Source organism: Geotrypetes seraphini, chromosome 16, assembly GCF_902459505.1.
Source record: "Geotrypetes seraphini chromosome 16, aGeoSer1.1, whole genome shotgun sequence".
NCBI lineage: Eukaryota > Metazoa > Chordata > Amphibia > Gymnophiona > Dermophiidae > Geotrypetes > Geotrypetes seraphini.
In genome coordinates, this window is record NC_047099.1 from 44,442,219 (window position 1) to 44,586,397 (window position 144,179).

At 43.0% G+C, this 144,179-nt stretch overlaps 1 protein-coding gene across 3 annotated transcripts; it reads right to left on the reverse strand.

The window, feature by feature from the left end:
• Positions 1 to 6,295: 6,295 nt before the first annotated feature.
• On the reverse strand, positions 6,296 to 112,372 carry CADM3 (cell adhesion molecule 3). Of its 3 annotated transcripts, XM_033924376.1 has the most exons (11): positions 112,040 to 112,372; positions 34,648 to 34,791; positions 34,084 to 34,236; positions 32,729 to 32,866; positions 30,543 to 30,713; positions 27,449 to 27,539; positions 25,480 to 25,652; positions 15,291 to 15,314; positions 12,689 to 12,814; positions 8,845 to 8,921; positions 6,746 to 6,877 (listed from the first exon to the last, which is right to left on the reverse strand). In XM_033924376.1, the coding sequence occupies exons 1-10, from the start codon at positions 112,122 to 112,124 to the stop codon at positions 8,863 to 8,865; spliced, it is 1,164 nt and encodes a 387-aa protein (XP_033780267.1). In that variant the 5' UTR covers positions 112,125 to 112,372; the 3' UTR covers positions 6,746 to 6,877; positions 8,845 to 8,862. The 3 variants fall into 3 exon arrangements, with proteins under 3 accessions (XP_033780264.1, XP_033780266.1, XP_033780267.1); XM_033924373.1 differs by lacking the exon at positions 8,845 to 8,921 and having other exon boundaries at positions 6,296 to 6,877; positions 112,040 to 112,371; XM_033924375.1 differs by lacking the exons at positions 8,845 to 8,921; positions 15,291 to 15,314 and having other exon boundaries at positions 6,296 to 6,877; positions 112,040 to 112,371.
• Between the last annotated feature and the right edge of the window lie 31,807 nt (positions 112,373 to 144,179).

Below are 144,179 nucleotides of genomic sequence, written 5' to 3' on the forward strand. Positions count from 1 at the left end.
CCAGTACTCAGTGGAGCTCCATGTCAGTAGAGAATGGTTGATACATAGCCTTGGTTTTTTTAAAAAATCTAGTTCACATGCAGATTGGATATATAATATTGGGAATGGATCAAGTTTTCCCTACTAACACAGAACTATACTCTACCCTCATGTGTCTCTAGATATAACAGGGAAAGGCTGAATACACAGTACAGACACTTTGATAAGATATACAAAGTAAGTGACCCCCTTCAAGAAGAGAGATTTTTGGCCAGTGTTGAGTTGTGTAGCTTCTTGTCTCGCTCATGTAAAATAAACATGCCACAGAATGAAGGTTGTCAGAACTTCAAGACTGGTCTAAAAGCTCCCCATCCTCTGAAGTGGGTCACTTGGCATCTCTGCTTCAATAAATATGATTTCAGGCTGCATTCTAGAAATTTCTATACAAGCCCCACTTTTTGCACTGTGTAAATCTGATTACCATGCACATTCAATTCTGATCCAGTAAATAAAGCTAACAGGAACTGAAAAGTTATTTGATGGATTAACACAGAGCTTCCAAGTTAACCAGTTCCAAGAGAGGGATTTTAGACTAGTCCTGGATTTTAGCCAACCTCATCCTGGTGCATTATGGGATCTACAGCACTGATTTCAATGAGTAGAATCTAGGGCTGCTATGGGATGTAAGTTTAAGACTAGAAGTGGCCAAAAAGTTTCCCTCTGTTAACAGCAGAGCGGTATATCGTTCATCTAACTCCAGCCTACAGGAAGCGCAAGATCAGTCCTGAATTTAAGACAACCATTAGCTGGGATCTGTTGACACACAATGCATGACTACAGATCCCATAGCTAGTTCTATCAGAAGTATTAGATAAGTCCTGGTTTTCAACTTGCATACCAATGCAGTGTGTTATTTGTCATTTGACTCGTATTTGACTCTATTTAGCTAGATCAGTGCTGCTGGTCCTATCTTGGTTTTGCTCTGTTGCATGCAGGGAATTCTATGCCAGTTTTACAAGGAAGAGCTACAATTTCTTGCCTGCAGTGGGAACAGTACCAGGAGTGGATTCATCTGTTTGAGTTGATCCTGCTTCACTGTAGTCCCAGTGGTTCTGAACCCAGACATCAGGTTTTCAAGATACCCACAATGTAAATGTATGTGATAGATTTACTTACAATGGGGGTAGTTTGTTCACATTTATCTCATGAATATTCATTGTGGATATCCTGAAAACCTGACTGTCTTGGTGTGTCCTGAGAACTGGGTTGAAACCCCCTTCCTTAGCCTAATAATACGGTTCTCTACCCATATCTCAGGAGACTAGTTGGGTTTTCAAGATGTCAAGTTAGGTTTTTATGCAGTGGAGGTAGTGCATGCTAATATCTCATGCGGATATTCTGAAAACCTTTATGGCTGGCTGAAAACCCACTGTACATTGTATGGAGAGGTAGCCATAGGGTTGCTACTTCACGTAGGTCAAACTGGCTAGGCCAATCAACTGATTTTGCATATTGCTTACATATAATTATAGGCCTGATTTTCTTAAGGCAAAATGAGACCTACAAATCCATATGTACCATAGGCTATAAGTAGGATTGAATGAGCCTGTTCGGTTGATCTGGAATGAGGTGGCAATCTCAGGTACCTACAAGCTTCATTTTGTTCACAAATGGTCCTCCTTGTAAACTTTGAGTCATGCCCTATTTGTGGCTCTTTATCGGCCCAAATAGCCCTTATATGATGCTTCCTGGTATATGAAGGTTTTTTTTCTGAAACCCTGTACTGGAGCACAGTGTAAGACACCGACCCTGAGAAATAAACCAGTAGAAACTAGCCATTTCCCTTTTCCATACAGATAGTAATATTGCTATATCATAGGTCAATGACTTTCACTGCTAGTATTTGAGAACCGCCAATGATCAGGTATTCAGAACATCCTCAATGAATATACATGAGAGATATTTGCATACAATGGAGATAGGCCGAAATGATATCTCCCTTGACCCACTGGTGACCCTCAAGGACTGGAAGTGAATACAACTGCTGTAAGCAGTCATTCATTAGTTAAAATCCACTCTCCTGTTAGGTCTGCCCTAACATTTCACTTTCAAATTCTTCCGGTTAGACTCTCACAGGTCAGCCATAATTGTGACCGACGATGCTGTTACCCAACTGACTATCTTGCCACAGTGACTGCTCCCAGTGAGGGTAAAGGAAGTTATTTAAAAGAAAACTACCCAGTGTGGATTGTGTGATATTTCAAACATACACAGCAGAGACCAATTTGTGTTCTCAGAGTAGAACTCTTATTGGTCAGTCTGGCTACTAGCATGGAGGGATATGATTTGGTACTGGGCATATAGTTCATATCTGCCCTGCGGAGAACACAAAATTGGTTTGTTGTTTGTTTTTTTCAGTTAGATAAACATATTTTCTCTTTTCTGGGTTTCTGCAAGGCCATGAATTAATAATGGAATCTATTCTCACCAGTGAACCAGAGTCCATCATCAGGTATGCTGTTTATATTATCTGCGAGAGGCACTTTGGTTAAAGACATCGGAAACGGACTACTAGTATGACTTTGGTTTGCTTGTAGCTATCCGAATGCTTCCGTGATAGCCTGTGACTTAACACCATAAATGACAGAAATAGCCTAGAGTGGTCTATCAAGTCTTCCCAATAGGGTGGCTAGAGTTGGTGGTGGGCAAAGATTAAACAGAGGAGTACAAGGAATCAGACCAAGGGCCTACTTGTTTTCTAGTCAAGTCATCTAGAAACTAGGGACAAACATTCATTTGAAATGTAAACAATATTTCCTGTGTAATTTCATATCATCTTCAACTTGAAATGACAAAAACAAACAAAAGAGAAATCAGAAATTTAAAATTTTCCATTGTCATTATAGACATGTTATGGTGTTTGCAAATCACCCCAAGAATTTTGGCCTTACTTGGCAACATGACCTCCAAGAAATAATACTATGAGGTTAACACTGATGCAGGAATGACTTGGGATCACAGTTGAACCCACTAGAGCAACAGGAGATGATGTGGGGAGCATGACAGGGGAGTTGGTGATGATGCAGGGTTAATGCTGACATTTGAGGGGATAAGAGGGATCAGGAGTGGGTCAGGTTGTGATGGGGGCAGTCACGGGACGTAAGGGAGGGGAGTTGGATGATGATCAGGATGTTTGAGGTTGGGAGATAGGGCTAGGGTAGTCTGTTTTAAAAAAAAATTTAAAAATAATAATGTTTAGGAAGCTGGCAACTATGATGATATACCCTAAATGAAACAAAAGAGAATGAAAATGTTTTGCTTTGCCATCCCTACTGGAAACATGAAGTATCAAGATACAGCCACAGCTTCCCACAAGTACAAAGGAGTTCTTTCTAGTCATAACTTTCCAGGACAGCATATTTATCTTTATCCCATTGATCGATTGATGAGAGATTTTATGGTCATTTTACAAAAAAGTGAAAACCTTTTTTTTTACTCTGTGTTTGAGATATTATGTTAAACTAATCCATGATTGTTTACAGATTTATTTTGAATTTATTGATGTTTTATGAGGGGGTGCTAAAAAGTTCTCAGCCCAACCAACCAACTTCCGACATTCTGAGCTTTATTTTGCCACTGGAGCTGAAAAGAGTTTTATCCTATTTCGTGAAGTGGCAATTTGCAGAAACAAAATTCTCTGTTTTTGACGTTGTTTCAGATCATCGATTGAACCATATCCACGCCATTCTCGTCTTGGTTAGGCTGAGAACTTTCAGTGCTCCCTCATATTCTTACCTCTGTTCTCTCTTGCTTTTATTGTCTTTCAAAGGATAAGTTTTCAGTTAAATTTTGGAACTCCCTCCTGGCATCCTAAGGACCTTTTCTGACTGTTTAGAAAGATGTTGAAGACAGCTGTTTGTAGAGGTTTTTCTCTGAAATTATGTTCAATAAGAATCCTAAACTGTGATTGTTGCACTTTATTTAGTGGGGATGGTTAACGTGTAAATCTGTTGAGCTTTTGACATTATTTTAAGAGGATTAAATTACTATGTCATTGTAATGTAATTTGAATGCATTTTGCAAATGTTTTAATTGTTAACTGCTTAGTCATAGGCGGTTTAGAAATTTTAGAAATAAATATTGCACAGTTGAGAGATATCAGCTGGCTCCATTTCTATTTTTTATTTTTTAGAATAGGCTGATCCAGTCCTAGTGTGGCCACTGTTACATGCATCAGTTTCTGATTTTCCTTATAAAAGCAAGAGTAAAATCCAGGCTTGCAGCTAGATCGTCCTGTCCCAAAGAAACTAAAGTCAGCTACTTAACAGCATTGATGAAGTTTTCTTTCAAAGAACGTAAGTAGTGAAAATTGTAGGGGCTCCCATGAACTCGTTGAGTGCAGTTCCCTAATGAACACCCCTACAGGAAGGCAAGGTTTAGCGACACTGGCCCTGATATTCAGACCGCGAGTGGCAGCCTGGTTATCTCTTGCGGTCTGCAGTGATCCTGGATATTCTGTGTTGGAGCTGTATCTGGTCACCATCAAGGACTTAGCTAGTCAAGCTGATATTCCTGGGCTTTCCTGCACTAATTTCATCTCACTTTCATGGATTACGGCTGTTTAAATTCATCCTCATTGATCTCAGTCTCCATGTGGACTTCAGGTGGGAACTACATGATAGCGGAAGATTTCTCATCACCTAAGCAGCTCTCACACTTTCTTGCAGGTTTTGGTAGTAACTTTTCAGAAATAAGATCTTTGTAAGCACCCTTGTTTTGGTTTGGTGTGTTGGGTCAAAAGAAAGGAGCAGGAACCATGAGTTAGGATTTTAAGGGAGATGAACCCGGTTGTCATTTGCAACAATAGGGGAAATGTCAACAATATGTCTTGTGTCATTACATGTCATTAAAACTCTAAAATTTTCAGAAAAACATGGAAATTTATGGAGTTTTTGTTTGCTAGTAATAGGGAACACACTTTTGAGAGTGCACACTATAAGGCCATTCTCCCACAATGAAAAATGGTCAAATGAAAACCATCAAAACCAAACATTTCTGAAAATGACAATGGAAACAACACAATACACAAATTTTCTGGTTGCCTATTCCTAGAACCAAGGTGGCTCACACTGGTTCCAAACAATCTCAGTCCAATTCAGAGGTAGTCAGAATTAAATCTGAACATACATAAGGGATGCCTAGGACCACGGTTGCATAGGACAGCTCCCCTAGGTATTAAAATCCAAAGAAAGTCTGGGACAAGCACAAAGGTCCCAAAGTTGGAAACTACAGGGTAAAAGTTGGAGATTGTCTGTTGTGGAATATGGGTTGAGTGGATGGGCCAGCAGGTCTTTTATCTGTTGTCATGTCCGAAGTTTCTTTGGTGCAGAGTTCATAATCATTCTTTACCATCCTGGGTAACATTTTCCAAACCAGTGTCCTGGTAATTCAGTGGGTGGGAAAGAAGGTTGCCACGGAAACATGCCTTACGGATTTACTGAGGCTAAGGGAAGCTCCTGGATCGTTTGAGCAGAAGACGTATCCATCACGGTCTTGAAACACAGTAATATTGAATGGAAACCTTGCCCAACCTTTGCCTAGTCTTTTCCCCTAGTGAAGGGTCAGGGATAGTCCCCGAGTTCTAGAGCTGAAAGGTTTAAACCCTGGCCTGACTGATTGAGGACAAAGCTACAAGCTGAAACTGTTAACTCTTGCATCTCCTTGGGCAAAACACTGAATTCTCCTGTACCTGAGTTCTAATCCCAGCTGTATTACTGACTTGGCAGAACCATCATCTTCCTGTGCCTCAGTTCTAAGCTATTGCAATCCGTGTGACCTGGGACAAACCATTTTAATCCCCCCCCCCAACTGTAAACTAGCCCCTTTCTCATCACTAGATTACCATAGGCTGAAACCATCTCCACCAAGAAGCGACTATATGGACCTTTCTGAGATGCAGTAAACTCCCCTATCCCTCCCCCCTCAACCCCGGTGATCAGCAGCACCATCTCTGTCCCCAATACACACACATACACCTCCAAATCCTTAACAAACTGATTTTATCCTTGGATGCATTCACAAAATTAAAGTCAAAAATAAAAACAGATTCCTCAAAGCAACTAGAAACAAACATATTTTCATTTAAATAGCCCCCCACCCCTCATCTTTTTAACATCCCAAACAATAATGATTAGAAAAAAAACCCCTCTGCTTTATCATCATTGCTGTTTTTTTGTTTTTTTTTTTTACACCAAAAAGCAAAGGTATAACTCACAATTGTGTTCTTCATGTTTCCTTAGTGCGAGTGTTTTCAGCAGAAGATATGTAGGTTATTACTAGCAGGCATAAGTTTTGTAGTTTTGTCTTTTTTTTTTTTTTTAATAAGTCTGTTTTGTCCTCTTTTCTTTAGGAATAATGTTTCTCTGTACAAGTTCAGCTCGGAAGCACAAGCCCATCTCCTCCCGCCCCAGATGTCCTGCGTACCTTGGCGGTGGCGTTCCCACTGCAAAAAAGATCAGAGGAGAGAAAAAGAATGTGGCAGAGCGCAAGACAGAGCGAGACGAGATGGGAAAAGTATGAAAGAAATGGAGAAAATCAGCAAGAGAGAGTAAGAGACAGTGGGACAGCAGCAAAGAAAGATCCAAAGCCAGAGACAAAGAGAAGGATGAGCATTTATTCAGTTTGGATTTTGGACTGAGGATTCCAAATCTGTTTTCTGTATTCCTGCGGTGGCTCTGAACTTAATTCTTTTTATTAATCAATCTTTGTTTTTCTTCCACTTAGATGAAGTACTCCTTCTTATCATCCCCACCGGCCAGGCCTGCCTCTGCATTGATGATGGCTGTATCCGCGTCAGGTGCATCATCCGCGCCCTTGGCCTCGTTGGTCAGATAAGTGCCTGAGAGCGGACAGATACACAAAACTTTGAGAGGTAGACAAAACCATTGCCATCACAGTTAACTCTTGATCAATAATAGGCCTGATATTCAAAGGATTTCTTCTCATAAATGCTAAGACATCCATTATGGGCTTCTTAGCATTTAGCGTGGTTAACGCACCTTAATAAAAGGACCCTTTAGAGATAAGCTCTAAATCTGGCCTGTTTGAAAATTAACCAGGGCTGAGTGGCTAACTTTATATTCAGAATTTAATGAAATGGGCCAGATTTAGGGCAGAGAAAAAGCTAAGATGGCAATATTCAGCCAATAGCGGTCAACACTTCTTTAAATGCTGGTCGCTGCTGGCTGAATTAGACCTAGATATTCAGTGTTGGACCCTAACTGGGTCCAATATTCAAAGCAATTGACGCAGTCAGGGGAGGCTTCTGTCTCTGTGGGCCAGTGACTGATATGTAGTTGTACTTATCCAGGCATGTAACCACTGAATATAAGCACTAAGTAGCCATCTTGGCCCTGATTCTATAAATGTCATTGAGTGCATCTGTCAAACATCCACTAGGCGTCATTTATGGAAATGTGCCTAGCAGTGTCTAAACAGTCTTAGCCACCAGGAGGCAGTAGGCACCATTTAGTCCAGGGTTTTCTTATACCTAAGTCAAACTGTGCTCCAAATCCACCCCTAACCATGTCTACTTTCTGGTAGGCGTCTTGGAGTAGATGCCTACCTGCCTACCAGATAATTAATTTTTAAAATTGGTTTTTAATGGCGATGATTGAGATAATTAAAAAAATTAAGTTAGGCACCTAGATTGGCTAGGCATGCCAATCTAGGCACCGTTTATAGAATCTAAGCCCTTAAGTCCAGGCACGAGAGGGGCATTTCAGGGGTAGAGCTGGGAGTTATGGCAATGCTGGCAATATTCTATGCTGTGCCTACATAACTAAACAGCAATCCTAAACTTTCCCGGCCAGCATTGAATATCGTCTGGCACCTGCATGAATGTCAGGCAACAATCTGAAGTGCTGAGATCTCCCCCTTGCAGCTGACCTCACCCATAAAAAGCACTGCTATCCACCCCCTCCCAAAAGAGCATCTGACTCCTATCCCCCCTCCTTCCCTTCCAATCCTGGAAAACTATCTTAAATTCCCCTCTCTGCCCTCACCCCCAGAACAACATTTGGCCCTTGACAAGAACACCCCACTTCCTATAGGCCTCTCTCTAAGTAGGGTTACCAGATTTTACACGAATAAAATCCAGACATGTGACCTCATTGCCCAGTTCTATCTATCCACGCCCTGTTCTCTCCATGTCACCGCATCGCATCCACGCATGTGCAGATGGGGCCCTGAGCGCAAAGCTTTTCAAACCCGGACAAAGAGGACATGGCGGGATAAATCCGGACATCTGGTAACCCTATCTCTAGGCCCACCCTTCCAATCCCTGGTGGTCTAGCAGACATAGAGCAGGGGTGCTAGTGAACCCACTGAATTTCATCATCCTGGGAGTTTAGGACTGATTTTCAGTACTAGGCTCATAGATCTAGGAATATGAATAGCAGCCCTAAATTTATAAACGTAACTTTTAAGCGCCTAAATTAAGATGAATTTTCAGCTGAAACTTAGGCTTATAGGTTTTTAAGCTGAAAAGAGAAGTCTAAATTTAGGATCTTAGCCTTATTTGAATATTGGGCCCAAGATTTCAGTCTATCTAACAGAAGCCTGTCCCCTCACAGCTATAGTACAGGTATGTTACCAGGCAGAGCCTGATCAAGGCCTGGCTTTGCAAGGATGGAAGTACAGTCTTCAGTCCATAGAGGCAAACGTAGCGCCAGGCCTGGCTCAGAGGTATTTGCAAGCCTTAAGCATAGTCCTGGCCATGAGAAAACCGAGCAGAGTGGAAAGACCAAGAAAACATGTAAGCCACATGCAAAAGAGGAGGAGGGAAGGGATTTGGAGATAGCTTACACTGTTTTCAGCTGTAGTTCAGGGGTGAGTAACATTCTGGTACTGAGGTATTTTCTCATCCTTACAGGGTGTACAATCTAAGGAGCCGGATGCAGAGAGCTGCGCATTAGAGATGTGTGCCAATGACAAAGCACGTGATTTCTAACGCAAACGTAAACTAATCATAAACACATTCAAAGTGCGCAGAACTTGTGTGTTAATTGGGGTAAGCCTGACAAGACACATACGCAGAAGGTTCTGCGCCAAGGTCAGCTAGCACGGTGCAGATGTCTGAGCAAATTGAAAGTGGCAGCAAACACCTGCACGTGAGCTGGAATAAATATAAGCCTCACAAAAATTTCTTGTGGGGAAAAGTTTTTCAAGGCTGATTCAAATGTGTAGAACATTCAAGTTCATGCACAAATAGAATTTTTTTCTGCTTGGACCTGTGCGCAGAACCAACACCTTTTGTTCTGTTTTGCAAGCTGCAGATACTGTCCTGCTTGCAGCATGAAGAAGAAATCAGCATGAACTCCTCTCAACTAACCCTTCTACGCCTCCTGCTATGCTCACCTAAAAATTCCTTGCTGTGCTTCTCTGCATTGTTTCAAGTTGAAGTATTTGATAATGCGCTTATCATTGTGGTTTCCACAATAAAAATTGTTACAAACATAGGGGTGGGAATCATATTAGCACATATAATAAGTAGGACAAATTAAATAGAGACACAGTGGGGGGGAGGGGGAAAGTACCAGACTACCTAGAAATAGAGAGTTCTTGAGGTGCGAAGTCTTTAGATTCATCCTAGATATGGCTTGGAAGTGTGTTCCATAAAGGGGGGCGAATACAGAGAAGATTATTTTCCTTGTGGTGTCGTAAAATCCACGGCAAAGCGAGGGACTCGAAAGGAGATTTTGCAATGGAATAATGAATAATCTTATTACCGTTCACTTTAATATACTGCACGCCGATGTCTACTGTGCAAAACTCCTTTTTGCCTCTTGTGCATAAGAACTCGTGTTAGACCTCTTGGTATCCACAAGCTTCCAGTATCAGCCCCTAAGTGGTTTTCCCCTTAGGCAATAAAGGGCATCCTAACTAATGCAGTGAGTCTTTGGAACTACACAGAATAGGCTCTATAATATCAAGCTTATTTAAAAATTTGATTCAATCGCAAGATCATATTTCAAAGCGATTTCCAAGTATATAATCGGGGTATAAATTAGATTCTGACAATATACAGCAAACCTAGGGAAAGCATTAAAGAAAAAGTCAATCAAGTAGGGTTGGAACATTAGGGCAAAGTATAGAGGAATCTGAAGACCCGAATTCTAGGATTCAAAGGCGTCTTTGCAGAGCCAGCTTTTTAAAATTCCTTCAAACCTATCAAGTGAATTGAATTCCGTATTTGTGGCCCTCCGAGTGTATCTGAGTCTTGGAGAAGGGACTGAAAGAAGAATCTAGTGGGAGCAAATGGAATCAGGTATCTTAGCCATTACTATTTAATGTGTCAGTAATGCTAATTTATAGGAGATTCTGTGGGATTTGGGTAACCAATGAGCTTTCTATAAAAGTGGAATAACATGGTCAAATTGTTTTCTTCTTAGGGATTCATTTTATTGCAGTATTTTGAGTTTCTGCATGGAACTTTGATACTCTTTGGGGTTCTGGCCAGGTACTAGGGACCTGGATTAGCCACTGAGCTTGATGGACCATTGGTCTGACCCAGGAAGGCTATTCTTATGTTCTTAGGCTGCTGGGTGCAAGTGAGAGAAATGAAGCATCAGTGTCCTTAATTGAGCTCAAACTTTTTTGAAATCTAGAAAAATCTTTAGCTGCAGACTCCTATGTAATGATGTATACTAACTTCTGGGCTGGCGTTTTGACTTCCAGAGGGAATAGTAAGGTCTTATTGGAGAGCCACTGATGCAGTCAGTTTCTGCTACTTTTTATTTGTGGCAGGGTACAATCAAACCTCAGGCGAGTCCTGCTGTCAGCCCTTACGGGAGTGCAGAATGGTCTCGGGCTGTTTTTGCAATCAGTTGGCTGGTACAAAAGAAACTTGCTGTGCCCTTGAGTTCACCTTTGCTGTTCATTTCCAGAGAAGAGCGAAACCTATGGGCGCCGTAAATAAACCCATGCCTGGAATGGGACTGAATCCGACAGGACGCCACTTATCTGAGTTGACAGCAAGAACTTTAAAATCCTAAGGGGTTGATTTGGTTGTGACAGATATTTAGAATTAACTGAGTGGATTGGAGCGGCTGTGGAGGGCTTGTCAAACCCTCAGGAAGATATTTGTATTCTGTGGAGACTGTCTCCAATGTCATTTTTATGCCATTTTATTTTAAAGCTTCAATGGAATTGGATCAGCCATTTGCAATTGTGTTTCTACTATCTAAAATCTGCTATTATAAATTAGATTCACTTAATCCCATTAATACGAAGACAGGAATGGCTCATTCTCCTGATTGCACCTTGACTATTATAAAATAAACCAAGAATTCCGGGAGACAGCCCTCTATTGTGCAGAGACTCGTTTCATTTCAGCCAGTGAAGCTGTTCTGTCTTTCTTTCACCAGAGGATCACGCTAGTAAACTTCAGAATGTAGAACTGGGATTTATATGCACCCCAAAAGGCTCTGAACTCAGCCTGGATTTAACGAGACTCATCAAAGTGAAGAGAAAAGAGAAGCCGGCTTCAAGCTTCTCAAGCATTCAGTGATTCTAATTTTTCTCAGCCCCTCAGGTATTGAAAGTCGTTCCATTTTTTTTTTGCAGATATTTTATAAGGGAGGTGAAGGTGGTAACCATGGGAAGGAATGGCCATGTGTGCCCCAAAACCTGCACAGAGTCAGTCATGATACTGGATCTTTGCGAAGCCTGTTTAGGGCAGTACTTAAGTGTGTCCCATGCAATATGAGGCCTTGTCTGTATGTCTACATGTAGATTGTATGACTGCTGCGGTGGGTGTTTTCATGTCATGTTTCTATGTCGAAATGTGGTTCTGTGTTGACACTTTTAGTTGCTTTCTGATATTTGGTGCTTCAATAAACCTATGGATCCTTGATTTTCACCTCTGGAGTTGGCTTTATTTGAGCTGGAAAGGCCTTCCATTTGCTCCCACCATTTGTGATGCAAGTCACTTCAGTGAATGATTCATTTCCCCCTGGTGAGACCTCCAGGACCTCCCAAAGCAGCAGCAGTGGCGGTGGATGGCTAGCAGACACAGGCTCTGAACATGCTTGTTCGGGGCCTTCCTTCTGCTGAGTCACTGATGACATCACTGATGACAAGGCAGAAGGAAGCCCTGGTCCCCTGCTGCATTAGGAGACCCGACGGTATGTCAGATCTTGGGGGGCGGTTCGGACATGCTATAGGAGGGATGGAAAGCTGCCACAGAGGGGTGGAGAGGAGGAGGGCAGGTGCCCAGGGCGGACTGCCCCCCTGCCCCCCCCCCCCTTCGCTACTTCTGGGGTCCAGATGGCATTATTGGATTTTCACTCAGTGCTTTGCATTTTACCACCTACATTTGGGCCACCTTTATAAGCCCTATGTGCAAAAAGGGCACACTCATCCCAATAGTGTATTGCACATGTGTAGACTATCAGGAAAGAATGAGCATTCTTCGCAACTAATTCACACTTTTTATAAGAATGCACCTTCTTTGTACATGGTACGTCCTCTTTAAGAAGAGTGTGCACTTGTATTGGCGTTCATTTTGCAACCAAACTGAAAAAAAACCATGACCATTTCTTGGCTGTCCATCCCTACCAGATGCCAGTACAGTATATTTGTCCCTGTGCACCCAATACCAGCCTAAGACAAACCCCTATGTATATCTGCTGCACAGGCCAGGCCTCACCTTTGTGCCGTAGCATGTAATGTCCCACGAGAATGATGAGGCCAACCAAGATGAAGGCGATTACTGCAACAACACCTCCAATAACGGCATGATCAATAGTGGATGTTGATGGAACTGGGCTGGGATCTAATCAGAGAGAGAGAGAAATAGTGATTACGGGGAAAGGAGATAGAGCAAAATGAAGGAAAGGAATAGGATTAAGGAAAGGGAAAACATCGTAAGGAAGGTGAGAAGTGATCAGGATGGCGGTGAAGATAACAGAAGAGAGAATGAAAGGGGTAAGTGAGAAGAGGATAGAGAGGAAGATGGAGGAATGATGAAAAGTGATGGAGGCAGAGAAGGAGGGAAGACGAGAAAGAGGGAAAGTTTAATACTAGATCTATTAAAGGTAAACATAGGATAACGTTTCTTTTTTACATGCTTCCCTTCTCTTAACATTAAATACTGCGTTGTTGCACTGGGTCATGGGAGAATGAGGTCTTCCTAAAACACTTTCCTGTGTGGGATCCCAGGGAGCACTAGGTTGAAGCACTAGCAGCAGGGTCATGGTCTTGCTCTGGGACAGATGTCTCAGGGATCATTGGTAGGGGTAAGGAAAGCCTTTAACACACACTGCAGTAGGTAAAGGATCTGCATACAAGCGTGGTATTACCTTAGTCAAAAATTAAATCATTCAGAAGCATACTTTCTCCCTCGACATTCATGCATGCTCTTGACCACCATCACATGCTTTTAATGATCCTGCTGTGCATGGTACATGCATGTGATTTTTTTCAGCTTTCTGTTCAGGGTGGAGAGGAGAGCCTCTGGCACCTCCTACCCTCGCTACGCCACTGACGGCCACATCTCATATATTGTGTGCAATTCTGGTCATGGATGTAGCAGAATTAGAAAAGGTACAGAGAAGGTGCCGAAAATATAAAAGGGATGGGACAACTTCCCTATGAGGAAAGGCTAAAGCGGCTAGGGCTCTTCAGCTTGGAGACGAGACAGCTCAGGGGTGATATGATAGAGGTCTATGAAATAATGAGTGGAGTGTAAAGAGTAGATGTGAATCGCTTGTTTACTCTTTCCAAAAAACCTAGGAATGGTACATGTGATAAAGCTACTAAGTAGTAGATTTAAAACAAACCGAAGAAAATATTTTTTCACCCATGTGTAGCTAAACTCTGAAATTTATTGCCAGCAAATGTGGTGAAAGCAGTTAGCTTAGCAGGGTTTAAAAAGGGGTTAGATAATTTCCTAAAACAGAAGTCCATAAGCCATTATTAAGATGAACGTGGGGAAATCAACTCTTGGATCTTGCCAGATATTTGTGGCCTTCGGTCTGTCCAAGTAGGGCAACTCTTATGTTCTTAAGTGAGCCATTGTGACATCACTGCTCAGGTTGGCTCTTAGGCATTGGTGGAATGAGGCATTATGACATCACAATCTCAGCTTTGGAATGTTGCTACTCTTTGGGACCTGGGTTGGCCACTGTTGCAAACAGGACACTGGGCTTGATGGGAATTAGCACCCTAAATGCATACTTAATGCACATTAAGGGAACTGGGGCACACTAAGAGTCAGATTCTACAAACAGCGCTGGTCTCAGTGGCTGCCTACAAAATGGCCGCTGATTGCGTGTCAGTCATGCAATGGCGCTATTTGTAGAATTGCGGCTACCTCAAACAAAGGCGCAGGAAATGTAGGGTAGGGTTTTCGAGGCACCCGTTTTTGACGTGAATCATGTCTTCAGAGGTGCCTAAGGTCATTTTTGGCATTAGCCCTGCCTACTTCGTGGCTCCCCTGTAAACTCAATCTAGGTGCTGGTTTTGCAGGCGTATCTTGGCACCTCCATTTTTGTTTTTAATCTGAGCACCCTCGCAGCAGCGACTGGGAGAGGGATAGAAAACAGAGGAAGAATCCCTGAGTAGTTGTGAAAGAAGAATCACGATTTCAAATTTTAGCTGTGATACTGACTGAGCTAGATATCCTAATGAGTAGGAGGAAACTGTCACCCCCTGCCCACCTCAATAAAAGCCCTCACATCGCTTGGCGTTGCAGTGAGTAGCTGAGAATCTTCCAGGCATATCCGTATTCTGAATCCGTTTCAAATGGTTCCTGGTGGATACCGCAGATGGCCCTCTCATTCCACAGTATCAGAAAGGTCACTCTTAATTGAAATGTTCTTTTCAGTTTTCATGCTCTCAAGAGTCGTCCATGGAATGATGTTGAAATTGTTAACAGTTGGAAACAAGCTCTAAATATTTTCAAGGCAAGCGGTCTACTTTATCCAGTATGGAGGAAGAAATAGACTTTAGAATCAAAAGAAAAGTCTTTCTTTGTATAGACAAAGTTCCAGGGATTAAAAGCTGATGCGCCGTACGTACTCAGGCTGTGTCAGGGGCAATGAAACCAGAAAATGTAAAACCCACAAATTTCACCAAAGTCTACTTCTTCCTCCTCTAAATATGATAAATACAAAATCTTTACATGCACTAGTACAAACACTGAATGACACTCTTTGTTTGCTGCACTATGCCTCGCTTCTGAAAGAGAAGTTATTTTGGAGCAGGCGAACAAGCCCGCATGAAGGCTGAACACAAAAACAATGAAATACCTGGCAATGATGACATGGAAGCAGCTGCAGGTGTTGACAAGTGGTCAGTGGTCGCAGGGCGCACGGTGGTGCAGCAAGGCAGATGAAGACGATAGACGGATGAGGAACAGGTGGCAGGATGGAGGGAAGCATTGAAGCCAAAATAAAACCATGAGAATAAAACACAGAGATGAACACTTACGGGGAGGGCCTACTAAGCTCTCAGAAAGCATGAGAGAGGTCAGGAGATGGGTTAGTCCAATGATCAGCCTACAAAGGAGAGCTGGAAAAATATTTCAAAAAACCACATATATAGGCCAAATCAATATCCAGAACCATACAATGTTGGCTGTGAAGCATGTAATAAGCAAGAGGGAAAAATACCTCAGACACCTTCTAATGTCGTTTCAAAACAGCCAAAGCTGGTCAATTGAACGAGATTTCATGTAATCATAAAAAAAACTTTATCAGCGGTGGCTTTGCAGGGAGAGTCGAGCAGGCTGTCACAGACTTTGAGTGCAATTTCAATTTTGACAAGCAACTGCCGACATCTAAAGGGTGTAATGACACCTAGTTGGTGTGATGTTGGGTGAGAGCCACCAGTTTTTCTACTGATTCCCTGACGAAGCATTGGATGAAATGGGGACCATTGGAATCAGAACTTCTCCAACCATAAGTTAAGTCATTTTATTAGACTACCATTGATGGTTTATTATACTACATTATATTATTGATAAACTTACAAGAAGGTTTTTTATGACCTATGATTACGCGAAATCTCGTTCACTTGACCAGCTTTGGCTGTTTTGAAACAACATTAGAAGGTGTCTGAGGTCTTTTTCCCTCTTGTTTATTACATGCTTCACAGCCAAGAATTTTATGGTTCTGGATATCGATTTGGTTCATATATGTGGTACCATTGATAATTTTTTTTTAAAAGTATTTTTCCAGCTGTACTTTGTGGGTTGATCTTTTGATATTTTTTTTTTTGGCTGTAGAGTTCTTTTGTCTGTTTTTTTTGTTAAAGGTTAGTCCAATTCCAGTCCTCGAAGTCCACAGGCAGGCAATATTTTCAGGATAGTCACAATAATTATGCATGAGAAAAATTTGCATGCATTGCCTCCTTGGTATGCTGATCTTTCTCATACATATTCTTTGTGGATATCCTGAAAATCCGGCCTGCCTGTGGACCTCGAGGACTGGAATTGAATAGTCCTGTTCTGTGGAATGCACCAAGAGAGTGACTAAGGGAAGACATTCAAGGAGGGTTTTTTTTTAACCTAGTCCTTGGGCCACACACAACCAGTCAGGTTTTTTTGGGGTTTTTTTTTTTAGATTATCATCCACAATGATTATGCAGGACAGTGCAGGCAATTTTATCTCATTGCTATCCTGAAAACCTGACTGGCTAGGGTGTCCTGAGGAGTGGATTGAGAACTGCTGCATTAAAGAAAGATAAATCAATGATAGAGAAATTGAGGCAGATCCAGTCCTGGTTTTACCCCACCTGTCTAAGCAATTTTGCAACCTTGTTTTTCTTAGAAAAGTTGACAGGGACACCAGGATTATAAAGTCTGGGCAGGGATGGAGAGAAGCCACTTGGCAACCTTAGGCCAAAAGGATGTGGAGGTTCAGGATGCGACTGCTGAAGTAAAGAAAGTGGCTTCCTCTCTTTTCTCCCGAGCTCATCCCAAAGCGGAGGAGTAAGCAAATCCAGAGCCTTATTCCTGCCCCCATAATAGATGCGAGTTGACACTATTCTTGCACTATGAACAAAGCAGTGTTAGCAGCAGAAGCCACTGACACACAAATGTTATACATATGGGGGATGCAAGTGATGCCTCAGAAAATGCAGTGCCTAAGTGTGATGTATGTTAATTCATAGAAGCAACAGCAGCAAGAGAACCCGCCTTTTCCATCCCAGCATCTCCATACACAACGAGCTATTTAGACAGCTACGAATAGCACCAAGCCAGTTAACTACCAATATTCAACAGGAGGTGTGGCCTAGTGTTTAGAGCAGTTGCCTCTGCACCCTGAGGTTGCGAGTTTGATTCCCACTGCAGCTCCTTGTAACTCTGGGCAAGACACTTAACCCTTCATTGCCTAAGTACCTGTCTAAAATATGTAAACCACTTAAACCCCATCCCCTTAACCCTTAGATACATCGCCAGTCAGTACCAATGTTCATTGGCTGAACTACCAGATGGACTCACTTACTTTTGGCTGCTATGACTTAGTCAGTCAACCAATGAATATCAGCTTGGCTTAACACAGACCAGATACAGTCCTGGCATTGAATTTCTGGGTTCACCGCTGACCACAGGAGGTAACCGAGCTGCCTCCTGCGATCTGAAAATCAGGTCCAATGACATTCAAATTATTATTGGAAGATGTCTATGCTCTGTATGTATGTAGGGGTGCCACTTTAAAAAAAAAAAATAAAAAAATTGCATAAAAGCCAGTCTGTAGGAAGTCCTATGTTTATGAAGATGATATGGCTCAAGGTTGTGGGTTGAAATCCCCAGGATGGTCAGGTACCCAGCACATATTCCTATAGTGGGTAGCGTAGCTGGTTTTAAGAAAGGTTTGGACAATTTCCTGGAGGAAAAGTCCATAGTCTGTTATTAAGACATGGGGGGAAGCCTCTGCTTGCCCTAGATCGGTAGCATGGAATGTCTCTACTACTTGGGGTTCTGGAATTTTGCTATTCTTTGGGATTCTGCATGGAATCTTGATACACTTTGGGGGGTTCTAGAATCTTTTGTTACTCTTTGGGATTCTGGAATGTTGCTACTCCTTGGGTTTTGGCCACCGTGAGAACAGGCTACATGGCTTGATGGACCATTCGTCTGACCCAGTAAGGCTATTATGTTCTTCTGGTGCCTGGACATCTCAGTATTGAATGTCCAGGTTTAATGGTGACGGCAGTAAGTCTGGCTGAATACTGAGCCCTAAATGTTAGTAACCCCCTTATAGAATTATCCTAACAGTGAATTGATTTGAAAACATGAATAGAGATGCACTTCTGCTTCCTCTGACCTAACTGCCCCGGGAATAACTCTGAGAATTCAGGTCAAAAGGTGCTGCCTTTCACCCACATAGAGGGAGGCGAGCCTTGGAACAGCTATTTTATCTGAGTAAATGGTTTTTGAAAACTGGTTTCCTGTGACTGACTGCCAGAGCTGGGTCCACAGTGAAGAATGTGGGGTCATATGATGGGGGAATTCACAGGAACTGCTCGAGGGCACAGGGAGTGCTGGATTGCCACAAGGAATATCGTAATTTTATCTGAGATTGCAATGCAGGTCCCGTGCATCCCAACAAAGGAAGGTCCATCTAGCTAGTATCCTCAAGGCCACAAGTACCTAGTAAGTTCCCCAAAAGTAGATAGATTCCATGCTATATGTCCCCTGGCATCAGCAGTGGATTTCCCCATGTCTACTTGGCTAATAGTTTATGGATTTTTCCTCCAGCAATCTGTTCAAACCTTTTAAAATCAGCTATGCTAGATGCTTTTGCCACATCCTCCAGCAACAAATTCCAGAGCTTAATTGTGCATTGAGTGGAATAAAAAAAAAAAAAAATTTTCTTTGATTACTTAGTAACTTCCCTGCATCGATGTTCATGGAGAACTGTTGTTATCAAACAGTGCTATTTTACCTCTGTGGAAGCATCAGACATGTTACGAGATGTGGATAAGAACCCATATCTCGAAATTACATTTCGTTACTGCTGCACTCTGGGAGTAGGGGGTGGGAGGAGAAAAAAAAGCCTGTGTGAGCCTCCAGTTGTGAGACCTATTTAACAAGATGCCTGGAAGCCAGTCTGAGACGTGTCCCACATAAGCTGTCTGCAGAGAAATGCAGGCACTGGACAGACAGAAAACACAAAGCGGAACAAAGAAAAGATTCACAGGGAGGCTGGTGCTGGTGTAAACCGAGTGTTATCAGAGTATCAAACCAGGACGTGAGCAGATTACTAAGGGACACTTGACTGTTTATGCCAGGGAAGGAATATAAAGCACTATATTCAGTAAACCAGGAAGGGAGGAGGAGAGCAAAGAGGAACTCTGAGCAGGAGAGAATATCACACCTCCATACAGCGTAATCCCACAGAAGCTCTCAGGACAGTGGCATAGTAAATGAGGCATGTGTATGGGGAAAGACTGCCCCAGGCGCCATCTTCGTGGGGGGCGTTGGCATCTCTCCGCCCCGTCAACGCAAGCAGTATCTTCCACTTGCTGCTTGCACCTTCGGCTTTTGACATCACTTCCTTGTTGTGGGACCAGGACGTGATGTCAGAAGGGAGCCGACACCAGCGCGAGCAGCGGGTGGAAAATGCTGTCCACGCCGATGATGTGGTGTACAGAGATGGGAGGGATGTATGGGCTTCTCTCTGAGAGAGAAGGTGAGGTCCTGGATTTCAAGGGACTGTCTGGGTTTTTCCCTGGGACAGGATTTAGAGGGCTGGGGTGTGAGGGGAAGGTAATTGCATTTCCCCCCCCCAGTAGAATCCCAATAAATGGCTTTAGAAAGGACTGAATAGGAGGTGGGGATGCTCAACTCTTTTAATTTGCACAGGTGACATTTATTCAGAACAATGAAGAGGAAAAAATACAGTTTTCTGTACATGAAAATATTCAAATATAATCAAAGCAAATCAGCAAAAACACTGTGACAGTGATAACATGTTATTAGTCAAAGGTGAGCCTGTCCATGGACTTTAGCACAAGAGGCTCTAACAGTAGGTGAACCTACACAATCAGGACCCTGGACAGCAACCAACATCCTAAAGGCACTGGGTAGGAATGGCCAAAGCAGAACCCAGAGGCTCCCAGTAGCTTCTATCCATGGTGCTGAAGACAGCTAGACACACCAAAGGGGCAATTCTTATTTATTTTTAAAGATTTATTTACTACATTTTTGAGAAACTCATGCAAGGCAGTGTATAATTTGGACATGGGCAAGAGACAATTTAAAAAAAAAAAAAAAGAGAGAGAAACCCTCTACACTTTATGGTACGTCACACAATGTTCAAACACAAAATACTGGGAAACAATATAACTAAAAAACAAAGCTCCAAATATAAATTTAAACAAATCATATAAAAATGAAGCTAAATACTCATACTTTTTACACTGTTTAAGATTTTTTATTATGAATCATGTTTACTAGAATAAATATTTTCATTCAAGTATATTCACCATATCATTAGATAATAAAGTGTATAAAGTCCCGAAGTGACCTCCCCAAAGAGACGGGGAATAATAAAGTGCAAACAGATCTTAAAAACCATAAGGCAAAAGTGTTACTTGTTCTGTAGAGCCTCACAGATGGCTCCACGAAGAGGCAACTTTGCCGCAAAAGTTCTAAAGTTCACTTGCAATGGTATTTCCAGATGACGTTTTACATGTCTTGCTCTACACCTGACAGTGTTTTTTCACCAGGAGACAAGACTTCAGAGGCGTAAACAACAGAGCTTATGCAAATCTGAATATAGTTTAGCGACAGCCAACAGGGTAGAGAAATCCATTTTCTACTGACCCTCTGCCTTCTTCCTTCACAATTAAATCTCTTTATTATTCCCCGTCTCTTTGGGGAGGTCACTTCGGGACTTTATACACTTTATTATCTGATGGTATGGTGAATATACTTGAATGAAGAAGGTGGCGGGTCAGTAGAAAATATATTTTGTCTATTTATGATTTATATTGTTTTAATTATTTGGGCTGGATTTCAGGCCATCTTCTCTCTTTTTTTAACCAGGTCCTAGCCACCAGACATAGTTCTATCTTCTCAGTACAAGGGCCCGAACTATGAGACATGTTTGCTCAACATCTTGGATTTCTGACATCATTGGACACATCTAAAGCCAATCTCAAAATTTTCATCTTCTCAGATCGTAACATGGCTCATGTGAGCACCTGCATAGAACCTACCCTTATGTCTATTCTCCACCCCCCCCCCCACACACACACTTTTTCTTTCAAACTATGCAGTTCCACCCTCTTCCCTCACTGTCTTGTCTATGTGCCCTTAACCCCTACAACAATTTACACTCCCTTTTACTAAGCTGGGGGTCAAGGCTTCTAGTGCGGCCCATAGTGCTAAATGCTGATAGGAATTCTACCAGTGTTGGAGTGGCATCAGAGCTATGGTAGAAACCTCTACCATGGATTATTAAAAGGGAGATTAGTTTGTAAGCTGCCTAGACACTTTTTTTGCTAGGTGGGATAAATAAATAAACTTGGAAGCTTGGAGCAGTGAATCCTATCCTGTGGCCTTTTAATTTTCTCAGAAGTGTCTGAAAATCCAGTCACACTGCATTAACCGGCTCACCTTTATTCAAGTTTATTATTCCTGCAAGAAGGTTTCAAGAAGGCATACTCCTGGGCATTTGCACATCCAAATTGGGCAGGAAGAGTGACCTTTCTAGAATAGCCCTGAACACTGATATTTTCCCCACTCCTTTTACTGAATGTATACTACAAAAATTCCTCTGTCGACATTTGCATATACCCTGAGTTGCATATACAGTACCTGTCAGCTAACTGTGCTTTGGAGAAACAGTGCAGTGGAGGAGTTATCTGATGGCTGAAAACGCTATAGCTCCCATAATAGACACATTTTTAAGTTGCATTAGATGTGGGAGTGTGTGGCATCCTGAGGTTGAGGGTTCAAATCCCCCATTGCCCCAGGTACATTAGGTGGAGTGTGAGCCCACCAGGACAGATAGGGGAAAAGGCTTGAGTACCTAAATGCAAACCACTTAGGCCATAAGTGGTATATAAATAAATATTTTTACAGAAGGATCTGTGTTCAGTGAAGTCTGTGAATATCCTGGCTTCAATACCATCTTTTCACTCACCATATATAAACCCGTCTGAATATAAACTAAGGTAAACTTTCTTCCCCAAAAATGGAGGGAAAAAGTTGGCTCGAATAGAAACCAAACTCCCGTCCGTCTTGCAAGGTTACTGTGGGAATGAGTGGCCTAGTGGTTAGAGCTGCTGCCTTGTGAGTTCAATCCCAGCCTGCTCCTTGTGACTCTGGGCAAGTCATTCAAAAGGTACTACAATTAAATTGTGAGCTTTTAGGGACAGATCGGAAAAATCCTTAAGAGTACCTGATTACTATTCAATGTATTGTAACCACTTTGGGTGAATCTCTTCTTGAAAAGGCAGTAAATAAACATAGCAGCCACTGTGGGAATTCAAATCAACAATTCTGAGTAGTGAGATCGCACCGTGCAAGAGCACAGGAGGGTTGGACCAGCAGGGCTTAAGGTAGGCCCAGAGAGAGGCTTGCAATGGGCCTGACTCAAATATAAACCGAGACCCCCATTTTTGGGCCATTATTTTGGCCCCCCCAAATCTAGATTTATAGTCACGTATACACAGTATACTAAATTGGGATTCTCTGGTCTGAATAATGCAACCTTCTCTGCCTCTCTGGTGTACTTGGGGTCCCAACAGCTTCCCAGTATCAGATGGATGAAAAGGATTTTAATGCTGACAGAATCGTTAACCGAGCGTGGGTGCAGCTCTGCAGCTTTCCAGTGCAATTCTTGCCTTGTCCCCGCCAGCCCCATTCTCTTCAAACATAGGCAGCCTTCAAGGTCACAAAGCCAGAAGGAATGCAGCAGCCTGGGGAGGGCTGAAGAATAGCCCTCTCAATTTTCCCTCTGGCCCCGGATACCATGACACAGCAGGACCAGAAATGCTACACATGTTCGCTACGGGAAATGAGCCCAAGCTAGTGAGGCAGAAAGTGCAGAACACAGCCACAGAGACAAAAATGGTCTCCATCATACAATCCGCAATAAAAGAAGGCAGCAGCATGTCCAATAACCGTTCCTATACAGAGAGCCACTCCACAAATACACCATACAAAGAACAAAGACCAACCCCTAGGTAATTCTATACCTTCTGTCTCAGTGTATCACATGGTGCAAGGAATAAAGACCATCCCCAGACATTTTAATCCCTTCTATCTCTCTGTATCACACAGCGCAGGGAATAAAGACCATCCTCAGCCATTTTTATTCCTTCTATCTCTCTGTATTATGCATCGCAGGAAATAAAGACCATCCCTGGGCATTCCCTTCCTTTCTATCTCACTGCCCATCTGCAGGGTCTTTATCTTTTAATTTCTGTACTTATACTCTGCTTAACCAACAATTTAAGACAGATTACAAAATATCATAAAATCACAATCTGTAAAAAATAAAAGATAAAAATATATAAAGAATGATAATAAATATCTAAGGCAAAAATCATTGTAATTCAGAATGGCCGTATATGCAACCGAAGAGACATCCAATCATTCCATGGCACTAAACTGTTCAAAGTTATTAAAACACAAGCAGACCTTAGGAAACTGGAAGACTGGGTGTCCCAATGGCAGGTGATGCACATCGGGAAGAATAATCCAAATTATAATTATCGGATGCTAGGGACCACCTTGGGGGTCAGCGCCCAAGAAAAGGGTCTGGGTGTCATAGACAATACGCTGAAGCCTTCCGCCCAATGTCCCCAGCTGGCCCAGGTACATTAGATTGTAAATCCACTGGGACAGACAGGGAAAAATGCTTGAGCACCTGAATAGATTCATGTAAACCGTTCTGAGCTTCCCTGGGAGAATGGTATAGAAAATTAAAGAAATGTGTGGCAGCGGCCAAAAAAAGCAAACAAGATGCTAGGAATTATTGGAAAAGGACTAAGAATGTTATAATGCCTCTGTATCGCTCCATGGTGCGACCTCACCTTGAGTACTGCATTTAATTCTGGCCGCCTTATCTCAAAAAAGATATGGCAGAACTAGAAAAGGTTCACAGAAGAGCGACCAAGATGATAAAGGGGATGGAACTCCTCTCGTATGAGGAAAAGCTAAAGAGGTTAGGGCTCCTCAGCTTGGAAAAGGGACGGCTGAGAGGAGATAGGATTGGAATCTACAAAATCCCGAGTGGAGTAGAACGGGTACAAGTGGATCGATTTTTTTTTACCCCATCAAAAATTACAAAGACGAGGGGACACTCGATGAAGTTACAGGGAAATACTTTTAAAACCAATAGGAGGAAATATTTTTTCACTCAGAGAATAGTTAAGCTCTGGAACGCATTGCCAGAGGTTGTGGTAAGAGCGGATAGCGTAGCTGGTTTTAAGAAAAGTTTGGACAAGTTCCTGGAGGAAAAGTCTGTTATTGAGAAAGACATGGGGGAAGCCACTGCTTGCCCTGGATCGGTGGCCTGGAATGTTGCTACTCTTTGGGTTTTTGCCAGGTACTTGTAACCTGGATTGGCCATGGTGAAGATGGGGACCATTGGTCTGACCCAGTAAGGCTATTCTTATGTAATAATCTTCAGATATAATTTATTCTACAGGATGAGGCAAATTACCTCTCGTACTCTCAAAATCACTAAAATAGACAAAGGATCTACCCTTTACTATCATAGCAAGGACAATTGTGCTCCCATTGAAACCCCAGTCTACAAATCTTCTGTTAAGCCTCCTTGTTCTTAACCAACAAAGAAACACCAAAGATCTACTCTTTACCAATCTAGCAAACCAATTGTTCTCCCATTGTAACCCTGTTTATAAATCTTTTGTAAGCCGCCTTGAACCGCAAGGTAATGACGGAATAGAAATCACTAATGTAATGTAATGTAATTACCAAGTAATGCCAGAAAAGAAAGTGGATAATTACACATAGGGAAGAACCCAAATATGGTCCTACCCAATATGCAGGTTTTCAGGAGGTATGTGATGAGCAATTATGAGATCTTTGCAATTATCTTCACAGATTCAGGCCTATCTGATGTTTGTGATTCACCCTTTGGTCCCTGAAGGTGATGTTGAGGTAAGAGGCATTAGAATCCTGGGTACCACCGTTGCTGCTGTTGCCTCCTTGTGAACTGACAGTTCAGTATTATTATGAATTCCAGGTCACATGGAATGGGTTGAGCCGGTCCTGGTTTTATCTCCATTGCAGCTGTGGAATTTTGTTGCAGGTACGCTATGTAGGGCAAGATGTAAAAGTCCAGAGAAACAATGGAAGGACAAGATAAGGAATGATTCAGCCTTTCTCTAGCAATGTGAAGCCAGATATATCAAGAGAATGGGCTCCGCTCTCCCAACGACTTGACCAGTGTGACCCACCCCCAAAAAGAGAGCTCATCCCTTAGGGACAAGGGACAGAAGATCACTTACCATTCACGTCAAGCCTGTATTTTGCAACAAACGTCCCCAGGTTGTTGCTAGCTTTGCAAAGGTAGGTACCGCCATCACTACGGTTCAAGAAGAGGAACTGCAGGGTGTTGTCCACTTGACTGGTCTGAACTGGAAGGTCACTGCCCTCTTTCTCCCAGGAATAGCTGTGTGGACTGAAAGAAACCGGTACAAGAATTCATTACAAATGTAGCTAGACAGGGACGTCAACCATTTGTGGAAATTCGGAACCCTAACACTGAAGGGGTCAAGCCAGTCAATGGGCATTATTCATGGAGATTCAAAGAGGGACTGTGCAGGCTCCAGCTCTTTTATGCCAGCTAACACTTAAGTCAATATTTAGCACTTAAGCAGCCAAAAATAGGACAGACTTTTCTGAGGCACCATTTATGGCTGTTTAAAGGCTGACTATCAGCACTTAAGTGGCCAAATGCTGATTTTGCCCCCAGAACACCCACCGGTTTTGATCTAGGTGCTAATGCTATATTCAGCACACTTAGTTGGTTAAATGCCCCAACCAAGCAACTTAACCAGCTAAATCAATTTGAATATCAGTATTTACTCCCAGGATTGCTCAGCAGTAATGGCCAGATAGCCAACACTGAGTTAATTACCTGGAGTGATTTGGAACAGTCAGTGTTAGGCACTCGAGTGGTTCAAGCAATGACATTTGCTTTTAGGCACCCTGAGCTTATTCTAAACTGGCATTTGGGGGCCCAGATCCCATTCTAGAACAATAGCCTAACCCTGTACTGGTGAGTCTTACGTTACCTGCCAACAGCTGTATCAGTTTAAAGAAGGAGCTTAAGATAATTCTGTTTGTGCAAGCAGCAGCGTAGCGAGGGAAGGAAGTGCCTGGCATTGCTGCATCCCCCACCCCCACATACCTCTTCAGATCTTCTCTGGCAGCAAGCAGAATCTCCTACCTGCTGCCTGTGCTGGCCTCGGCTCGTCCTCTGATGTCACTTCCTGGTCCTGCGCTGCTAGGCTCTGTACCCTGTCTCCCACCCCCCTCTCCCTCCAGGCCTCTCTCTGTGCCTACCATAAGCCCTGATGGTCCAGCAGTGAGCCAGGACAGGAGTTATCCCGCCCACCTCTTGTCCTGGCTGACTCTGAATCATCCCACCTCCCAAACCTCTAGAAAGCCTACCTTGAAAGCCCTGGTGGTCCAGCTGTGAACTGGGGCAGGAGTGATCTTCCTACGCTCCTGCCCCATGCAGAGCCGCTGTCTAAAATGGCTGCTTTGCGTTCCCATGGCAACATCACGAGTTTACAAATAGAACTCTGAAGAAATTAAATTACTCAAAAATCTAGAGAATAGATAAGTCTTCAAATGCCTTCTGAACTCCAGGTAGCTATAAAAAAAGAGCCTTGAGCAAATAGGACAGCTATTTGTCCAGTTTAACTGGTTATGACTGAATATCAGCACTTAACTTGTTAAGAGCCAACTCCACCCCTCGGTCGTCCATTGAATAGCTGATATTCAAAGCAATTTTACCAGGCAGGAGAATATTGACCTCCTTTGTTTATTAAAAGGTTTTGAGAGGCTGCACAATTCCTATCTTCCTCTTCTCTAATATCTAATGCAAACTGTTATCCGTGAGCATAACAGCATCCCTTTGACTGTATCTTGCTCTACAGCCCAAAGCATTTGCTTTTTTGTACCACTGTGGTTTTATAATAAGGAGGGAGGAGGCGCTTTATATTGAGGAGTAACAGAAGGATAAGAGGGGCTGAAGAGGTCACTTAGAGGGGAGAAGGGCTGGGGGTTGTGAAGAGGTGATTGGAAAGTGTAAAAGAGTAATGAAATTAAATTGATGTCTTCATAGCAATACCTTTTTTTGTTAAATTTGCTGCACCCTCCCACTCTACAATCCTCTACCCTACTCTTGTCTCCAATCGCTAACCATTAATTCACCTCCATTTTATACTGCTTGCTGATGCCTCTTACCTGGGATTCCCTGCTCCATCACACTGGAGGCGAAGTTTTTCTCCTTCTCTGGGTATCTGTGGGTAGGCGTCAATCCTTGCTGTGGGACTATCTGTAAACAGAAGACAGAGCAGGTAAGGTCTGTCTGCCAGAGCTAAAGTTTGTTCCCTGTCTCCTCAGACACATATGCTTACACTGTGGCACCAGCTGCAATATTCAGCAGTACTTCTTAGCCAGTTATTTTTGTGGCTAGCCCCGATCAAGTGATTTAACCGGTCAGTAGTCGGCTAAATCGCTTTGAATATCAGGGCCTCATTATCCAATATCCAAATCTCTGATAATCAGCTCTTCTAGGACAGTCTTTCTCAACTCGGTCCTGGAGTGCCTCCTTGCCAGTCAGGTTTTCAGAATATCCACATTGAATTTGCATAAACCGCCTCCATTATATGCAGGACCCAGTTGAGAAACACTGTTCGAGAAGAAAGCCCGGGAATGAAGAGACAGATACAGTCGTACGCCACAGCATCAGTCATTAGGGTATAATGCCTTGCCCAGCCCATAACGTAGTGCAATTTCTGTGTTAGTCCGCTTTAAAGGTAATAAATAGAAACAAAACCAAAGAAAATATGGTGATAGCTGTAAAAGAATACAATATTGTCCCATGAACGGGGATCACTTGATTTTCCTTTTGTTCTTTCAGAGCCTGGGAGGAAAACCTCAATGGGCTGCAGGATGATTCCTACTATAATGAAACATCTGCTCTTCCTCGCAGAGCCTGGGGCTGATGAATCCTGCTGGTGGGCAAGTGATGTTCTTTGGCAGGCTGTCCACCAGCACAAGGAACATCTTGAAGGCTTGGCAAATTCATGTGTGTTCACTGCAGGTAGAGTGGGAGAGTAGAAGCCACAAGGGAAAGATCTGGGATTTCTTCCATATAAAGAGTGGGGCAGATAGTTGGCGTTATCCCTGGGTATTCGGTGCTAGGCCATGTCAAGGTACGGGCAACGAATATCCTGCTTTATGTGACAAGTTATCTTTTATGCAGTTAAAAGTGTGATATTCTAATCTACCCTTTCATCGTGTTATATGCTGCATCATCCCCAAACCAATGTTAGAGCTCTACGAGGATTACTAATTCTGTATTAAGTACTAGTACAATATTAGTCATTGTAAAAGTGTTTGAAAATGAAAGGCTTTCAAATATTTGCAAAGGATTTGATAAGATGTACACAATCTTAGATTAACTGGTAGTTCATTCAAAATGGAAGCCAAAAGAAATGACAAAGAACGAGAAAATGAAGACCTAGATTGAATGCCCTTAAAAGATGGATACACCAAAGAATGTGCATGAATAGATCTGCGATTGGCTTGTCTAACAGAGTTCAATATTAAAGATAGATAGATTTCTAAAATGATACAGGCACTTTTAAACTTGATTCTAGAGCTACGAGGCAATCAATATAGGCTTCTCAACAATGCCTTAAATTAACTGTAATCGCCTTAAATTTCCTGTACTGAGACCACAAAAAACTGAGTTGCAGTAATCCAGCTGAGACTGAACAAGAGCTAAAAAATGATGTTGATGGAAAAGTGACAACGTAAATTTTAAAAAACCCACTTTCTAAATAAACTTTATTTATTTTAGCCATGTATATACTGCCTATTATCTAAGTGGTTTTCCCTATCTGTCCCGGTGGGCTCACGTACCTGGGGAAGTGGAGGCTTGAGTGACTTGCCCAGGGTCACCAGGAGCAGCACAGGATTTGAACCCACAACCTCAGGATGCTGAGGCTTTAGCTCTGACCACTAGGCCACTCCTAGTTGTTTATCTGATGTTCAAACTTATGCCTAATACTAGTAGATTTTTCTATAAATAATAGTTCTCCAGTGTTCAAAAAACATTTTCTGGTAGATCTAGATATTCGGATCCAATCCATAACTATTTAGTTCTAGTAGAGTTTAGTTTCATATGATATTTAAATGACCAAGTCTGGATGGACCCAAAGACAACTAACTTACCCCCCCCCCACGGTAGAGGTTCTGACACTCATAGAAATCTCTACCGTGGCTTAGTAAGTTAGGGTCCTATTGGGGACAGCGGTGACCCCCTGAGGGACACCAGAGCCTGGGGACCATGCAGATGATATTTTACCATTAAAATTTACTAAATATGATATTGTGGCCACAAAGTCATGTAACCAGTTCAGTACATGTCCATCAACTCCCAATTGTGAAAGGAGATAGATTAATATATTGTGGCCCAAGACATGAAATGCTGCTGACAAATCGAATTGCAACAAATAGCAAAGTGTTGAATCTTGGAAATAAAGTATCCAGGTCCAAAAACCACGCTGAAAAGGACACAGTATCGAAAATTTATCTAAGCTGTATAGCGACTATTGATTCCATTAATTTAGTGAATATTGTGGAATATTAGCAATAATTTCTTAATTTCTGACCCAGAGTAGAAGGAAAGGAAACCATGATCTAAAAAAAATGATTTATCAACTCTGTAATCCATTTTACTGCCTGGGAAGGACAATTTCGAACCATAGGGACCTGGACTGGCCACTGTGAGAACGGGCTACTGGGCTTGATGGACCATTCATTGGTCTGACCCAGTGAAGCTATTCTTATGTTCTTACACAAAAGGGACGAGGTAAATTGAATTAAAGTAAATATAAAAAGGTTAAAACAGAGGGGGGTGAAGAAGAGGAAGGTTGTTCTGGCTTACGAAATTGGAAAGCTAGGGGAGTCTTCATAGCTGAAAAGCGTCTTTGAAAAGAAACATTTTAATGCCCCTTTAAAGGGTTAAGCACTTTTCTACAAAGGTTCACATGGGTGGGGGCACCTGTACGTTATCCACACCTAGGGTTACCAGATGTCTGGGAAAACTCGGACATGTCCTCTTTTCAGTGGCGTGCCTGTGGGGATTTCCAAAACTCAGCAGTTTGTTTGGGTTTTGCAGCCCTGAGCCCAGGTTCGTGTGGGGGTGGGGCAGGGGTGAGGTGGAATGGGGCGAGGCCAGGTGTCCTCCTATCCGTGCCAACAGTTGCACTTATCTTCCCTAGTAGAATTTTGGCAGCAAGATCCCACTACAGCCACTCAAACTTACATTGCACTTCAATCTTCACCGCGGTGGACGAATGTCCGTTGAGGTACTGCTGAGGTTCCACCGCACACACAATGTTTACGCCGTTGTCCTTCTGAGTGACCACAAATTCAATCTGGCTTCTTACAGTAAAGGTTTTCTTAACTGGGTCCTCTATCACCTCACTTTTTGCACCTGCAGAGAGGTAGAGAAAGAACGAAAAAAGGGGGCACGAGGAGTAAGTACTGGGCAGGAATCCAGAAGACATTTTATAACAGAGGGCCCCAAAATTCAGCCAGTAATAATGAACAGTATTTAGCTGACCACTGCCGGCATATCCAGTGCTAGGCCACGTGTGGGCTCCAACATTGAATTTCTGGGTATACGGGAGTGGTGAAAATATACGACTACTACTAGACATTGAAACATAGAAGAGACAGTCCCTGCTCAAAAGAGCTTACAGTCTAGTCAAGACAGACAAACTGGACAAGAAGGTGCTCAAGTGGGGGAACGATGTCAGTGCTTAGAAGGTGGGTTGGAGTTTGGAATTGAAAGCGGCTTCAAAGTGGACTTTGAGTCTGGATTTGAAGACTGCCAGAGGCGGAAGTTGACATAGCGAGTCAGGCAGTTTGTTCCAGGCATTCGGTGCAGGAAGGGAGATATTGAAATAAATATAAACGCTGGCTTTTTCAAAGCTGCAGTAGGCAAATGGGCTGATGCTCACAGAATTGCTATGAGCGCTAAATATATCTATCGATCGATCGATCGATATAAATAGAGTTGGTTAACCCCTCCCCCCTCTTTTACAAAGACATACGGCCCAGAGCACTAAATGCTCTGCGTGTCGGAGCAGCGTCTAGTCTGCGGTAGAAATCACAGGTAGTAAAGGGGGCAGGTATTTGGCACTTTACCAGCTACAGCAAGCTGCATTAAGATAGAACTGGTTTTAAGTGCTGAATAGCCAGTCAAGTGCTTACTCCACCCCCAAATGAGCCAGTAACACTATCCAATTATGAGCCACTGGACAGATAATGTCAATGGCCATTTAAATCATTTTTAAATAACAGGTCCAGAGTGTCCAATGTAAAAAAAAGGTGCCTCCTTTATGCTTATTTTATGAACTATTTCACACCTTGTCTAAAAGAGGACAAAACAGGATCCTGATGCTCGCGGTATAATGAACTATGCTATATGTCCATTAGACAACCCTTGGGGTTATAATCGTTGGTCCTGAAATATTTTAATTCCAAAACAATCCATTTTTCTAACTGTCCAAAACCATTTTTGTCTTTCTTTATATTATGAATGAGTCTATGCTAAATGTTCAAAAAGCAACCCCAACATCCATGTGGAAAGCGTATCTCATGGACCCAACCCACGCGGCATAGCGCAAGCCTTTCAATCAAAGCCTTTCCTTGAAGTGGGGGGGGGGGGGAATTCATTCAGGGGCATTATGGCTTTAATGCGCACTGCCAAAGCCCCATTCTATACCTATGGGTGTCTAGCATTCATTAACGCATGTTAAAGCCATACTCCTCCTTGATGAATCCTCCCCCCTAAGTTACCAACGGAATCATGTTTCGAGCAGTGGGTCAGTCTTCAGTGTTTCTTCAACCCATTCGTAATTATTCTTGAGTTAGGAATTGCTGACGATTGGCCCACCCTGACATGATTCTGTTGGTGGCCTGGCCAGGCCCACCCATGGCTATGCCCCTGGCATGTACCTATGTATATTATAAAACACAAATGTGCTTTACAACTCCGCCCCTATTCTATTCTGGAAAAATCTACATGTGTGTGTATAATGATGTGCAACCTTTTTGACAAGCACTGTATAAGGCAGTGCAAAATTTTTATATAAAACAGGCTTTGCAGTGGAAAAACCTTTATTAGGGTTACCAGATTTTCTGTTTGGAAAACTCAGACCCCCTAGACCCGCCCAATTCCACCCATCCCCGCCACGCTACACTCCAGTCCCGCCCCCCAATCCCATCCTATCCCTGCCCCCGCTGCCTGCTCTTGTCGGGCAGGAGCACATCCACGCATGAGTGGATGCGCTCCGGCCCGACAGTGATTGTTCCAAGCTTTTCAAATCCGGGAAAATCCGACGTCTGGTAAGCGTAACCTTTATAACATTTGCCCTGTTATAGAAGAGACCTGAGCAACAGGGGGGTAATAGGGTGGAACAAAGAGGGACTGTGATTAGATACCTTCCAGCTTTTCTGGTCCCTTATACCAGCTGAGTTGAGCAGCGGGCTTGCTGCCAAATGTTTTACAGATCAGCCTGGCCTTTTCGTTTTCCTTGAATGGACCATTATATCCAATGATTTCAGGTTTCTGTGGGACTCCTGCAGTGGGGGAGATGAGAGGAAACACAGCTACTGAAAGTAGATAGACACAGAAAATTGTGACATGGGGCTGGAGCTGCCTTCCCTGGGCCTACAGCATCAGCCTTTCTAACTGCTCCAACAGGCCAAGGGCCTTGGTTACTCTGCATCCTGCCTGCATGTGTCGAGATAGGATAAAACTTTGCACTGCCTATTGCTTTTAGATCCCTCGTATGTGTTGTCATGAAATAAACTTGTACTGTAAGTATAGAAAATTGTAGCTTGTAAGCTGCATATTACATATGTTAACCTGTAACCCGTTCTGAGCTCTTTGGGGAGAAAACGAATGAGATGAATAAATAAACCAGTCAGTGCCTTCTATCCCACAAAGCCCAGCAGGTTAACTGATCCATTAACTGTCAGGCTAGGAGAATAGCTGGAGCTTCAGCTGTATTTACAGGAACTGTGGCCCCTTGTCAGTTAATTTTCAGTGACACGGTCAGAGTAATGCTGCTGAAAATCCACCTAACTGCTGGGTCAAAATTAGGGTGAATCGAGGGAACCAGGGCCAGCACAGAGAGTGTCAATAATCAGTCAGTATTTGTACAAAAGCAGTGATTTTCAGGATCCGGTTTTGGCTCAAGCTCCTTCTGCTTGAATGGCTGGTGGGGATGCCAAGCCCAGCGGCCGAAGAAATCTCCTGAGCAAGTCCCACTTCTGCTGTCTGGCCAGCATTTAAGTCAGCAGGCACGCTACAGCTCCCGATGCCAGCACTCTCGCACATGCTCAGTTCAGCAGTTGAGCGCTGCTTTGGCGCTTGAGGAGAGCTGCAACCTCTTCAACCGATGGGCTTAGCTTAGGGTCACCAGATTTTCCTGAAGGAAAATCCAGACCCAGGCCACACCCCCAGGCATGCAATGATGTCACCGCATGCGCGGATGCCCCTTCCTGACACGATTTTGATGGGAAACTTATCAAAACCAGGACAAAATGCCAGGTTTTGAAAAGCTATCCGGACCCCCGGACATGTCCTTGAAAAGGGGAAATCCAGAGGTCTGCTAATTCTAGTTTAGCATCTCCACCAGAAAATGTATGTTTTAATGTTGCAGCCGTGTCAGGGGAGAGAATACCTGGCCCCAGTTCACATTTGCACCTCCCTCCCCCAAAACAGACTTCTGTCTACGCCTCTGACATACACACACTGCCCCAAGTAGTGGATGCACGGTGCTCTCTCTTACCCAGAACCGTCACCAGGGCTTTGGCTGTTCGCACAGGCATGGTGAAAATTGTACAGGTGTATTCTCCCTCGTCTGCCATCATGATGCTGCTAATATTAATCGTAAGCTCTCTGGGAGTGGATTTCAACAGCTGGATTCGATTATCTCTAAGAGCTTCAGGAAAGGGCAGAGGGGGAGAGAAAAGACAAAAGACATCATCGTGAGACCAGCTAGTGTAAAATCGAAGACCATGCAAGACCAACAGAGTTGAATCGGAGATAGGGCATGGGATGCAAAACCGGAGACAAAATGGACATGGCACATTCCCACTATTTAACATTTCTATTGCAGTGATAGGCATACGCAGTGCTGTACGTCAACTGATTTAAGAGACGGACCCTGCTCAGTAGAGCTTACAGTCTAATTAACAGACAACAGGACAAGTAGGGACTGACTAGAACTGTGCGAGACTGGGAGAGGTCAGCGGAAATGTGGTTAGATAAAAATCTAGGATGTTGGCGATATAACTGGGACTCTGCCATTGGTGGAAGTGAATCTGTGTTAGGTGAGTCTAGGGCTTCTTACCTCTCTTTTCACCAAAATAAAGTGTCTGTTGCTGTGGGTTAGACCATTGTAGGGATGAATTGTCCGGCTCTTCCACCTTGCAGGACAGTGTTACTGTGCCACCAACTACCACCATCTGATCCAAAGTCTCTGGCTGGCTCGCAACTAGCAAGAAAGAGTGACATCCGGCATTAATAACGGGACATAGTCTCAAAAGCTATTCACATGGCAAAACTGATTCCCTGGGCGAAAGGGCGGTACAACCTTGCAGTGCGCTTAAAAGAGAACACAGGGGTAAAGCTAAAGTTTGCTATCTGGATGGCATTTCTGGGTCGGTGCTGAATATCTGTCTGTTTTTTTATTTACTGTATTTAATCTTAATTTACACATATGAAGAAGCAAATCAGGCAACTCAAATTTCCAAAGGCAAAATAAAGCCAAAAGCTCACATCATGCGACATCTGTGTCTGGCATTTTGCTCAAACGCTGACCACCGCAGTTCAATTACGGCTGGTAAATCTGCTTCATATACAGGATCGGGTCATTATTCAAACCAATTTAACCAGTCCTAGATGGCTCCTGGTGGGTTAAATCGCCTGTTCGGGACTAACTGCTAATTTTCAGCCGCACTTAATCAGTTAGTGCCACAGGAAACAACCGGCTAGTACTTAAGTGAAAACCAGCTATTTTAGGGACGTCCTAGGGATGGAATCAGCACTTGGCTGCTTAAGTGCCAAAATTCAGTACTTAAGCAGCCAGGTTAATTGCATAACGGGACTGCATAAAATGTCTATGCTGTGCCCCCTAGCTAGTAAAGTGCTGAATATTGGACTAAAATGGCTATGAAAGACCCAGCATTGAATATCCGGGAATAACGCCAGTTGGAAGGGAAAGGGACTCGTATGCCACCTTTTTGTGGCTTTGGTGTTTCAAAGCTGACATTGAAGGCAGTGGGCATTGTAGGATTAAGAAGCAGCACCGGGATTTGATCTCACAACCTCTGGGTCCAGTGAGCCACACCTTCAGTCTGTCAATTCTTATGTTTGCCAAGTATAGGACAATGAAGCCGTTGTGACATCACTGATGAGGTTGGCTCTTAGGCATTATGACATCACAATCTCAGCTCTGGAATGTTGCTACTCTTTGGGTTTATACCAGGTACTTGGGACCTGGGTTGGCCGCTGTTAGAAACAGGATACTAGGCTTGATGGACCCATCATCCATGCGACCCTACTGGTCCAACCCAAGTTCCAGCTTCCAGACCTTTCCTGGACCTGACCAAAGGCCTAAGGTATGTGGGCCCAGCCTTTGGTTAAGATCACCCTACAGAATTGTTTTGGGCTTATCACTTCTGTAAGAAGGACCATATCTTTAACAGCACTTACTTTGCAGGTGAGCATTCACAAGAAGGAAATCTGGGCCGAGCATGGCTAGGGAACACACTTACATAGAGAACCTTCTGAATATTATACAGTATGTTATACACATCTCTCCAAAACCTAGGCACGAACATTCATACCAGATGCATATGCTAGTATCAGACCTCTCCTTTCCTTTATAGAACAGCCCTTATCGAGTGGCTCTCTGTCGCTGGTATAGCTACAAGTGAGCCTGGGTGGCTGAGGCCCACCCAAGACAATTCAGCAGTGGCCACCTTTCTCTCCTCTCTTCCATACCTGGATCTGGCATTTGCTCCCACTCACCAGCCCACAGCCCGGCAGCTCCCCCCCCCCTTCCTGAACCTAGTCACCTTTGCAGGCAGGAGCAAGGACATGCATTTGTTTCCTGCAGCCTGTCGCGCCTGGCCTGGCCTCACCCTCGCTGATGTCACTTTCTGGCAGAGGGAAGCCTGTGGAGTCAGTGCAATTAGTGGATGCACATGACCGCCACCATCCAGGACCTGAGGTACACCGGGCAAGGAAGATCCAGGGGCAGGAAGAGAGGGGGCAAGATGCAGGATAAATTATGTGGTGGTGGTGGAGGGTAGCTTCGAAGGCCCGCCCAAAATAACAGGTCTGGCTACTCTACTGCTCTCCACGGACCTAGAGATAGGCCTTTTTAAAAATATAGGACTGCCCTCTTTGTGTTTCAAAATCAGGTTGCAACGCGGCTTTGTAAAAGGAGCCCTAAGTGAAAAAGAAAGAAAAATGGAGACAGATAGAGACCATCCGAGCCATCTCCTCTCCTCTCCTCTTCACTCCCGATGAACGTATCCCAAACTTTCCTAAGTTCGGATGGTTTTTGTCTCCACCACCTTCTGAGAAATCGTAACTTCTGAGTCTGTTTCCTTCACCACCTCATTTCAACGGAGAGAGACTTGTCTCCTGTGCTCTCGATTATATCTCCCCTCTCCCACCAAGTGTGAAATGTATGCTCAGCTTTTCTCTCAAGTTATGTGCAGGGACCACAGCAAGAACCAGGACACACATGCTTTTAGCAGACTGAAATGGCAATTCAATCGGTGTAAGTCTCATTTTTTTCTACCCATCTCAACTAAGCCTTTGAAAATGTCCTTTATTCAGCCTCACATGCAAACAATAGCATCAGCCACTAGGGGGAAGCCAAGAGCGTTCCAGCTGACAAAGCCTAGGCTCCATTTTTACATGTGTGACCTCCATGCTGTGTATCTGCAGGTCTTAACTCCCACAAAATCTTGTAACATCATAACTCTGCATCTCCTTAACACCAAAAGATCATCCTCACTGAATGAGTTTTAATGTAGTGGAATGCTTACAGAGCACAGGAGACGAATAAGTAAAACAAATCTGAGTTACACAAGTAGGGCTTTATCTGGCCAGTTCTGGAGACTCTGCTTGTGATTCTAAGTGGCCACAAGTGTCCAGCCCTTAATTTACAATGCCATAGCTAATCCAAGACTATAACTGTAGTACTGATATTAGTTAGACCTTACAATCATTAACATCTAGACAGTTCCATTTTAGATCCACGGCTTTGTAATATTGGCTCACAAACCTGCCAGACTGAATGCCTGGGAGCAAAGTTATAGGAATATTAATCCTGACTGAAAGCATTTTGAGGAAGAATATTTATCAAGATGCTTCCAAATGGTAAATGGAATCCTAAGTCGATGCTCGGCCTTCAGGCTGAGAGAAGGATTGATTGAGGGTGCCTAGCAGACACGGGCTGTTTGACATGGGATATGTCATTGATATTTTTCCCATGATGTTGCAATGTATGTCATTAATGAACCAGTACGAACAGAAAAAAAACATGACATTTTGGGTGGAGAATTGGCATGCTTGACTTAGGCGTCCAACATAGATGATGCCAAATTAGGCGAGTGAAAAGCTGACTTAATGGAGTGGGGCGCAATGGTTAAAGCTACAGCCTCAGCACCCTGAGGTTGTGGGTTCAAACTCACAATTGCTCCTTATGACCCTAGACAAGTCACTTAATTCCCCTTTGTCCCAGGTACATCTGGACAGATAGGGACATATGCTTGAGTACCTGAATAAATTCATGTAAACCGTTCTGAGCTCTCCCAGGAAAACGGTATAGAAAATTGAAAGAACAAATAAAAGACTAAAACAATGTCAACATCACTTGATACCATTTATAGAATCTGAACCCCCAATGCATGTACAAGTTAGGCACAAGTTTTCCTTGGCCTAAATGGGTGTGCCTAAAAATTATGGGATGCATTGGCAGTTAGGGCAATTCCATTAGGTGCAAATACCTTTTATAGAATCACGCTAAGCGCCGTTCTAGTCGGTGCTGATTATTTTGGTGCTATATATAGAATTTGACCCAGAGCGCCATAGGCCTGTTGAATAGACCCTCACCCTTAAATCCAATTCTCCACAACTGCTCTTCCTGTTTCACCCCAAAGCCTCTACTTAATTTATCACTGGATTGAGACGGACAACCTGTGTAGTAAGAGGTGGTTATCATCTTACCAACCAACCCTATTCAAAAATATGAAACTGGCCTCTGGTCCAACAAAATGGATTAATAGTTCAATGGTTATGAAACAAAAAAAGACAAAAATTCCATGGAATTCTGATCAACCCACAGCCAGATGGTTACCACTTGGTTCCATGCTTGGTGGCTCCTTAGCAAGAACCCAGTGGGACAATATGAGTGGAAAGGGTTCACACATGATGGCTGCCTGATGAGAAACAGATGGTCAGCATGGAGCCCATGCGCAGACGTGTACTGCAGCATTTAATTACATCAGATCCGTTGGAAAACACCAGAGATGACTCTGTCTGCCGAGAGAGCACATTAGACTATAAAATAAATGGAGAATGGATTAGGCTTTATCGTTTTTAGGTACTATAATAATGCACAGAACTGCATTAGCTCGACAGAAAACATTGTAATGGCTCTGAAGTTCCCTCCCCTGATTCTGCAATTCACTGCTGATGGATATGGCCATGAAAAGCTCCTTTCTCACCCTTCCGCCCTTTCAGAGGGAGTCTCTAGCAAACAGGAAAGAAAACCTTTGCGCAGACCCAGCACCAAAACTGTCCTGTAGATGGAAAGAAAACTCAGAGGAGCATAACAAGGCTCCCCAGACAAGAGAACTGTCTCTGCAGCTCAATGATGCTTTCTTACCATCATTGTGGGAGGCGTTAGAAGCTATTCTGAACCCACCCTGCATATTCGCACTGTCTTTGGGATTTGTAGTTCCCGTGTCTATTCTAAACCAGCAGTCACTTCCTGTTAGCTGTAGTTCTTGTGTCTTATACCATTGCATGTGACTCCTTTCCCCTATTCATGGGTCACAAGCGTTTTATATGTAGAATATCTAAATTATGGAGGACTGACTTTCATGCTTCAGGCCCTAGTCACATGCTTTTGTCCCTACTGGCTAATTTCTCAGCCCTGTAGTCTCTTGGTCTTGCCCTGCTAGAAGACGGCCTCATCTTGGCCCACTGTGAGCCCCTCAGCCCGCATTAAAAGTAAAATAAGTTCTAATAGTCCGAAGTTTCCAAAGCCAGAAGTAACATCTCTTGACTAAAGAATTGATTCGAACCTCAAATGATAAATCACGATCCAAATGTATCCCAAAGATTTTAATAGTTTGAAGGACAGGATCCATTGTCCCATTCAATTTTAATGTATTCTCTTTAAACTTATTAGATGGTGATGCTAGAAATAATTTGGTTTTATCGGGGTTATATTTTAACTTGAAGTCTTTCATCTATTGAGTGGAAGATTGAAGATATGAATTATAAAGTGTTTGTTGAAAATTCAGAGACTGGTATAACTATAGTGTTTAATTTTTATATGTTAGGGGGCGGATCAAAGGCGTGTTTTACATGTAGGTGCCAGTATTTAGGCCAAGAAAACCCTGGCATAAATGTGATGTACCTACAGTTAAAATGCCTATAGACGCCTAAGATCTCTTTAGGTACCACTAGGTGTGATTCTAACTTTTACTGAATTACACCAAAGTTCATTGGTTCCCGGCACCATGACCATGCTGAGGAAATAAGAGCAGTGAAAACCAAAGCTTCCCGTAATCCCATTCTCCGCTCCCTTCCATTACAAGGCAACCATCGCTCTCCTCTCATTTCTCAGTGACCCCTCATTACTGGCACAGCTCCTGGTTTCCTGCAGCAGAATTTTCAGGATTCTGCACTGGCAGGTTTTTTTCAAAACATCTTTCAGTGACTCTCTCAATGCAAATCAAAAGATATTTTGAAATAAAATTGGAGCTAGAAGACCAAATTGGTTGCTCTGATCCCAAGTATCTTCTTCCTGAATAAAGAAAACTGCTCTGTCTCTGTTGCTTCTCTCAAAGCATATCCTTTTCCTGTCTCTCCACAGCTACTTGATATCGATTTAAGGTTGTGTAGTGTGCCTTTGAAGAAAAGATTACTACTTATCTAGATCAAGGAACATGCAGAGAACTTCTCTTGAGTGTAACAGATGGACTATTCTCAATAAAGAACATTGTAGGTAACTGGACAAATGAAAAAATTCAGACAGGGAGCCCTGTGTTTGTTTGTTTTTGGTAGATAGGAATGTTGCCTCATCCAGATAAACATGGAGTGGCTGATCCAGACTGGTTTTGTACACATGGACATGTAGGGCCTGATAATCAAGGGATTTATGCAGCTACCTTTAGGGCCCTTTTATTAAAGCTTAGCATGTGTAGGGTTACCAGACATCTGAGAAAACCTGGACATGTCCTCCGGGTGCCTGGATGGACTTTCCAAAACCCAGCACTTTGCCCGGGTTTTGGAAAGCTCTGGCTGCGTCTGGAAGGCCTCTGAGCATGTGCAGATGACGTCACATGCTTGAAAGCCCTTGGATGTGGTCTGGATGTCAGGAATGAAAAGATTAAGCTTTCCGAGGGCAGGGTTGGGAGCAGAATGGGGCACAATTGGAGGCAGAATAGGGCGGAACAAGGCGTGGCCATGTCTGGGATTTTTCAATGCAAAATTAGGTAACCCTAAGAATGTGCTAAATGTTATGAAATCCATAGGTATAAAATGGACATCTTAGCTTTCAAGTGTGCGCTAATTCTGTTAGCGAACACCAGGCTTTCGTAAAAGGGCCTCTGAAAATTTACTAGGGCTGAGTGCATAAAGGTTTACTCATAATTTTACTAGGGCCATAGAGGATGTTGGGGTTGATATGGAGATGATGGATGATTATACACGTTCAGCCTATATAAAAAAGATTTTTTTTTGTTCCCTTTCTAAATGATCTCCCCAGTATAGGTCCCCTTTAATCAAGCCGCGTTAGGGTTTTTTTAAATCAACGGCCGCTGCGGTAAAAGCTCCCACACTCACGCGGCTTGATAAAAGGGGCCTAAATTTGTGGTCTAAGAAAGAGAATAATATATTTCTCTATTAACTTCCTAAACATAATTGAGTTTTCTTTTTCTCTTTTTTCTTTTCTCTGTGTTGCTTTAACAAGCGGATACTTGTGATTGTAATTGATAAATATGTTCAAAATAAAATAAAAAATTTTCACGGAGGCTGATATTCAGAGCGATTTAAGTGGGTCCCAGAGGCACTTATAAGAACCTAATAATTGCCACTGCTGGGCCAGACCAGTGGTCCATCCTGCCCAGCAGTCCGCTCATGCGGCGGCCCCCAGGTCAAAGGCCAGTGCTCTAAATGAGTTCAGCCTCACCTGCATACGTTCCAGTTTAGCAGGAACCTGTTCAACTTTGTCTTAAATTCCTGGAGGGTGTTTTCCCCTACAGCAGACTCTGGAAGAGCGTTCCAGTTTTCCACCACTCTCTGGGTGAAGAAGAACTTCCTTACGTTTGTACGGAATCTATCCCCTTTTAACTTTAGAATTCCCTCTCGTTCTCTCTACCTTGGAGAGGGTGAACAACCTGTCTTTTATCTACTTTGTCTTGAATCCCTGGAGGGTGTTTTCCCCTACAGCAGACTCTGGAAGAGCGTTCCAGTTTTCCACCACTCTCTGGGTGAAGAAGAACTTCCTTACATTTGTACGGAATCTATCCCCATTTTTACTTTAGAGAGTGTGGACAAGGGGGGGGGGGGTTGTTTGAGAAGGCCAGATGATGGAAACAGGAGATGGGAAAAAATACCAAGGGAGACTGTGACAGGGGAGGGAAGGAGAAAAATGGTGATCACAGAGTGGTAGGGAGAGGAAGAGGAGGAAAGACAGAAGGGGGAAGAGGGTGCTCGTGGAAGAGAAGAGATGGAAACGAGACAGATTTCAAAAGGAAGAAAAGTTGATTATGAAAGATGGATATAGGGCAGGAAGTAAAGAGGAAAACAAGAAAAACAAAGCGTGACTAGATAGGAGGCCCTGGAAATAGAGCTCAGAGCCCAGGGAAGCAGAACCAGCGATGTGGAACGAGATGATTAGAAAAATAAAGTCGCCAGACAACAAAGGGGGTAATGGGATTTGAAATACCACCTTTCTATGGGACAATAAAATTGAAATGGGTCAGTTTTCAGACTTTACATCTGCTATCTATAGACTGCACTACTCATGAAGAAATGTGAGGGAGCACTTTATGCGATTAATCATTGTACAGCCCTGTTCCAAATGCATTGTGGGATTTGCAGTGCAGAGTGGAGCTTGCGGGCTCTAACATAAAGCAGGATTTGCAGTTTGCAACATATGTTGTCGTTCAAAGAAAAATCAAGATACCTTTGAATGCCTGCAGATAAAATTGCTCTGGGATAAAGTTTGGTCAACCACATAAAACATCTTGAATAGCAAAACATCAATTTAATTGTCTTTAATTATCTTAAAATTGTCTTTACCATCTTTAACAATTCATGATCTCATAAAACGTTACTGGACCAACTTATATCGAGCGCTATCCGATCCATCCTAAGATCCTGGAAAAATGCTAAAAACTTGAATGACATTTTCTGGTGGCTGGAAATGTGTCAAATACACAAAACTAAATTAAAGGTTTCGAACCCCCCACACAAAAAAATCTACATCAGAAAATTAAGCCAATCAGGTCTCCATTGGAACTGTTTTATCCAATACATGGGGGGGAGGGGGAGCTCTTTTACGAAGCCATGGCCCAGGGTTCTAAATGCTTTGACGCTTCTCCGATGCTCATAGCGCTCTGGGCCACGGTGGAAACCTCTCCCGCAGTGTCTTTATAGCAAATACAACCAAATTTAAATAATATTCTAGCTTCAATCTGCAACCAATGTAATTTCCAGTAATAATCTGAAACATGATCAAATTTCTTCAAATTGAAAATCAATCTAAGAGCGTTGTTCTGGATAATTTTCAGCCTCTTCTTGTTTTTACATGAGGCTAGATCAATCAAATTGCAGCTTAGTAAAAAGGGGAGGGGGGAGAATAATTTTTCAACCAATGAGAAACAAAAGAAAAAGATTTGTATACTATTTCTTAGATGCTCTTTCCTATGCTTGACTGAATATCTCTTTGTTACTTATGTTTCAATAAAATATTTAAACTTAAAATCAGCGCTGTGAGCACATGAGATGTCACAAGGCAGTTCTGGGCCAGCTCCTCCTGGTCACTGTTGGCTAGCCTCTCTCACATTAGTTGAGATAAAGCCAGAGACGGAGCTTTAGAGAAAGGTTATCTAGAAGATGCCTTTAGCTGTGTCTGGAAATTCGCAAATGATTTTGCTGAATGGAGATAAAAAGGCAGAGAATTCCAGAGAGTGGGAGCCATGACAGAAAATGAAGAATTCCTATGAAAATCCAAGAAGAGTTGTCGGAATGAGGGAACATAGAAAGATGACGGCAGAAAAGGGCTGTAGCCCATCAAGTCTGCCCACTCTACCCATTAAGTCAGAGTGCTTCTCGACCCACGTAGAGATCCCACGTGGATTCTTTATTCTTAAAGTCCCCATTTATTCTTAAAGATCCCATTTATTCTTAAAGTCGAGCACGCTAGTGGCCTTGATCACCTGCACCGGTAGTTTGTTCCAGTGATCCACCACCCTTTCTGTAAAGAAATACTTCCTGGTGTCACCACCAAATCTCCCTCCTCTGAGTTTGAGCGGGTGCCCCCTTGTGACTGAAGGTCCTTTAGGAAAGAATATGTAGTTTTCCACCTCGACACGACCCGTGACGTACTTAAATGTCTCAATCATGTCACCCTTCTCCCTGCGCTCCTCTAGAGAGTAGAGCTGCAACTTGCCCAGTCTTTCCTCGTATGAGAGACCCTTGAGTCCGGAGACCATCCTAGTGGCCATTCGCTGGACTGACTCAACTCGAAGTACATCTTTACGGTAATGTGGCCTCCAGAATTGCACACAGTACTCCAGATGAGGTCTCACCATGGCTCTGTACAGTGGCATTATGACTTCAGGTTTACGGCTGACGAAGCTTCTATTGATACATCCCATCATCCGCCTTGCCTTGGATGAGGCCTTCTCTACCTGTTTGGCAGCCTTCATGTCTGCATTGATGATTACTCCCAAGTCCTGTTCTTCTGAGGTCGTAGCTAATAACTGCTGGAAGTTTTCACCAGACTTACCAATACATTAATGGCTATGCACCAATGGGGAAATTAGCTTGTGGCTGTTAATGGGAATAATGGAAAATGGGACCATTTCACCTCCACACTAAAAGTGGCCTCGGCATGTGGGAAAGACCCCCACTGGCCACTTTTTAACATTGCTTAGCACGAGGGTAGTTAGAAAAATTTTGTAAAAAAAAAAAAAAGCATGTTAAACAATGTAGTCTCCATCAAGGACTATACATTTCGTCCAGTGAGTTTCCAGTTTCTTCGTATGCTGGGAAAAATAACAGGGACCATAAATCTGATCAATTTTTTCTGGACTTAAGACAACATACAGCACCTCAGACTTCTGACAAAATGGATGAAAAGGACAAGATCCGGTTCTTATGCAGATAAAGATGCTTAAGGACATGCTTAAAACACAGGAATATGTAGAAAGAGCTGGAAACCTTCATGCAAAGCTAAATATTTCTCAGCACAAAATAGAAGATATGTAACATATTAAAAGTTGCATTAAATTAAAATTCTACTCTGAACTCTTTTAAGAAGAGTTTGAACTCTTGGCAATATTCGTTCTAGAATGAAATAAAATGACATAAAAAATTTTGGGTTGTTCATTCCCCAATTATGACACTACGTTGGGATACGTTGAAAACCCTCAACTAAGAAAACAAATAGAATGTTAGGGATTATCAGGAAAGGTATGGAAAACAAAATCGAGATTGTTATCATGCCTTAGTATCACTCCGATCACCACATCTCAAAAAAGATATACTAGAAATAGAAAAGGTACAGAGAAGGGCGACAAAAATGATAAAGGGGATGGGACGACTTCCCTATGAGTTAGGACTCTTCAGCTCAGGGGAGATACGATGACAGTTACTCTTTTCAAAAATACTAGGGCACGCAATGAAGCTACTAAGGAGTAAACGTAAAACAAACTGGAATAAATATTTCTTCACTCAATGTGTAATAAAACTCTGGAATCCATTGCCAGAAAATGTGGTGATAGCAGTTAGCTTAACAGGGTTTAAAAAAGTTTGGATAATTTCCTAAAGCAAAAATCATTAAGCCGTTATTAAGATGGACTGGGGAAAAGCCACTGCTAATTACTAGGTTAAGAAGTATAAAATCTGTTTTACCCTTTGAGATCTTGCCAGGTACTTGTCACCTAGGTTGGCCACTCTTGGAAATAAGATACTGAGCTTGATGGACCTTCAGTCTGTCCCAGTATAGCAACTCTTATGTTCCCATGTACTAACCAGTACTGCCTAAAAAGTCTCTCTTCTGGAACTGGGTAATTTGGCAGCCCTAGGACTGATTGTGAGAGCCATCAGAACAGGTACAGGAAGTGTTAATTTCTCTGGCCCGCTAGACTGGAACTCCAGGCTGAGATCCATGTCTCTAATTTGATTGTGCTCAGTGTTTTCCTTCAGTTGTCTTTATAGACACAATTAGTAACATTGAATTGAACTGTAAGTGGGAGAAAATTAAATAAAATGCCACTTCTCCTTTGTGGCTCCGGTTTATACTGCCACAAAGCAAATGCTAATGGATCAATGCTCACATATTATAATGGTCCAATTCCAGGCAGCTGACCATTTGTCTTCTGAACTGGATCAGAGGTGTGCATAGCCACAAGGGTTGGAAGTGGATAGGATTACCAGACATCCAGGAAAACCCGGACATGCTCTCTTTCTAGAGGACTGTCTGGTGCCCGGATGTTTTTTTGTTTTTTTAAATGGAGGGGGGGGGTTCGTATGGATTTTGCCGGCTCTCCCAACTTCCCCCAGCTACTTCCTCCCCACCAACTGCATTGAATCTTCGGGCAGGCCAGCAGCGGCAACAAGGGAAGCCCTGCTGTCACTGGCCTGCCCTGGAAGCCATCTTTCTGTAGTGACTTCCTGTTCCTGTGTAGGCGGGACTTGCAGAGGTGGCTTCTGGGGCAGGCTGGTAGCAGCAGGTTTCCCTTGTTGCTGCTGCCGGCCTGCCCAAAAATTCAATGCAGTGTGTGGAGAAAGCAGGTGGGTGACTCAAGAGCTGGACAGAGGTCTATGGATCCTGCTGAGGGGTGGGGTTTGAGTTGAGGAGTCCTTCAAGGGATCTGATCTGCGAGATAGAAAAGAGAGTGGTATGGAAGTCACAAGAGTGTGAGGAAACACAAAGGCCCAGATTCTGTAAACGGTGCCTAAATCAGCCAGCGCCAACAAAAAACAGCGCCATTCATGTGTAAATCACTCTTAGGTACCATTAACAGAATCATGGCTACTGGCGCCTAAGTTTTACAGAGAATCACGCAGAGCCATCTATTCCCCTAGCCATGCCTACTAGATGCCATGCTGAAGGAGCGATTCTGGCGCCTACCTCTCGGGCCTACTTTTTGAACGAGTTTTTAATTGGTTTTAATCAGCGTGATGGATTACCACACCGATTAAGGTCAAGTAAAGCAATCAAATTAGGCGTTAATAGCTTGATGGATGCCTAATTTATGGTGCCGTTTACAAAATCCGGGTCTAAGTTGGGTTTCTTCCGAGATGAAGACTGGAGGCCATTTTCAGAAGACCGAAGGAGCTTAAGGATCAGAAAGTTAGTCCTGTGTTACCTTGTTTATATCCAGATTATGTTAAAGCGAAGCTTTCATTAGTAAAATCTCTTGCTGGAAGATACTGCTGATTGTGACTCGGGACACCAGAATGAAGTAATTCTTTAGCAATATGGCTTTGAGAGCTGTTGTTTGCGATGAAATGTAGCTTGCCAATAATAATGCACATGTACACTATCCCCCAATTTCTACAAGCCCTTAACTATCAATTTATTGGGTGCTAACAACCAATTATTAAAATTAATTGGCAGGCATTAAAATTTGCTTGTGCATCTACTAACGTGTAGTCAAAAGGGGTATATGACCATGACCTTGTCGGAGGTATTATGAAAAGTTGCATGCGTAGTTATAGAGTACAGCCTCAGCCCATCTAACTTGATCGTGTGGGTAGGAGTTGCCCAGGGTGGTGGCATTCCCATGTGCCCTCCTCCTTCCGTGCCCTCTCCCCCTCTCCAACACCTCTTTAAATCTTCACCAGCATGAACAGCTTCTCCGGCCTGAAGCTCGCATCTGCATTGACTTTCCCTCTGACATCACTTCCTGGCCCTGCGACCCGGAAGTGATTTCAGAGGGGAGCTAGGCTGGCATCAGCAGCAGGTCAGAGAAGTTGATCGCGCTGGTTAGAATTTACAGAGGTACGAGGGGGCCAGGAAGGGAGGGTTGTGGGGGTGTGGAAAGGTGCCGGTGCCCCCACCAAGACAGCACCTGTGGTGATCCACCCCCCCCCTTATTACGCCACTAATTCAGAGTGCCAGTTTTTTTAAAACACTGACTTTTGAGCACCAATTGTAAAATCCCCTCCTAGTTGGTCATTTATTAAAGATGCTGTATTTATTATTCATGGTTAGCCAAAGTGAAAAGAGGGCACCATCTTTCACATAATACACGTTTTTGACATTTGTTTTGGAATGGAAAAAAACCTGGAAAAATTGACACATTTGCTGCTGTTCCTAACCAACACAGCCCTGGAAGCAAGAAGTATGGCGTGCCGATCCCTACCCATACAGAAACTCTGGAGATACCTCAGGGCATGTGGGCAGTTGGAAAGTTCACCAGACAGCAGAAACAAGAGACAGAACAATTTCTCTGCACTTCGGGGAGGTGGAGGTGGCCCCTGTGCTGCATTGTGTCTCAGCGGTTGCAGTTAACTTTCAGTCCTCGATCGATTAATGGGGTGAGGAGCTGAATTAATGCCTGCGGTGATCCCAGGCCCTCCTGCCCACTCCTCACAATTGATACAGCACCCCCATCAATTTGGCCATGATTGAGCAGGCTTGCAGTATTAATCTTGAAAACAATCCTATATCTCCCCCACCCTCGTGATGCTGGACGGAGAGCCTCATTAATTCACTGCCGTCCAGTAGAGCAAGATGCCTGAAATCTGATCTAAAGGGCTGAGCAAAGCTCTGTAATGCATTCCTGCTACAGTGAACCACTCCCTGCACTCGTTTCTTGTAGCAGAGGTTCTCAATCCAGTCCTTGGAGCAGATTTAGCCAGTCAGGTTTCCAGCATATCCACAATGAATGTAGTGTATGCAAATTAATATTCATCTTGCAAACAGTATACTGAAAACCCGACTAGCTGCCATAAAAGGAAAGACTATTCCAGTCCTGGTTTTACTCCATTTCATGCATGGAGTTGGGGTTTTCGCTCTTTGGGAAATCAGAACTACAAGCCCATACATACAGCAGTGAAAACCCACAAAATAAGGACTGGACCACTCTGCCCTTAATGACACGGAATTGTGGCTATCCCCAAAATATGGTCACTTCATTAGTCATTATTTAATAGCAATAATAAGAAGTAGCCATCTCTGGCCATTTGAGTCAAGTCTTAAAGACCAGCCTTAATGGCCATGTTACTCGTGATCCTTTTGAAGACAGTTTTCAACAGATACATTTCAATAATAGGGAACCAGTCTGGGTTGCGTTAGGACAGGCAGAAGTGAATCACTTTTGCTTTTCAAAAATACTAGGATTGGGGGCCATGCAATGAAGCTACTAAGTAGTTTACAATCTAAAGGAAAATAGGCAGAAAAGAACTCTAAAATGTTAATCACAAAACTAGAGACCGAAAACATTCATATGAGGACAAATAACAAATAAAGCCCTGCACACCTAACACAGGGTTTTCTACAGGGCCATCCCAAGCAAATTATATTGAAGGCCTGCTCAAACTAATAAGTCTTTAATGCTTTCTTGAAATTTGGGATGCTTCGGATAGCCTGATGGGAGTTTGGGGGTGATAAAAAAGAAGGACAGATACCTAGTGGATTCGTAATAGGCTTTGGAAAAGGGGGGGAGGGGGGAAGGACTTCACGATTTGCATCTAGACAGCAAAGTGATCTGGAAGGAGTGTAAAAAAGGACCAAACTAGAAAGATAAGATGGCTGGATTTAGGGTCCCTTGGAAGGAGCCCTGAGCCCTGGCCGAGAAATCCCACAGTGCAGCTCAGAATTCATATGTTGGAAAGGATACAAAAATAGAGGGAAAATCCCTAGTGGTCTAGAATGAAGGTTCATGACCCCTGATGTCCATCCTAGGTCTAGGAAAAATGTAAAGGACTGAGAAGAGATAAGTGGCCAGATCTGGGGGTGGGAGGAAGAAAAAGGGAGGGAAGGAAGAATGAGGAGTAGTTTTGCAGTAGGAAAGTAGAAAGGCATAGCAGGGAAAGTTGAGGGTTGAATGGAGGGGAAGAACAAAGCTCAGAGCGAGAAATACAGGAAGGAAGAGGAAAGATAGGTGGAAGGGAAAAGGAGAAAGGGAATGGAAGAAAAGAATTTCAAATGTGGATAAGGGTAGAAACAGGGAGTAGAAATGGCATAATGCATTCCAAACTGCAGTGATTTTGTTCCCTTAAATAATAACAAAAAAAAACCTCATATTGACCCCCCATTTTTCTGTTCAGTCTTTGGTTTTATAAATGCATAGTTACATAAGAGGAAAACTCGTACAACAAACATGGTAAAACCCATCCTCCCCACCCTTAGAACTAAAGCTGACATTACGAAAATGGCCGCCTGATCAGAACTAGGTCAAAAGGCAAAAGTTTACACTACACAGCATCTACTTCCAACATTAAGAGACTCATGTTTAATCCAAACAACAAGCTTGCCAAACAAACACACATAGCTATGGTGCCTCATAAATGGATAATTTGCCAGACTAGTATACAGAACCACATTCAATGTATCTGTAATCAAGGTACTTCCGTTTTAAATATGATATATAAACTCACCATGAACCTGAAAAATCCTCAATTGATTGTGAAAAAGAGACAAAACTGTCTCAAAGTATTTCAAATGTGACCGAGCAAGCCACTTTCACATATACAAATGATCAAATCACTTGGTCCTGATGGTATCCACATACTATCCTTGTAAAAGAATCTTTTTCATGATTAATAGTCCATTTTCCATCTATCTCAGGGTCTCAGGCACCAGTTAACCTCCAAATCACAGAGGTTATTATTCTTTTATTATTAAGGTACCTAATCCCCTAACTTTCAGGAAAGGCCAAGATCTGCATTGTCAAATTTTGATAGCTCAAGGGCACAACCAGAGACATCATGTTTTTCTTTTTTTGTGCCATAAACCAAGGTGTAAGAAGCACTAAAATAAAATTAGGGGAAAGCAACAAAATTTGAAAATTATTACTCTAAACCTGCTTTCAGAATGTCTGAAGATATAATGATGTTTTTAATAGAATGTATAAAAAGGACTGAAATTCCAGCAAATGCTGAAAAGCGGCTGGTGCACCAGCAGATCCCAAAGTGATTTATAAGGGGCCTCATCAGGTCTGACAGCTAAAAAGAGTGGGGGGAGCAACTATATCATCATCTGCAGCTTTCACTGCGACCACTCCTCTATGCAATGAGCAAGGTGATGCTGAAAAGACAGAAATAGGTCACCCAAGCAGCTGTCAAAGGGAGCAAAGGACCCATTAAGTACGCTTCTTACCAACATCATTCTCAAGTTGATCTGGGATATGACAGGGCCACCATTTTATCAACGCCTAACTATCTAATCAGAAGGGAATTAATTAACAGTTCTTAACTTGTGCTACTGTAAGGGTTACTAAGAAGAGATGCAGCATAGGATAAGCAGCATAAAATCTGTTTTACTACTTGGGACCCAGGTTGGCCACTGTTGGAAACTGGATACTGGGCTTGATGGCAACTCTTATATTCTTATGTGAGCCGAGTATAGGACAATTGAGCCATTGTGACATCACTGCTGAGTTTGTCTCTTAGGCATTGGTGGAATGTGGCATTATGACATCACAATCTCAGCTCTGGCATGTTGCTACTCTTTGGGTTTCTGCTCTTATCTTCCTTTTCCTATAATTGCTAGATATGAACAAGTTACGGAGCTCTTAGAAATATGGACCATTCTGTGTGTTGATTTTCAGATGAGAGAGCAGAGCAGGGGAAAGATTCAGTGAAGACTCCATCTCTCAGTAACACCCTCTCCATACGAGAACTCTCCCACCCTTCCCACATCTCAGCTACGTGATTATCCATTCCTCCTCATTTTAAGACGGTTACGGTATTACACCTGATCCCCCCCTAATAAAGCAGTTACCCCCTCACATCTACCCTTCGTCTGTCAACAAGACATATATGATCAGAAAACACTCAGTAACTGATCAGGAAATGGGCTTTTTTCTCCCTCCAGCTTTCCTCCCTTTTACATTCTCATATATTTTTATGTTCTTCCGCTGTTTAATGTTCTTTATTTAGTGATCTCAGCCTCTCTCTGCTCCTTCTCTCAAGTATCAATTGGTCTCATCAAGATCTTGTTATTCAAACATTACAGTTCACTCAGAAAACTGGAAAAGGTAATGACCCTCTTTCTTGAAACATATTTTCTGCTGTTTTCTCCCTGGTGTCCCTTTGCTTCTTCCAATTCTATCTCTGCGTCTCATCTCCTATTTTCCTGCAGTACCGTTCTTTTCACTTACACATCAGGGTTGCTGTTCCTGCCTCTTCCTCTGTAACATCTGCATTGCTGCTTTTGCATTGGAAGCTAAACGTGTTTGAGGTATGCTACCAACCTAACTACACTATGATCCCAGAATGGATGTAACTTCCACTAGTGCAGGGTCGGCCGACCGAGGTCAAAGTTTTCAAGATTTCTACAATGGAAGCAGTGTGTGCAAATCAAGCTCATGCATAGTCACTGTGGAAAATCTTGAAAACTTTGACTGGGATGTGGCCCTCAAGGTTGCCTACTCTTACTCTAGAGATTGATTTATAGATTAAATCCCCCCCCTCCCATTTTACTTATTTACGATCATACTGGGAGATCAGAAGCAGGACCAATTCGCTGCCCCCTACAAGGAATCATCCATCTCTACGCTATTCATTCAGCTGCCTCATTGGGATTTCTGGATGTTCTACAAAACTGAAGGTGCAGAATATAGAGTGGGGACTAAGGAACAGATTCCCCACTTAGCCAAACGGGAGCTGTTCCCAAGCCACCGATATTCAGTGGGAGATAGCTGCCTAGCTCAGTGCTGTGACCTCTTTGGAAAGAATGGGTGATATTTCCAATACAAGAAAACCTCTGAAATTCAGGGGATTTTTTTTTATCCTCTTGTTTTAGCCTAAGAACAACATGTAACCACATGGGAAATGCCATTTCAAATGCATACACATCCCTAGTTACAGCAGCAAAATATAGATGTCCTGCTACAAGAACAGATATAATCTGGTTGGAGACAATAGAAGCCAGAACACAGGAATTGTGTTTGTTGTATACTTTGTCTATCGTTTCAGTAACACATGGACACATCTTTCAGACAAAAATGAGTAGGGAAAGAATTCCATATGTGTGTGTGTGTGTCTGTGTTTTTAAGTGTAGGGTTTTTTTCCCTAAGGCTGCAGTTATATCATTGGGCAGCAGGGAGTGTTAAGCAAACCAGGGAAAACTACATGTCCCAGAATTCCGTGCTGTGCTGAGATCCATTAGGGAAGGAACACAGCCCTGCCGGATCACAGGGGTGGGACTGAGGCAGGGTGGAGTCATTTGGGGAGGTCACAAGGGAAGAGGTCCCTGAGAGAGAGAGAAAGAGGAACTCCTAGATGTGGTCTTTAAAACGTGGCCTTAGGCGCTGCTAGGCATAATTCTACACGTGGCGCCTAGCAGTTGACTGAGAACCGCACAAAGTGGTACCGTTTACAGAATCTGGCCCTGTGTGAGTGGGAGCCTCCACCTATGTCCTGTGAACACCTTCTTTGCAAATACGCTGTATGGAAGTTAAGCAGATATTTGCAGAATAGTACTTAGGCAGCATACTTGCATTAACGTATGTAGTGCCTATACATATATGCTAACAGAGTCTTACACAGCCGGGCAACTCTACTCTATTTGTCTTCCCCTAGTTCGAGGTTGTACTCAAAAGAGATTCCAGCAGCGTCTGCGAGCTGGGACAGGGAGTTACACTCTTTATTCACTACTAAAATCAGCATTAGTTACAAAATTCCTAGAGCACTACAAGTTATGTCAAGTTTTGTAGATCACTGGGAATGTCCAGTGTTTAAAAATCTTTTTAACTGCATCGATCCGTAAGGTTTTGCGGTCTAGAAACGTAAGCGTACACGTCTCCCTCCGTATTCGTGGTGGATGTGGGTGGAACATGACCACAAATACTGCAACAAAATGATCTAATGAGATCAGATGTCATTTTATCGGAAACAACTTCAACACAGGAAATTGTTAAAACTAATCTGCTTTCTTTCTCCATAAGCAAAATGATTTGCAATTGTTTTCAACAACTACTGCAGAGATAAATTACCTTGCACAACTCAGGATGTGTTTTACCAGAACGTGTTCTAAATAAAGCATTTAACAGTGCTAAAAATGGGAGGCAGGGGTAAGGCTATAGCCTAGGCTTTGACATCTCATTTCACCGCATGCTTGTACCTTCTTGGCACAGGTGTTAATTTGCGCAGAAGAGACGTCTGCACACAGCATTAAAATAAATGGCAATCAGGCCACTGCAGTGCACAGAAGGACAAGCGTAGCTTCTGACAGTCATACAACGTGAGAAATTGTTCACTGGGTCTGGAGACAGCACAGAAGGGCTGATGCTCTGGGATTTAAAATGCCTTGGAGTCAATATTCAAAGTGATTTAACCTGCCAGAAACAGTTCACAGATGGCTAAACTCAAAGCTGGCTATTTTGTGGGTCGGCAATGTGGAAGGTGCAGAGAAGGGAAACGAAAATGATCAAAGGGATGGGATCACTTCCCTATAGGAAAGGCTAAAGTGGCTAGGGCTCCTCAGCCTGAAAAAGATGACTCGGGGGAGATATGATACAGTAAAAGTGTATAAAATGCTGAGAGGAGGAGCAGGTAGATGTGAGCTGCTGGTTTACTTTTTCCAAAAACACTAGACCTAGGGGGAGGCCATGAAGCTTCTAAGTAGTAGATTTAAAAGAAACTGGAGAAAATATTTCTTCACTCAACAGGTACTTGAACTCTGGAATTTGTTGCCGGAGAATGTGGTAAAAGCAGTTAGCTTAACAGGGTTTAAAAAAGGCTAACTTCCTAAAAGAGAAATCCATAAGCCATTATTAAGATGGATGTGGGGAAATCCACTACTTATTCCTAGGATAAGCAGTGTAAAATCTGTTTTACTCTTTGGGATCTTGTGACCTGGGTTGGCCACTGTTGGAAACAGGAAACTGGGCTTGACGGACCTGTGGTCTCTTTGGCCCTTATAAAAGTCAGTCCTAGCTCCATGCAGTGAAAAGATGAATATCATTTTGAAAGATGCACTTCCACTCCTTTGCATTAAATACTGTGAGGTCAACATTCAGCTGGGCAATGTGAAAGTCTAAAGGAGACACTTTGGCCCTTATTTGGAAACAGTCTTCATAATTGACATGTGTGTAAATATCAGCATTTATTCATTCCATTTTCTAGAGGGTTCTCCCAGGGGAGGTTTACAAGCTTTTTTCTCCATCTCTCCCAGCGTCCTCACAATCTATCTAATGTCCCTGGGGCAATGGAGGGGGATTAAGTGACTTGCCCAGGGCCAAAAGGAGCAGCGTGGGTTTGAACCCAAAACCTCAGGCTGTAGCTTTAATCACTGCACCACAGTCTCCTCCAATACAAAATCAGCAGTGAGCCAAGTATAGAACAATGAAGCCATTGTGACATCAGTGATGAGGTTGGCTCTTATTGGTGGAATGAGGCATTATGACATCACAATACCAGCTCTGGTTATCACACTATTTATTTATTCAGTTTTCTATACCGTTCTCCCAGGGAAGCTCAGAACGGTTTACAAGCTTTTTTCTCCATCTCTCCCAGCGGCCTCACAATCTTTCTAATGTACCTGGGGCAATGGGGGGGGGGGGGGGATTAAGTGACTTGCCCAGGGTCACAAAGAGCAGCGTGGGTTTGAACCCCACAACCTCGATTTACTGAGGCTGTAGCTTAAACCACGGCAGCACACTCTCCCCCAATGTGTTAAGTGAGGCACCCCTCCTCCGCCCTCTTCTCCACCCCCACCTGCCCCTTCCCTTCCCCCATACCTCAATAGCATTCTTGGCACAAGAGCAACCCCAATCTGCTGCTCGCACCAGCGTCTACTCTTCCTCCGACATCACTTCCTAGGTGCGGGTCCAGGAAGTGATATCAGAAAAAGAGCCATCGCTGGCCTGAGCAGCAGGTTGGGATTGCCTGCTCGCGCCAGAAATGTCAAAAAGGTACAGGGAAAGGGTGGCAGAGCGTAGGACAGGTGCTGCTGCCCCCACCAAAAGGGTGTCCGGCCCCGCTTTCCCCTCCTTACTGCCCTGACAGATTGTCTGGAGTCGAGTCGACCAATAAGCTCTATGTTACAAAGGACATGATCAGCTATTTCGGATCTGACACCCATTACATGCACAGACTTGCAGTTTCCGTTAAATGCTTGAGTACCTGATTGTAAAACCGCTTAAGGACATTAGAATGACAAGGCTAGAGCCAGACCTGAACCAGCGTATCCCCTATAGAATTTCATTTCTTTATTGTCCACTAATGCAGAACTCACTATCAGACCAGCTCACTTTGGCGATTGCTAGTAGCAAGACAGTCTCCTGGCATGGGGACTCCCGCGATGGAGCAGGATGCTCTGACAGGTGGACCAGAGATCATTAGGGCCTAGGAGGAACTCTGCTGCCAGCCAGAGGGGACCCAGGGCAGAGCTGCAGAGGTGCTAATGAAAACAGTGCAAATTGTTAATCAGCTCAGAGACCGGGCTTGATTACTTCCAACACCAAATTAACATCAGCACAGGATCCAGCAGCCCACGGCTTATAGGTGTCTACAGTTTGCCTTCGCTGACTCACCTCGCCAGTCATGTGGCATAACAGTGTCATGGATGCTCTGTCTTTAAGATCATTTAATTTGTCAGGGAAAAGAGTCATTGGTTTGGTTTTCTACAACCAATTCCTCACCATGGCTCACTCGATCATTTATTTATTTATTCAATTCTCTATACCAGGGGAGCGCAGAACGGTTTACATGTATCTATTCAGGTACTCAAGCATTCAGCAGAGGTATTTCTTATCTTTAGCTCTTCTGAGTGTCACATATATTTATACTAGGCTGCAACAAAATCAAAAGATTAAAATTAGGCATAACTGCTCGTTTTGGGAGAAGTTCAAGGACTTGATACCAGGACCCTCCATGGGCCAGGAGGCAGGAGGGATTGCGGGAGAAAAGAGATAATTACATTCCAGGCATTTTAACTCTGCATAATAGTGCTTTCATCTTTTGTGTAGTATGGTATTGCATTCTGTTCACTAAAAATGAGATGTTTTTAAACCTTTTCCAAGTACAATTGCAGCTTATGCTCACCAGCAATAGATTGGGAAGCTTAAGCTGCACTCTTGAGATGCTTCTGCAAACCGTCTGGTGAAGCCATAAGCCACTAGAATCGAAATAGCCGAGGGTCGGATTCTCTAAGCTCTGACACCACAGTAAAAAAAAAAAAAAAAAATCCCGTGTTGGGAGCAATTTTTGTTTTACGGGCGATTCTCAGCACAATATGCATGCTATGTGTGCGGAAAATCACCGGCAAAGGAGGGGAGGAACTGTGCCTGGTGCTTGCTCAGAAGAGCTGCGCCTATTAAAAAAAAGAGCCCCACCCCTAATGCTGGATCCACCCACCATAACATTGGGGTACTTTTTTGTGATCGGCAGGAGGGATGCACACTGGATGCCCAAGGTGCCATCTTTGGGGGGGGGGGGGTCCGCACCCTTGTCCTCATCCCTTCCCCCCCACCAGTCATGTGGCATAACAGTGTCATGGTTGCTCTGTTTTTAAGATCATTTAATTTATCAGGGCTCAGTGATTAAAGGCACTGCTTCCACTTTCCAAAAGGTCATGGGTTCAAATCCCAAGTATGGTCAGATACCCCAGCACATATTCCTATTTTAGACTAGATGGGCCATTTGGCCTTTATCTGCCATCATGTTTCTATAACCATAAAGCTCTATGACCTCACAATGCAGGTGTAAGCCTTAGCCTATAGGAAGAGGAGATGCAAATGTTAAGAGCCTTGGCCAATAGGGAGAGGAGGAGATAGTGGATGCCACGGATTGGCCACTTGCCCTTTATCTGTCGTCACGTTTCTATAACCATAAAGCTCTATGACCTAACAATGCAAATGTAAAGAGCCTCAGCCTATAGGAAGAGGAGATGCAAATGTTAATAGCCTTAGCCAATAGGGAGAGGAGGAGATAGTGATGCTGTGGATGCCTTTATTTGCCACCAGGTTTCTATGTTTCACTACCACGTGCGCACACTCCCTCCTTTCCCCCATACCTTTTTCACTCCTGGCACCAGCAACAACCCCAACTTGTTGCTCGCACCAGTTTTGGCTCTGTCTCTGATGTCACTTCCTGGACCCGCACCTAGGAAGGGACATTAGAGGTGGTGCAAGCAGCAGGAATGCTAAAGAGTGAAGGGAAGGGGTGGATGTGGTGGGGAGCGTCTCTCACCCTCGCTATGCCACTGCCCTCTCTTTTAATAGAGGAAATCTGGCCACCCTACTCCTTTCCTCTCCTCCCCTGAAGGAGTCCGATTTCTGCCACCTCAGCATTTACCCCACACAGAATGCCCTGGATTGACTCCCACTGTCTGTATGGAGAGATCAAAAGCAGACAATGTAATGTTCATTTTGCAGCTCTGGTTCTTTTCAACATATTGCAGAAGGGCCGTCAGGAGAGATTTGCCTTTTTTGCAGACGACACTAAAATTTGCATCAGGGTAGACGTCCTACGGAACAAATGATATCCCCTGAAGCTCAAGGAATGGTCTAATAACAAAAAAAATGGAGGGTAATGCATTTGAGCAGCAAAACCCATAGAAGCGGTATGTTTAGGTGGTGAAGTGGGACAAGGGCGATCATATCTGATGACTTCAGGTAAAAAAGGTGATGACAAAAGCCAGAAGGATGTTTGGGTGGACCAGGAGAAGAATGTCCATCAAGAAAGAGGGAGAAGCTATTGCCTTTGTATCAGTCATTTGGAGTTTTGTGTACAACTCTGGACAGGATGTAGTCAGTCCAGAGGGTGACTACGAAAATATATTATAAAGCATATAGAGCAAGAATTGAGAAGTCCAGGAATGAAGGCGAAATGGAATAGACTCTGAAGTAACCTATTTCCTTGCAGAAAGGGTGGTGAATGCATGAAGTTGTGGAGAAGGGAACCGTATCTGAATTCAAGGAAGCATGAGAAACACACATAGGATGGGCAGATGATAGGCTGTATGGTCTTGATCTGCCTTCAAGTTCTGTTTGTTCTACCATCGTCAGCCACACGCTGATAGATGTATCTGGAATTTCAAAAACAGTTTAAAAACAATGCAAGGCAGGGCTGAGATTTTTCTGAACTCCTGAGGGTAGACTCGCCTTTCTCACCCCATATGGTTTCAGGTCCCAAGGAATGGCAGAGCCTATTTAAAGAGCAGGTGTTAACACCTAGCAATATTTGAAGAGACGCAGAGCTGGCGTCAGAAACTAGGCAGTAAACAGAGGCCAGGCTTTATAAATAGCTTGGTTATGAATATTTAATATTCGGAGATTCTGGAGGAGAAAAACGAAGTAACACAAATCAAATATTTTGGAACAGCTGTTGTGTAGGAAGAGCTTCTGAAGACACAATATTTCAGAGAGAGATCAAGTACTGAGCGAATGCGCTGAACTGGTTATGTTCTCAGCTTATGCAAATCAGAGCTGAAGTGTAGCTGTAAGTGGGCCTTTGGGTCAGGGCCGGAAGAGAAGCTAAGAGCTGGTCCTAGATGGTGCTGGCCTCTACCCAAATGACCTTCCCAGGGCAATTGCCCCCTTTCTTCCTCTCACCTAACACCAGCCCTGGCCTGAGTGATAGTCCTGCTGTGCTATGCTGGGGCAGGTGCTTGCATCGTCAGAGACCGACTCTAATGTCCCTATACTTGAAGGTCACTGTTCTTACCCGACCCTGGGTGGGGTATTGCAGTGCTATTTCTTGTCCTGTGCATATTCTGTGGCAGGTTACTGTGAGGGTCTGCTCACATACGAAAGCATAGGTTTCTTGCTCTCTACATATGAGGTCAGACCAATGGTCCATCAAGCCCAGTAGCCCATGCTCACGGTTAAGCATTCAAAGACCCATCAAGAGAACCAGAGTGGAAGAAACACTTAATATTAATATTGACTAAAGATGCTTCAGAAGCATTTCCTGGCAATGGTACTTTTCTTCCATCCTCCTTTCTTGGCAAGCTATACCTTAGACCAGTGGTTCCCAACCCTGTCCTGGAAGACCACCAGCCAGTCAGGTTTTTGGGATAACACCAATGAATATGCATGAGAGAGTTGCATATAATGGAGGTGACAGGCATGCAAATCTGCTCCATGCATATTCATTAGGGCTATTCTGAAAACCTGACTGGCTGGTGGTCCTCCAGGACAGAGTTTGGAACCATTGCCTTAGACCATCTCTGGTAAAAGACTTCAGAACTGAGAGAAAACACATGAACCAGAGGATGAGACTCAGTTGCAGAGGGGGGAAGTTAGCCCCTACACTTGAGCCAGGGGAGAACTTCTAGCAATCACCTGTAGGGTTGTTTCCAGTCCAAACCCCAACCATGAAGCACGTATCTCCACTTCACCGCAAATTGCATGGGGGCCTGTATCATTTTACATTACATTACATTAGGGATTTCTATTCCGCCATTACCTTGCGGTTCAAGCAAATTCGGTTGTATTTACTAAAGAATCAAAACAGGCCAGGCTCCCTCTTACTTGTTAGATGCATTCACTGTCCCTAATCCGAAATATTCTTGCAATGCTCGTGCTTTTTTCAGTTATCCAACAGTGAAGGGTGGCAAATTTTTAAAAAACGTCATGAACATACATCATCATGTCAGGCTGGCTTTATACAACTATTCTCTGTATTTGTTTCAGGAAACATCTGAAGACCCGTTGGGCAATTACATTTCTTCATTGTTCTATTTGTAATTACAAGTTAATCTTTTGTAAATCACTTACATCCTCACGGTCCGGCGCTCTATAAGTTGATTTTTATGTTTACGTTTATTATTGTGTGCTGGAGTACAGGAACCCATGGAAGAAAGTCCTAAATATAGCCCCTTCCACCCATAAGCAGATCTGGGTTCAGGATGTCCACAAAGTGGATAGAATTGCAGAACTTTGATCTGAGGCATGGGAAGCGGAGGCATTTGTACACTGTCTCTTTGTACATACCAGTGCTTCAAGCATTTTCCCCATCTGTCCGGGTGGGCTCACAATCTATAGGATTAAAGTGACTTGTCCAGGATCACAAGGAGCAGCACAGGGTTTGAACCCACAACCCCTTATGTCATACTCTCCTCCAGAGTGGCTAGAAAAACACACACACTCTCTCTCTCTCTGACCCCCCTGTCACGTTCAAGCTTTCACTCCCTATATTTAGCTCGTCAATTGCAAACTTCCTAAATGCTAAGGAGATGGGGAAGAAATTTCTAGCATCCTAATGGGATCCTAATGGATTCCTTTAAGAGTGTCTGGGGAGGCAGTTTAATCCCATGACCTCTTGATTGAGGGAGAAAAGCTTTTGTGCTCCCCCAGCCCCTGCTGCAAGGGGTAGATTGCAACCATGTTAATGTGTTTAAATGCCCCAAACAGGGAATAGCCACAGCACTCAGTTATCAGATGGCAAGCCATTGTGTCTGCATGGAGGGGGCGAGCAGCCCTTTGGGGAGACCTTAAATGTTGTACTGTAATAAAGCCCAGCACATTAAACAGTTTGGCATCAACCCCACCAGTGAATCAGAGCAAAGAAAAAAAATGAGCATCTGAACGATACAGTGAAAGGGTGGGGGGGAAGGAGAAATAGGAGAGGGGGAAGGGAAGGCTAAAGAGAGAGTGAAAGAAGCCAAATATGAGGAGATAGAGAACACGTAGGGAGGGAAAGAGACAAAGAAATATCTAGGGAAGGTAGCGATGAGAAAAAGGTGAAAGTCTGAAGGTGAAAAGGATAGGTACATATAAAGGAAGAAGGGAGGAGACAGAAAGAGAAAAGAGGGAACCAAATTGTAGACAAGCAGAGAGGAAAGACATGGCAGTCGCAGGCTGAGGTTAGATCCATCCTCCTGAGCCAGCATCCCTAGGGACCACTCTCCTGTTGCCTAGCAACCTGGCATCCTCTCCAGCAACCTCTGACCCCTGGCAGAAAATAACAAGCACCTCAGTTTGGGGAAAAAAGGTCTCGGGGGGGCTCCTTCTGGGCATAGGATGGGGATAGGCAATGCATCTTTCTGGGGAGAGCTCCCCAAATCTAGACAAAGCCTAATATCTAGGGAGAGGTGAAGGAGTCTCATTCCATAAGGAGGGGACGGTACTGAAGTGAATGGCGGTGAGAGAACCAAAGATCATCCATCAGCACAGGATTTAATGGCCCAGCTACAGAAGTGTCAGTGTCGGGTACACCCATAAGCTTAATTTTGGCTGGGAAACCTTGGGGAGCGGGTTCGCATTTGGAAAGATGATCTTTTAAATGATTAGAAAAATTCCAATCGACTTTCACTTAATGTATCAGAGCGTGAAGGAAACAGCGGCTAGGCAGTAAGACGTCTGCTGCTGAAGGCGGTCAGTAAAGACCGTTGCTTGCTTAGAAAGAAATAAAAATATAAAATTTCCTACACAGTTCTTTTTTCTTTATTCCATTTACTGGCTGGTCTCTTTTACAATGGCTTGCTAGGCTAATCTCTAGTGCTCTGTATTTAATCCCCACTGGGTTCCACGAAATGCCTCGAGGATGGAGCCGTGTTTACTCAGACACGCTGCTTGGAATTTGTAAAGACAGCAGCATTTCATTCAGCCTGTGCCAAGAAAGGAACAGTGTGGCCTCGGGCACCAGCTCTGCCCTCTCCATTCCCTGGCAGCCTAAGGTACGAGCTCCGGGTTCTCACGCTCCTTCTGACCTCAAACGTGAACTTCCAGCCTCTTACACCTATCCCAGCATCCCAGACTCATAACTAGGCATTTTTGCACCCAGGGCAGGGAAGCCTATTTACACCTTTCTTCCCCCCTGCCAGTGCCCACACCCTGTTCTCCATTCCAGAGGTATAACTAGGACTGAATGGGCCCTGGGCAGAAAAATTAAGGAGGAATCCCTTATAAAGAAATCCCGTCACTAAGAACATCCTTAAAGGATCAGAACAATGGTCCATCTAGCCCAGTATCCCGTCTTCACGGAGGCCAATCCAAGTCACAAGTACCTGGTCCCCCAAGGTTGGCTCTGGCTGGAAAGCCACGAAGATAACTGTTGTTGCTCTTGTATAAAGTATATACTGAGAATAATACACATATATTGATTAAGTTCAATTATTTTTAAATTATATTCCCCAGTTAGACAGTTGGTTCTTTAATCACTTCATTAATAAACAATTTTATAAATAATTCAATAAATTTATAAAGCAATAAATACATTTATAGGTAGGAAGGAGGTTTTGAAGTAGATGATTACACAATGTGCTTTCAGAATGAAGACTTGAAATAACGTCTCTTTACTGAGAATTATGCATATTTATGATACTTCAACCTCACTATAAAGTCTGGGATAAGTTCTATCTTTCAATTAAGTTATTCTTTATAGACCTAAAAAAAGCGTGCTAATAAATCTAATCATTTATAATTTAAAGCACTTCAGGTGCTAGAGAAAATTTGTACTAAAGGAAGCATAAATCATCCTAGACCCCCGTTTTTGTTAATTTAAAAACCCAAATAGTAGCAGCATTCCATGCTACCAATCAAGGGTAAGCAGTCTCAACAGTAGTTTATGGACTTTTCCTCCAGGAACTTGGCCAAACCTTTTTAAAACCAGCTACATTAACCACTCTTAACATATCCTCTGGCGATGCCTTCCAGAGCTTAACTATTCTCTGTGTGAAAAAATATTTCCTCCTATTGGTTTTAAAAGTGTTTCCCTGTAACTTCCTCGAGTGCCCCCTAGTCATTGTAATTGCTGACAGAGGGAAAAATCGATCCATTTGTACCCGTTCTACTCCACTCAGGATTTTGTAGACTTCAATCCTATCTCCTCTCAGCCGTCTCTTTTCCAAGCTGAAGAGCCCTACCCTCTTTAGTCTTTCCTCATATGAGAGGAGTTCCATCCCCTTGGTCACTCTTTTTTGAACTTTTTCTAGTGCCGCTCCAATCTTCAGGAACTACAGATGATTTTTACAGATCACAGAATCTCCCCATTGCACAATAAAATGTAATTTCCTACACAGTCACAATGCTCAGTTCTTTCCCCCACTATATGCAAATCTATCTCATGCATATTCAATATGGATATCTTGAAAGTAGACTGGCTTGGTGTGTCCCAAGGACCCAGTTGAGAACCCCTGTTCTAGAAAGACTACCAGCCATTTCCCCCCATGGATTACAAGTTATGACGATTTAACCAATGTCTTAATTAGACAATGAATTTCAGACAAGTTAAACTGAGAGGCCATTATCTTTGATTAGCTTGGGATGAAAAAGCCGAAATGGCAGACTTCTGGCTCCAAAGATTTTATATTTCTGCTGTTTTAATCACATTTCCAATCTGCAGCAATAACTCCTGAAATCCAATTAGTAAGGTTTGTAATCAAGATCCTTTCTTTACCTAAATTAACTAGTCTATTATATATTCAGGGCAATGCAGTTCCCATCCCTGACCCGGAGCCCAGGAGGTGGTATCAAGGGATCTCTGTATCTAAATTCATTGATCCAGTCACAGAAGGTCGTTGAGACTCATCACCTTTTACTAAAACAAGTTGAATGTGGAAATTAATGCAACCAGAAAATGAAATAATATTTTTTTCCCTAAATGCCCCGTATTCTCATCTTATTTACTACCGGTGTGGTCATCTCGTCACACTTCCGGTATTCAAATCTCCTTCATGATGAACTTAATGGCACTTTTACATTACATTACATTAGTGATTTCTATTCCGCCATTACCTTGCGGTTCAAGGCAGATTGCATTCAAACTAAAAACCTGTAAACTAGGTGAAATGGAGGTGCCTGGCTGTCAGTGCCCTTAATTTTTAAAAAGACAATGTTTTTGAGAGACCATCTCACAGGTGCACCACTGGGAGTCTTCATTCGCAACCAGTGTCTTTCAACTGTGTGCCCCGAAGAGATTCCAGAATTGTATACACTAGAATAGATGACATTTACGTCATGCATGTAAGAGTCTGCCAATGTTATGAGCATCTGTGTGCGTGTGGATACAACTGCCCAGCCAAGCATCGTTCTTTGACGTGATTGGTCCTTGAAAACTAAGGGCAAGTCATTTTAATTTTTTTAATGCAGCCGTTATCCTAACTTGAGCAACAAAGCAAACGAGGCTCTGTTACTGTTTGGATCTTTTTATCTTTGCAAACTTGGATTTTCAGCTCTGACAGCTGATTTGAAAAAAGGAGAATGACAGCAGATGGTGGATGATGAAATGCGTGTTTGCTTGTTGATTATTGGGCCGCGATTGCACTCAAAAACAAGCGCATCCATCGCATTGATGAGCAATTCTGTTCTATCTTGTTTCACCGTTGTTATAATTACCCATACATAGCTTAAAGAACTTTATATAAATAACTCTCAAATTTAATTTTTTGTTGGTTTTGCAATTTTATAATTTCAATTATAATGTGCCACAAAAAACATTTGCTCCGTTTAGCGTGCTGGAACTGAAAAAGATGTTTGAGAGACGCTGCATTATACCGATATAGAGGGGGTAACCCCAGGATTCAATCAGTTCTCATGTCCTTAATAGAGTTTCCAACTGGCTCCAGATTTACCAGGCAAGATAGATCCATTTCTGGATTTGCCTCATCACATGCAAAGACTTGCAATATTAATTGCATAATTGAAGTCTCAAAAAAAAAAAAAATCAAGACTACAAGTTCCTGCATGCAGTGGGGCAAACCTAGCAGCTGATTAAACCTATTGGGGAATCTAGACTTAATTGATAGTTATAGTCCTTAACTGGGAAGGATCTAAAGAGTTCCTGTAGGACTCTTGAAAACAGGAAATATATGTGCCATTCTCCACCCTGATAGCTACTGCTGTGCCATCAGCCTCTCTCCTTCAGGCAGGAGCCATCCAGACGTGCAATTGTAATCAGGGAGCAGGAGAAGGCGGATAATTTATTCTGTGTCAGCAGAATGCTGAGATTCCTTTACATTGTGACGGTGCCTCCATTCCCCCCCCTTCCCACGCCCCCAGGCTGGGGCTGTAAGGGGCTCAGCAACAGCACAGATGGAGCCTTGTGCATTGTTACATGCGTCTCATAACAAGTGAGAACTGCCTTCTCTCCAGACTGCAGGAGGGTTGTGATCGTAATCCATTGGGCTCACAGGGCTGCTCGAGAAAGAGACACTATTAACATCTAAAGGTCTAGTCACTCTGTTCAATTTATTTCCTGGTGCAATGCCACAGACCTTCGGCTCATCTCTGTCTTCATCAACGGCTAGAGATTCTTGCGATTGCCCCTGGCTTTATTTTAGAATTCTTGTGCCGCTCTTGAGAGCGTATCAGTGCAGTTGAGACCTCACCTAGATAGGGTTACCAGACGTCTGGGTTTTCAATCCTTGCCACTTTCTCCGGGTTTTGAAAAGCTTCTGGCAACGAGCGACGTCGGCACGGCATTCGCGCATGTGTGGATGCAACAGGATGCCGTCCGACGTCACTTGTTGCTCATGCATGTCGAGGGAGGCCAAATGGGGTGTGGCTGGTCACGGGTCCGGATTTTCCGTTTGGAAAATCTGGTAACCCTACACCTAGAACAGGGATCTCAAAGTCCCTCCTTGAGGGCCGGAATCCAGTCGGGTTTTCAGGGTTTCCCCAATGAATATGCATTCACAGCAGTGCATGCATATAGATCTCATGCATATTCATTGGGGAAATCCTGAAAACCCGACTGGATTCCGGCCCTCAAGGAGGGACTTTGAGACCCAGTTCTGGAGGCTGAATGGAGTCCAGAGAAAAGCTACCAAGGACTGACCCTTAAGGCACTTGATTTGTATGCCCTAGTTAGGGGGAGATATTTCAATATTTATTCAATTTTCTATACTAGGGGTAGGCTATTCCAGTCCTCGAGAGACGGAGCCAGGTCAGGTTTTCAGGATATCCACAATGAATATGTATGAGATGGATTTGCATGCGTTGCCTCCTTGAGATGCAAATCTATCTCATGCATATTTATTGTGGATATCCTGAAAACCTGACCTGCCTGTGGCTTTCGAGACCGGAATTGCCTACCCTGGTCTATACCATTCTCCTGGTGAATCCTGGGATACATGGAGAGGGGCCAAGGCCCTGATTGGCTCAGATACCTAAGGCCCCTCCCATATGAGCCAATCAGGGGCTTTGGCTCCTCCCTGTGTATTCTGGGATATGGAGGGAGGAGCCTAAGGCCCTGATTGGTTCAGATACCAAGACCCCTCTCTTGGTAGGTTCGGGGGGGAGGTATATGGTAGCAAGAGGGAGTGGGCATCCCTCCTGCTGATTTTTGGTAAAGAGGGGAGGGGAGTTTTGTGCATTTAGCCCTTTGTCAGTTACATGACATTGAGGAGATGGCTATATGTTTGTGAAGATGGATCAGGAGGAGGAGGGCGAAAAATACAGAAAAGTCTCTGAGAAGTGCAATGTTGGGTGAGAAAAGAAAGTGATAATAACAGTATAATTAAGATAACTGGCAGCTGTAGTGGGTGAGAGAAACCAATGACAGGATAATCATAGAACAATTAAATTCCTTCACAACTGTAGAGGACCATGCATTCCGTCGTCATATTCACACCCAGGATGATGGCAATCTTAATGAAGTGGGCAGTTTCATGCTGCAGTGTCAACCTCAATGTCAGATATTCTCCCACTGGTTTTTGGAGGTGCCATTTCTAATATCTAATTTGGCCCATTACAGGTGTGAAAGCTAATGGCCTGGTAACTTATATCAAGTGTGACCCCAATCCAGCTCTCTGGTCATCATATCAAGAAAGATCTCCCTCTGGTAAATCTATTCTGTCTCAGACCCTGTATCCTGCTTAGTTCTAGATCATTTTAATGCCTTTTCCTTCACAATCCTTTGAAAATCTCCCAATCTGTTCTTTCTTACCACTTCTCATGAAAAGAGACATCTGGCTTTCTCCAGTGCTGCAAAAACAGTTCCATCGCCGGTAGCAAACTCTCTCGTATGGAATAACAGGCTCCAATCAGGTAATCACTTAGATTTAAGCACAACTAACTTGTTGCTATACCTTACCATACCTTGTTAAACTTAATTCGTGGGTAAACCTTGTTATACTTAATTTGTAAAACCTGTCCCCCGCCAGGATCAGGTTATCAGCTAGCTTCATTCTCAACTAACCTGCTGTACCTATGTAATATTGCTATACTTAATTTTGTTGGTTGTACCTTGTAATATTGTAATTGTTGTATTCATCTCACACTATCCTGTTTAAACATCTAAGAGCACTAAGAACAACTCTCACCACTCAGGCATAGGCAATCCAAAGAGACAGATAACACCAATAGAGCAAAGAACTCCAGAACCAACACCCCTTTTTACACACAAAAATGGCAACACGCACATTTAAACTCATCCTAGTCCTACTACTGCTCTCCCTACTCAGAGAAATGGAAAACTGCAGGATACCACACACATTCTATACCCATCCTCACAACAACACACAGACTGGTTCAACCCAACAGGAAAGTCCAAACCCCCAGAACCCTGACACCTTGTCCATCATCCAACCACGAAAACATTCTCACAATCTGGGGAAAAAGACCCCCAACAAAACCTAAGACAAGACCACAAAAACTTCAAACACCTTCCAGAACACTAATCAACACACTAACTACTCACCCTCTCATAAAATTCACATCAATAGCATGCGCATATATGAATATACGATCTATCAACCCAAAGACAGAACTAATCAAAGACTGGCTGATCAAAGATAATCTAGGTTGCCTCTTCCTAGCCGAAACCTGGCTCACTTCTGACTCAGACCCTAGCATTACTGAATTCTGCCCAAACGGATACAAACTAAAGCTAGTATGTAGAGAAAAGAGAAGAGGAGGAGGTCTAGCAATCATTGCAAAAAACAACTTCAACATTAAAGTCCTAGCCATGCACTCCACCCCCCACCTAGACCTTCTAGCCTGCCAACTTTCTGACAACACTCTCACAGGAACTCTGAACTGCCCTCTCTGCTTTGTCACACCAGGAAAATGGAACACCTCTAAACAAGAACTCGAAGAATTTATCCTCCAGCATTCCCTCTCCTTCACACATAACCTGATCCTAGGAGACATCAATCTCCACTTAGAAGACCACACCTCCAAACAAGTAGCGGACATTCTTTCATACCTCAACACCCTATCTTACCAGATACTCAATCCCGAACCCACACATGAAAAGGGCCATCAACTTGATATAGCCGTTTACACTTTCCCCAATCTTAATACACAAAACATCCACATCACCAACGGCTCATGGCATCCCACCTTATGGTCTGACCATTACAAGTACACCTTCACAATTAACTGGGTGCAGAATAACAACAAACCCACGCCACACACAACAAGCTTCAAGTCCAGAAAGAAAATCAATCCTACCACATTCTGGGACACAGTAGACCCAGAAATAGACCTAAACAATCCCAAAGGATTCATAAACACCTGGCGCTCCACAAGTGAATCCGCTTCAAACAAACTAGCACCACTAAAAACAAAAAATAAAATATGCAGACCATCAGACAAATGGTTTGACGCTGAACTCCTACACCTAAAAAGACAATGCAGACAATTAGAAAGGACATGGAAAAAACAGAAACAAGACCACACCAAAACAGAATGGAGACACCAAATCAAACAATACAAAATCAAACTGAAGGAAAAAAGAACAGACTACTACTCCAAACTCATTGGCACCGATAAACCGGACACAAAAAAACTTTTCAACCTTGTCAGAAATCTCACTGATACCAAACCCCACCTCGCCACCCTAGGAAACCAAACTCCAACAGCCTCCCAACTAGCGGACCATTTCAAACACAAAATCATCACAATCAGATCCACATTTAACAACTCTCGAAACATCTTAGAAGAGATACTAACAAAACCCACAAAAGACGAAGCCACCTCAGCAGATAGGATCTGGACCGACTTCCCAACGACACAATGGTCAGACCTAGACCGGCTGTATAAAAAATACAGCAAATCTTCATGTGATTTGAACAATTGTCCTCCTTATCTACTAGCTACAGCGTCCACTAAATTCACAGCTGGTCTCACGCTATGGCTGCAAACTACCCTAAGGGAAGGTCAGTTCCCCCCGGAACTTGGCGAAATCATAATTACTCCCATACTAAAAGACCCCAAAGGCCCAATAGACAGCCCAACAAATTATAGACCAATCGCTTCTATACCTCTATACGTCAAACTCATAGAGGGTCTAGTAGCACAATATCTCGCCAATTACCTAGAAGACCACCACATCCTACACCCTACTCAATCCGGATTCAGAACCAATCACAGTACTGAAACACTTCTGGTTTCCCTACCAGACATAGCCCGTCAGCACCTCAGCAAAGGAAATAAGTTACTAATCATCCAACTCGATCTTTCAGCAGCATTCGACTTAGTTGACCATTCCATACTACTCCAGATACTAGATGCCATAGGAATATCAGGTAATGTTCTCAACTGGTTCCAAGGATTCCTCAAAACAAGATCATACAGAGTCAAGTCAAATGATCTTCTATCCGACTCATGGTCAAACCCCTGCGGAGTTCCACAAGGATCCCCTCTATTGCCCATACTTTTCAACCTCTTCATAGCATCCCTAGGCACGGCCCTAGACGCCCTAAACATTACATCCTTCAGCTACGCGGATGATATAACCATCCTCCTCCCCTTCGACATCCAAGACCCCACCTCCAACGGACGCCTGAAAACAACATTAGAAACTGTAGAAAAATGGATGACGAACCACAAGTTAAAACTGAATGCGGAGAAAACCAAATTCCTACTACTAGAGAAGGAACAAAAACCATCCCTAACAGAACTAGATGTAAACACAATCAAATATCCAATACAGAATACTCTCAAAATTCTGGGAACACACCTAGACAGAGGCTGCACAATGCAAACACAAATACACAAAACCATAAAAAAAGCATTCTTCACCATGCGAAACCTAAGAAAAATAAGAAAATTCTTTTCCAAAGAACACTTCAAGATCATTGTACAATCCCTCATACTCAGCTCCTTAGATTACTGCAACAGCCTCTACCTACCTTGCCCAAATACTATGATAAAACAACTACAGACCGTTCAGAACACAGCTATCAGACTCATCTACTCGCTCAGCAAATTCGACCACGTCACACCCGCCTATGTAGACTCTCACTGGCTTCCAATAAAAGCAAGAACTCAATTCAAACCCTACTGCTTACTTTTCAAAGTAACCCATGGTATGGCCCCCAATTACCTGAACAACCATCTTTGCCGCTACCGACTACCCAGATCAAGAAGAACTCAGAATCTTTTCACCTTCCCCCCTCATAATGGTACCCGACGTAAGAAACTTTACGACAGCCTTCTAGCAACTCAGGCAGCGAAAATTGACCCCACCATCACCAAACTGATGATCAAAACAACAGACATCAAAGTGTTTCGGAAAGAAATCAAAACATTTCTTTTCAAAAAACACGTCCTTACTTAATATTCCCCTCCCCAATCGCACATGCACTCTCCCCAGCAAATAACACACTAGTCATCCCCTTGAACCTCATTTACGAAAAATATCCAAACTCCTAAATAAGCATCTCCCTTAGGTATCCATTTAACCTTCTCCTAAAAAAGCATCTCCCTTAGGTATCCACTTAACTGATTCCTTCAAAGTTAGGTATCTTTCTTCAGTTGCCTATATTGTTTTCCCCACTGAACCTTGTAACTACTTGAACCCTGTCAAGTTATTCTATCGATAAATCCAGATATCTTATACTTGTATTTCTATACCACAACATATAATTTACTTAAATCGTTGTAATGTAATTCTCTCGGTAATGTCCTGATCTCTTTTAACTGTAATCCGCTTAGAACTGCAAGGCCCAGGCGGAATAGAAATCACAAATGTAATGTAATGTAATATTTGGACACCTGAGTTTTGGGCAGGAGATGCTGTGGACCGCCTGGGGAGGTTGGGGTTGTGGAAAAGACTAATCTTAGCCATCACAAAGGGTTGTCACTGATTTGGGGGTGCACACAGACTGAGGGGAAAGGAACTAGTGCCCCGGCCATCTCCCCTTAACTGTAAAATGAATTGACGATAGTGTTCCGAAGACAGAAGCAGAAAGAAAAACTAAATTACAACCAAAACTTGGTAGCCAAATGTAAAAACTATGAGTCAGCACAATTCTCAAGAGCTACAACCCAGTCAGGTTTTCAAGTTTGTCACAATGAATATGCATGAGATTAATTTGCATATGCTGCCTCTATAGTATGCAAATCTCTTTCATGTATATTCATTATGGCTAGTCTGAAACCCAGACTGGCAAAGGGGTATTCCAGGAACAATTTGGGAAAGACTGTCCTAGTTCCAGGGTGGTATTCTAAGTAGGGTTACTGGATGGCTCGAGACGTCCATTGCTTTCAATCTGTCCTCCTTTTTCTGAAGCCATCTGGTAACCCTAAATCTAAGGCCATTTTCTTCTGGGAGTTGGTGGGGCCTAAGAAAAAAGCACTTTCATGTACTGAATGATTTCCTTTCATTTGCTTGTGATTTGCTCTGTCATCATCTATACATGTGAGCTATATGATCACTGCCTCCTTCTTTGGAACTGCCCAAACATCGAGCAGAAGGGAAAAAACTGCCTGTGCCATGCTTGGTGAGAAAGTCCACTATTGCAAGCACAAAAATAACAAATAACTAGTCTGTGGAATGACTGTTCTTGTGCAATTGTCTTTCCTATTAAAGATGTGGAAGGGCATTTTCGATATGACATCCATATTTGAATTTGGAGGTTTTGCAATAAAAAAAATCATCCTATTATAGAACCTCTGGGCTTTCTTTAAGGGCCATTTTCAAGGGAAAACGCTCATAAATAAGCCACTGGGAAGTCTGGGGAACCTGCAGTCGTACTCCATTTAGCCACAGAGCAAGTAGGGCAGCCTAAGGAGCGCTGCACTGAACTTCATATGCATCACATCTTGAGTCAGTGGTGTACCTGGCTAGGTTGTCACCTGGGGTGGAGCATCCCCTCACCCAGGCGAGATAAGTACATGGAGCTATGGCTAACCCTAGGTTGGAAGCAAGCTGATGAGCTAGTGAACATAAGAATGGCCGCTGCTGGGTCAGACCAGTGGTCCATCGTGCCCAGCAGTCCACTCCCGCGGCAGCCCTTAGGTCAAAGACCAGTGCCCTGAGTCTAGCCTTACCTGCGTACGTTCTGATTCAGCAGGAACTTGTCTAATTTTGTCTTGAATCCTTGGAGGGTGTTTCCCCCTATAACAGCCTCCGGAAGAGCGTTCCAGTTTTCTACCACTCTCTGGGTGAAGAAGAACTTCCTTACGTTTGTATGGAATCTATCCCCTTTCAACTTTAGAGAGTGCCCTCTCGTTCTCTCTTACTTGGACTTGGGGGAGGAGGGTTGCCGGTTAGTTGAGTGCCGGTTAACTGGGATTCCACTGTATTTAATGTTTGAAATTTCAGTGAATTCACTTGCATTGAACAGAGCACCGGTTTAATTTGGAGGTTTTGTTATGCCTATGAGGTTTTTGACCCTGCTAGACCTGTCACCTGTCTCTGAGGGTGGAGGCTGTGATCTAAGGCATCTCCTAATTTTTCTTTATTTGGGGGTTGCTCTGCTTCTCTGGGCACTTGTGTTTGTGTCCTTCTTTAATCTAATATGAGAGAGATGAGGAAGATTGGAGATGGAGAGGGAATATGAAGGAACAGGTGGAGCAGAACAAAGGGAGAAGGAGTGAGAGGAAGCTTTGTCACTTTGATGTCGATGCACAAACAGTGACAACTGGCTTTTGCTTGGTGAGCTCTCTGGCATTTCTACCAGGGGAGCGAGATGCGAAGAAGCTAGGACTTGTGATATACAGATAGCTGTACCCCCTGGAGTCGGAATGATCTTATTACTGCTTTGTGACTACTGTACAGAACACACTGGTGGAGTCTATAAATGATAACTGTTCTGTATTCATACCACACTGTGTATTTTTATTCTGTCTGACTGTACTATACTGTATATGTTGATAGTAACTTTAAAAGAACTGTTACCATTCTGTGATTGTGCAGTGCTATGTACACTAATGGCACTGCATGAATAATGATTTGAGGTTTATTTAAAACTTTCTGCCCAATCTGAAGATCAGGTCTGGTGGTGTACAAGACACAAATGAACGCCATGGGACTCATTTCCAAAACATAAATGTCCAAAAAATGGCCCAAAGCACCAGCAGGATTTTTTTGGGGGAAAACATTCAAATCGCTACTTTTGAAACTCAATTTTAAAACATTTTTCTCCGCAGTTCGTCTAAATGTCAGTGGAGCATGTTTTGGCCAAAACTAGGGCAGTTGTATGATTTGGGCTTTTTTTCTGCAGTAATGGAACATTATAAAAATATCCAGGACAAAAAATAGAACATTTATGGCTAGACCTGTTTCAAAAAGGTGCCTAAACTGACCAGATGACTACTGGCGGGATTGTGGCAATTCTAGTGACATTCCCGACTTGCCACAGGGGAATTATCAGGGCAAGCCTGGATTAAAGGGGTTTAGAGCCCATCAGTATAGTTTCCCCGATGAGCAGGCAAGCAGGGCTGTCTATCCTAGGTCCAGTTCCCATAGCCTGGATAGTTGGCAAGTTAGCCCACAGAGATAAGCAGCAAAGCCATTTTGCCCCTGCTCAGAAAAAGCAGTTTTTCCCTGACTGCAATATTCAGTTTTGCCAAAGGGGGAGACAGAGAGCGTATTGGAACATGCCTATCTAGGTGTAGGCAGGACTCTCACCTATTTAAGCCTGACCCTGAGTCAACACAGGGGGGCAGCAAAGAGAGCAGTAAAGGAAACAGCACCCTTGTCACTGCCAAGGAGGAGCAGAGCAGAACCCCAGAGTACACTTCCCCTTCCGTATTTGTGGTTTTCGTATCTAAGGTTTCGATTATTCCTGATTTTATTTCATTAACACCATTTTCATTTTTGGGGCTATTCTAAGCCCTGTGGTCTTGCGGGTTTTCGGGCAGGAGCGATCGTCCCACACTCTTGCCCCGTGCAGATCGCTCACAGGAAATGGCTGCCTTGAACTCCCGTGGGCTGAGTTATAACAGGTTAGGGATAGGTGGTCCTGGGGGATCTGGCTTTTACTGACATAAAATCTGGTAACCCTAAGTAGAGCAGCAAGCAGGTCTCTGGCGAGCCCAGTGCAGAGAAGGGGATCCAGGCCCATATCCCACTCCAACTACTGCACTTGGGAAGGAAAGTGTGAGGCCACCAAAACCTATTGTGTATACATATAGGTGACCCTATAGGCATAAGGCTATTGTAGTTATGGTGAGTTGTGTGCCTGGGCCTTTTTAGGTGACGTTCACTGCAGTGCCCTCATTGTCCATGTGGCCAGTTTACTAAAAATGCTGGCCCCTCCTACATCCCGATGGCTTGTTTGGTATGGTTTTCTATTGAAAATGGTTCAAAAAGATAGGCACACATCTGAAAAATGTCCATTTTTTGTGCGTCTTCTGCAAAATGTCCAAACTTGGATTTGCACATCATAATCACCCTGATATGAGTCCATTTCAGTGTCTTTAAATACAGTTTGCACTAATCTTCAGTACACAGATTAGCACATGCATTGGGAGGGTTTTGTGTATGCTGCACACATTAACATAGATACATGATGGTAGATAAAGGCCAAATGCCCATCCGCAGTAACCATTATCTCTTTCTCTCTCCAAGAGATCCCACGTACCTATCCCAGCTCTTTTTGAATTCAGACACAGTCTCTGTCTCCACCTCTACTGGGAGACTGTTCCACACATCTATCAGCCTTTCTGTAAAAAAGTATTTCCTTAGATTACTCCGGAGCCTATCACCTCTTAACTTCATCCTATGCCCTCTCATTGCAGGGCTCCCTTTCAAATGAAAGAGACTATCATATCTCCCCTCTCCCGCCTTTCCTCCAAAGTATACAGATTGAGATCTTTAAGTCTGTCCCCATACGCCTTATGATGAAGACCACATACCATTTTAGTAGCCTTCCTCTGGACCAACTCCATCCTTTTTATATCTTTTTGAAAGTGCGGCCTCCAGAATTGTACACAATATTCTAAATGAGGTCTCACCAGAGTCTTCTACAGGGGCATCAATACCTCCTTTTGCCTACTGGCTATACCTCTCCCTATGCAACGTAACATCCTTCTAGCTTTCGCCGTCACCTTTTCAACCTGTTTGGCCACCTCAAGATCATCACATTCAATCACACCTAAGTCCCGCTGTTCTTTCATGCACATAAATTCTTTATCCCCCTAAACTGTACCGTTCCCCTGGGTTTTTGCAGCCCTTGCATTTCTTAGCATTAAATTTTAGCTGCCAAATTTCAGACCATTCTTCAAGCTTCGCCAGGTCTTTCTTCATGTTATTCACACCATCAGGCATGTCTACTCTATTGCAGATTTTCATATCATCCGCAAAGAGGCAAATCTTGCCTGACAACCCTTCAAAAATATTTATAAAAAGAACAGGCCCAAGAACAGAACCTTGAGGCACACCACTGGTAACATCCCTTTCCTCAGAGCGATCTCTATTGATGACTACCCTCTGTCACCTTCCATTCAACCAGTTCTTGACCCACCCTATCACTTTGAGACCCATCCCGAGGGCATTCAGTTTATTTATTAGATAATAATAATAATAACTTTATTTTTCTATACCGCCATAATCTTGCGACTTCTAGGCGGAAGTGTGGAACACTGTCAAAGACTTTGCTAACATCTAAATACCCCACATCTAGTACACATCCTCTATCCAATTCTCTGGTCACCCAGTCAAAGAAATTGATCAGATTTGTCTGACAAGACCTACCTCTAGTGAATCCATGTTGTCTCCGGTCCTGTAATCCACAGGATTCCAGAAACTTCACCATTCTCTGTTTTAAAAGCGTTTCCATTCATTTGCTTACCGTCACGCAGTTTCTGTACTAATTGCTCCTACTGCTGGTATTAGGTTTTAAGTACTGAAAAATATTGTTTAAAACAAAACATATTTATAATGATTAGAAAAACACTGAAAAGGTTCAAAGAAGAGTGACCAAGATGATAAAGGGGATGGAACTCCTCTCTTATGAGATTTGGGCTCTTCAGCTTGGAAAAGAGGGACAGCTGAGGAGGAGATATGATTGAAGTCTACAAAATCCTGAGTGGATTAGAGGGACACTCGATGAAGTTACAGGGAAATACTTTTTAAAACCAATAGGAGGACATTTTTTTTCACTCACAGAATAGTTAAGCTCTGGAACGCATTGCCAGAGGTTGTGGTAAGAGCGGATAGTGGAGCTGGTTTTAAGAAAGGTTTCCTGGAGGAAAAGTCCATAGTCTGTTATTGAGAAAGACATGGGGGAAGCCTGTATTGGTAGCATGGAATATTGCTACTCTTTGGGTTTTGGCCAGGTACTAATGACCTGGATTGGCCACTGTGAGAACGGGCTATTGGGCTTGAAGGACCATTGGTCTGACCCAGTCAGGCTATTCTTATGTTCTTATTTCACTTAATGGTTAATGCAGAGATGTTACAAACAACCACTCTTGAGTGGAAAGGATTACAGGATGGCTCGATTACATTCCTAAGGTGCCCCGTGAGCTCTCTTACAAGGATAAGATGATTTCAGCTTGAGTCATTAGCAGAATAGAGGGAAACTATATGGTGGGACATACTTGAGTCTAGGCAGAAGGTCAATAATCCTACAGGTATGGGGGGGGGGGCTGTGGGCTGGAAGTAATTTTTACACATTGAGCAACTGCACCAATTGCACAGCCCTTGATACAGCGGAGGGGACTAGAAGTAGTTAAAAATATTGGCTCTCAGCATGGATTCACCAGCCTGGCATGTGTTCAGGAAACAGTATGACAACTACAGAATGCTTATTAAACTCAAGACCTAGAAACAAAAACCATCATTGTAATTATAGCCCCAGAAAAAAAGTCCTTTTGGGGGGGATTAATATCACAGAGGTTGGTCGCCAATCTTCATGAAAAATTACACAGTTCTACCCCATAAATCCTACATAATACAAGCCAGCCAAACGATTGCCCTGAGGGATCCCTGTGTCTGCTTGAAACTGGAGGAGGCGTAGCCTGCTGGTGGATTTGGGGACCCCCTTCATAGTTTTACTGAGCCCCAGTTTCTCTAACAGCAGCCCTGAAGCCAGCATCTGTTTGTCTCATGTTCTCATGCCATTATGTAGGGGAGACATCTGAAGTTCATGTGGAGCAACTATTTCCCCAAAGGAATGCATGTGCCAAAGATCATAATGCAACATTCAGAAGTGAAAGATGCCACATTACCCAGTTCCAGGGTGGAGATTTTGAACAGTGACACATTTCTGTATATCTCGTCTTGTTGCATTATGGGACATGCGGCACTGATTTTAATGGGCAAGATCAGGCAATATAAAATCCCACAATATTTTGGGATTTAAGTTCAAAACCAGGACTGTCTAAAAAGTTCCAGAGCTTAACTATTCTTTGAGTAAAAATAATAATTTCCTCCTATTTGTTTCAAAAGTATTCCCATGTAATTTCATCAAGTGTCTCCTACTTTTTGACAGGGTGAAAAATCGATTCTCTTTTACCCATTCTACACCACTCAGGATTTTGTAGACCTCAATCATATCCCCCCCCCCCAGCCATCTCTTTTTCATGCTGAAGAGCCTTTAGTCTTTCCTCATCTCCTTTATCATTTTGGTCACTCTTCTTTGAACCTTTTCCAATTCCACATCTTTTTTGAGATATGGTGACCAGAGCTGTGTGCTATACTCAAGGTGAGGTCGCACCATGGAACGACCCAGAGGTTTATAATATTCTTGGTCTTATCTACCATCCCTTTCTAATACTTTTTAGCATCCTGTTAAGTGTAGCACAAGTAAGTGTTGACAATACCAGCATAGACTCCTGAAGTGGTGTTCAATCGGGTGCAGTAGGCTGTGTTTTGTTTCTGGTAAGGGGGGGAGGAGCCATCACCCCTTCCCACTCCTCCCCCTGCCAGCCCTTCCTCTGAACCTTTTTAACTTTGGTGCGAGCAGCCACCAACTTTCAGCCCGCGTCGGCTTCAGCGCCCTCTCCGACCTCACTTCTGGGACCTGCTCCTAGAAAGTGACATCAGAGAGCGCACCGAAGCCAACGGGGGCTGAAGTCAGAAAGGAACGGGGAAGGGGGTTACAATCCAAGTTTTTGCATCCTCGGAAGCAACGGAGGCTTAAGTGCTTTGCCCAAGATCACAAACAGCTGCAGCAGGATTTGAACCTGCTCTATTGGGTCGCTCCTCTATTTGCAGGTATAAGTGTGCATTGCGCGTGTATTTGCTAAATACATAGTGAATATATGTAAGAAGGATGGGCTGGATCCAAACTTAACATGCCACTTATAGAATACTGTAAGTTACACACTTTCCTGCCAAAACTTACACGAGTTAGGCACACTAATACCTGAGCTGTGGAATATTTAGGTTTTACTTCCATTACATTCAATGGAAGTAAAACACGGATGTCTCAATCCATCTTCCTTTTTCTGGAGCCATGCGATAACTCATGGAATAGTCTTATAATTGACATCAACAAACTCTGCCTGAACCCAAGCAACACAGAGATTCTTTGGGTTCCTAACACAAGGGGACCCATACCTGACTTCAAACTATCTTCTGGGAAGTATGAACTCCCCCTAAAATCACGGGACAGGAATCTCAGGATACTGCTAGGCTCATCACTCACTCTGATCTTATAAATTCAGACAATCTTTAAAAATTGTCCATCATCTATGGCTGCTATGAAATCTCTCTCCAGATATTGAAAAGACAAATCTGACTACAGTGGTCCATCACAACTAGACTACTGCAATGCCCTGTACACTGGCCTAACCAAAAAGAGTTTGCAAAAGTACACTGGCTACCAGTACCTTAACAGGGCTAAATTTAAAACTCTCCGTTTGATTTTCAAAATGGGCATGAATACTTAAACTATACGCTAACCCTTTACACACCTTTGAGACTTCTGAGGTCCTCTCAAGGAGCATCGCCATCTGTAAATTATACAATGTTATACCTACCAGTATGCCTTCTCAGGAGTAGCTCCATGCTCTGGAATTTACTCCCAGACTGCCTCTACTTCAGGAAGCAGGTGAAAGCCTGGCTCTTCGCCCAACATTTAATAGATAGGGTGACCGACTACACACTCACTCAATCTGCACCACAACTAGCTCACTACACACACTGTAACTAAATCAGCTCCCAAGTTTATTGAAGACTTAATATGTTACTAGAGAGAGGACTAACAAAGCAGTTTACAAAATAATGAATGTGTGGCAGAAAGGAACGACAAAATTATAGGAGAGAAAAAGCAGCAGACAAAACCCATATAATCAACTTGCCTTGAGTTTCATCTCCCATATGTTTATCCCAATGGACTCTGTACCCCCCCTTCTTACTCCCATTTAATACCTGCACTTGGCCCCCTCGGATATAGGAGCTGTATTGTGGAAAAGCATTAGCGTACGTAATATCTATGTTATTCAAATGTTCTAATTTGTACTTCTTAGTTGTTTCAAGTATTATATCTCTCAGTTGAATTTCAGAATATTTTTGAAACTAGAATCTAGAATCAGAAAATAGTCAATATTGAAGAACTAAGGCCAGTACTGGGCAGACTTGCATGGTCTGTGTCTGTTGATAGCCCTTAGGCTGAAGATGGGCTGGGGAAGGCTTCCTTGGCTGGGAGGGTGTAGATGGGCTGGAGTAAGCTATGACGGAGACTTTAGCAGTTGGAACCCAAGCACATTACTGAGCAGAGCTTTGAATTCTTGCCCAGAAATAGCTAAGAAGAAAACATTTTTTAATTGAATCAGGTAGGACAGACAGGATGGACTGTTCTGGTCTTTATCTGCCATCATCTACTATGTTACTATGGTTGTCCTATTATTAAGTTTCAATTAGCTGATTTTGAGTTTACCTCACTCATTGTATTTGTTTAGATTTTGTATTTTTACTACTGTTAACATTGTAAGTTTTGTGTTGAATTGTACCTGCTGGTCATCGCCTTGGGTGAATCTCTTCATAAAGATGATTAATAAATCCAGTTAAATAAATAACCCTTTTAATTCTAACCTCCACTGAAAACCAAAGGTTACCTGATCATATTTCTGCTTACATATAAGTTTCAAGTTTTATTAAGAATTTGATTAATCACCTATCATGGATTCTAGGCGAGAATGGCTACCCGGATGGTCTCGGGACTCAAGGATCTTCCGTACGAGGAAAGGCTGGATAAGTTGCAGCTGTACTCACTCGAGGAACGCAGAGAGAGGGGTGACATGATCGAGACATTCAAGTATCTCATGGGCCGCATCGAGGTGGAAGAAGATATCTTCTTTTTCAAGGGTCCAGCGGCAATAAGGGGGCATCCGTGGAAAATCAGGGGCGGGAAACTGCACGGGGACACCGGGAAATTCTTTTTCACTGAAAGGGTGGTTGATCGCTGGAATAGTCTTCCACTTCAGGTTATTGAGGCCAGCGGCGTGCCTGATTTTAAGGCCAAATGGGATAGACACGTGGGATCTATTCACAGAGAAAGGTAGGGGAGGGTCATTGGGGTGGGCAGACTAGATGGGCCGTGGCCCTTATCTGCCGTCTATTTCTATGTTTCTATGTTACAAGTCTCTGTACAGCCCACATTCTGCAATAATGGCAACTTTTTAAACTAATTATTCTCCTCCCTTTTACAAAACTGCACAAGAGGTTTTTAACGCTGGCCAGCAGGAACTCTATGACCATCGGAGCAGCGCAAAACATTCAGTATGCCGGCCGGCGCAAAAAAAACTCTTGCGCCATTTTGTAAAAGGGGAGGATAATGAATCACAATAACCAATCCTATTTAAAATCAATGAATGGATGATCCCAACTGTGACTTAGCCTGCAAAATTTGAGAAATCAGTAGCCCAATTCCAGAAGGAAAATATTAGACTAGTCCTGGATTTCTGACTGCCCCTTCAAGTGCATTATGGGACTTACAGCACAGATTTCAAAGGATTGAATCAGAAACTACAAATTCCAGGCAAAGTCATGTTTTGGACTTAAATCCCTTTGCATTGTGGGATTTGTAGTATCATTGGAAACCAATACTACAGATCCATATGGATATGGGTGGTTGGAAACCTAGGTCTGATCCTTAATCTCCCTCCCTGAATTGGGTCAGATACGAGGGGTCAGGGAGAGGTGCAGCTGCTTCCCTCCTCTCAAAGTCTTCTCTCTCTTACCTCCAGAATGCTTGGCCTCTATGGACTACGAAACCCCCGACCAGCTGTTGGCAGACAGACATTCACATCTGCTCCTGCATCATTTATGAAGTTCTCTTTAATTTAGCTGCAAAATTTCCAAAACTCTGACTGTGCTGAATCCTGCCCAAAACAGATGTCTCTCCTCCCCAACCTTCTCCTCTGCCACTTCTAAGTACCCCAAAGGCATACAAGCTCGCTTTCATCTTCTGGGCCTAGTGCCAGCTAGTACAAGGTAACTTCTTATCATTAAGTGTTCTAGAGGTAAGCAGTAGGTTTGCCAACTGGCTCTAGATTTCCAGGAAATGCTGCTGATCTCGCTTTGCTTAGGAAAGAAATAGGAAGGCCTGACGTGCAAATTCAGAAACACTAAGGGCTCATTTTCAAAAGAGAAAGACATCCAAAATATGGCATTTGGATATTTTATTTGCTAAAATGTCCAAATTACCATTTTCAAAACACAAATCTTATATGGTGTTTGCAGTGCATCTAAATCACACGAGGGCATGTTGGGGGAAGGGGGTGTTCTGGGTTTGTTTTAGGCGAACATCCAGAGCAAAACTAGACCTTTTTCAATAACAAATAAGTGACCACTGGAGGTATGAAGGCATGGCTCCCCACACTCCCCCAGTAGTCACAATGACCCCCTTCCTATCCTCCAAAGATGCGAATGAAGCAGTACATACTAGATTTTATGACCGCTTCAGATGTTATTGCCAGTCCTCAGAGCAGCAAGTAGGTCCCTGGTTTAGCCTAGTGGTTTGTGCAGTGAACTTCAGAGAAGGGGACCCAGGCCATATCCCACTCTAACTAGTACACTTCCAAAACCCACCCAAAATCTACCGTACTGGCATATTGGTGACACCTGCAGGCATAAGGGCTACTGGAGTGGTATACAGTTGGGTAGAGTAGGTTTTTGGTGAAGGAGTAGATAAACATGTGGACATACAGTAGGTAAGCTGGTTAATATTGTGTTTCTGGATTTTCTAAATGTATTTGACAAAGTACCTCATGAATGACTTCTGAGGAAATCAGAGGTCATGTCCTATTCTGGAGTAAGAACTGGTTAAAAGAGAGAGTAGGGTTATATGGTCAGTACTCTGACTAGAGAAGGGTAGATAGTGGGGTTCCCCAGGGGTCTGTGCTGGGACCGCTGCTTTTTAACATATTTGTAAATGAATTAGAGATGGGAATAACCGGTGAGGTAATTCAATTTGTTGATGTCACAAAGTTGTTGTTAAATTGCAAGAGGATCATGGGAGATGAAGTTTCATGTGAACAACAGGAGCCCAAACTCCAGGTATTTGATCAGGAGTCTGTTAATTATACTGTAAGCTCTACTGAAACTCCTTCACTCCCTTCTTGTCCTGTACTATGCTGGTTTTTAAAGAAAAATTACTAACAATAGCTCTGCAAGTTCATTTTTCAATTCTATCAGCACTCTGGGATGGATACCATCCAGTCCAGGCAATTTGCTACTGTTCAGTTTCTCAAATTGACCCATTACATCATTCAGTGTTACAGAGATTTGTATGAGTTTCTCTGATTCTTCACAATTGAATACAATTTCTGGTACCGGAACTCCCCCACATCTTCCTCAATGAAGAACGAGGCAAATATTTCATTCAATCTCTCTGCTATAGCCCTGTCTTCCTTGAGAGACCCTTTTATCTCTCGGTAGTCTAGCGGTCCAACCGATTCTCTTCCTGGCTTCTTGCTCTTAATATACCTAAAAAAGTTTTTACTGTCTGTTTTCGCTTCCAGCGCAATCTTCTTTTCAAGATTGCTCTTCGCCTTCCTTATTAGCGCCTTGCATTTGACTTGACATTCCTTGTGTTGCTTACAATTATTATCAGTCGGATCCTTCTTCCACTTTCTGAAGGATTCTCTTTTAGCTCTAATAGCTTCCTTCACCTCATTCGTTTGTTTACTCTTTCCAAAATACTAGGACTAGGGGGCATGCAATGAAGCTACTGAATAGTAAATTTAAAACAAGCTAGAGAAAATATTTTCTCACTCAATGTGTAATTAAACTCTGGAATTTGTTGCCAGACAATGTGATAAAAGCAGTTAGCTTAGCAGGGTTTTCAAAAGGTTGGGATAATTTCCTTAAAAAAACCCCAAAAAGTCCATAAGCTATTAAGATAGACTTGGAAAACTCCACTACTTATTTCTAGGATAAGCAACATAAACTGTTTTACTCTTTTGGAATCTTGCCAGATACTCGTGACCTGGATTAGCCACTGTTGGAACAGGATACTGGGCTTGATGGACGTTCAGTCTGCCCCAGTGTGACAACTCTTCTGTTCTTATGTCTTAGGTCAGGATTGGGTAACTTAGCAGCTGGGAATACAAAGTACTGAAGGAGCCAGGAGCCCTGGCAACTGAGCAGGTGTGAGAAGGGCAGCAAGCTCTCTCTTCCCTCCTGCAGAGAGACAGGCACGGCATGAAGCGATTGGTTCCATCTTCATTTTTCAAGATAAACTGGATGATGCAGTCCTTTCCATGCCAGATTGAGTTGCTTCTGTTTGCCATATATCTGGCGGGCCTATGTGTCTGTGTCTATCCTGTGTTTGCATGGGTTGTGATGTACATCCATCTCCTTGCTGTGTTGCTGTTTTCAGCCCTGTTTTTGAAGGCTGCTGATCTCGGTGCTGAAAGAGGGAAATGTAAGCTGGGCTGGTCCAGGATAAAGAGAGGTTTGTATCATTCTTAAAAGCTAAGCACCAAGGTGTCTGATGAAGTGGAAAATGATTCTTCCCCCCCCCCCCCACACTTCCTTTCCTGCATCACAGAGTAATCAAACAGCTGCAGGCACAGGTCCTTCCCTGACTGGGGTCCCAAGGGGAACGCTGTACCTGTTTCTCTGTTATCCAACCAAAGCACCTGTAGGTATTTCACTTTTCCCATAGTAGGCCAGATTTTTCATCTTTGTATTTTATGATGGCTAATGTTTCTCTTGGTTCATCTCCCATTCCTGTATCCTAGCTACTCGAATGATCCCAGACACCTTCCTTCTTGTATCCCAGGTCAAATGTTCAGGATAGAATTGCACAGAATTGAGATACAATGCTTGCCAACGTATCTCGGACACTGTATAATCTGAAACTCTGATCTATTTCTGGCCCATGAGGACCCTGAGTAATTTCATTACTCTCTCTAATGGGCCTAAATTCTTCCCATTCCTCTTTGCTCACACTCTTGTGTAGGGATCCCAGAAACTCTCCTCTTTCTGTATCCCAAGGTTGCTCAATCTAATGATCCCAGGTTGCCATATGCAGGGGACTTTCCATCCAGTGATCCCGGATTCTTTCAGTCTCCTATCGCCATATCCCAAGGACTCTCCATTCACTGATTGCAGACTCTACCCAGTTTTTATTGCCGTATCCTAGGGACCTCTTTCTACTCATCCCACACTCTCCCAGTTTCCTATTGCTGTTGAGGGGAGATAGGATTGAAGTCTACAAAATCCTGAGTAGAGTAGAAAGGGTACAAGTGGATCGATTTTTCACTCCGTCAGAAATGACAAAGTAGGAGACACTTGATGAAGTTACAGGGAAATACTTTTAAAACCAATAGGAGGAAATTTTTTTTCACTCAGAGAATAGTTAAGCTCTGGAACGCATTGCCAGAGGATGTGGTAAGAGCGGATAGCAGAGCTGGTTTTAAGAGAGGTTTGGACAAGTTTCTAGAGGAAAAGTCCATAGCCTGTTATTGAGACAGATATAGGGGAAGCCACTGCTTGCCCTGGATCGGTAGCATGGAATGTTGCTACTCTTTGGGTTTTGACCAGGTACTAGGGACCTGGATTGGCCTCCATGAGAACAGGCTACTGGGCTTGATGGACCTTTGGTCTGAGCCAGTAAGGCTATTCTTATGTTCTCCTGGAGATGCTCCTCTAAACCCACAATCCCCAGAGACTCACCCAACCAGTCATCCCAGACATTATCCTATCTCAGAGACCTGGATCATCAGTTTCCAACCACCTTCTGTTTTCCCGTCACGATCATTTCATGTACAACCTTCCCCTCTGCATTATTTCCCTACTCCCCTCTCTCATTTTTATATTTGATATTTGCAGCAATATTGCATCTGTCCTCATTCTTCAAATTAAATCATGTTCTCTCACTCTTTCCAATTATGCTATTAAGTTTTTCTTCAGCATCTGTCTTGATTTCACCTCTGTATTTATTCCCTTCTGTCAGTAGGCTTTGGTGATTGTATCTTAATTTTACAGAGGTTTTTCTGGCCTAAAAATGATCCTACACATGCAATATATGCCATGCAGCTTAGTCAGCAGAATGGGGTAAGCCAATGGGGCCAAGGCCCTGTCAATATTTTGCCAAGCACAGCATCAGAAAAGAGAGAATTTGTGCGTAGGGCCACGGAATGGTTTGTCTGGCTCCTCCAAACAAAAAGATGCTTTGTTTTGTTGTCCCGGTCATGCACATGATGGAATGTCAAACATGTACTACTGAGTTTCCACCCACACTTCACAGGCTATTCAGTCTCCATCTTGAAATCAAAGCCAACATTTGGTACATGTAAGGCCCATACAGGTGGGCAGGCTGGAGAATGAAGTGTGGCACCGGTGTCCAGCCAGTTCTTCTGCTCCCTCCTCCCCACATGCTTCTGTCATCAGCTATTTGAATTGCATGGAGTTGTGTAGATAGAGACACACACCATTCAAACAGCCAATCACTGCAGAGAAGCTCTGGACAGCCTCAGTATCAGAGGCAGACCCTTCCTAACTGTCTGGGCACTGGTTAACCTATGTGAATACAGGAGCCAGAAAGTCCCTGGTTGACATATTAGCCATGTTGCTTCTGTCCATCTTATCTGCCTCTCCCCTCACTGTTCTTCACATAATCTACCTTCATGCTGATGTTTAAACCAGTTCCCAACCCTGTCCTGGAGGACCACCAGCCAGTCAGGTTAGCCCTATGAATATGCATGAAAGGAGTGCTGATCTGCCCTATGCATATTCATTAGGGCTATCCTTAAAACCTCCAGGAAAGGGTTGGGGACCACTGCTTTAAGAACCCCAGACACAGGTGCGTGCTATGGAGATTCTTTCTCCATCTCAGGCTGTACAAATGCTTTCCACCTCGTTTCCCCTTGCTCAGAAGCATCTGTCTTAGAAACTCTTATACTGTATTTCTAGCAAATATGTACTGTTCCCAGAATTCCCATAGGCTTCGTGATCATTTTATCTAGCACTCTCACCTCTCTCTCCAACCACCCAGTCACTGCCAATACACGTGACCATATCTGTATCCTGTATTGATCACCCAGAATATTCCCCAAATCATTATTTCTAACTGCATATCTCAGTTTCTGCAGGGCTCTGTAATCATGTGGCTCTACCACTGCCGCTTTCCTAAGCCGCCATCTGAGGGATAAGCCTATGTGGAAAAAAATCTTTATTGAATAAGTCCCACAGTGCGATAGGCAGAGGAAAAGGCAATAAGCGAGACATAGATGAAGAGATACGGAGAGGGACTGAGAGAGAGAGAGAGACAGATGGACTCAAAATGCCTCCTCTCTCCTTTCCAATACTGTTTGAACAGAAATAACAGGAAATAGATGATTTTTGCCATGGAGTGAAACAGCACTTGCCATTCATCCTGGCGGTTATGGAGGTGGAGGGGAGAGGGGAGGAGGGAGAAATGAAAATATATTTATGGATCAATATTCAGTTGAAGCAGTCAAAAAGCTATCTGGATATTCAATGCCGTTGTCATTTGCCCACACTCTCTGTATAGTGCAGAGGAGTCCACAAGGATAGTCAGATACTGCAGAGGTGATCTGTAAGGATATTCAGAGGCATCATCCAGCCCTAGTGATTAGAGGTTGTGGGTTCAAGCCCAGCGCTGCTCCTTGCGACCCTGGACCTTCCATTGGTAGATTGTGAGACCACGAGGACAACCAGGAAAAACACTTAAGAGCACCTGATAACTATTCAATGTATTATAAACCACTTTGTGTGACTCGTGCCATGAAAAAGTCAGTCAATGGGGAGGGGATGGGCGGGTCTTGGGGGGGTCCGGATTTTACTATAGTAAAATCTGGCAACCCTATCAAAGGCACTATCTAGACAATGCAGAGGGATCTGTAAGGATATTTAGAAGCATATAAGAACATAAGAATTGCCGCTGCTGGGTCAGACCAGTGGTCCATTCTGCCCAGCCTAGGTCCGGATGGAGCAGACATGGTCTGTAAGAATATCCAGAGCAGCAGTGTCCAGAAGGCAGGTGCTGCCTCACCAGGGCTCCCTGGGACAGTGACTGCAAATGCTGTACACCCAACACCCTGCCTCGGGCTACCGGAAAACACTAGAACATATGCAAAAAAATTGCTGGGAATTTCTGGACCCCACCAACATTCTAATTTTCTCAGTCATATTTCCTATGAAGAAGGACGCGGTACTACTCGAAAGGGTCCAGAGAACAGTGACTAAGATGGTTAAGGGGCTGGAGGAGCTGCCATATAGTGAAAAATTAGAGAAACTGGGCCTCTTCTCCCTCAAACAGAGAACACTGAGAGGGGACATGATCGAAACATTCAAAATACTGAAGGGAATAGACTTAGTAGATAAAGACAGGTTGTTCACCCTCTCCAAGGTGGAGAGAACGAGAGGGCACTCTTTAAAGTTAAAAGGGGATAGATTCCGTACAAACGTAAGGAAGTTCTTCTTCACCCAGAGAGTGGTAGAAAACTGGAACGCTTTTCCGGAGGCTGTTATAGGGGAAAACACCCTTCAGGGATTCAAGACAAAGTTAGACAAGTTCCTGCTGAACAAGAATGTGCGCTGGTAGGGCTAGTCTCAGTTAGAGCGCTGGTCTTTGACAAGAGGGCCGCCACGTGAGCGGACTTCTGGGCATGACGGAACACTGGTCTGACCCAGCAGCGACAATTCTTATGTTCTGTGTAGGAACCAGATATGGCCCTTGCTGCCTCCTCAAAGAGAAACTTAGATAGGGTTACCAGACATCTAGGAAAACCCGGCATATCCTCTGTTTAGAGGGCTGTCTGGGCTCCCGGCATTTGTCCAGGTTTTGGAAAGCCCCGATAAACTCCGGCCGCATAGGGAGGGCCTCTGAGCATGTATGGATGATGTCACACACAGCCGCACGTGCTCCAGGCCCTCCAGACGTAAGCGGAGCTTGTCACAGAAGAGAGGAGGCTTACTGGGGGCGGGGCTGGAGGTAGAACAGGGCTGGGTTAAGTGTCCAAGGTTTTTCTTTGTAAAATATGATAACCCTAAACTTAGACCATTTTCTGCCCTGTATCTCCTGCAACATGACTGACTCTTGATCTTTGACCTTCCTGCAACTAAGGATTTCCTCTTCCAGGTCACCTTGAGCAGCTTTCCTGGAATGCTTTTCCACGCACCCATCACCCTTTCTGTAAAGAAACAAACTATTTCCCTATTTAATTCCTGAATCTACTGTAGACCTTACAGCACATAAATATCATGACTGAACCACAAAGAAAAGATAAGAACATTTGAGGCTTCATGCAATGTCACAACGATCCTAAATATGCCCCTAAAACACACTCGTGTAAGGCACAGTACATATCACACAGGCTCATTCACCTGCGACTCTAACCCTGAACTTTATGAAGGTGGGGTCTACACATTTCACCTTGGGAAGTGACCTTTCACGACACAATATCACAGTGAATGACCCTGGAGAAAGTGACTTCTGGGGACAGTAAAGTGATGGCATGTCTATTTGGAATTCTCCATGGTAACAGGCTTTGGTTGGAAAGCACTCGTTCCGATTCCCCAGTTAAAAATGGCAGGTGGCAGGTTTAAGAATGCTCCCAGCTGCTCTGAAGTAAAGTCCTGGCTGGCCAGAAAAAAAAGCAGCAAAGGCATTGAATGCACCGAGCCCCTCCTTTTCCAGGGCCCAAATATACAGCTTTTAGAACAGATGGGCACGGATGAGAGTCAGAGTTGGCATGGGCACAATTTAATTAATACCGTCAGTGCAGCAGGCTGCTGCCCGCTGATGGATTGAGGGGCACGCATTGGAGGCAGCAGTCATCCACCGAAATGAGGGGAGATCTGCCAAGGAGCCCTGAGCCACGAGCAACTGGGCTTCTTAATCTCCTTAAAGAAGGGAGCTACAGGATTAACTAACTTAAGACAGCGCTTGTGACCAGACTCAGCCTGGAATTTAGAGGCTGCGGTGATACTTGCGTGGAGTTCATCTTTGGATTCCTTACGTGCAGCAATTTGAGCCCTTCCAGCCTTTTCGTTGAGTGTAACATCAAATTACGGTGCTTATCGAGGAAGTGGGAGCCAACTGCTGTCTTCTACTGCTCGGGCCTGACCTGATATTGTCCAGATACAAACTGCTGGTCATCTTGACCAATGATCCCTGAAAGAATGGAGCGATTGCCATGGGTTACGGCATTGAGTATCCAGCATGGCACATGCCAGGGTTCTGAGTCATTAACGGGGAGTGTGTGGTGCAGTGGTTAGAGCTACAGGCTCGGCATCCTGAGGTTGTGGGTTCGAATCCCGCACTGCTGCTTGTAACCCTGGGCAAGTCAGTAAATCTCCATTGCCCCCAGGTACATTAGATAGAGTGGGAGCCCGTCGGGACGGTTGGGGAAAAATGCTCAAGTACCCAAATAATTTGTAATCCGCACAGAATTGTAGGATATGCAGAATATAAATTATTTTTAAAATGGATGCTGCCTAAGCCTCTTCAGAAGAAACCATCTCATCAGCTTCAGGAGGGGGTTGACTCACCAAATCTGCTCAGGTCTTTGCCACAATCCCTCGAACAGACTGGCACCGCTCTTTTGAGGGTTAATCTGCTGGAAGCTACCCAGCAATCAAACATATCCCCCTGCTGCCTCTTCTGGGTGCTGGTTATATTGACAATATGTTACACACCTCATTTCCCTAGAAAGCGATGGGCTTTCACCTGCAGGGAGTGGAGCTGTGAAAGGCAACAGATTAGGCATGGGGTGAGTGAATTCTCTGAGACTGTGGTCTGTGGCAATACCGGAAATTCAATGCCAGCTTCTTATCCATCCACCGGCATTGAATTTCTGGTCTAGTTTTGGCTGGCCAAGACATAGCTAGCTATACCAACATTCAGCAGCTCACCATCTAAGCCTCAATGGCCAACGATAGATAACCCTTTTAGGCGGTTGTCCTTGGTTGCCGAACTTAGCCAGCGAGCTGCAGAATACTGGCAGTAACCGGCTATGCCACGGGATAGACGGCTGTCCCTCGATGAATATTGGCACATAACCGACTATGTGGTAATTAGACAGGTGGGAGCAGTTCCCGGTCATCAAAATAGCAGTGAATACAGGACCCTCTAAAGGCATGTTTATATTTTCCTATTGCCCTCCAGCACACCTTGCTATTTAAATATTGAAGTCCCTCTCTCTTCCCTTTTACAGAAGCACACATTTCTGACAATTAACCTCATTTCTGCCCTGCAGCACCTCCTGCTGTTCCAGTACCGAGATTCCACACACAGCTCTGGCAATGCACCTCATTCCTGCCCTGCAGCAGCCCCTGCTTTTCCAATATACTCTGACTCCAGCCTGGAGGAAAGACAATAAGACAGATCAGGGACACTGTGGTTCTGTCTTTGTTTTTTTGCCATCTGCTCTATTTCTGGAATCTTTAAATGGCTTTGGAAATAAGAATGCTGAGAGGTGAGAAGAGAAAACAAAATGTTTATGCATAGTAGTGAGGTGTCTAAAGAGATGGGTGAAAAATAATACTCATAGCTGGCAGGATAGGAGGGTGTAATGGGCATTGGAGGAGGATGAGAACAGAGGGGGGGGGAGAGATAGCGTGAGGAGAGGGATGAGGGAGAAGAACAAAATGAGGAAGGATTTATATTTTTGCATTTAATGGAGGGAGAGAGGCGGACAGAGACTGATTAAGAGATGGAGAAAGAGAAGGAGCAAGGCAGCATTTAAACAAACACCTGCCCGCAAGCAGGTCACTCTTTCTCTCCTTCTGCACAGCCATGTTGCAAGGAAGCGTCTCTCTTCTGCATCAAGAGCCAGCAAAGCTCTGTGGCTGAACTGCAACCGGCAGTCGACAGACAATTAACAGGACTAGTTAAAGGAGCGAGTGTGACAGACTCAGGCAAGATGCTCCCTTTTCTCCCTCTTAAAGTCTTCCCAAACAATGCTCAGCTCACTTGTGTTACATTAAAGGCCAGTTATCTACATCCAGCAGAGCCTCCAGCGATTATGCCAGTAAGTGCCAATCAGAAAATAAATTTCATCTTATAAAACAAATATCTGGAAGTTGAGGATAAATAGTGCTGCTTTTGGGGTTTTTTTGCCGTTACTCCAATACCAGGCCATTCTTCAAAAGTGGGGTGACCACTGAGGGACCCAGGCTACAGTAGCCAGAAAAAGGCAGCACCTGAGTTTAGGGGCTAAGGGACATTTTTATCAAAATCACCTAACAATTGTTTGCACAAGATTAGGGCTACCATATTTGCTAAGTCAAAAAAGAGGACGCCTGCTTCATGCAGGTCAGATTGAGACATCTCAATCCGTCCTCTTTTTTTCCGGAGCCATATGGTAACCCTTTGCTTCAATTCTAATCCCAACTCTGTCCCTGACTTTCTTTATCAACTGGAACAATCATTTTTATTTCCTTTTGCATCAATTCTGATCTTGCATCCTCTGAATGACCTTGGGCAGGTGACTTCACGTCGTCCTGTGCCTTGGTCAGGGGTGAGCATTCCATCCCTTAAGGGCTACCAACTGGACAGGCTTTCTGGATAAACCTAATGAATATGCATGAGATATAGAATGATAAATGCTTAAAAGTTCTGCAGCAAAAGAATTAATTCCTTTGACAAATCATAGAAAGGAGATCAGCAATGCCTTTCTCTCTTGTTAGCACCCCCCAGGTGTCCAGGCTGTGCTGCTCATAGGCACAATAAAACCGAAAAAGTTTATATTTTCCTAAAAATTAAAAAACCTTGAGGACACATCTGAAGGCGTCCAAGAAGAGGACATGTCCTAGACCCGTCCCCAGCCCTACCCCCTGCTGCCTGCTCTCGTCGGGCAGGAACGCATCCGCGCATGCGACACAATGACGTCTGCTAACCCTACAATCACGTGCACAGTAACAAAGGACGTGAGAATATAAAGAGCACTTCTGATTCACCCGGTATGCCCATTATCATGTCTACACTGCTGAGGACACATCCCAGTGGTCACCCGCAAGGTTTCGGCTTAGTTTCTCCCTTTCCCATGCCTGACCACATGGATTTGTAATAACTTCTGAAACAATAGTAGCCTGTTACCCTCCTGGCAGAAAGATTTGCATGCCTGCCACCTCCATGATATGCAAATCTCTCTTATGCATATTTATTAGGGCTATCCCGAAAACCTGACTGGCTGGTGGTAGGGAACCACTGTATATAGACAGTGGTAGGAAAAAGTTGAGGGGGGTTGTATATGGTAATATTTATGCTCATTATCCAAAATAGAAGAATCTCATCTGGGCAAACTAGATGGAGCAATTTGGTCTTTTATCTGTCATCAGTTACTCTGCATCCATAGCAAGGGGCCCTGTTGATAGTAACAATTTATGTCACGGGAAAAGTCTACTTAAAGAAATACATCCTCAGGGTGTAGTAATTGCTGCCTTTGACACTGCTTGCACAAGAGGATGACAAGTGCCATAAAGAGGATGTGCATATCTTCACAGATGACACCCGATAGATAGATGTGGTTTTAATCTCCCAAAGAATACTCATGCAGTTATCTCGGAAAGATGTGCATCTCGCAAAGCAGTCTCTGGATTACGGATGCTTAAGAAACGAAGCTGAGAACTACAATTCCTTGCATGCAATAGGGTAAACCCAGGAGTAGACCATCCACCCCCAAAAGCGGAATTGGAGCCAGTTGGAAGGATGTCCTAGAGAAGGAGCACTAGTGTTCGGGGCACACCCAGCCAGTCAGATTTCAAGAAACCCAATAGGAATATGAGAGATTTTGCATGCAAATTTCTCTCCGATATCATGCCGATTTCTCTGCCGATATCATGAAAAGCAGACTAGGCTGGCATGTCTGGAGGACAGGGTTGAGTCCCTGCTCTATAGGAAGAAGCATTTTAGGATGGAGGAATGATAACAATCTCTTCTATACGGGAAATATTTTATGATACAACCCGTAAAACCATCTTTTTGGTTACTGGCCCCTCACTATGGAACTAGCTCCGAATCGAACCCTCCCTAGACAAGTTCAAGTCTAAACCCAAAACCTTCCTCTTCAAAAATGCCAAAACATCGGACCTGAACCCTCCTCAAGTAGCATCTACGCGGACTTCTCCAAAAACACTCCTCTACAAGTGAAGCCAACCCCATTGTTCTTTTGCTCCTCACCTATTAGCCCCCCTTTTATTTTCTATCTCGATGTATTTATTCACTTATCCCGTTCCAGTATGTCTTTTTCTTACGTATCTCCCCTCATAAAACTTTTATTTATCATACCAGTTTTTGGTATTTTTAATTTTTTAATTTAGCCTTCCACTGGTACTTGTTGATTAAGTGGTATATCAAAGGATCCTCTGTAGGAAATAGTGCCCCAGACTGAGGAAAGAGAGGCCACATCAGGTGGTTGATAGAGGTCATATGTGACAGATTAGAGGAGGCTGTGATTAAAAAGCCACAGAAAACAAGAGAAAAATGTATAAAATATTCCAGTGAAGCTCCTCTATTGACTGCTCAGTAATCTGCCTTGGAAATCCTGTTACTTTGTCTCCCGAGAGTAGTTTACAAGTAGCTGAATTGTTCTGTCTGTGTGTGTATGTGTTTTGAATGAGAATTCACAAAGCCACAGGCCTGAAAATCCTTCCTTGACAAGACACCTCCCATATCGGTAATCGCCCCTACGAAGATCACAATGTTCTCCCTCGCTCTCCTTACAAACCTTTAAGAGAGAAAAAATCCCAGTCAGAATGGGCTCCTTAGGTTACGCTCCATATCATCCTGTGCTCTGCTGGGAGCAGCGATTCCCAAAGAGCATCGAGGTTCAACACTGTGGTTCATACAAGTGACTGAGTACAACTTTAGACCTGGGAAAGGCTGTTCCTCCAGCTGCATTGGCTGATCCTGTGTACTATTTGTGTTTTCAGTCTCTAGAGACAGGCAGGTCCTCGAAGTCCTTTAGTGAAACACTGGAAGGCCTTTATGTGGAGGACTCCCGCTAGGGAAAACCACTGCTTATCCATGGGGAGGAAGTAGCATGAAATCTTGCTACTTTTGAGGATCTTATCAAGTATGTGTCCCCTGGATTGGACACTGAGTAATTGGCTTTATGGCAGTTCTTAGGTAACATGAGGTCCTAATGAGGGTTCAAAATGAGAATAAACACGTTCCCATCTGTTCTGAAACTGAATTCTCCCTAAAATCATAGGTGAGGAGCCTGAAGATCCTTCTCTATTCAAAATTAAGTTTCCAAGTTTCCAAGTTTATTAGAAAAATTTGATTAATCGCCTATCACATTTCCTAGGCGATGTACAATCTCATAAAAAATCAGTTAGGGTGACAAATATAACAAACAATATAATTTCAGACATCACTATGCCAAGGTTGGAGCAAGCTGAAAATACGGCCTATGTGACATGCCCCACCGACTGCATCACAGCCAAGCATCGGAGGCAAAAGACGGGGGGCATAATTTTGGTTCCTCTCCCTCCTCCCTTGTGCCTTGTGTGGCTTCACCACCTGCATATAGCTCGCTTCAGCCCTCCAGAAATCTTCCTCAAGTATCTAAGCGGTGTAGAAAAATAGACGATTTTAAAATTCCAGGATATTAAGACAGAACATTCAAACACATGTTTCCAGGGCAGTTTTGATTTCTCTAGTCTTATTTCATTCTACTGAATCCGTCAAAGCCCAAACACAACGTAGAAGGTTTTTCTTCAAATGTGTTAAGGGATCCTTTTCTGAACCACATCCATTCTCTTGGCCTTCAGAAGTGGCATCTCACTAATCCCCTTCTATTTAGTCTTCCTAATGATACCTCCACTTATATCCCTAAGCATGCTCTTAGCATTCCTAGTTCTTTATTACATGGAGCACTTACCTAGAGATGATGGGAGATGGTTTTCAGTTGTCATTCTTCTAATTGCTATGTGCTTACTGGATTTTTGTGTCCCAAATGTGTGCTTTTGTTCCACTGAAGCTCATTTTGAATTTGTTTTACTGGGGTTTTATGTTCTATTTATTAAACATTTAACTTTTTCAGTCTGGTTTTATGGATCTAGTTTCAGTTATTACATTCACAGAAAAGCGAATAAAACTTGAAGGAAATCAACGCATTTTCCACATCCTTCCAGATTTCCCAAGCCCCTTTTCATGTTGTCAACCTCTTCCAATGTATCTACTTTGTTCTGGAATTTGGTATTATCTACAAACAAATAAATTTTAAGAATATAAGAATTGCCCTACTGGGACAGACCAAAGGTCCAACAAGTCCAGTATCCTGTTACAAACAATGGCCAACCTCATTAAGCCATTACTCAGCAATATTGCTAATAAAGTTATTGAAGCCATTTTGCCTTTAGGAGCATGGACTCCATTTACTACCAACTTCTCCTCAAGCTTTCCCTCACCCTCTTTTCCTTCCCACTCTCATACCATATAGTTTGTTTGATTTGCAAGATTTAATAGTCGGATGAACAAACAGATATTGCCCTCAAGTAATCCTATTAGGTTTATATCGTTCAAAGCATGAGGACGAATAAGTAGGCACCATACCAATCAAGTCTTTAAAGCAGATACAACCAAATTTAAACAACACTCTAGCTTCAAAAGGCAGCCAATGCAGCTGTTGATAAGATGGAGTAACATGGTCATACTTTTTCAGACCAAAAATCAGACGGACCGCTGTGTTCTGGATGAGTCAATCTTTTTTGAAGCTTTTTATGAGATCCCACTTATATTATATTGCAATAATCCAGATCAGATAAAATGGAGGATTGTACCAGTAACCTAAATGATACATTGTCAAAAAAATTTTTTTATCGTTCGAAGTTTCCCCAAAATTGCAAAACATTTTTTTGTCAATAGATCTGTGTGATCATCCAAAGTTAAGTGGCTGTCCAATATAACACCCAAGATTTTAATAGAGGTAGAAATTAAGAAAGTTTGACCTTTTCTTCAGATGAAGGCCTTGTTTTTAACCTTGTTTTGACCTTACCCATATTCACAAAAAAAGAAGCTTTGATATTGTACATAGTTTATTTAGATTTAACGCATGCCTTTTCACTGTGTTAATTATATTTGAGCTTGGTAGGTGTTTCCCCTATTATGTGTTTGTACCTAAGGCAATGGGGAGTGACGTAACTTGATCAAGGTCACAAGGAGCACAGGATAGTTTAAAGCCTGTTGCTGCTGCTTCTGGGCATGTTGTTCCACCAATTCCTATTCCAACTCGTACTAATGAAGGGTTTAGGTGTCTTCTAATGACTGAAACCCCACCGAGGTGTCTGCTTTGAAGGTATACCCCCAAGAGGCAGAGGGTGAGCAGTTACCAGATCTATTTTCACATTCTAATCATTTTCACCCTTCAAACATAATGCTTTTGTGATGAAAAGGGAGGGGAGCTGCGTTCCTTTTCCCAGAGCTCATGTAAGAACATGGAAAGTAGAGAACGACACGGGGACCGTTTACCCCGGTAAACCATGGTCACTGCAGTAAATCCACAGGAATGGGGAAATTTTCAACTGGTTTACCGCAGGAATGGGGGACAAGACCTTTCACCGCCCCATGGAAGTGGTGAAAAGTCTTGATCCTGTGGTAAAAAAATTGCGCCATGTCAGACTCGGCATCTCCTCTTGGGCCTATTTTACCTTCAGAAGTCAGCCCTGCCACGATGAAGACAGAAGGAACCCAAAACCAAAGCCTGAGACCAATGTGATTTGAAGAATAAAATTACCAGAATATTTCAGATTTCCTGCTAGTGCTGGTATTAGACATAACTGGGGACTGCAAAGCTGAGGCTGTGCTTCTTTAGCTTCCAGCTGGCTTAGGGCTCTCTCTCTGACCAGAGGGCAGTTGCCCTAGTTGCTCTCCCCTAACACTGTTCCTGCCATGTGTGACTAAACTATTCTGTTAGATTGATTTTTCTATGTAGCATTCTGTAGTAATTTGGTTTGTTCAGTTTTCACAATAGTGGAGGGGATATTTGTGAAAGCCATCCGGACCCCCGGACATGTCCTGGGAAATCTGCTAGCCCTAATCTTTATAGAATCTGGGCATATATGGATAATGGTTGTTTTTTGAAAATGGTCCAGCTAGATATTTTGTACAAATAGACATCTCAATTTTTTTTTGCCATTATAAAGGGAAAAAAAATCCATCCAAATTAAAAATGGCCAAAAAATCCATTTGGATGTAGGAGGGGCCAACATTTTTAATAGATTGGCCACACAGACGTGCCGTGGGGCAACCTAGGAGGCACTGCTGTGAACTTCACATTAAGGATGCCAGGTACAAATCACACCATAACCCCTGTACATTATATGGTGAGCCCTCCAAAACCCCCCCCAAAACCTACTGTACCCACCTGTCTAAACCCCATTTGCAAACCCCTCGCAGTTCTATGTGGTATTCTTTGTGTTGTGGCTTCTGTTTTCCTGTTTTGATGTTGGCTGCATTATCAATAAAAAAAGATTTCAATAAAACAAACAAACATAAAGAGACCTCTCTCTCATCGACTCCATAGATTCTACAAACAACTAAATCCCAACAACCAGACTTCGCCACAAAATATACCCGCGAAACCACATTCCACCCCATCGCCACCAGTTAATGACCTCATGGCATTATTCATCAAACTTTCTTAGCTCTTCTTGCTGTATTTTACCACCTCCTGCTATGTTTATGTCATGTTCTTCCTGTAGCATCTCTGAACTGCTTGAAATGACAATTTCTACCTCATAAATTTCAAAGGTTCTATAATGTGTCTCTGCTTCATTCTCGCACTGCTCTAAACTATATCTCCATAAATTATACTGTAAGTCGCCTTGAACCTTTTTAGGCATAGCGCGATAACATAGCAATGGAACATACATATCCACATTATTCCCCCCTGATTGCTTAAATAAGTAACCCCCTCTTTTACGAAGCCCGATAGTGCAGACCACTACAGTAACTGCCCCGAAGCCCAAAGGTATTTAAAGGGCCTCGGGGCTTTGCAGAACAGGGGTTACATTTTTAACATTTTCCTATAATGATAAGATACAGATGCCCGTATTATAGGGCCTAGTTTTCTCTCCCAACTAGCATCCTGAAAAGCCAACATCTTTTCCACATATTTAAATTTGGAGCAGCCCCTTACAATTCGAAACATAAAAAATGCAGAAAAACACAAAGGGCGCCGCGATATACTGAAAGCAAATTGATCAATCAGATAGCATGGCAATAGGCTATAATGCGCCTTCTAACAAAACTAACTTGGCCTCTACCGGAAGCCATTGTGATTTACGAAAATAAGGAGTAAGGTGATCCTTTTTATTTTTTTCAAATTAAATCTCTGTTGTACTGCGGAGTTCTAAATCAACCGCAGTTTCTGAAAATTATTTTGTAGAACAGCAAAATAGTCTATATTACAATAGTCCAAAACTGATAAAACTAAAGACTACATGAAAAAAGCCCTTAATGAACTACAACATCCACTTCTGCTCACATAGGGGTCCTTTTAATCGAAAGAACCAGCTGCTATGCTCCTTCACTGTCTAGCCCAAAACATCCAAATTGTGCCCTGAATGTGCTGTAAATTGTCTACGTGCTAAACCCACCCAAAGCACAGCTCTAACATACCTGCTTAAGATTTAGATGCCCTGGAGACAAAGCGACCAGAAAGATGTCTCAAAATGGCCATTGGCAGCATTAAAGTCAATCCACTCACTGCTACTCAGTGTTTCTGAGAATTTTTCATTTGCTAGTGACTCAAAACCTAACATTTTGTACCTGAATGTCAAGTGAGAAAAGGGGAGGAACTATTTTTTTTTCCTTGGAGAAAGGATTCACCATCAAGCTAAAATTTTCTCAAGTGGAAGATGGCACAGCTATGTTCGTGTTTTATCATTTATAATCCGTTTTTGGCAAAGCAGAGTCCAGCATAACACACACAATAACAGCATTACAATCACCACACGACGATTCAAATTTCCACACAGTCATAAAACCCAAAAAGGCATCAATCTTTATATACTGGAGCTTGCAACACTGGTCATGTATTTCATAACGCAGAACAAAGGGCATTTGAAGAGTTTTTTTAAAAACACCTAAACTCCTCTGCTGTTTAATATGAGACGGAAGCTTATTCCACTCTTCTGGTCCTAAACTTGAAAAAGTCCTAGCTCTAACCTAAGCTCTGTTCTTGATGGTATTGACAAATCATGCCACACAGTCCAACGCAGCTTTGGTAGCGGTCTATGGAGCTAAACATTCAACCAAATATCATAGAGCAATGAGATAACATGGCACTGGACCAGAAAGTGTCTTAAACTGTTTGTATTTAATCCTGAATTCTATCCTAGGCCAATAAAGCTTGAGATAATATTCAGATACATAATCACAGCTCAGAACTTTATTACGAGAGCACTGTTTCGGTTGAAGAAATATCTGCAAAGAATCCAACACCACCAGAGGGATACCCAGCCGTACCGTCGTTTGGAGTCTGTCCCATGACTAATAATAGATTTAAAATCATTGCTTATGAAGAGGGGGGGCAATGTCTCTTAAGAAACATTTAACCCCTACTATTTGGCAGACGACGGTCAAGGAGACAAGTAGGCCCTGGGAGACCTACCTAGACATTGCAGGGCGGGAGGGGGGGAGGTTTCATTTGGGGGGAAGGCCAGGGGCATGGAGCATTGCTGCTGGGGGTGGGGGTAAGAGGAAGGGGGTTATTAGGCTGGGAGGGGCATCGGGAGGGTTCTAACTAAAAAGTAGTCATGCAGGTGCTAACCCAACATCCACATAGCTAAGTGGACTAATTTAGGAAAGCTTTTGAGCTGCTTAACTGTGCGAATGTTGGCATTGAAAATTGCTGGCATCCATAGATAATCCTGGGCTCCTCCTCAATGCTGCCCCTGTCCACTTTTTGGTTGGATGGTCTGTGGGGACACTCAGTGGTCTTCCCCAGTTAAGTGACACGGAATATCCCCACTTAAGTGGCAGGAAAGACTCCAGCCTGCTTAAATTGCTTTGAAAATCAGCCAGTTAGTGCTTCCCTTAAAGTCAAGAGTCTCAAACCATCACAAGACAAAGAATTTGGAGAGTTATTTAAGATCTAGCAGTTGTTCTTTTTCTGAGCCTATGAACACAGGAACATTATCTGAAGACAAAAAAAAAAAATCTCAGAAAATAAGTTTCTCCAAGGAGGCCAACCCACCCCAAATAGTATCAGGTATTACCAAGAGGCTTTTGTTATTCAAAGCAGTCAACACTGACGCAAATGACTTGTTCAGTGCTGCAGAATATAACCCTCTTCCTGGAGACAGCTGGAAATTCACCTCAGGAGACAAGGCCTCACAATCACTCCCTGCAGATTTCTTGTTCATCTACTGGCCTCGCCCTGACGTAATCATTGTCAGGGTTTCCCCTTGCTCTCCCTTGAGATTCTCAGCATTGCTCCATGCTCTGGCTCCCTCAACCAAGCACTTTCATCACAGTTTTGAAAATGGAAGTGCCACAAACACTGAGACAGAAACTAGGGGAAGCGAAGTTGCCCAAGTATCTGGAATCAATGAAACTTCTCCCTCCATCGGAATCTTCTGTAGCACCTGGATGCACAACAAAGCCTTGAGGAGTCCCAGTGGAGGCTGGTTAACCTCCCCTGATTTATCCTATCTTAAAGATAACAAGAGGAAACTACAATAAGCCTTCCTTGTTTTGCCTATTTGAGTCGCTTCCTGTGTTTGAAGGGTTTTTTTTTTTTTTTTTTTTTTGCTATGCATGCAGAGCCTCAGCCACTTGGTATCTACATCCACACAGGAGTTTCCACAGACTTTTAGCTGACTTTTTTCTTCTAAAACTGTATTTGTGGTTATTTAATAACAAAAGCAAGCTGGAGCTGCCAGCATCTGAGTCCCGGCTATTATTAAATAAAAGTTTGACAAACTCATAAGCCCTTCTTACCAAGCACTCATTACTTTGAGCACTGTGGAATTCTTATGTCTTGTAAGAAAGGATACAGGGGAAAAAGAGAAGCAGGCTAGTCCTGACTTCTTTGAAATCTTTACCTACCTTCTGGGTGTATTCTGGCACTCGGAGCTTATGTCCATAAAAAGATTCAGGGAACTACAGATCCTGTAATGTGTCGGGAAGGTCGATTCAAAACTCATGACTGGATCACTTCTTCAACTGGAACTAGGATCACCAACTAGATCTGATTCACATGACAGAGTTAATCTTGTCCTGGATTAATCCCATTGCATGCAAGGACTTGTAGTTTTGTGTTTCTTATGGAACACATTGGGAAAATCAGAACTACAAGTCCCATGCATGCAATGGGGTAAACCCAGGCCTTCATCAACCTGTTGTGTGAATCTGGCTCTAGCTGGCAACCCCCATGTGGCTCCAATGTTTCACTTTCACTAAGAGCAATGGCAGTAAAACCTGGATTTCTCAATCCGTCCTCCTTTTTCTGGAGCTATATAGTAACCCTATACCTGGGTCACTTGGCAGTTCAACAGTCTAGACTCTAGAACAGTGGTTCCCAAACCTGTCTTGGGATTTCCCCAGTCAGTCTGGTTTTCAGAATATTTACAATGAATATTCACAGAATAAATTTGCACACAGTGCATGCAAATCTTTCTCATGCATATTTGTAGTGAATTTCCTGAAAGCCTGACTGGTTAGGAGTCCCCCAGGACAGGTTTGAGAACCACTGGTCTAGTGAAATTTATCTCCCTCTGAATCTTAAACCATACCAGGCACTGTTGGCCCAGCTAAGTAGCCACCCCTGCCTAGGAACCCTGTGTGGCAAAGAGGCAGTGGAGTGGCTGGTTAAGAGATGCTGAGGCAGAGCAGACTGTGGGGCTCTTGAGAAAAAAAAAAAAAACAACAACTGAATAAAACCAAATTACTAAAAAGGAGGAAAATAAACAGGATTGTGATGCGATAAGAAGAGGCGATCGATTAATCTGACAGAAAGATGGATCACATTGGATAAATTATTAACTGGAGAATAATACATGAGGCGGTTTGAGCCCGGAGGCTGTTACTGCATGGAAGTAGAACGGAGAGCTGTCATACACTCTGGCTGCTATTAGAAGAGAGGTGAGCAGAAGCATATTAGGTAGGATTCTGCTCTCCAATCATCCACCTGGTACGGTGGCGGCCATTTTGTTTACCAGTGACGTCTCATAAGTGACATATATGTTATTCTAGCAACGATTGATCGCTTCATGATTTTGGGAGCTTCTTTCCAAGTGACAGACACACAATGCAGTAATAAACATATATTACATGGCTCATTTGATCCTGGTCATCTGGGCCTTGGAAAAAAAATCACTTTAAAGAATTTACCAGACATAGGTATGTAGTCTGACGGAGGATCTATGGGACTTCAAAATCTCATCTACGTTGGGCCACTAAAAGGCTTCCCAGGCCACAACAGGTTAGCCATTCCTGAGGGAGACTTTTAGGCTGGTCCTGGTTTTAAACTTCCATCTTAAAACTGTGTTCTATTTGTAGTCCATGATTTTATCCATTTAAATCAGTGCCTACAGGTCCCATAATGCACCAGGATGAGGTTGTCAGAAATCCAGGACCAGCCAAAAAGTTTCCCTCCTGAAATGAGCAACTTGGAAGCTCTGGAGATGCCAAACTACCCAATTCAAGGCTGGAGACCTTTTGGCCAGTCCTGGTTTTGAATATACAGTATATCCAAAAGCACAATAGGTTTTGTAATGTAATGTAATGTAATGTAATTTATTTCTTATATACCGCTACATCCGTTAGGTTCTAAGCGGTTTACAGAAAATATACATTAAGATTAGAAATAAGAAAGGTACTTGAAAAATTCCCTTACTGTCCCGAAGGCTCACAATCTAACTAAAGTACCTGGAGGGTAATAGAAAAGTGAAAAGTAGAGTTAGAGGAAAAATAAAAATAAAATAAACATTTTAACAAGACAGCATTGATCTAAATACTTTGGAAGGTAGAAGAGAGGAGAGAAAAGAATAGAAGCATGATGAAGTGATGAAGTGGAGCAAGTAAGTTTAGGAGGAGCGATTGACGTTTCCAGAAAGGGCTTCTTCAGGGAAGAGACTTGGCCGACAGTCCCAGGATGCCTATGTCTCCTCCCCTGAGATGTTCTCCCATCCATGCATTCCCTCCCAGACACACTGCCCGTGCCCCAGCCGCCTGATCCTGCCCATTAAATCAGTGCTGCAAATTTCATAAGGCACCCGGATGGGGTGGTCAGATATTCAGGACTGACCCCAAACCTCCAGCTTGGAACTGGGAACGGCCTCAAAACATCCAGCCTGGAACTGGCTAACTTGGCACTCTACCACAAAGATCCGTACTGCTTAAGTCCCTGGAGTTATTTTATAAAGAGAATTCCACCACCCCCACCCCCCATGATCGCTAATCTTATGCTAGCATTTCAGAGACAGGTCTCCTGTACAGGGCTCCTCTGATTCTGTCCCGAGCTAAAGGAAGGTCTCTTTTACACAGCACTCTTTCTTCCAGGCTTAAGAGAAGGCAGACTTCTTCACAGAACACACAATTACAGCTTTTTTAAAAGTTAATTCAGTTGGAAGATAAAACCCAAATCACTCAGATCACCCTTATTATGATTTACATTTAATTCTGCCCGAGACGTAATGTTTATAGACAATGCCACTTCTGAATCTAAGTAAAGCAGACAGCTTAAAAGTGAAATATAATCAGAAATCCATATAGGAATCATACCAGTATACATTTAACGTGACTACAGCACAGACAACTGAAGAGTAGATCATTAGAGACTCCATGGAGGCATCGCGTTGATATACTTTGAGGACTTTGACTGAATAAATCTCTCAAACTTCCATCCGGGAGATTCCTAAATTTGCCACTCAGAGCCTCTCGTTCCCTAACTTCAAGAGAATAAAATCACAACACTGCCTAGCACAGACCGAAACAAGCTTCCTCATGTATTCCAACATGCCAGGTCTATTTTTAACAATAATAGCTTAACGACATTAGAAATAAAGCAATTAAAAGAATAGGACAAGAGAGAATTATCAGATGTTGAGACACTAGGAGGAATCATTTCATTGCTTGGAGGCATCTCTGAGAAGGCTCAACAGGCATAGACAAGGGCACCTGCTTTTCACACAGAAATGTCTAACCCAGCCCTTGTGCATGAGGGGCATTATCACAGAATGTTACTTAGCTATTAACAGAGCTGCCAAGTATACCGAGTTCCAGGAGAGAAATCTTTTGGCTAGCCATGGTTTAAAATTTATATCCCAAAGAACTGTGGTATTTGTAGTCCTTGATCCTGTCTATGGAAATCAGTGCAGAAGGTTCTATAACACATTAGGATGAAGCTGACAGAAATCCAGGACCTGCTTAAAAATCTCCCTCCTAGAACTGGGTAACTTGGAAGCTCTGTATTAAGGCACTATACTCAGGTTTTCAGGTGGTACACTGCAGAGGCTCCTCCGGACGGCTTTTCAAAACCTGGCACTTTGTCCGGTTGCTTTGAAAAGCTTCTGGCAACATGCAACGTCGGGACGGCATTCATGCATGTGCGAATGCCGGTCGAGGGGGGCAGGGTGTGGGGGTGGGCCTTGGGATGGAAAGGCCAGAACGGGGTGGGCCTGAAGACTGAGCCATGTGTCCAGATTTTCCATTCAAAATCTAGTAATCATAGTCGAGAGGTCTTAGTTAAGAACCTCTGACTGCACTGAGCTGCCAAGTTACCCTGTATAGACCAGCCCTGGATTTCAGGCAACCCTTATCCTGTTGCATTATGGAACCTGCCGCACTGATATCAATAGGTAGAATCAAGACTAGAAATAACAGACTGCTTTACGATATAAGTTCAAAACCAACACTAGTCAAAAAGTCTCCTTCCTGCAAATAGGTAACTTGGTAGCTCTGGCTTAGAGGCCTTCTGGGTGTTTTTCTAGGTTAAATTTAATTATGATATAGCATTATTTTATGCCTGTTAAATTAGTTTTTCTGAAACTCGTACACTACACTTGAGCTGTCATCCCACCCAGGATAACTCAGGAGAGTTGAATTTGTCCTGGCTTTCTTCCATTACTCATGCGTGCAGTGGGATTTAAAACAGAAGGAATCAACTCATTTGCACTGAACTGGATATGGTAAAACCCTAAACTGCTTTCATGACCCAAACTAGACAATTTCTCTTTATCTGAGGCACACTACAAGGAGAAACCCAAAGGCATTTCCTTCAGCATACAAAAGGGCATGGAGCTAAAAATAATAAAGTCAAAGAAATTTGGAATTTTAAAAAAGTACGAACAAGCAGCTCTTTTTCTCCTGACATAAAAAAAGTGATTTACAATGTTGAGGAAAAGGGCAGGAGTTGAAAAATCCGTTTCTGCATTCCAACCCTTTAGATATTAAAGAAAATCTTTCAGAAGAACATTTGGTATTTCTGCATGGGTCGCCAACTCCAGGCCTTCCCCAGAAATGCCAGGACAAACACTACAGGCATAAGGGCTATTGTGGTTATGGTGACTGGTGTGCCTGGGCCTTTTTAGGTGACGTTCACTGCAGTGCCCTCATTGTCCATGTGGCCAGTTTACTAAAAATGCTGGCCCCTCCTACATCCCAATGGCTTGTTTGGTATGGTTTTCTATTGAAAATGGTTCAAAAAGATAGGCACACATCTGAAAAACGTCCATTTTCCAAAAAAACCCAAGATAGATGGTTTGCAGTTTTGAAAATGGGCATGTTTGGTTCTGGATTTTTGGATTTGCACATCATAATCACCCAGATACGAGTCCATTTCAGTGTCTTTAAATACAGTTTGCACTAATCTTCAGTACACAGATTAGCACATGCATTGGGAGGGTTTTGTGTACACTGCACACATTAACATAGATACATGATGGTAGATAAAGGCCAAATGCCAAATCCGCAGTAACCATTATCTCTTTCTCTCTCCAAGAGATCCCTCGTACCTATCCCAGGCCCTTTTTGAATTCAGACACAGTCTCAGTTTCCACCACCTCTTCCTGGAGACTGTTCCAAGCATCTACCACCCTTTCTGTAAAAAAGTATTTCCTAGGATTACCGTACTCTGGAGCCTATCACCTCAACTTCATCCTATGCCCTCTCATTGCAGAGTTTCCTTTCAAACGAAAAAGACTCGACTCATGCACATTTACATTACGTAGGTATTTAAACGTCTCTATCATATCTCCCCTCTCCCGCCTTTCCTCCAAAGTCTACAGATTGAGATCTTTAAGTCTGTCCCCCTATGCCTTATGATGAAGACCTTCCTCTGGACCGACTCCATCCTTTTTATATCTTTTTGAAGGTGTGGCCTCCAGAATTTTACAAAATATTCTAAATGAGATCTCACCAAAGTCTTATACAGGGGCATCAATACCTCCTTTTTCCTCCTGGCCATACCTCTCTCTATGCAACCTAGCTTTCGTCGTCACCTTTTCAACCTGTTTGGCCACCTTAAGATCATCACCTACAATCCCACCCAAGTTCCCCTAAACTGTACCATTCCTTACTGGAACCTGAAATAAGCATGCATGTCTATTCCTGGGATCACTCAGTCCTCCATAGCCCCAGGTACGTTAGATAAATTGTGAGCCCACCGGGACAGAGAGGGAAAATGCTTGAGTACCTGATTGTAAAAACCGCTTAGATAACTTTGATAGGCGGTATATAAAATCCTAATAAACTTGAAATTTGAAATCTAAAAGGCAAAGAAGGTGACTAGTTGGTACTCGATCTCCTGCATTAGATAATATGACACTGGCTCGACACGATCGTGTTTCGGCCTGCCTCAGGAGCCTGACTGAATGAACTGAGGAGAAGGATATTTGGGGAGTCACAAACATGTAATCCTTCTCTTTTACTCTTTAAAAAGACTCTTATTTGTTCACCTGTTGGCATATGAAAGATGGTATAATTATTTGAGATCATTCAAGGGTTCATGTGCTCGCTTTGTAAGCCACATACAATATACCAACTAGTCACCTTCTTTGTTTCTTTCTTTCTTTGCCTTCCAAGATCTGGGAAAGAGGAATTTCCTGTTTTCTCTGAGCTATTCCTGGGATCTACCCATGTGATAAGAACAATCAGTCCCTTGTAATTAGGGTGACAATCAATATGGACATGAGAAGATAAGAATAGCCTTACTAAGTCAGACCAATGGTCCATCAAGCCCAGTAGCCCGTTCCCACGATGGCCAAGCCAGGCCCAAACCCTAAGAGTAGCAACATTCCAGCATCTCAAAGAATAGCAAGATTCCAGAATCCCAGAGAGTAACAAGATTCTAGAACCCCAAATTATAGCAATATTCCATGGCTTCCCCAATATGGACTTTTCCTCGAGGACATTGTTGCTAGGACCTGCTTCTGGGATCTGCTCATATGATAAGAACATCAATTAATGTATGCCCTGTTCCTGGGATCTATACTTGTAATGAGTGTGTCAATCAGGATTGGCCTGGTCACTAGGATCTGGTCTGCAATGAAGCGTGCCAGTCAGTATACGCTCTGTTCCTGGGATTTGCAAGTGCAATGCATACGCCAGTCTTTAGGATCTGCTTCTGTAATGAGCAGGTACTACTCCTGGGATTAACATAAGCCCCTTTCCTATAATGAGCTTGCATGCCTGCTCCTGGGATCTACCCATGTGCCCAACCATCAGTTGGCCCATGCCGTTCCTGGGGTCTGCATGCTCTGTCTCTGGATTTTGCCACTGTAATGAGCGTGTCAGTCATTATCCGCTGTGTTTGTAACGAGTGTGTTAGTCCTTGTGTGCTCTGCTCCTGCAAAGTGCCCCTAGAATGAAGTATGCTGTTGACGTTCTGTCCTCTCAGTGAGGTCCTGTAATTGCGTGTTACGGAAAGTGGCAGCATCAGAGGCCTTGGAAGTGAATCGCATGGGAAAGGATGCTTCGGTTTTTCATGGAAGCTGAGAAGTATGTTTTCAAGTGCGGTTACGCTTACAGGTCAACACCAAGACCTTCACACTAGCATGCAGTTTGAACTTTCAAATAAGTATCAGTGAAAATCCAGTTACAGCCTAGTTCAAAGATGCTCTGAGATGAGACAAAAGGATCCACAACAGAAACATGGAATCAAAACCCCACAACCAACACAATCAAAAAAATGGGGGTGGAAGAGCATACGAGAGCCAGGGAAACATCCACAAGAAGAAGTAACATTGATAAGGGATTCTTCCAGATCAACTTTTTTCATATGAATTTGCTTGACCTGACACAGTCTGTGTTTTGGCTCAAAGAGCCTACCTCAGGGATCCATATAATGTCTAAAAGGAACATACATAGTCCATTAAATAAAACCACCTAAAAATGTTTAAATTATCAATGTTGCTTGTTTCTGTGGAGAGTTCCTCGGTCGTCGTAAGCTGTTCCACCCCCACTTTTTGATTGTGTATGAGATGAAACAAATGTAGAATGAACATTATAGCAGAGGATCTGTGGTTTGAGACTCAAGTTTTCCTGCTCAAAATTCTGAAGTTTCTAACTGCAGATTATATTCAGAAAATGGATAATATCTAAGGAAGATGTGGGGGACAATAATGACAGGAGCAGCTGTTGCTGGATTCAGGAGGAAGAGGCTGGATTCGATGGTTGGACAGAAACAGCGCTAGAGTATACCATCTCTCTCCCTTCTTCCTGCCTTGAGGCATCTATGCAGGTAGGAGTTAAGGGCAGTAGTGATTGATATTTCACACAGCATTGTTGTTGGAATGGGGGTGATAGCTTTCCATTTGGGGTTTCAGGAATTAACTCTGAACCAGCAAATTATGTTCACACAAACACAAGTCCTAATGTTTGGGGCAGGATGTGAGCAAATGAATCTGGATCTCAAATGGTCTATGGGGCATCCAGCTTCCTCCCCTCACTCGTTACTGGTCTGAATTTTAGGAAGCAGAAGGAACAAATCTAAAATAGCCACTTGGGGTCCAGCACCTGAGAATAAACTGAAGGCCCTACCTGAATCCAGCCATAGGTTTTTCCTAGGGTTCTCTCTCTAGATCAATCTATCCAATCTCCTTCCTCATGATTATGAGTAATTTCAAAGAAAGAGCGAAGGCGACCGGATGTTCTAGGATACTTTAATTCTTCAATCAGACTCGACACGAATTGTGTTTCGGCCCTATGGCCTGCATCAGGAGACTCTGTCCTTTATGGCAATGGATAATGAAAATAGCCACAATTCTATGTAATCTGGATGGTAAAGGTCTATGGTAGATGTCTAATGTTATCAGCGATTCAATAGAACATGTCTGTGCGCGAACTCACACACTTTCAAACGAGTTTACGTGCAGACACGTTCTATGGAATCGCTGATCATTGCTGATAACGACAGACATATACATAGAGCTTTACCATCCAGATTACATAGCATTGCGGCTAGCTTCATTACAAAGCAACGGAATTCACCAAGAAAATTCCGCAGAACGGGAGAAACCAAAACGAAGGATGAAAGCTGTGGAATCTTTGATGCAATAGTTTATTTAAAAGTCTTCGCAGATCAATAAAACAAGCCAATGAGAGACAGTAGAAATGTGATGGTATGGACCCGTGTCCGTGCAGACAGCATCAGGATCTCGTGCAGCTAACAGGACTCCACTGGCACTAAAATCCTCCTTTCAACTTAGGACATATAACTCTGCAGCTCTGGCAGAAGAGAAGTTCCAGGTACACAGTTACATCAGATAGGACCCCAGAAGAAGGTCCTCTGTGACCAAAACATGGACCGTGTCAGGTCTCAGCAATTTTACTGTGTATCATTGGGTTGTGTATCATTGCATTAAGATAATCGATTCCACTATCTTGGCTAGTTTCATTATCCATTACCATAAAGGACAGAGACCCCTGATGCAGGCCATAGGGCCGAAACACGGCCGTGTCGAGTCTGATTGAAGAATTAAAGTATCCTAGAACATCCGTTCGCCTTCGCTCTTTATTCCTTTGCATTCTCATCTGAGAAGGTGAATTCTCCTGTGTTTTGCTTGTGATTAATTTCATTCCTGTGAGACTATAAAGAATATGCACTACTGCAGTGGTTCCCAACCCTGTCCTGCCAGTTGGGCTTTTGGGATAGCCCTAATGAATATGCATGAGAGAGATCTGCATATAATGGAGGTGCCAGGCATGCAAATCTGCTCCATGCATATTCATTAGAGCTATTCTGAAAACCCAACTGGCCTGGGAATCACTGCACTACTGCCTAGACAAAATGTTAGACAACCCACACAGATACCCCAATATTTTGGGAAAGTGGAAAAGGTACCAAATTCTCCTCTCTCAGTACAAAGCAGAATGCGAAATCAGTAGCAGAATTCTGAACATGTCCAAAGCACAATAAAGCAGCCAGGCAGAGTTTGGGTCTTTGCTGCAGACCCCAGAGCAAGTTTCCCTGTCGCTGCCTCGCCCAGATCAATCTGCTGAGCTGGGTTTGGGTGGTTCAGAGGTGGGTGTGTTTGCATGCATCTGTCACACCTCCCCCTCCCCTCCCAAAAAGAAGCCATGCCTAATAATCCAGCCTAGGCAGACCCTATTGCAACCCCCCCCCCCTCCCCTCCCCTCCACTTACCGCTGGTGGCCACAAGGTTGCCTCCCACGTTGGCCACCGCAGCCAGCAACATCAGCACCGGCAGCTGCAGCGGCAGCTCCGCCATCCTGCCGAGCCTCGGGGGCTCCTCCGATCGGGAGGCTCCTCTCTCCCCAGGGGAACTGGCGATGTTCAAGGGAGGGGGGTCGGGGAAGGAGAGAGGGGAGGGGGCCAAATGGCGAGGGGGGGGCGATGGTCCAGTCCACGGAGGCAAAAGAGAAAAAAATACAAAGGAGAGAAGGGATCAGTCCAGGCGAAGCGGAGGCAGCAGGATGCTGTATTGACAAAAGCGAAGAGATGCTGCAGTAGTGGGGAGGGGATGGGGGGGGGGTTAAATAGAGCCTTCGGAATGGACCATCGGAGCTGCAAAGGCGGGGGTGCGATGCGCAGCTGCGAGCGATCTGCACGAGCCAAGCGGTGGGCGGCACAGCCGATTGCTGCATTGCTCGGAAAGGCTCCCGGGCGAGCCCCGGCTCCGCGCGCCCCCGCCCCGCTCCGATGCGCCTTTGCCCCGAGCCAGTCTGGAGCTTGGTGCCGCCCGACTCAGGCTGGTCCCCAGGGAGGGATGCAGAGCGCAGCTGAGGGGTTCAATTGCATTCGGCTTAGAGCACCCCAAAGCACAGTAGTGCTAGCCATGGCATGCACCGAAAAGCATGCATTAGAGCTTAGCCCCACTAGAAATCGAAGGCAGGTTTTCAAGATCTCCAGTACTGCTTCCATTGTATGCAAATGCATCTCATGCAGATTCATTGTGGAAATCTTGAAAATCCAGCACTAGAGGACTATGGTGGCCCACACTGATTATAGATTAGAGGGCCTGCAAAAAAACAAACCACCCCATCAAGACTTCACACATTTAACAAAAAAGATTTTAAAAAGTATAAAATGATAAAGACCTACTACTGTATGCTAATCCTCTGGCTAGGAAATAATGTTGCTCCAAGAACTGGGTGTTGAGTAAATCATTCCAAAATACAGTCTATCAATTGGTATCTGCCTCTCTGCAAAAGTAGAAATGATTTCAAGCTTAACTGATCACTTGGTTTTGAAATTGCACCTGTATTGTGAGATCATTTCCCTGCCTGATCAGGATAAATATGACATCATAACATCACCTGGGGGTTGAGGGGGGTCATCGGCTAATTTTAGTTGATCCAGTTCAGGTTTTTTACTATCTTGGATCCACGTATGCTGTTGTAGGTCAAACCAGGACTTGATTTAACTGCCTTGCAAAAAAATATAGGCAACCCACTTCTAAAATGAAAAAGCTCAAGGGTGATGGAAGGGAGACGGAAGATTATGGTCACAGAGCTATGTTAGAGCAGCTTATTTCATCCTTGGTTTCAAGTGTCCCTGCTGGAACTGGGCAACTTCCCTATAAGCAAGACTGGATCAGGCATTAGTGGGGGAAGGGAACAAAATGCAGCCCATCCACACCCTTTATTTGTATTTTGTGTAAGACACGCATACCACAAAGGTTTATTTATTTACTTATTTTAAACATTTATGAATCGCTTCAATCTAAGCAATGTACAAAACATTTACATCCACAATTTCAAGCACAAACAAACATTATACAATGCAGTAAACAAAATAAGTCTTCCCCACAAATTTCCTCAATATAGAATTCTTTAAATCTAAAACAAGTAATAACCACAGAGTTAGAGAAAGGCGTCCACAAATAATTGTGTTTTTTTAACATTTTCTTAAAAGAAAAAAAAAAAAAAATACATACGATCTTTCATAATCTCATTATACCTGGAATTGAATATATGGGAGTAGATTCAATAGTGTGGCGTGGTGGTTAAAGCTTCAGCCTCAGCACCCTGAGGTTGTGGGTTCAAACCCACACTGCTCCTTGTCACTTAATCCCCACCATTGCCCCAGGGACATTAGATAGATTGTCAGCCTATCGGGACAGACAGGGAAATATGCTTGAGTACCTGAATAAATTCATATAATCCGTTCTGAGCTCCCCTGAGAGAACGGAATATATAAATAGTGTGATAACCTGAGCTGGTATTGTGACATCATAATGCCTCGTTTCACCAATAAGAGCCAACCTCATCAGTGATGTCACAATGGCTTCATTGTCCTAGACTTGGCTCACTTCCGCTACATTTTGATTTCTAGAGCGGTGCAGTGGTTAAAGCTACAGCCTCAGCACCCTGAGGTTTTGGGTTCAAACCCACACTTCTCCTTGTGACCCTGGGCAAGTCACTTAATCCCGCCATTGCCCCAGGGACATTAGATAGATTGTGAGCCCACCGGGACAGACAGGGAAAAATGCTTGAGTACCTGAATAAATTCATGTAAACCATTCTGAGCTCCCCAGGGAGAACGGTATAAAAAATTAAATAAATAAATGGTGCCAAATTTGGGCACCAAAAAGAGCCTTATTCTATAAACCGCACTCTGAATTGGATGCCACTTCTAGAACACCAGCAGCCATACCCCGGTATTCTGTGATTGCCCCGCATCCCCTTTCAGTTACATGCTAAAAAGAATTTGTGCCTGCATCTTTATAGCAAAATCTGCACGCAAATCGAAATGATTGACAATTAACTTCAATAACTGAATTCTTAGTGCCCAATTAATTGGTGGAATTTGACTCCTTAATTCAATTGTGCGACCAAATTTCTAAAGGCAATTTTGAACCAGAATGATGTCTTGGAGGGGTGAAAGGTTTGCCTCAAAGAAATAAAAAAGCCAGGAAGTTGAAATGTTGAGGAAGGAGGTGACATTGGAATGCACATGAGCCCAGGGTCACTGTCGGTGGAGCCAAGTCATCTTACAGTCTGTGCTCATTGTTCGCGCGTTCACCATGCATGGTTTTGCTTATCTGTGGTCGCATCAATTGCAACCAATATTCCCCATTCATGCTGTTGTATTCACATTTTGGTGGACTGGCACTTTAAAAAAAAACAAAAAAAACCCCAGCTTTTTTTGCTTTCACTTTCACCTCACGGTCAGGCTTTGCTTTCAGATATGGCCCCCCAGTGTTAGGAGAGTGAATTACAGGTACTTCAAGTGCTGTCTCTTGCATAAGCCTAACCCTTTTTTCCAATAGGATCCACTGTTCACTTTCCGTGGTTTAGAGCCGAAACTAAGCTCTATTTTCCCCTAGGCCCAACATTGAGCTATTCATGATTTCACAGTTCACAAACATTTTCAGGTACTGTACTACCACAAATAACTAGAACAGACTGCATGCCGCAGCCTGTGTTAGAAGTATTTTACTGAAAAATATATTTTTCATACCTTTATCAAACAACAGAAATCTTCCTTTGTAACATATACTTTAAGTACAGAAGAAGAGGAACCCAGAAATTATTCCTTGACAGAGAAAGTAGTGGAACAGCTTCCTTAAGCACAGTAGGTCCCTGGCTGCAGGGAGGGGAGGGTTTCAATTTATCTTAGGCCTTTTCAATAGTAGCTCAAGGCACTTTGCATTCAAGTACAATCATTTATTCCCCATCCTTAAAAAACTTGTAATGTTAAGGTTTGTTGCTGAGGTAATAAAGGTTTAAATAACTTGTCCAAAGTCACAAGGAGAATCCGTTGGCTTAGTGCTTGCTCAATTAAGGCACTGGCGCGGGAGTGGACTGCTGGACACGACGGACCACTGGTCTGACCCAGCAGTGGCAGTTCTTAGGTTCTTAATTTTCTGCTCGTCCTCAACCCAGGGCAAAATCAGAGAACTGATAGGCCTGTAGGAAGAGGAGATGGGCACAGAGATTTTCCAGTGCATTGCCCTAGAACCTGGCTGAGCTGTGGATTTCCCTTCAGTTTTTTGCAGCACAGGGATCCTCTATGTTTTCTCAAGCTTTCGTGAATCCTGCTATTAAGAACCTAAGAATTGCCGCTGCTGGGTCAGACCAGCGCCCCCCCCCCCAGCCCTACCTGCGCTCGTTCTGGTTCAGCAGGAACTTGTCTTGAATCCCTGGAGGGTGTTTTCCCTTATAACAGGGCCGAGTTAACTATTAGGCAAGACTAAGTGGTCACCTAGGACAGGAGCTGAAATGACACATCACAATATGGTAATGTGAAAAAGTTTTTGCCCCTCCCAATTTCCCCTATTCTTGCCTATATGTCACAGCAAATAGTTTCTGATCTTTAAACAAACCCCCAGATTCTATAAATGGCACCCCAAAGATTACAGAAGCGTCCCGTGCACATGTAAACTAGTTGGCTCCATTATCACAAGTGTACATTGGAACTAATTACACGCGTAACAGATCTACGTCTCTATAAACAGCATGCCTAATTTCTGTAGCGTGCTGTGAGAGGAACATGGGTGGATCAGGGCAACTGATCACATTTTCCCCAAGACAGTTTAATCCAATCCTGGATCCATAATTCTATCTGTCTTTTCTTAGGGGATAAGCTGTAACTTCATGTATTTAAGAGGGTACAACTAGCACTGGATGAACTTGTCCTTATAGAAGTGAGTTAAGTCATCTGGTGGTGACCCTTATGAGGGCACCCAAGTGATGTCACACTTAGCCTGACCATACAGGGAAATGATATCATAATAAGAGCTGTAACATCAGCACCAAGTTATCATCTAGGCTTCAAATCATATCTCAGAGAGAAACGAGTTTGTTCAGTTTGGCACAATTGGAATTTCTGGGAAACCAGAGAACACTGTGATGTCATCAAGCACTTTTAAAGCTACCATTTGTAATATGATGCTAGATTTTGTAGCAAAGGTAGAAAGTAGATACAGGGAAATATGCACATCTCCTTGCTTCCAAAAACCAGGCCAAGGCTCCTACGTATTATAGAAACATGATAACATAACGTTCTAGTTATATACTACAGGACCGTGAAGCTCTATGCGGTTTAGAAAAGAGAAAGTTGTTACAATTGAATAGAATGACTAAGTTTCCTATGTAGTTGGTTACAGATATATTTTCAGATGCCTTCTAAAATCTAAATAAGTACTAGAAGTCATGATTAAGACATGTAAGTCTTTGCCCCAGGACGCTGCCTGATAGGGTAAGAGACGGTGGAATTTTTTGAATGGCCCATCCAGTCTGCCCATCCGCAGTAACCATTATCTTTTCCTCTCTCTTAAGAGATCCCACCTGCCTGTCCCATGCTTTCTTGAATTCAGACACAGTCTGGGAGGCTGTTCCATGCATCTACCACCCTTTTTATAAAAAAAAGTATTTCCTTAGATTACTATCACCTCTTAACCTCATCCTATGTCCTCTCATTCAAATGAAAGAGACTCGACTCATACGCATTTACATTACGTAGGTATTTAAACATTTCTATCATATCTCCCCTCTCCCATCTTTCCTCCAAAGTAGACAGATTGAGATCTTTAAGTCTGTCCCCATACGCCTTATAATGAAGACCACACACCATTTTAGTAGCCTTCCTCTGGACCGACTCCATCCTTCTATATCTTTTTGAAGGTGCGGCCTCCAGAATTGTACACAATATTCTAAATGTCTTCTACAGGGGCATCAATACCTCCTTTTTCCTCCTGGCCATTCCTCTTCCTATGCACCCTAGCATCCATCTAGCTTTCGCCATCATTTAAACTGCCAGTTTACCTTATCAAAGGCTTTTTCAGAAACTAGGCTGGCTAAACTGGATGGCATTTCATGTTGCTGATAATGCACCATGGCTAGCCACAGTTCCCTAATGTTAATAACTGAGTACCTTCCCTTAACAAACCCCACCTGATCTTCGTGTATCATTGTAGATAAATGGCGAGAGAAATATTCTGCTAGTCTTCCAAGTTCTTCAAAGTTTGGAAAAGTGGCCAAGTGAGAGCTTGTGATTATAAGCTAAGCTGCAGCCCAAGTCTCCCCTTGTAGGTGCTGCGTTGGAGTCGGATGCAGTCACGTTCTGCCTGTATCAGTGGTTATCTGCAAGAGGAGGCTTTGGGAAGAGTTGTTTGGTATATCAGAAATGAATTTCAAACTTCCCAATGGTATTTCATAGAATTAAGGATTAGGAGAAGAATTTCAGACGTTCCATAATCCATTTATTGGTTCTCTTAATATGTTCACCACTTAAATTCTTAAATAATGGTCGAGCCTCTTCCACTGTTAGCCAAGGGATCACCCGACACAATTCTTCCGAACCCAAGATTTTTTCCAAACGGACCCAGCTCCTCGATCTGTCTTTGCACCAAGTCAAGAAAGATTTCAATTGAGCTGCCTCATAATACCGCCGCAAGCAAGGTACCGCCATACCCCCGTGATTTCGAAATTGATGCAATACACTCCTTGGTACCCGCGGGGGTCGACTCTTCCAAATATATTTAAAGATTTTCCTGGCCACCCCGCGAAAAAAAACAGCAGACAAAGGAATAGGCAAAGCTTGAAAAAGGTAAAGTATTTTTGGCAAAACTAACCTTTACACTTTGAATGCGACCATACCAAGATAAAGAAGTATTCTCCCATCTATCCAAATCAGTCCAAATGGATTGCAAAAGTGGTGGATAATTAACTTCAAATAAAGAACAGAGCCTTGCTGGTACATTAATTCCCAAATAACGTATAAATTTAGACGCCCATTTAAAAGGATATTTAGCCTGCAAAAAATCACAATCCCTAGAGTGCACTGATAAATTTAATATCTCTGACTTATCCATATTGGTACGAAAACCTGAAACTGCACCATAACCAGACAATTCGTCTATAATTCCCGGCAGGGAAACACATGGATTAGTTATCGTGAAAATAACATCATCAGCAAACATCAGCAACTTAGTAGAAAGCCCTTCACACATCATTCCGTGAATAGAATGCTGGTTACGAACATGAGAAGCTAAAGGCTCCATGGCCAATGCAAAGAGTAACGGCGAAAGCGCACAGCCTTGTCTGGTTCCTCGGGCTAACTGAAAAGTTTCCGTATAACTCCCATTAATACGAAGAGCTGCTAACGGTTTTGTATAGAGAATCTGAATCCACGTAAAAAATTTTCCTCTAATACCCATAGCTGATAGAGTGCTCAACAAAAATGGCCAAGACACCCTATCAAAGGCCTCTTCGGCATCTACACTCAAAAGTAAGGCTGGTAGCTGTTCGCGCTGTACAAACCAAATCAAATGAAGTAATCTATGAATATTGTCAAAAGTTTGTCTCCCTTCAATGAAACCCGCCTGGTCATCTTGTACTAAATAAGGCATATAACATTGCAACCTACGAGCCATAATTTTTGTAAAGATCTTATAGTCGGTATCTAACAGCGAAATTGGACGATACGATCCACATTGCGCAGAATCTTTTCCGGGTTTCAAAATAAGCGTTACTCCCGCTAATCTCCATGAATGAGGCAGCTCCATACCCAAATCCAAACTATTAAAAGCCTGAGTAAGGGGGCCCACAAGTAAATGCCGAAAGCATTTATAAAATCGATTCGTGAAGCCATCTAATCCCGGTGCTTTCCCATAAGCTAAAGTAGAGATCGCCCACTGAGTTTCATCTTCTAAAATAGGAGCAGATAATTGTTCAGACTCCTCAGGTGTCAATCGAGGAAGCTGAGCCTGAGCCAAATAATCGTCAATTTGAACCTGAGATGCAACAGTCTCAGGGGTATAAAGTTGTTGATAAAAGGAAAGGAAAGCACCAGCAATAGATTCTGGAGTATAGCAATCAGAACCATCAGGGGCTCGCACCTTAGTAATCATATTTCTCAATTTTTTAGCCCTCAACTTATAAGCCAACTGATGGCTCGCCCGATTGCCACATTCAAAATGCTTTTGTTGAACCGATTGTAATTGATCCGACAATTCATCTAACTGCATCACCTGAAGATCCTTTCGCACTTTATCCAATCGAGTTAACAAAGTAGCAGAAAGAGTCCGCTTATGCAGCTGTTCTAAATAATTCAATTGTTGTCGTAAAGCTTCCTGTTTTCGCCCACGTTCCCGCCGTCGATATACCCCAATAGAAATAATATGGCCACGTAAGACTGCCTTCATACCTTCCCAAAATATCAAAGGAGAAATCTCATCACAAGTGTTAAACTGAATATAATCCTTTAGGCTCTGTTCTATCCTGGACACTATTATAGAATCCGTCAATAAGCTATCACAAAGTCGCCAATACCGCCGTCCAAAAGAAGCCATATGAAGGTGCAAAACAAAATGTTCCGAAGCATGATCCGACCACACCCGTTGAGCTATATGAACATCAGATACCTGGGAAAGTAAAGCCCTATCAATCCCCCAAAAATCAATACGAGAATACGAATCATGCACTGCTGAAAAATATGTATAATCTTTGGTGGAAGGATACAAATGTCTCCAAGGATCAATCAAAGCCCAGGACGTAAAGAAAAAGTGCAATTGCTTTCTATCAGGTTTTCCATAATGTATCAACTGAGTCGAATTATCCAATTCAATATCATAGGTCAAATTAAAATCCCCTCCTACTAGCAGAGGGCCCTCTACTACTCCTCGCAACACCAGATCTAGAGACTCCAAAAAAGCTTTTTGCTCTGAATTGGGAGCATAAAGATTACATAAAGTATATAGCACCTGCTGAAGCTCCACTTTCAAAATTAAATAACGACCCAGCGGGTCACAGATCACTTGTTTAACTTGTGGATCAAGATGCTTAGCAAATAAAATCCCTACACCGTGTTTTTTAGACCCCTCCTCATTTGAAGCAAAATAGATATGGGGATAACGAGGATGTTTCAATAGCGACTCATATTGAGGTTTTAGATGAGTCTCTTGAAAGAAACCCACTCCAGCCTTCAACCTATCAGCCTCTTTAAAAAGCAATTGCCTCTTTCGGGGTACATTGAAATCTCGTACATTTAAAGTAAAAAAACAAATACCGTCAGGAGCCATTCAGTCCAACATACCCGCACTCAACCATACTCCCAGCAAACATCTCATCTCATCACAACATAACAAACCCCGCATTAATATACAACAATAAAGAAAGAAAAACCCAATCCCCATTCCTCCCTCCAACCCCCCCTTCCCTCCAACCCTTAACAAACCAAAGGCCCTCAACATTTTGGGCTAGAAGAGAAAGTAACATCCCAACAAACCCCAAATCACGCTAGTCATACAATAGTTGGTACAAGAAAATGCCATACATTCTAAAAGCAATTAAAAGAAATCAGCCAAACCATAAGAAAATACTCCAAGTCTTTCAGCTAGTAAACAAAGAAGCCGAACCCTGCTCCGGACCAGATCGCCGCTGTAGCCGCTTGCTATTAGTAGGAATCTGCTTCCAGCGTTGCGATGAAGCACCAGTTCCAGATGACGTAGCCGGCTCTTCCAGAGGCAAATAAAGTTGAGCTTCTCGTAATAGTACAACAGCTTCCTCCACCAGTGTAACTCTATGCTGTTGTGAAGCTATTTGAAAAGTGAGGCCAAAAGGAAATAGCCATCTATAGCTAATGGCATGAGATTGTAAACAGCGTGTAACCTCCCGAAATTCCCGACGCTTCCGGAGAGTAATCGCTGACAGATCCGCAAACAATTCCACTTTAGAATTTTCCCAAGTTATATGTCTCACTTTTCGAGCGGCTTGAAGGACTTGGGCTTTAACCGGGTAGCGAGAGAAACCCGGGGCCGATCACCCACCCGGGGACCCAAAGCTCGATGGACCCTCTCAAAATCCATCATTGGTATGAGAGCCCCTGGGTCAGCTGCTTGAAGAAAGCGTGTACAAATGTCTGACAAATGAACCTGCAAATCTGAAGCAGCCAGCGATTCAGGAACTCCTCGAGCCCGCACATTACTCCGTCGGCTTCGATTCTCTCCATCTTCCAAACGAAGTTGAAAATCTTCCTGTTTGCGTTCAAGATGAGCACAACGCGTTTGTAGGGCCACAAGATCCGTATCGTGATCAATTACTCGTTCTTCGAACTCATGCAACCGAGTCCCCATATCCTGGACCGATTGCCCAATCTTAGCCACCTCTGATTGCAGTGAGCTTTGGATGGAAAGCATTGTAGATTTTAAATCAGCCATCCAGGAGCGCATTTCCCCCACATGTGGCCGGGCGAGCATCAGACGCCAGAGCAGATGACTCCGCCCTGATCACGTTGCGATTCAGAAATGTCCGACGGCTGATAAGCATAAGTCTTCAAATCGGCACGTCCCTTTTTTGTTGCCATCTGCACCTTGCTAGTTTTCCACGCAGTAATATCAATAGGGTGCAAAATATTAGCCTCTCACTGCAAAAATAAAGCTATAATTCTATCGCGATTCGGAGGAGCAACGATGTTAAGCTACCATCGCTCCCGATGATGTCACTTCCTCCATCACCCATGCTTTTTAAATTGTTTATGAGTTTGTTGAGGAAACGAGGAAGGTTTATTTTCTTATGCTGATGGCATTTTCATGTTAACACCTGTTTTTCTGATACATGCAAATGAATCACTGACTGTATGGAGAACATTTTTTCTTGGCCTACTATTAATAAGCTGACGTTGAAATTCTGGCGGCTAAGAAAGCAAACAGAATGTTAGGAATAATCAGGAAAGGAAAACAAAGGTGAAAATGTTCTCATGCCCTTGTATCGCGTGGTCTGGCTGCACCTTGAATACTGTGTGCAATTCTGGCCGATGTATCTCAAAAAAGACAGCGGAATTAGAAAAAGTACAAAGAAGGGTGACAAAAATGATCAAAGAGATGGGATGACTTCCCTACGAGGAAAGGCTAAAGTGGCTACGGCTCTTCAGCATCAAATCTGTTTTACTACTTGGGACTGTTGGAAACAGGATACTGGACCTTGATGGACCTTCAGTCTGTCCCAGTATGGCACTTCTTTCGTGAGCCGAGTCTAGGACAATTGAGCCATTGTGACATCACTGATGAGGTTTAATCCAAGTTTCCAAGTTTAATTAGGTTTTGATTAATCGCTTTTTCTTAATTCAAAGCGATGTACATTAAAAATTACAGTATAAACATGTTAAAACATTGAAGATAGTTGACTGAACTTAAGACAAAAAAAGACAATACTAGAAACAATGGGAACGAGAAGGCAAGAAGTTACAATTTAAAATAAAGATGGGGATCACATTTAGGGAAAGAACATGAGGAAGGGGTAAAGCTTGATCCTGAAGTTGATATGATGAAATTATTATTAATTTAAAAATGCATCATTAAATAAAAATGTTTTCAGATTTCTCTTGAATTTCTCTAAGTTGACTTCTTGTCTCAATTGATAAGGTAAAGAATTCCATGTTTGGGGAGCAGTGACGGAAAAAATAAATTGGCGTCATGTGTTAATTATTTTAAGTGAAGGGATTGATAGTAGATGTTGGTCGGTAGATCTTAATGTTCTATTCGTGGTGTAAGGGATTAATGATTTATATATAAAAGCCGGAGTTTTGAGAGAAAGAGATTTGAAAGTAAGCAAGCTGAGTTTATAAATGATTCTGTGAGTAACAGGAAGCCAATGGGCTTCCTTAAGGAGTGGAGTGACATGGTCGAATTTTTTGGCTTTAAAGATAAGCTTGACCGAGGTATTCTGTATGATCTGTAAGCGTTTGATTTCTTTTTGAGCAATGCCTTTAAAGAGTGCGTTACAGTAATCTATCTTGGATATAACGAAAGAGTGGATAAGAATATTAAGTGAATTATTGTTAAGGAATTGTGAAACAGAACGAATTTGGCGAAGCCTAAAGAATGATGACTTAATGGCATTACTGATGTGGTTATGAAAAGATAGTTTACGGTCAAAAATTACGCCTAAGATTTTAATATTATCTACCTCTTGTATAGGATGATCCTTAATGGCAATAGGAAATTTAAGCTTTGGGTTATCTTTCCAGGGAAAGAGTAATGCATTAGTCTTATTAATGTTTAGTGCAAGTCTATTGTTGTTTAGCCAAAGATGTATTTGGCTCTTGGGCATTGGTGGAATGTGGCATTATGACATCACAATCTCAGCTCTGGAATGTTGCTACTCTTTGGGTTTCTGCCAAGTACTTGGGACCTGGGTTGGCCACTGTTGGAAACAGGATACTGGACCTTGATGGACCTTCAGTCTGTCCCAGTATGGCACTTCTTTTGTGAGCCGAGTCTAGGACAATTGAGCCATTGTGACATCACCGCTGAGGTTGGCTCTGAGGCATTGGTGGAATGAGGCATTATGACATCACAATCTCAGCTCTGGAATGTTGCTACTCTTTGGGTTTCTGCCAGCTACTTGGGACCTGGGTTGGCCACTGTTGGAAACAGGACACTGGGCTTGATGGACCCTCAGTCTGCCCAGTACAGCAGTTCTTATGTAACTGAAGAGAGCTATCAGGGGAGGAAACAGCCTAGTAACACATTAACATAGTAGGACATGGCAGAGAAAGACTAGCATGATTCTTCTAATCTCCTACCTGCCACTCTGTCACTAGGTAAGTACTCCCATTTGTGCATAGAGCTAGGTGGGAGTCTACACGGAAGAAAGTGTTCTACTTGGCAGCTCCAAACCTATGGAATCATTTGCCCCGAGAGTTAAGATTAGAGGAACAATTCAAATCTTTTAAAACTATGTTGAATACGGGCTTTTTAAGAGAAGCATTTGGACAAGATTTGATCCAATCTGAACTAACCCATATTTTCTAAATGATTTTTGGGTCTTCAGTCAGCAGTCCTGTGAAATCTTAAGTGAATGTTATCCTGTATGCTTGCTATTTGTGTGGGTTAGGCCTAACAATGGGGTTCTTTTTTTATTTGGTTTTATTTGATTGTATTTTGTAAATCACTTGGACCAGTAAAACGAACGAGCAGTATAACAAGATTAATAAACCAGAACTAGTTGCAGTTGCAGGGTGGGAGACTTTGGAACAATGTCAGGAAATACTTTTTCACAGAAAGGGTGGTGGAATCCTGGAATGCCCTCCCACGGGAGGTTGTGAAGACAAAAACAGTGAGAATTGCAGAATGTGTGGAATAAAACACAAAAACATAGAAAAATGACGGCAGATAAAGGCCAAATGGCCCATCTGCAGTAATCATTATCTCTTTCTCTCTCTGAGAGATCCCACTTGCCTATCCCAGGCCCTCTTGAATTCAGACACAGGCTCTGGAGTCATCTAAGGAAATACTTTTTTACAGAAAGGGTGGTAGATGCGTGGAATAGTCTCCTGGAAGAGGTGCTGGAGACAGAGACTATCACCTCTTATCTTCATCCTATGCCCTCTCATTCCAGAGCTTCTTTCAATCACTATATGTTAAATGGATAGAATCCAATTGAAATAAATCTTGAATGATCTTATAAATGAAATGTGCGTAGATGGCAACTACAGAGGATGGGAACTAGGTCTAATGCTAGGCAGACGTCTACAGGTTGGGTCCCATAAATGGCAGAAACAGATCAAGATCAAGGCTGGAGTGGGCTCTGGCAGCAACTCCAGAAGCTGGGAAGTAGAACCTGTGCCAGGCAGACTTCTACACTTTGGCCCATACCCTACAATCAACGCCTTAACTTAGGCCCCAGTAGGCGCCCTAGAAGCAAGTCCAAAATGCCATTTAAAAGCGGACTTAAAATAAATTACAAGGCGCCTACTGGCACCCAAAATAAAGGTGCTGGAATCATGCCTCCAGAGGCACCTAACAAAACTGGCGATTCACGTGAACTGGAAATCTAGGCCTTGAAAACCCTGGCCTACATTTCCGGCATCTACCTTTCCAGAGGCACGATTCTCTAAAAGGCGTGATTGACACATGATCTGCTGATAATGGCGCCATTTAGAGAATTCAAAATTTGCAGGGAGAGACAGAGATTAAGAATTTGCTTGCAGGTCTTAATCTACCAATATTTGCGACGTTGCTATTCTTGAATCAACCAACAGCTTATTTTTATTTTAATATTTGGGTCCTTGGACACTGAAGGCTTTGGATCTCCAAGCAACTTTTTACAAGATATCCATACCTGTTATCACCAAGAGATTTCCTTAGGACTAAGTCTCAGTCAACCAGAGAAATAGATTTGGTTAATCGACTGACCAGGGACGATCCACATGAGAGTAAACAACACTTACACTGCATGAGCCATTTGAGTTCCTCGTTTGTTCACTACTGTAGCTGGGCTAAATTTATCCAAAGAATGGGCAGTGCCTGTTTCCCTCTCTACCCAGGGCAGATACATCCTGAGATGGCGCTTCTACATCTCATGGGAATTTAAATGCCTCAGCTGTGGAAATCTTGTCTAGTTCCATCGAAATAACAATCACTGAATGGGTAAAGGTGACCCAGATCATTTCAGTGACCAGAACTGTAGTATGCAAACATTATTAGTGCCCTGGTCTAGAGGCTGAATGTTGCTTTTAAATTAATAATAGATTCTGCTTTTTATTGTTTCTATGCATTTTTAATGATGTATCTATCTTGTATTGGGGGTTTATTGCTAGCATTATAGAGTTATTTTGTGCTGTAAACTCTTTTGGTTTGAATTATACTTTAGGAATGTAATCTATAACAAACTCCAGCTAAAGAAGGAACAGTACAGCTGAAAGCCACCACATTTAGTGCAGGGTCTATATTGCAGGCCTTATAAAATGGTAGAAAAAGATTTAAAGATGAATATCCTGGAGGAGAGGAATTAGACGGGAATATGATAAAAATACTCATATACTGTGGGTTATGGGGACTTGTCTACTGGCCTTTTAGTGGCTTTGGCATTTCAAAGCTGACATTCAAGATACCCAGAGTCACAAGGAGCAGCGCCGGGATTTGATCTCACAACCTTCCCCCCCCCCCAAAAAAAAAAAAAAAGCAGGTTTTCTGAAGAATACATAAAGACAGGCAAAAGGGGAAAATATTGCTTTACAGAGAGGTGATGAAAAAAACCCTGGCTGGGAAGTAAGGGGTAAAGGTGGAGATCAAGTCAGTTTTGTGCTATTTATTAAGATGTAGAAACATAGAAACAGTGGCATAGTAAGAGGGATGGGAGCAGACCACCCCAGGCGCCCTCTCCAGGTACCTCTTTAAATGCTCGCTGACGCAAGTAGCATCTTCCATTTGTTGCTTTCGCCAGCCTTAGCTCCCTTCTGATGTCACTTTCTGGTCACTTTCAATTCCAAACTCTAACCCACCTGCTACACACCAATATTGTCTTATCATTCCTTCTGTAATTCCCCCAAAGGACTCAGGTCGGAACCATACACAGAAGTGTAAAGAGAAAGAGAGCACAGACAGAGAGAAGTGAAGGAAAAAATCACCCTACTTGCTGGAAATCCTTCTGGATCTCTACAAAAAAACAGAGAACAGAATTTAAAGTAGCTAGTTCTTAATGAAAATTAATTTCACTGAACAGGTTTAGCAGAAAGAATTCTTTTGACGAGCTGTAACTATACTTATCTGAAATGGTTCTTATGTCATTGTGCCATAACTCTGAAATTCCAAAACAGATTGTCAAATTATGAATATTTATTAGATTAGAAGATCATAACATCCTAGTGCTAATATTATAATGTTAAATCTACTGGTTGGTGTTGACTTCAATTGGGAAACTCCTATCATCTGCCATGACTCACTAACACCAATTTTATTATTAAGTGTAATACCTAACCCTATCACTAGAGAGTGTACATTCATTTGGGAACCTATTAACACTTCCTGAATAGGAGGCTGTAAGGTCCCATGTTCATTCTCAGTAGCATCGGAGCCAACTATTGGGGGTGCTAAATGATCTGGACATAGTCAAGGAGTTTGTTCAATATTGGGGGTACTCAAGCACCCACAGAACTGGCTCCTGTACTCCGTAGGTATTGCAACATCAATGGGAACATTAAGACACAACCTGAAATAAAAATAGTGGTAACACCCCTACAAGGTGTCACATAAAATTTACAGCTACTGTACTGCATTGTGAAATCCCATGTAGACAATGGGTTGAAACCTTCCATTCAATGTACAGCAGCGGGCAGAAAGCAAATAAGATGCTAGGAAGTATTAAAAACTGGATGGTTAACAAAACTAAGAATGTTATAATGCCTCTGTATCGCTCCATGGTGTGACCTCACCTGGAGTACTGCGTTCAGTTCTGGTCTCCTTATCTCAAGAAAGATATAGCAGCACTAGAAAAGGTTCAAAGAAGAGCGACCAAGATGATAAAGGGGATGGAACTCGTCTCGTATGAGGAAAGACTAAAAAGGTTAGGGCACTTCAGCTTGGAAAAGAGACGGCTGAGGGGAGATAGGATTGTACACCGGAGTAGTAATTGCAGGCCTCCGCACACGTGCAGATGTGATGACGTTATGCATGTGTGTGACATCATTGCATCGACATCCGCGCACTTCCAGATGCCCTCCAGCCGTGGCTTTAAAAAGTTTGCAGGACATTGTTCTATACTAGGAGAGGATGAGAGAAATGGTCCTGGGGAGAATTTAGAAGGTGAACAAATTTGACTACAACTGTTCACAGTTTGGGTGTGGAAGCTCTATTGCTTTATAAAAGTCACATTATATACATCAAATAAATTCTTATTTCTCTATAGATGTTTTACAGAAATTAGCCCATGCTTTTATTTTTTCCCATCTGGATTATTAAAATGTTTTATGCTTGGGTATTACAAAAAAATTACTGTCTCGCAGTTAATTCAGAATGCGGCAGCAAGGGTGATTCTATTTTAAATCTAAATATGATAGGATTATTCCACTATTGACATTATTAAATTGGCCTACTGAATAATGCTCACATAGAGTTTAAAATATTATGAGTCCACCTTATCTGGTCTCCTTAATGTGTGTGAGATCTCAAATTAGACCTAGTAGGCAAATACATTCTAGTAAATTAAATTTATTATTGGCTGCATATATAAGTTAGCAACATTAGTGCTTTACACCTAATTTCTGCTTTCTTCTGAATTAAGACCTGAATGTATTTATATGAGGTTTCATAAGCAGCTGAAAGCTTGATTGGTTTAGAATATGGAGCTTATTTTAAAAGCATAGGGATGTCTCAAAATGGCCAAATGGTGTCCATGTGCTTGAAACATACAAATCCTAATTTTGCAAAGGCAGAAAACTTCATCCTAGGTCTGATCATGCCTTGTTTGATCATCCAGTGCTCTACCACACTGTTGGCCATCCTTGTCCACTCTACACCATATTGACCCTGCTACATTCTCTCATACCATGTCTTCCATGCTATCTTTCGTCATGCATGCTTGCCTAATTGTTTTTGCTGGCCATGTTTTGTAATTCTAGGTTTACCGTGCCATGATTTGCTGAACTATGCTCGCCATCCTATGTCTCACCATATGCTTTGTAAACTTTGTCTTGCCATCTTTGTCCGATTTGAGAGTCCATTAGGACAGAAAGGGAAAAGTGCTTGCATAAATTCATGTAAAGTGCTCTGAGCTCCTCTGGGAATACGGGATAGGAAATTGAATAAATAAAAGGGACATTGCATCCAAAGAGCAAGGGTGTGTTTTTGGCGGGACTTGGGCGGGCCCAAAATGAGGACATCCAACACTGATAACCAGGTCTTTAATAGGAGTACACTATCAACTCTTTTGCAAGAATGACATCAATTTTTGCCGGGTTTATTTCTTTGCTGTGCTTATTTCACCTTGAAGGTTTTATCTTGCAAAATGGATTAACAACTATTCCTTTCCAAAGTGCTCAGCAGTAGGTGGAACATCTGTTCATACGTTTTGGACCTGTGTAAAATTTCAGAAGTTTTGGAAAAAGGGGTCCTTTCATCAAGCCGCGCTAACATTTCATCACGCGCTAACCCCCGCGGCCGGCTAAAAAACGAACGCCTGCTCAATGCAGGCGGTTTAACGCGCATTAAATCCCTACCGTAGCTTGATAAAAGGACCCCTAAGTATTTAATGTGAGTCTTTCATCAGCGAATTCTGGTTGAGATGGAAATTCAATTATTTGATAAAGTTCATGCTTTAAATTTGAGAAAAGGAGGAAGCGCATTATTGAAAATGGAATTTCTCTTGGGAAGAAAAGTGCATTGTTCAACTGGAGACTGCAAGATCTACCCACTGTCTCACAGTGCAAAAATGAACTAAAGTATAGCCGTCATTAATATTTGAAAGAGTAGATGCTAAAGGTGGATCTATAAGCAGATTTGGTCCCCATTTGGAAGGCTTTACTGCAAAAAGCATCACATTCTTCTGCAGAACTTGCAAAGTAGAGTATTAGAGAGGGGAGGGATTGGGGGGTGAGATTCAAAAGGGATCAGGCAGAAGGTTTCTGCCTTTGCTTTTCTGTGGGGGTTGCCGCCAGTCCCTGCATCTTCTCTCCACTGCGGCCCGCCCTCTCTGACAACTTCCTGCTTCTTTGGGTGGGCCGCAGTGGAGAGAGCGCAGGGACAGGCGGCAGGAATCGCTGCTGCCAATCGCTAACTTTGGCAGGGGGCTGGGGATGGAATGGGAGGTGTGCCGATTGTGGGGAGAGGGGTGGGGGGCGACGGGACGCTGCAGCCTCAGTTGGCCTCATTATAGGGCCGCCCCTGCTAGCTACTATTTATTCATATGTTTTTCATATACATTTATAATCATCTTGAGCCAAAAAAAAGTATTTAAACAATTTTAAACTCTGTAATTCATTAAAAGAGAACATAGTGAAAGCAGTTAACGTAACAGAGTTTAAAAAAAGTTGGGAAAATCCACTGCTTATTTCTAAGATAAGCAGCATAAAATCTGTTTTACACTTTGGGATCTTGCCAGGTTTTTGTGACCTGGGTTGGCCACTGTTGGAAACAGGATACTGGGCTTGATGTCCCAATATGGCAACGCTAATGTTCTAATGTTCATCGTGATGGTAATACAGTGGCTTCAGTGAGGATGATAAAGAACTTGACCTAAGAGAAAGTAAACACATAAAAGAAAATGTCCTTATAAGCTGTCTGGCAGTTCATTTATGTTTATTAACATGCTGTCATTTGTTCATGTTCCACTGGATAATATTGGCTGAATAAATATATATTTTTAAAGGCTTGGTAGAAGAGCCAGACTTTCACTACTTAGCTCCAACCCCCTTCTCAGCTAGGTTGGGCACATTGGATGGACCATTCGGCTCTTTATCTGCCGTCATCTACTAGGTTATAACCCCTGCTTCTTTTTCTCAGCATCCACCATCCTGTGGTGAAGCGGACTCTTCCCCCAATCTCCCAGTCACTTTTTCAAGAGGTTCAATGCTAATGTCACCCCTACAAGAATTCTTGTACTGTCTTCCAGTCTGAGCCCAAACTCTGGCACCGTCTCACAGTAACAGAGCAGGAGTTCGATCACTGTGTGACTCATTCACTGCACAGAGCCAGAAGAGATTAGAACAGCTGCTCTGGAGGAAGCAAACCTCCAGAGAAGGTGGGAGGAGGGAGAATGTTCACTGGGGGGAGAGAGTCCTCAGTAGGGCCAATGGAAGCAGACATTGGCTCCTGGGTGCCTCAAGGCGTTGCTGTGCTAGTTCACTTGAACATACAGTACAATAATAAAGGTTACAACATAATAAACACAGAAAGAAATAAAAAAGAAAGCAAACAGAATGTTAGGAATGGAAAACACAAATTAAAATGTTATAATGCCCTTATATCTTGAAATACTGTGTGAAATTCTGGTTGTCGTATCTCAGAAAAGATATAGTGGAATAAGAAAAGGTACAGAGAAGGGCGATGAAAATGATAAAAGGGATGGGATGGCCAGGGCTCTTCAGCGTGGAGAAGAGATAGCTCAGGGGTGTATGATAGAGGTCTATAAAATACTGGAGTGGAGTGGAAAGGGTAGATGTGAATTGTGTGAACTACTAGGACTTGGGGGCATGTGATGAAGCTACTATGTCCAGTAGTGGATTGAAACCAAACCGGAGAAAATGTTTCTTCACACAATGTGGATTTCCCCAAGCCATCTCAAGAATGGCCTATGGACTTCTCGTTTAGGATTTAGCCAAACCTTTTTAAAACCCTGCTAAGCTAACTGATTTCACCACATTCCAGAGTTTTTAATGACACATTGTGTGAAGAAACATTTTCTCCGGTTTGGGTTAAATCCACTACTATTCTCTGAGTGAAAAAATATTTCTTCCTATTGGTTTTAGAAGTATTTCTCTGTAACTTTATCGAGTGTCCCCTAGTCTTTGTACTTTTCCATAAAGATGTATTTCTTTTGGCTACTCCCGAGTCTATTCCTTTTTACCTTCATCCCATGCCTACTCATTCCAGAGCTTCCTTTCCGATGAAAGAGACTCACGTCTTGGGTGTCTATGGTACAGAGGTATTTAAATCTCCCTCTTGTTCTTTTGTTCTGGAGTGTACATATTGGAATCATTTACTCTGCCTCCCATACACTTTATGACAAAGACCACTGATACTTGACTAGCCGTCCTCTGAACTGACTCCAAAAAATGACTTGATTAAACACCCAGAACTAGCACCACAATGGTTAATAACAGAACATTTGTTTTTCCAAAGGGAGACTCGAGCAACATTTCCCAAAACAATAACTTGCCTACCTATGATTTATAAACTGTTCGCTTTAATAGATGCAGATTGAATATATAATTACACAGAATCTAATCATATTATTGCAATAAAAAAGGAGAATATAGACCCAATGACTAGTTCATGCGAAATGAAGCTGAAGAAATCAAAGCCTCGAGATAATATGGATTGACTTCAGGAGTTTTTGACAGCATCCCATACTCTTGGATAATAAATTGCTTTGAGATGTACACAATAAGCCATGGATTGATTGAGTACATTAAATTTTCTATGAAAACGTGACAAATTACATTCTACCTGAATTTTGAAAAAAACAATTTGCCATTCCTAACATAAAATTTCAGTAAAGAATATTTCAGGGATATTCCCTGTTATCACCTATGGCAATGGTCTTCAATGCAAGGCCCGAAACCTTCCGGGTGGTCCATCTCCCCTTGGCAGGATCCCCTTGGCAGTTGCTTCTCCTTCCCGGCAGTTGCTCTTTCACTCTTCGGGCTGCCGTTGGTGGCCCAGAAGCTTTCCCTCTGCTACTGTTTTCTGTCCACACATAGGTGGGAAACAGTAGTAGAGGGAAAGCTTCTGGGTCGCCAAAGGCAGCATGTTTACTTCACTGCCAGCAACTGAAGAGTGAAAAAATGACTGCTGGGAAAGAGAAGCATGACCAAGTACCAGATCCCATGGGGGGGGGGGGGAGGAATCACAAGGGGAAGATTACTAGAGAGATATGCCAGATCTCCGGAGAGAGAAGGAAAAAGGAAGAGGAGGACAGAAATGCCAGATCACAGTAGGGAGAAGGATGGGGGAAGGAGAGAGCTACCAGACCACAAGAAGAAGGAAAGGGAAGGAGAGAAATGTTAGACTACTGGAGGGGGGAGGGAAAGAGTGGAGAGAGATACCAGACCAGGGAAGGAAAGGAGAGAGATGTAGGATTACTGGAGAGGGAAGGAAAGCAGTTTAAGTCCTGAAGGTTGCCCTTAATCAACTAAGCTTCATCCAGCTGTATATACCTGGAAATTCAATGCCTGGGCAATAACCAGCAGCAGCCCCAAATTCTTTTTTGCCTGACACTGAAACGACAAAGTTTTCTTAGTAGCTCCTTATTCTCAGAGACACTAATCCATCAGTATCACTGCGCCTGCTTTGTATAGGAAACTGAAGCTTCATAACCCTTGTGACTGTCACTTAGGGGAAGAACTTCAAGTAGTGAATAGCTTCTTAGCGGACATTAGGATGGCATTTGGCATGGACAGATGTGCTAAGCAAAACTAAGCAAAGTGAAAACTGCAATTCAAAGAAACTTGAGCACGAAGGCGAATATAAATATGAAAAAGTACATGAAGGAGAAAGAATCCAGCATAAACTGCTGAGATAAAAGATCAGGAAAGGGCAGTGCAGGACTGAAAAGTGCTTTGACAGCACGGAATGAGATATAAGCCATCAATCAACTTGAAATCTCTGCAGTTTCATAGAGCCATGGAACCGCAGTGTCTCCAGAAAGATGACAACCCAAACAAGAAAACTCTTCCGTGCCCAGTGGCTATTCTATAAGAATTAGTGGATGCCAAGACTGTACATCCCAAGAGCTGAGGGAGTAATAAATCTTAAAGAAATGGATTACACAAACAGATCTATTGTCATAAGCCTCCGGGAGTGCTCACAAAGAGCTCAAATATGAAAGGCGAATTGCAAAAAGATAGAAGCAAGAATGGACCAGCACACATGGGAACAAATGCAAACAAAGCAAGAGAAAAACCTTGTAAACATTTGGAGCATAAATACCTGGAAATATGAAGAGTTAATTCAGCAAGAGTGGGGAAGGGACACGGGTCAAACCGCTGTGTGGACAAATCCAGGTGTCAAACGAATTTCAGTTAAAATCACACAAATATAAATAAATAAAATGTGGCAGGCATAGAAAGTCCTTTGTAATAAAACATATACTGGACCCAACACGGTCCGTGTTTCGGCCACAACAGCCTTCTTCAGAGGTGTGAAAAATAGCCCACTAGATGGCACCAAATTGAGGTTACGAACGTAGAAAAACGCTGCGCTAACTAATTTACTTTGGTACTATGTAATGTACATTTTTACAGATTTGTTCTGGGAGGGGTGATATTCATTTCATTGAGTTCAACTATCAAAATCTCAAGGGAGAGGGTGGGGGAGAAGGGGAGGAGCGAAAGCTGAGGTTTTGATTGGCCTAACCAGTGTGATTTTCAGGATATCCACAATAAATCTGCATGCACTTCTATTTCATCCAGAAAACCAGACTGGTTAATGGTACTTCAGGAAGAGCTTGAGAAATACTACTTCAGCTGGACTAATCAGTCATCCAGTACTCAGTGAGCCAAGGTCATGACCCCTTGGAGTGAGGAAGGGTTAGTGCTGGAACAAAGCATAAGCTTGGCTATTCGGTATGTTCTACTAACAATGACCTTCACATTCGCTCACCACCCACGTGCCTTTCTCAGGTGTTGCTAGCAGGGTGTTAGCGTGCTACACACTTACAGGCAAATTATCGATGAGCCCCACTCTGTTGATCCACAATCAAGTGATAACTCCAACTGTGCTCCTCATCTTCTCAGCTGAAAAGAGAGTGGAAAAAAGTATTTTTTTTTTTTGGTGAAATGATGTGAATCCTGAGCTGGCATATGCCTGAGCAGAGACGCTGGGTTATTGGATATAATTTCTCTGAATAACAGTATGACCTCTCCTAAAAACAAATCATTTGATTTCCTGGAGGCGCTGGAGTGTGTCCTACTTAATTGATTTGTATGCAAATCTGTCTTTTAAATCTGGAGCAAGGAAATCCCAGGGCTGTTAATAGAGGAGACATTCATCTCATTTGCTGTGGCCGGAGTTGCAGAGTCTATGGAGGTAGAGGGGCATGTACAGTTGGGTAGACTAGATGGGCCATTTGGGTCTTTCTCTGCCATCATTTACTATGTTACTATGTTGCTGCTATTTGGGGTTTTGACAGGTACTTGTGACCTGGATTGGCCACTGTGGAAAGAGTGGTCTGGCCCAGTAAGGCTATTCTTAGGTTCCATGAATATCTCTTGCATATTCAAAAGGGGTATCCTGAAAACCTGGTCTGATTGCAGCACTCAAGGCCTGAACTCCTGCCTCGAGATGAAAGGAAAGGATTGTAGACCAAGTGGAAGAATTTTCTCTGTGGGAAGCAAACACAGAAGAAGGTCTGCTTATTTCAAGACCAAGCATGCAAGACACTTCTAATTGGGTGCATGTGGGAATTTTGAGGCTGAGGGCAAGCTGCCCAACTCCGGCTGGGATAATGACCAGCCCCAGGACTACAGTTCAGAAGGACTGCTTCTTCTTCTCCAGTGCATCTTTTGGACAGGATTAGTGAGATGTAAATCAGCCCTAGTTGACTGCATCTTATTGCTCTATACATAGATTTCATTAAGAAACATAATCACACTAATAAAGACCCCATAAATAGTGAAGCATAAACAGAGCCTGGAAATTGCCCGTTGGATTTCCACCGAGCAACTCCCAGCTCCTGTTCTCTTCATCAGGAGCTGAAAAGATTGGGCGGGGGGGGGGGGGGGAAGAATTTGGGGGTTGGGGTAGGTTGCTATACGGAAGCTAGAGGGAAGGGATGGTGAAGAACACGGTACAATTTTAGTAGCTCCCTTTATGTAAATGCAGGCAAATCTATTATCAAACATCATGAAATACATATACATGAGGTCAAAGCACTGAACAGACAGAGAGAACGCGTAGGCGGAGTGGAGGGGTACTGGGAGCATTGCTGTACAGAGGTCCACCATCAGCTGTGGCTAAATTATGTGTTAGGACTGCCATTAGAAGCCCTGGGGGAGGGGAGGAACATGCACAAGAACAAGGTTAGAGAGGTGTGTGCGGCTTGCTGAAAGCAGAGGGCAGTGCCCTGAAGGGACGAAAGGAGGCAGTGGGTTTCTATGAGGAACTCTGTGTCTAGCAGCAGAAGCAGAACAAGAGGTGATGTGAGAGTGAACTGGAAGTAGATCAGTAGACGTGATTGCTGAAGGATTAGGAAGAAAACCGTATCTTTTTTTGCAAATGATACAAAGATTTGCAATGGAGAAAATACAAAAGATCTTTAAATATTTAGAAAAACGGTCTGTTTGCACTTCTTTGCATTACATTTTAACTGCCAGAGTAATGCACTTGGGGAAGAAAAATCCAAAGTGGCTGCACTTGCTAGGGTGGTGATAGTATCTGAGGATCTGAAGGCAGTGATGGCTGGTGGGCTGTACAGAGAGAGGAAGCCGGCAGAAAAGGGAGGTGTTAAGGGCCCACTTGGAATATTGCATTCAGTTTTGGAGGCCATATTTTGCTAAGGATTTAAGAAGATTTGAAGTGGTCCAGAGGATGGCGATAAAAACGATATCAGGATTGCGCTGAAACATATGAAGAGAGACTTGAATCTGTATACCCTAGAGCAGTGTATTCCAGCCTGAAATGCTCTTCAAATCCTGTAAATGCATGAATTTCAAGCTTTCCTACTTGGATAAAGCATTAAATGATATTTGCCTCAGTAAAGCGAGTTTAAATATGTCCTATTTGTGTTGTAGAATCAATATTTCATGTTTAATAATCACATGATATAATAACTGCAAACAATCTCTTAAGGGTTACATAGGCATCTCATTTATGGGATTTGCTACTGCTGACAATCCAAAATAAAGTGAGTTTGTAAAATATATCCTTGAAGTGTTGTAGAATCAATATTAGAATTAATTTGTATAAAAGGACCTGCATATAGTATATGTAAACCGCTTGGTTGTACCCATAGAAAGCGGTATATCAAATCTACATCCCTTTTCATTTTTCACTCTTTAATACCCAGTCTGAATAAGGAGGTTTTCAAAATTAGTGATATGTGTAAGCCCTCAGAGCTTTCTTGTTTTCACATTGTGGCCCTTTATATGAAAAAGGTTGGAGACCATTTCCTTACAGGAAAGAAAGAAGGGATGGAGGAGACGCGATACAGACATTTAAACCACAAATTCTCTTAGTTAATGTTACTAGCCAGCAGTGGGTCCTCCCATCAGAGAACTGTATTTTTCAAAACTAGTGGAGAAAAAGCTTCAACAATTCATCATAGAGACAGAAATATTTTAAGCTGTTCAATTATTATCAATGGCATAAAAACCTCCACTGCACTCAGCCACCACTATGCATAGGGATAACGCTGAAATGGTCACTAACTTAGAGGTCCTTTTACTAAGGTGTCTGTACATCTGTTTGCACAAGTCAAGCAAATTGATGTGCATTTGAAGAGTGCATAAGTGTGTAAGTTAAGAGGAACTCATGCCCTGTCATCTGAAGTGGAATGAGGTACTGATGAGCATCAGAGCTATGAGGATACAAAGTAAGATAGAAAAAAAAAAGTGTGGTGACGGAGACCAGCCCAAAGACAAAAAGAAGCCCAGCAACGGACTGACAACAAGGACCCAACCCCTGCTGGCAGAAGAAGGAAGAGCAAACCTTGAGCTGAAATAATGCAATCGGCTGTGTTTGCCACACAATGCATTATTCAATTTAGATGGTAATGAGTTGTTTAGAATGGATCTGCATGTTTTCCATTTCATTACTATGTTTCCCGAGGTGACAAATTGACGTGTGTTATGGTAATATAATGCATTGCGTGTTATTGCTTTAACGCACTTTAGTATTTCCCTATGACATATTATCTATACAATTTTTATATGGATAGCAAAGTGATATGTATGCCACAAGTGGCAAAAATCCTGCTGACTATCAGCTTATATATTTATACTACTGGGGTGATTTGTCCTTTTCGAATTGGACTGTGTGAAGTGAATGTGGGAGGCACAGCAGAGGTCAGAGGTCACCTCTGCATGTAGCGCCTTGACAGTTGCCTTCCCCCTTCTACGACTACTATTTATCAGTTCTTTAATGCTGAAAGGCAAACTCAGTGCTGTACATTTACTATGTAATAGATCAGTGTTTTTCAACCTTTTTACACCTATGGACCAGCAGAAATAAAAGAATTATTCTGTGGACCGGCATCGGTCTGTGGACCAGCGGTTGAAGAACACTGGGCTAAGTCGTGGGCCAGATCCCGCCCATCTCTACCCAATCTCCACCCCAGACCCCGCCCCCATAATAGTACTAATTGCACCTTGCACGTCCCGTGCCTCATCTGGAAACCTTCCCTCTGATGTTGCAGGATGCCCATAGGAGCCACTGCCCTTGGCTTTGTGCACTGAATCAGTGAGGAAGAGGGAGCTGGCTCGAAGATAACGCTGCATCGATCGCACCATGGACCAGCGGTTGAAGAACACTGTTTTGGGCCTGATGCACGTGCTGGCCCTGTGGACTGGCACTGGTCCATGGACCGGTGGTTGAAGAACACTGTAATAGATGATCCCTTCTCAGAAGACCTTACAATCTAGTATGGACAGACAGACAGACAGGGGTTGGGGAGTTTCTTGCAGAGAGAAAGAAAGGATGGAAATGGGTGTTAGGAGTTAAAAGCAGCCTTTTAGCTTGCATTTGAATACTGCTAGAGAAGGAGTTTGAGCTATTGACTCAGATAGTATGTTCCAAGCATGCAGTGCAGCAAGATAGAAGGAACGGAGTCTGGAGTTGGCAATGGAGAAGAAGGGTACAGATAGGAGGAACTTATCCCTACCCCTCAAGACCTAAATCACAAATAAATTGCTCCTCTGGAGTGTAGCTCTCAGAGCTACACCAAATTCTGGCCCCCTGGGGTCCAGATACATAATATTAGAGTATATCTATCTATCTATCTATTTGTTATAAGGTATACAAATTGCTTTGGGTTCTCTGTTAATGAGAAAAGGCGATATAGAAGAATGAGAACAGATACTGAGTTTGGTAGAGTGAACTAGACATCAATGATTTTCCTCTTGGGTGGTAATAGCAGGAAGAACTGTGAGTTCTTTCTAAGCAAGAGAGGTCCCCAGACATCAATAAGTAATGACCCTCCATTTCAGCTGTGATGACCGATGCCAAGAGACAGGGCAATTTAGAGAGAGAGGTTCTACAGCTGGCTTTGGCTGACATGCTCTTGGCATTCACTTGTACACGTTCCTGAAGAGCCAGGGGAAGTGGCAGTTCTATAATTATAACCTAGAGATGAAAGGAATGCATTATATCTGATGCCCTGTAGTAAAAGGTATGACCTTGGAAGGATACCATGTAACTTGTGGTTTTCAGAGAGTATAAGGTTGGGTTGGAAAATAGAAAAGGTTGGATGAGTTCTCACCCTGTGCCGGGGCCTCTATAGACGGACTTCCATGTTCTCTAAGCAGGATGCAAGATTCATCAGGGCTGCCAAGTGAGCTTTTCCCCTTCCCCAAGTATTAGACTTAGGAAACCTTTCCCTATTCCCTATAGCAGCATTATTGCTTCCAGGGGCTCTTTCTCTATCCTGTATAAAAGCATTATAGCAGCCTTGTTTAACTCCAAGTACTCATTACCATAAGCATTATAGCAGCCTGAAGCAACTCCAGAGACATTCCCTGTCCCCTATAGCAGGAGTAGGCAATTCTGGTATTCTATATGGATGGAGGAGCTGGACCAGACTGGTATAATGCTGCTTATAGGGTATGAAGGCCAGTAGGAAAAAGAAGGAATTTATGCCCCTGTATAAGACTCTGGTGAGACCTCATTTAGAATATGGTCTACAATTCTGGAGACCTTCAAAAAGATATAAAAAGGATGGAAGGCTACTAAAATGGTGTGTGGTCTTCATCATAAGGCATATGGGGACAGACTTAAAGATCTCAATCTGTATACTTTGGAGGAAAGGCAGGAGAGGGGAGATATGATAGAGACATTTAAATACCTACGTGATGTAAATGCAAATGAGTCGAGTCTCTTTCATTTGAAAGGAAGCTCTGGAATGAGAGGGCATAGGATGAAGTTAAGAGGTAATAGTAATCTAAGGAAATAAATATATATTTTTACACAAAGGGTGGTAGATACGTTGAACAGTTTCCCAGAAGTGGTGGAGACAGAGACTGTGTCTGAATTCAAGAAGGCGTGGGCCAGGCACATGGGATCTCTTAGAGAGAAGAAGAAATACTGTAATGGTTACTGCAGATGGGCTACTTGGCCTTTATCTGACATCATGTTTATATGTTTCTATGTTGAAGGAGGAGCGATAATGATGCTATAGCAGGGGTAGGCAATTCTCAGCTCCAGGGACTCCTTCTCTAACCCCATTGCAGCATTACAACAATCTTGGCCAACTCAAGGGATGACTCCTCCATCCATTCTTTCTGAGAGGAGAGAAAGAGGGCAGAGGACATTCTCTTCCTGAGAGGAGAAGAGTTGAAGACTTACCTTTGGGTAAGTATACGTTATTTTGCTCTGAGCTTTGATAGGTTTGGAGAGAAAAGCTAAATTTTAGGTTCCCTTCATAGACAGTTTAGATCTTAAAAGAGCAAACTTTACTTAGCTAGTCTCCATAGAATAATAGCCTTTTATAGTTCTACAGTTTTGTAAGCTTGAACCTTCTGCTAGAGATAATCTCTGGCTGGAAAAGCACAATCTGGTTTAGTCTCCATTCCCATCCTCCCCTCTCCCCTCTACCCCTAGCTTATTTCTTTACTTATAGTCTTAATTTATTGTCAATTATTCTAATTAGGACAACAGGAGAACTCTTTATATTTCATTACCTGCTTAGAATCAAACACTAAATAAGCATACAATATAACCCTAAGACTATCTCAGAAACAAACATTAAATAAAACATATAATAAAATCCTAAGGCTCTCTATACTAGTCTAATATATTCCTAGTAGCTTAATTAATTAAGCCTTATTAATCAGCTCAATAATAAGATGCAGACAGTAGTCCAGCAGCAAAAGGGGTGCTTTTGCACCAAGTGACACATGTATGATTTGCTCCTGGTTAGCGGTTGGTGTGTGCTCGCTGCAAAGAGCTCCTAGCTTTCAGAGACCTAGTGTATTCCTTTGAGGCTAGAGTAGCAGACTTGGAGGAGCTGAAGGAGACAGAGGAGTCCTACAGGGATGTTGTAGAGAAGTCTCACCTCCAGTTGGTAGCCCTTGTGCTGCCTTGGAAGAGATAAGTCTCCTAGAAGGAGAGCATCACCTTGGTGAAGTAGAAAATAATCCTGTAGCCAGGACCTGCCTATCAGGGGATGCAATATCCTCTCACACTGAGGATGTATTTCCAGGGGCTTCTGCTGACCTGCTGTTAGTGATCTGTAACTTGTCACTAAAATCGTCTGTAGTAGTTGAAGATTGGAGGGTGGCCAATGTTAGGCTCACCAATTTGCTTGACTTCTTTAAAAGTGTGAATAAACGTAGATAAAGGTGAGTCGGTTGATGAAGTGTATCAGAAAACTTTTGACATACTGGAGTTCCTCATGAAAATTAAAGAGTCATGGGGTCAGTGGCAAAGTTCAGTTGTGGATTAGGAATTGGTTATCAGATAGAAAACAGAGGGTAGGGTTAAATGGTCATTTTTCTCAATGGAGGAGAGTAAATCGGTTAGCGCACCTTAATTAAAGGACCCCTGGGGCAATAGAGGAGCTGGAGTGGGAACCAAACCCAGTTCCCCAGGTACTAGGCCCAATGCCCTAACCACCGGGCCACTCCTTCCTGTCGAGTTGACACTGAGCCTCTGTTGATTTGATTTGTACTTCGCTGCTGCTGCATTAGTCTATAAACACATTTGTTCTGCTTTACCATATGGCACACCGTGGTCCTGAAAGTTTGCAATACCACGACTCGATTTCCTCCTAGCCTGGTAATACATTCTATTTATCCCTTAGGTGTTCTATACTGATTCTGTGCATTCCATGGCCTAGGAATACAAATTTCTTTTCACTTTGTATTTTGTTATAATTACCTCTATACATGGTAGCAGAGGTTTTAAAACTTGTAACAGATTGATACAGGATGCCTCTGTCAGCCAAAGGCTGAGCAAAGCGTCTGGTTCCCTGCCGTGACAGCAGCTGCAAAGCTTCAGTTCAATTCGCTGCGGAATGGGTGGAGTTGGCAGGGTTTATAAGCCCGTCTCTGAGGAACAGAGCAGGATTTTTGGCAGGAGGGTTGCAAATTTGATGTTTTGGCTTCTGCTAATGAAGCAAGGTCTGGCGCATTGTGTGCTTCACTTATTGTGACTGCCCTAATTATAGTGCTGTATTCAAATATCTGCTAAGGAAAAACCTTCGAGTAGGCAGATCAACGTGAATAGAGCTGGGGACGGAGTTTAGGTCTCCGGAATGTTCTGGGAGAGTTCAGGGATCTCTGCCAGCTCCTTTTATCCTCAGCTGAGCCTCTCTCCTGTAATTGGCAAGTGTTGTCCCAGAATTGCTAGGTTCCCCAATTCCCGGAAGGGATCTTTTTGTTTGTCTAATCCAGGTAAACATATTTCCCAAAGCAGCGTGGGGTTTGTAGTTGCTGATTCTACCCACTGAAATTAGTGCTGCATCAGAATGGGGGGTGTTAGAAATCCAGGTTCCTTTTCCTCTCTGTGATGTCTGCACTTTCTAGGCAGAACCTCCTTATAGGGTTGACAATTAGAACTAAGTCTTAAGGAACCGGCTAATCCAGTCCCGGTTTTACTCTACAGCATACATGGATTTGTAGTTTTGATTTTCTCAAGAATATCATGAGGACAATTAAAACTGCAAATCCACATGTGCAATAAGATAAAACAGAACTAGATTACCCTACTGTATTTCTTATGACATAGAAACATATCTAGTCTGCCCAAACATACCATACATTATTAGGGGCATAATCAAAAAATTGTCTAAGTTGGGATTTGGTTATCCTACTCGCCACAACATCCAAGTGCCGAGTTTCAAAGACATTTTTCTGGACATCTAGAGAGATGTTCCACTCGGACATATTGGAAGGTGTGTTATGGATGGGCTCAAACTTGGCTGTCTTGTGGTGATAATTGAATCTTTCACAGGATATCCTGGATGGAATTTAGATTCTCGGAGATAGACCTATTTTACAAGCATCTAAATGCCACAAAGGTACCCAAAGTGACCAGAAGACCATAACACCCCCACACTCCCCTAGTGGTCTTATCCCCTCCCAACCCCCCAAAATCCAAATGAAACAGGGCATACCTGTGTATAGAACAGGCCTTTTTAAAACCCCGCTAAGCTAGCTGATTTCACCACATTCTCTGAATGAATTTGAGTTTAATTACACGTTGTGTGAAGAAATATTTTCTCCGGTTTCTTCTAAATCTACTACTTAGTAGCTTCATTGCATGACCCCTAGTCCTAGTATTTTTGGAAAGAGTGAAAAAGCAATTCAGTTCCACAGGTGCCTAAAGTTAGCTGTGGGAATCAGCACAATAAAGAGCACCCATTTATAGAAGCCCCCCCCCCCCCTCCCCATATTAAAAACTACACAGAATAGCAGCACTTTTGCATAGGTGTCAGCAAAGCAATCAAGTACTATTCTGTAAGGAGCATGCAAAATGTAAGGGGCATTCATACGAGTGGAGCATGGCAAGAATTTGGCATACCTCACACTTATCCATATAGCTTTGCAAAATAAAGGGAAAGGGGGTAGGATTTGATATACTGAGTGGAGTAGAACGGGTACAAGTGGATCGATTTTTCACTGTCAAAAATTACAAAGACTAGGGGACACTTGATGAAGATACAGGGAAATACTTTGAAAACCAATTGGATGAAATTTTTAAGTAAGAAATGGTATTCAAAGACAAAGACAG

Bases quoted from the DNA above. Each gene is read 5' to 3' on its own strand.
- CADM3 (XM_033924373.1), bottom strand. From the start codon at position 112,124: ATGGCGGAGCTGCCGCTGCAGCTGCCGGTGCTGATGTTGCTGGCTGCG. The intron at 34,792-112,039 runs GTAAGTGGAGGG...CTTTCTTGCTAG, and splicing joins CAACCTTGTGGCCACCAGCG to TTGCGAGCCAGCCAGAGACT. The intron at 27,540-30,542 runs GTAAGTTTGAGT...TTCTGTTTACAG, and splicing joins GGTGAAGATTGAAGTGCAAT to ATAGTCCCACAGCAAGGATT.